This window comes from Dromiciops gliroides, chromosome 3, assembly GCF_019393635.1.
Source record: "Dromiciops gliroides isolate mDroGli1 chromosome 3, mDroGli1.pri, whole genome shotgun sequence".
In the NCBI taxonomy this organism is placed as follows: domain Eukaryota; kingdom Metazoa; phylum Chordata; class Mammalia; order Microbiotheria; family Microbiotheriidae; genus Dromiciops; species Dromiciops gliroides.
Window position 1 is genome coordinate 645,343,997 of NC_057863.1, and position 116,196 is coordinate 645,460,192.

At 46.9% G+C, this 116,196-nt stretch overlaps 2 protein-coding genes across 8 annotated transcripts; one reads left to right on the forward strand and one right to left on the reverse strand.

Annotated features, from left to right (window-relative positions):
* Window positions 1–17,175: 17,175 nt before the first annotated feature.
* On the forward strand, window positions 17,176–23,371 carry BBC3 (BCL2 binding component 3). Of its 7 annotated transcripts, XM_043991176.1 has the most exons (5): window positions 17,176–17,460; window positions 18,069–18,093; window positions 18,454–18,754; window positions 20,256–20,464; window positions 22,459–23,371. In XM_043991176.1, the coding sequence occupies exons 1-5, from the start codon at window positions 17,450–17,452 to the stop codon at window positions 22,573–22,575; spliced, it is 663 nt and encodes a 220-aa protein (XP_043847111.1). In that variant the 5' UTR covers window positions 17,176–17,449; the 3' UTR covers window positions 22,576–23,371. The 7 variants fall into 7 exon arrangements, with proteins under 7 accessions (XP_043847111.1, XP_043847114.1, XP_043847110.1 ...); XM_043991179.1 differs by lacking the exon at window positions 18,069–18,093; XM_043991175.1 differs by lacking the exon at window positions 17,176–17,460 and having other exon boundaries at window positions 17,896–18,093.
* A 22,783-nt stretch (window positions 23,372–46,154) lies between these two features.
* On the reverse strand, window positions 46,155–106,045 carry SAE1 (SUMO1 activating enzyme subunit 1). The gene is made up of 9 exons (XM_043994911.1): window positions 105,810–106,045; window positions 90,242–90,353; window positions 86,311–86,487; window positions 83,971–84,113; window positions 81,771–81,870; window positions 72,009–72,114; window positions 51,170–51,314; window positions 49,006–49,075; window positions 46,155–47,112 (listed from the first exon to the last, which is right to left on the reverse strand). The coding sequence occupies exons 1-9, from the start codon at window positions 105,902–105,904 to the stop codon at window positions 47,020–47,022; spliced, it is 1,041 nt and encodes a 346-aa protein (XP_043850846.1). The 5' UTR covers window positions 105,905–106,045; the 3' UTR covers window positions 46,155–47,019.
* Window positions 106,046–116,196: the final 10,151 nt, after the last annotated feature.

The following is a 116,196-nucleotide window of genomic DNA, read 5'->3' on the forward strand; positions in this document are numbered from 1 at the left end:
AGAGAATGGCTCTGAGATACCAATCTTCTCAAGCAGGAGACAGGCAGGTACTTCTATAGAGGACTGATGGGGGTGACCATCTGACTGTGGAAAGTTCCTTTAGTGAGGGAGGACCATCCCCCACTGGTGGTGGCTGGGGGAGTTGGGTGAGGGGTGGCTGCAGATCTCTCAAGCCATCTCTCTCCTCAGGACACAAAGGAAGTAGCCACACCTAATCTTATGGTCCCAGGGTTGAGGGAGACTAGAATGAAGGGTGGAGGTCGAGGAGCTAGCTCAGTCTGATCTGGTTCCACTTATCTCTCTAGGCATGTTTGTCCTCTGGTTTAGTTTCTCAAGGAGAAGGTTCTTTGATGTGCCCCAGAGAACTTCTGGGGTGCTATGGGCCCATAACATTTGTGCATAGGCCAAGCCAATATGATAAAAAAGGATGATACTACATAATTTAATTATTTGGTGCCATACCAATCGGAGATATTCCAAAAAAATATTTCAACTGTTACTCAGTTGTAAACAAAACAAAACAAAATTGGGGCAGTTAGGTGGTGCAGTGCTAGAGCACTGGCCCTGGATTCAGGAGGACCTGAGTTCAAATGTGGCTTCAGACATTTGACACTTACTAGCTGTGTGACCAGTCACTTAACCCCAATTGCCTCACCAAAAACCAAACCAAAACAAAACTGTTATTCACTTGTTTCTAATTCTCTGTGGCCCCATTTGGGGTTTTCTTGGCAAAGATTCTGGAGTGATATGCCATTTCCTTCTCCATCTCATTTTACTGATGAAGAACTAAGGCAAACAGGCTTCAGTGGCTTGCCCAGGGTTACACAGCTAGGAAGTTTTTGAGGCCAGATTTGAACCCAGGAAGATGCATCTTTCTGACTCCAGATCTAGAGCTCTATCCACTGTGCCTCCTAGCTTCCCTAAAACAATATTTTATAGAGCTAAAAATAATAATAATAATAAAATTCACCTGATGGAACAAGAAGTCATGAATCTCAAGGAAAATCATGAAGAAGAAAAAAAAAACAGGAAGGAAGAGGACCCTAGCAGAACCAAATCTAAAACCACACCACAAAGAAATATCAAAAGGATTTGAGGGGCAGCTAGGTGGTGCAGTGGATAAAGCACCAGCCCAGGATTCAGAAGGACCTGAGTTCAAATATGGCCTCAGACACTTGATACTTACCAGCTGTGTGACCCTGAGCAAGTCACTTAACCCTCATTGCCCCATTTAAAAAAAAAAAAGGATTTGGTGTTCTTGAGTCATTTCAGTAATGTCCCCATTTGGGGTTTTCTTGGCAAAGATGCTGGAGAAGTTGACCATTTCCTTCTCACCTTAAAGATGAGGAGTGGGGGCGGCTAGGTGGCACAGTGGATAAAAGCACCAGCCCTGGATTCAGGAGTAGCTGAGTTCAAATCCAGTCTCAGACACTTGACACTTACCAGCTGTGTGACCCTGGGCAAGTCACTTAACCCCCATTGCTGTGCAAAACAAAACAACAAAAAGATGAGGAACTGAGGCCAACAGGGTAAAGTAACAACCCAGAATCACACAGCTAGGAAGTGTCTGAGGCTGGGTTTGAACTCAAGATGAGTCCTCCTGCCTCCCACCCAGCACTCTAACTACTGCACCACCTAGCTGCCCATGAAACTATGAAGCCAATCACTGGAATCGATTAAGGACATAACCCACAAAAGCAAAGAAAAGCAATAGGGAGAGGGAATGAGCATTTACATATCTCCTTCTGTATGCTAAGAGTTTTCTAGGAATATTCTTCTAATAATATTCTATTATTGTTCTTATTTTAAAGTTGAAGAATTTGGGTCCCACAGAGGTTAAGTAACTTTCCCAAGGTTACTGTAACAATTGGAATGACACCACCTGCTGGAGACTTACTGTAGAAGCGTTCCGCCCATGAAGCGAAGGTCTTTGAGGGCAAGACCAGGAGTCTTTTCTTTGGCGTCAGGAAGTGACGTTGGCTAGTGGGAGGAAGAAAGAAGAGACTGGTGCTCTGTCTCGCTCTTTCCTGAGGACTCCGGCGGAGAAGGGAGCTAGAAATGTGCTCTCCCTTTAATAGATAGGAATCTAGGGCCTTTCCTCTCTCTTTTATTCATATTCTTATTCTCCTTAATAAATGCTTTAAAGTCTAACACTTGCTAAAGCTTATAATTTATTGGCAACTACTCATTAGAGATTTTAGACAGAATAGCTAGAATTTTAGCCCTTAACAGTTACGCAACTTGGGAAATGTCTAAAGTCAAATTGGAACTCAGGACTTTGATTCTTCCCACTCCTTGGGGAAGCTAGGTGACACAGTGGATAAAGCACCATCCCTGGATTCAGATGGACCTGAAATTCAAATATGGCCTCAGACACTTGATACTTACTAGCTGTGGGACCCTGGGCAAGTCACTTAACCTTCATTGCCCCACCAAAAAAAAAAAAAAAAAGATCCCAACTCCTGGAATAGGGGAGTTCAGAGTCCCTCCCCCCCCCTTTCTAGGGCCCCTTTCCCCCTCCATCCTCCCACCTACCCCCACTTCCGCTAGGAAGCGTCTTCTCACACTATGAATGGCTCCATCCCTATAGTTTATCACCCCTAATTGGGTGAGTTTCTTCTTCCCAGAATTTTCATGAGGAGGGACCCCCTATAGGCAGGCTGGCTTCAAACCTGGCTCAGCTTCTGATTCTCCAGATGTGACTTTCCAGCAGACCTCCTCTGGTGCCTTACCCTGCCACCCCAGGGTGTTTGTACTCCCTTTCATGAGCTGCCCTTTCCCCATTGGAATAGAATCTCCCTTGAGGACAGAGACTGTTTGTTTGTATTTGAATCCCACAATATCTAACACACACGTCACCCTGTGTGCCTCAATTTCCTCATCTGTAAAATGATCTGGAGAAGGACACAGCAAACCACTTCAGTATCTTTGCCAAGAAGAATTCCAAACAGGTCACAAAGAATCAGACAGTGACTGAACAAAACAGTGATAGAAAGTGTTCATTCCGAGGGCTTAGGCAAGTATTATCTGGGACTATAACCCTAGTAAGACCAGCTACATTCCATTGCTGCAAACATTTTCTTATAATTTTACTTTTGGTGGGCTGCTCAAATCCAGCCTCAGATACTTGATACTTACTAGCTGTGTGACCCTGGGCAAGTCACTTAACCCCTCATTGCCCCGCACCGCCCCCAGGAAAAAACTCAAAATTTGTTTTAACTTTTTTTATTATAATTTACTTTAAAATAACAATGTTCACCCTACCATCTCTTATTTTCTTTGCCTTATAGAATTTTTTTTTAATGTGCTGTGTCATGGACATGTCCTGCAAAGAAATGGTAAGTTAAGAAAAAAGAAAACTGGAAAGATCTATCCCAAGCAGAGAATGACTAGAAGGGTCCCTCTCCATGGGGAGAGGCTGGAGACCACGATTCTGGGGTTGAGCAGGGATGACTAGGAATGGGAAGCTCTTTGAGAATGGGTTTGGTTTTTTCTTTCTGTGGCTGGTTCTGCTCCCCTCCCTGCACCATTAAGATGATGCCTTTTTCTGCGCTCCCCGCCCCCCTCCAGGGGGCAATGAGGATTATGTGACTTGCCCAGGGTCACACAGCAAGTAAACATCAAGTATCTGAGGTTGGATTTGTAACTCATGTCCTCTGGGAATCTGGGTCGTGGCTTTATCCACTTCACCACCTAGCTGGCCCCCCCCTTCTTCTTGAGAGCCGGTTGTCAAATGTTTGCCAGTAAATCCCTGCTCAAGCCATTGTATTAGAGAAAAGACACAACCCCCAACCCCTCAGCTATGTACCCCTTGATGGGAAAGGGTTGTCTCCTTGGCTTGGCAGTGAAGCCATAGACTAATGTCAATAGCCTTATGAACTGAGGACAGAGTGAAGTGAGCTGAGCCAGATTCACACTGCTTAGGAGGTGGCAACCATGAGGACTTATAGAGAACTGAGGACTTTAGAACTTGTATCAGTGTAGTTAGGATCCAAAGGTGAGGAGAGATACTCAACTCTGGTCAAAGAGGCAAGTCAACAGGTGTTTCTTTCTCTCTCTTTTTTTTTTTTAAGTGAGGCAATTAGGGTTAAGTGACTTGCCCAGGGTCACACAGCTAGTGAAGTGGTAAGAAGGTCTGAGGCCAGGTTTGAACTCAGATACTCCTGACTCCAGGGCTGGTGCTCTATCCACTGCGCCACCTAGCTGCCCCCAGTGTTTTTCAAGTAGGACAGAAATTCAAGAGTCGTTCCAAGCCCCTTGGAAACTGCATCACTGGGCCCCAGTGCAGTTTGGGGTTTTTTGTTTGTTTTTATCCATCAGCCAATAATAATAATATTAATAGATAGTGGGATTAAACACTGTTATTTCAAAGTAAAATTATAATAATATTTTCGAGGTAATGGTTGTAGCGAATTTTTCTAAGGTTAAGCCCTTACTCAGGTGCTAAGCCCTGGGAATACAAAGAAAGGCCAAACATGACCCCTGACCTCCAGCAATATCAGGGAGAGACAAGGCACAAAGAAGTATGTACAAAAGAATAGATCCCAGATAGATCGAGGAGGGGGTAGCCTCAGAGAGGGGCACTAGCATTAAGGGAGATGGGACACCAGGGGCTGTGAGAAAGAGCAGCTTGGGACAAGGGGTAATTAGTAAACTGGCTGCTGCTCCCTATGCATGCTTGAGGTTTTTTCCTTTTTTATTTGGTTTGTTTAATTGGACGTGGAGAAATGTGGGGAAAAGGAGAGAACGGATGCCTTTTTGTTTATTTTTTTAAGATGAGACTTTTGTTTCAAAATTAAGTTCAGGAAGAATGTGTATATAATTTAATGGATGTAAATAAATATGTTAAGGGAAGCTAGGGGGCGCCGCAGTGCATAGAGTGCCAGGCTTGGAGTCAGTAAGACTCATCTTTCCTGGAGGCAGCTAGATGGCACAGTGGTTAAAGCACCAGGCCCTGGATCAGGAGGACCTGAGTTCAAATCCTGCCTCAGACACTTGACACTTGCTAGCTGTGTGACCCTGGGCAAGTCACTTAACCCTCATTGCCCTGCCAAAACAAAAAAAAAAAAAAGACATCTTCCTGAATTCAAATTTGGCCTCAGACATTCACTAGCTGTGTGACTCTGGGCAAGGCACTTCACTCTGTTTGACTCAGTTTCCTCCTCTGTCAAATGAGCTGAAGAAGAAAATGGCAATTACAACAGTATCTTTGCAAGAAAACCCCAATATGGGGTCATGAACAGTTGAACACAACTGAACTACAACAAAGATATTGTAATGTGTGATGGTGTTCATATGTGTAATTATTATTTCTGCCTCTGTAACCAAGAGAAAAGCAGATACTAGGAAATTAAAATCATCTTTGAGACCTAAGGAAAAACAGACATTTTTGAAGAGCTTACTATTAGACTCTGAGCTTTAACAATAGGGGGGAGAGAGAGAGAGAAAAGGTACTTAGATAGCACCTACTATGTGCCAGGCAATTTTTTAATATAATTATTATCTCATTTGGTCTTCACAACAATCCTGGGATGTAGGTATTGTTATCCCTGATTTATAGTTGAAGAAACTGAGGCAAACGAGGTTAAGTGACTTGCCCAGGGTCTCACAGCTAAGTAAGTGTCTGAGATCAAATTTGAACTCAGGTCTTCCCAAGTCTGGGCTTAGCACTCAATTCACCTACTTGCAATAGACGTATTGAGAGACATTGTATCATGGCTCAAACTCCAAGTCACACCTATGTGACATGTATATGTGCTATAGCAACAATATATCAGGTTGAGGGAAGCTAGGTGGTGCAGTGGATAAAGCACTGACCTTGGATTCGGAGGTGGACCTGGAGTTTCAATCCAGCCTCGAACACTTGACACTTGTTAGCTGTGTGATCCTGGGCAAGTCACTTTGACTCTCATTGCCCTGAAAAAAACAAAAAAACAATATATCAGGTCAACATGTAATTATTAAGTGCCTACTGCAATGTGCTAAGGATAGTGACCTTGGAAAGTCAGGTAATCTCTCAGTGTTTTAGGCAATTCTTTGAGTCTTAGAAGGCCCTTAAGCTAACCTCAGACATTTGACACTTACTAGCTGTGTGACCCTGGGCAAGTCATTTAACCCTCATTGCCCAACAAAAAAACCCCAAAAAACAAAAAAACCGAAACAAACAAATCCATGATTCTGAAAAGGGTCCGAGAGATTTATCAGATGTCAAAGGGCACCAAGATACAAGAAAGGTGAAGAACCCTTCATCTACAATGATATCGTGCAAAAAAGGTGTTTTGGTCCAATTTGACCAACTCCAAAACAAAACTCCTTATCTTCCCCCAACCCGCTTTCCTATCCTTCGCCATCCTTTCTCTCACCCAGGCCTCCACTATCATTCTTGATTCTTCTCACTCATCCTTCATGTCCAACCTGTGGCCAAATTTTTTTATTTCCTACCTTCCCAGAATCCCTCCCATAAGTCCCGTTCATTCACACAGTCACCAGCCTAGTCCAGGCTCTCCTCCTCCTCTTTCTTCTCTTCCTCCTCCTCCTCCTCCATCTCCATCTCACCCTCCTCTTTCCCCACCCCTCCTCCACCTCCTTTTCTTCCTCCTCCTCCTCTTCTCCATTGCAATAATAGCTTTCTGACTGGTATCCTGCCTCAGTTCTCTCCCCATTCCAACCTATCTTCTGCTCCTCTGCAAAAGCAACTTGCCTAAATCTTAGGTCTGACCCTGTCGACCTTATTCTATAAACTGCACTGGCTCCCTATTGCCTCCAGAATCAGAGACAAAACCCTCTGTTTGGCTTTTAAAGTCCTTCATGACCTGGTAGCTTCCTCTGTTTCCAGTCTTCTAACCCCTTACTCCCCTCCAAGTAATTGAACCTTAACTGTTTTTGTAAGATGTTCTAAGATCATATTCTCTCTCTCTTTTTTTTTTTGGTGAGACAATTGGGGTTAAGTGATTTGCCCAGGGTCACACAGCTAGTGCATGTCAAGTGTCTGAGGCCTGATTTGAACTCAGGTCCTCCTGAATCCAGGGCCGGTGCTCTATCCACTGCACCACCTAGCTGTCCCTCTAAGACCATATTCCAAGTACACTGGCCTTGCTGGTCCTCACACAGATTACTCCATCTCCACACTTAGTGCCTTTTCCCTGACCGTCCTCATGCCTGGACTGCTCTCAATCCTCATCTCAGACTTTTAGCTTTAGCCAGCTTCTGTCAAGACTCAGCTCAAATCCCACCTTCAGAAAGAAGATGCCCACCCTGCCCTGCTGATGCCTTCCCTCCCTCTGAGAATACATGCTGTTTATTTTATGTGTGTGTGCATATAGATATACAATGCTTCATATACGCATAGTTATTCACACATTGTCTAATGAGTATAAGACTGTGAGTGCCTTGAGGACAGGGACTGTGTTTTTGCCTTTCTTCATACCCCCAGCACTTAGTGCAGAGTCTGGTACATAGGAAGTGCTTAAAAAGGGCTTGTTGACTGACTGACTGATGGTTGTCCCTGTAGCCATTAAATCCCAAGTCCAGTCCCTATCTTTATCCCTAGAGAGTGGTGCTAGTTAGGACATTAGAGACAGAAACAAGCCATACCCAGCCCTGAGGTAAACTTACAATCTACTGGTCACCACAGCTACCCAGTGTAACGAACAGATACTAAATTATTATGATGAAGGAGGAGGAGGAGGAGAAGGGAGAAGGAGAAGAAGAAGAAGGGAGGAGAGGAGGAGGTAGGAGGAGGAGAAGAAGGAGAAGGAGGGGAAGGGGAGAGGGGAAGGAGAAAGAAGAAGAAGGATAGGAGGAAGAAGAAGAAGAAGAAGAGGAGGAAGAGGAAGAAGGAGAGGAGGGAAGGGAGAAGAAGAGGAGTAAAAGGAATTGGCAAACGACTCCAGTATCTTTGCCGAGAAACCCCAAATGGGGTCATGAAGAGCTGGACTCGACTGTAAAACGATTTCACAAAAACAAAATAATAACAACAGTAATCAAGTAGTTTACCATGTATATAGCACCTACTCTGTGCCAGGCACTGTGATGAGCACTTTCCGTTATCATCTCATTGGATCCTCACACCTACCCTGGGAGCAGGTGCTTGTAATACCTCCATTTTATCGATGAGGAAACTGAGGCATAGCTAGAAAGTGTCTGAGGCTGGATTGGACTTGGGTTTTTCCTGACTCCAGGCAGGTTGGGTCACTTAGCTGCTTAAATAAATGTGAGGTTATTTAAGAGGGAGCATACCCTGACAAAAAGAACAGGGGAGGTAAGCCTTCCTTTGGAGTTGGTCCAGGGAGCTGATCCTTGAGATTGTAGATGAGGAAGATATGCTTTCTAGGCACAGAGAATGGTCCATGCACCAAGAAGAGGTCAAAGAGGAGAAATGCTGAGCTCAGGAAACAGAGGAGAGAATCTCTTTGGCTGGATGAGGAGGAGTTGTGAAATGAAGCTGAAAGGGGTAGATGGTCAAGGATAGGCTGAGAAGTCTGAATTTTATCGTAAGGGCAATAGGGAGGTATCGAAGGTTTCTGAGCTGGGGAGTTACACACATGCTTAGACGGTGTTTTAGAAAGATTTTTGAAATGTTTAAATTGTATTAATATTTGTTTTGTTTTGGGGGCGGCTAGGTGGCACAGTGGTTAAAGCACTGGCCCTGGATTCAAGAGTACCTGAGTTCAAATCTAGCCTCAGACACTTGACACTTACTAGCTGTGTGACCCTGGGCAAGTCACTTAACCCCATTGCCCTGCAAACAAAACAAAACAAAAACACAAATATTGTTTGTTTTCCCATCACCTGTTTCCCAGTGTATCTTCTTCTCTCCTTCTTCCCAGAGGGTCCATCCTTTATAACAAAAAACAAAAAGACAAAATATATCAATTTGGTAAAATGAACTGATGTGTTGGAACTTGCATTATATGCATGGTTGGGGTGGTTATCTGTAAGCTATATTGGAGAGGGGAGAGAGAGGAGAATCAGGGTGACTAATTAGGGAAGCTATTCCAATAGTCAGTAATTGGTATTCTAAGATTCCTTCCAGCTCTCACAGGTCTATGTTCATTCATTCATTCGACAAGCTTTTATTAGGCACCTATCATATACCAGGCACTGTTAGGATTCTAGGAATGAAAAGAATGAAGGGGGGCAGCTAGGTGATGCAATGGAAAAAGCACTGACCCTGGATTCAGGAAAACCTGAGTTCAAATCTAGCCTCAGACACTTGACACTTATTAGCTGTGTGATCCTAGGCAAGTCACTTAACCCTCACTGCCTGGCAAAAAAAGAAAATAAAATAAGAAGGGGGTCCTCATTCTACACAAAGTTGGGGGTCTCCATTTCTCAGTCTGGGAATCATAGCCTGAGGGGGAGGGGAAGGTGGGGTTCCCAGGGGGCCCTGTCTGCCCATACCATTTTTCTCCCCCACCCTCAGAGGTCAGTCAATGACTTCCTCTGCAGGAAGTCTCCCCAACAATCATTTTTATATTCCTAATGGAAGCTCGATCTTCTAATTTCCTGGGATGGGGGGAGGGAATCTTTTCCCAATTCGGAGGGAAGTCCTTGAGCATAGTTAAATTCTTTTTCAATCAGTTTGCCATAGGATCACAGATCTTGACCTGGGCCTCTCTTTTTTTTTTTTTTTTGGTGGGGCAATGAGGGGTTAAGTGACTTGCCCAAGGTCACACAGCTAGTAGTGTCAAGTGTCTGAGGATGGATTTGAACTCAGTCCTCCTGAATCCAGGGCTGGTACTTTATCCACTGTGCCACCTAGCTGCCCCCTGGGCCTCTCCTTGAAGGAAGAGTGGTACAGGGGAAGGGGAATATTCCAAGACTGGGGGAAATCCTACCTATGAATGGGCAGAAGTGAAAGATGGGATGTGGAGTTCAGGGCTATTGGGCCACATTAGCTGAAATACAGAGTGAGTGTATTTTAGAGGAAGGATGCTCTACTTGCATGCCTGGCCCAAGACAGGTCTAAGGACCTCCTGGGATGGAGGGAGGGAGGGATGATGGGGGGGGGTGTAGGTGCAGGAGAGGGGATCAAGAGACTCCTCAAAGGTGTTTGGGGAGCTGATCTGGGCAATTGTGAGACAGTTCCTGTTGAGAGACCAGGCTGTCCCAGAAATGTTTTCTGCATCAAGTTCAAGTTGCCTCTTTTCCCCATTCCAGTGGGTCTGATGTCCCCTCCCCCGGAAGATGGGCCAGGGCTGAAGCTTCCACGTGGGGCCACTAGGAGGCAGCAGGGGCCAAGCAGAGAAGCTGAGAAGGGCTTGGGTGAGGTCTGTAGCCGGGGACTGGAAGGAAGATGATGAAATCTCAACATTTCTGAGCTCAGTCCCAGGGGGTAGGTGGATCTGGGGACTGGCTCTCTCTATCCCCACTACCCAGGGGCAAGGGGGTGGGGGGGTGGGAAGAGGATCTTGGTAAGTGCTTAGAGATCTTCGGCCGGAAACCAGAGGCCTGGCACAGCGTGATAGCCTATCTCCACGATGCCAGCAGTGTATCCAGCCATTCCCACCCCATGCCCCTTTCCTGGCCTGTGCCTCCTTCCCAATGAAAGCATCTCAGGGATCTGTCTTAGAGTCAGTCACTCGAGCATTTATCAAACGCCTGCTGTATACCAGGCACCGGCCCGACTTCGAGCATGAGGGGGAATGGGGAAAGGCCCCTGTCAAAGCTGCTGGCTGAGCTGAGCCTCGAGATGCCCTTCCCCCCACCATTCCTGCTCTGGCCGGAGTCCACCTGAGTCTGGTTCTAGGATCTGAGCAGTGAAATGAAGAGGCAGAAGAAGAGATGGTGTCTACTCCACCCCAGCCCCAAGGAAGGAAGAAGAGGCAGGGCTGGAGACAACAGAACCCGAGGACGTTAGGAAAAAGGAAAGAAGTGGAGACCCAAATGTCGAAATACAGGGTTGTCCCAAAAGTCTTCGTGCAGTTCTAAGCACCCCCCCCCCCACACACACACACACACACACACGCACTTTGGCAATGGTTTAAAACAACTTTAAGGGGCAGCTAGGTGGTGCAGTGGTTAGAGCACCAGCCCTGGATTCAGGAGTACCTGAGTTCAAATCTGGCCTCAGACACTTGACACTTACTAGCTATGTGACCCTGGGCAAGTCACTTAACCCCAATTGCCCCGCAAAAAACCCCAAAACCCCACAACTTTAAGACTTAGGGATGGGGGTAGCTGTGTGACCCTGGGCAAGTCACTTAACCCCAACTGCCTCACCAAAAAAAAAAAAAAAAAGACTTTAGGGATGGGGGCAGCTAGGTGGCACACAGGATAAAGCACTGGCCCCTGGATTCAGGAGTACCTGGTTTCAGGTCTGGCCTCAGACACTTGACACTTACTAGCTGTGTGACCCTGGGCAAGTCAATTAACCCCCCCCATTGCCCTGCAAAAAAAAAAAGAAAAGAAAAAAAAAGACTTTAGGGATGGCCTGTATAGAAAGGGACAGAGCTCAGAGACTGGGATGGAGGATGGATAGATGGATGGGTAGGGGGAGAGGAAGGGAAGAAGCATGGATACAGCACCTACCATGTGCCAGGAGCTGTAATATCTCATTTAATCCTCACAGTCCTCAGAAGCAGGTACTATTATTATTATCCTCCCCAAAGGCAAAGAGAGGTAAAGTGACTTGCCCAAGGTCACACCACTAGCAAGTGTCTGAGAAGGAATTTTAACTTGGATCTTCCTGACTCAAGGCCCAGAGCTCTATCCACTGTGCTACCTAGGTGCTTTTAGGAGGAAGGAAAAGAGGGAGGGAAGATAGAAGGATGAATGGAGAGAAGGGTAGAAGGATGGATGGATGGATGGATGGATGGATGGATGGATGGATGGATGGATGGATGGATGGGGTGCAGGAGAAGGGTTCAAGAGACTCCTCAGGGACAGCTAGGTATCCTAGTGGATAGAGCACTGGCCTGGAATCAGGAGGACCTGAGTTCAAATCTGGCCTCAGACACTTGACACTTACTAGCTGTGTGACCTTGGGCAAGTCACTTAACCCCAATTGCCTCACTAAAAAAAAAGAGACTCCTCAAAGGTGTTTGGGGGTCAGGTCAGACTAGGACACTTGAGCTTTCCTGTTCTTAGACTAGGCAACCCCCGCCCCCATCCTGTTTTTTACCCATGCTGGATTCAAGTATCCCCAACCTCTTGTACTCCTGGAGCTCCCAACCACTGTCACTGAAGGGGGCCTGGGTCCTAAGCTGGCAGTCTAGATCACCATTAAGGGAATATATGTGCGGGGGGGGGGGGGGGGGGGGGAGTTAGGTGGCAAAGTGGATAAAGCACTGGCCATGGATTTAGGAGGACCTGAGTTCAAATCCAGCCTCAGACACTTGACACTTAACTAGCTGTGTGACTCTGGGCAAGTCACTTCACCCTCATTGCCCAGCAAAAACAAAAACAAAAACAAAGAGAATATATGTGCATACAAACCCTCTCCTGTGCACACCATAGACGGTCATGACTCAGAAACACACCCATGACAGTGGCACACACAACATACAATCACACTAACAGACCAGGACACCATCAAACACAACACCTGATCACACTCCCCCCCCCAACACATACACACAATACACCTACTCACACACTGGTCACCCAGACATGCTCTACCCATCTCTACCCATCCATGCTCATCACTCTGACACCCACCCACCCATCACTAATGCACACACGTATAGGGACCATCACATGGACAGACATAGACTCCCCTTAGGAACAAGAATATTTATTGGGGGGGGTAGCATCCCTCCTCCCCCTGGCTGACCCCAGGCCATGCGCAGGGCATGAGGGGGAGGCTGGGATAGGTTTGGGGGTGCTGGGGGAGGGGAAGTTCAGACAGGCAGCCTGGGCTCAGCTGGGTGTTATGGAATGGGGAGGAGGGAGGAGGGGTGTCCGTGTTTGCGGAGAGAGGGGAGGGGGTTCGGCCCGAGCTAGGGCTCCGAGGATGGGGGGGGGGGTCCGGGAGCCTCTGTTACCGGGCAAACTTGCCCGCCCCGCTGGCCATTAGTCACCGCGGCTGTTGCGTCATCGCCCCTTCCCCACACTCCCCCCACCCCACCTCTCCCCCAGCCTGATGTCATCGCCTAGTTCCTGAGTCTGACTAATCCCCCCACTTCCTGGCTCCGCCCCCAGGCCCCTGCTATTGGCCACTGGGGGTGGGTGGGAGAGAATTAGGGGACTGGCTGAGAACGCCTGGGTCCCTTCCTGGCTCCTATGCCTGGGTGCAGGGGATGAATATTTGTCCCATCACCCCCGCCCCCCCCATCTCTTTTTTAAATCCCAGTCCAGAGACCTCAAGACACCTCTCCGAGGACACACAGCCTCTCTTCACATTTTCCTCCCCTCCCCCCAGGGTACAGAATGGGGTCCGAATCCTAGTGGTGGGAAAAGTCCTGGAGTTTCCATCCAGAAGAGCCCCATCCCTGCTGTGTGACTCCAAGCGAACCTCTTCCCCTCTCTGGGCTCATTTTCCTCATCTCATCTGTACACGAAGGGATGGGACCGTACGGGTCCAGATTGAAAGCTAAATCCTCTGACCTCTGGCTCTGGGGGGAGAATCATTTGGAGACCGAGGCTGAGGGAAGGTTCAAGGACCGGGCGGGTGCCTGGGGCCAATGGGGGCTCAGATGTCTATCTCCCCCGGGAATGCCAAGGTTTGGGTGCCTAGGGCATCTCAGCTCCAGGGCTGGGGTTTCCAGGGACTGGATCTGGAGCCTTCCCATATGCTGGGGGGGGGGCGTGGGAGGGGAGGGGGAGGGGAGGGTTGGGAAGCTTGGTCCACCAGGGCCTTATTGGGTGGCGAGGGGAAGGATAGATGCTTCCGCAGGCTGGGCAGGAGAAGCGGGGTTGGCTGGGTGGGCCCAGGCTGTTGCCTGTGGCCTCAGCTGCCCGCTTGCCTTTGCCCCCCTCCCTCTTCCTGGCAGGGGCCCAGCCAGTGAGCAAGGAGCAGGGAGGGTGGGGGGGGGGGGACTCAGCGCCTGGTTACCCAGCAACAAGCCGGCCCAACCAGGCGCCAGGGCCCCCCCCCTTCCCTCCCCAACACTGCCCACCCAGGGCCCAATGCCAGGCGGGCAGAGCCGACCCCAGCCGCCCAGAGACACGAGTGCAGCTGCCTCTCATTGGCTCTTCATCCCTCTAGCCGGATGGTGGAGTTCCTGAAGCACCTAGCAAAAGGGGAGGGGGGAGAACCAGGTGCCTCAGGCCCTAGAGTGGACTATGGGGGGGGGATCTCCAAGCACTTAGCATTGGGAGGGGGCAGAGATACTTCTCATCTTATCACCCCTTTTTCACTGTACATCTCAGGCTGAGCCCTGCCCCTCACCAACACTCCAGGGCCAAGGACCCAAGTATCTGGGGCCCCAGGAAGCAGATTAACTCTTTCCTCTCTCCCTGGCTCACCAGACAGCTTCTCAAGCTTGGGGGGCGGGGTGGGGAGAGGAGAGGTCTCATCTCTTCTCACCCTTGAACTCTTTGCCCCTTTCTGGGGCTTGAGAGGTGGAGGGGGGCACCTGGAGGGGAGAATGGGGGATCCCACTGCCCTGCTCCTGCAGCGCACCGGAGAGGGGGAGTCAATTTGGGTCTTGGGTCTGGGCGTACACCCCTCAAGCTTTCCCTGAACCCCCCTTCTCTGGCATTCTCCCCTCTATGTCTGCAGGTCCTTTGTCAGTGAGTCCTCCCAGGACAGATTTTGGGGTCCCCCTCCTGCCTCAGCTGTGTCTTTCAGTCTCCGGGAGCCTTTGTCTTTCTGTCTCTTTGTCTCAGTGTCTCTGGGAGAACAGTACTTTTCTGCCTCTTTCTGTTTCTGGGGCTCTCAGGGAACACATTTTTTTTTTGGACCAGATCCGTGATTCCATTGGTTGGAAGAAGCTCCCGGTGAAGAGCTACTTCTGCCAATGCAGGGCAGGCACCTTCTCTAAGATTTGGATCCTGACAGAGTTAGTTACCTGAGGTGCTGAGAGTAAAGGGGTGCCTTGGGGACTCGCCGAAGGGGAGTGCCCAGTCAGTCTGTGTCCGAGGCTGGACTAGGACCCCACGTCTTCCTCCCATCAAGACCAGCTCTCTTCACCACACCTTACTCTGTGTCTGTCTCTATCTCTCTCTGTGTCTGTGTCTCTCATGGTGTCTCTGTATCTGTGTTTTAATCTCTGTCTATCTCTGTGTCTGTGTCTGTGTCTGTCTCTCTGTCCCTATCTCTCTCTGACTCTGTCTCTCTGTCTCCATCTCTGTATCTCTGTTTCAATCTCTGTCTCTGTGTCTGTCTCTATCTCTATCTCTCTGTGTCTCTGTCTCTCTCTATCTCTGTGCCTCAGTCTCTGTCACTCTCTCTCTCTTGCTCGAGGACTCAGGTTCAAAAGCCACCTCTTACTGCCTGTGTGACCCTAGGCAAGTCACTTCAGTTTCGTGGGTCTCGGTTTCGTGATCCATAAAAAACTAAATGCCAATGACCTCAGTCTGTTCCTACATGTCCATGGGGATAACCTTCTGGCTCTTAGTCTCACAGGCTCTGTCATCTAGAAAAGGAGGCCCTTGGTCCATATGAGCTCTATTCTAATTCAATTAACCATTTATTAAATACCTAATATGTGCAAGGCACAGCACTAGGTAATCAGGAGGTAAGGCCCTCCCCCCTCCAAGTGCTTACATTCTCCTGGAGAAAATCTTCAAGTGTGGTCCAGGGACCCCAAGTCCCTGAGAGCTTTTCAGGGGGATCTGTGAGGTCAAAACTATTTTTATAATAATACTAAGACATTTTCATTCCAATGGGGTTAAAATGGATAGAAACAACTCATAGAAGCAAAAGCTCTTTGGGGAATTGGCCTCAATAATTTTTTAAAGTGTCAAGGGCCCTGGACTGGAGAGATACAACGTGTGCCCAAATAGCAATACAAGGTGACTTGGGGAGCTGCAGGGCACACATACACCGAGATGGAGCAGATGTCCTGGAGAAGGTGGCAGGCACCAGACTTGTGCCTTGAAGGTCACTGAGGATCAGGAGGGGCAGAAATGATGAGGGGGCTGAGCTCCGGAATGGGGGATACAGTTGTGTGGGTGCAGAAGCAGCAGACGGAATGAATGCTAAGTTCAGGGAAGAGATGGGCGGATGTCAAAACTCCATGGAGGAGATCGAGGTGGCGGAGGACGAGGGGAGAGACAGGACGGAGGGTGATGGAAGGTGGGGGCCACAGGGAAGGGTGCAGCAGCAGCAGCAGGAGAATGCGAGAGAAGAGGGAAGGATAAAGGGAGGGATGAAGGCTACAAAGGGGAGGGGAAAGGAGGAAAGATAAAGGAAAGAGGGAGGATTTAGTAGGAAAGGGAGACCGTATGAAGCCGAGAAGACCAGAGAGAAGAATAAAAGGGGGGAGGGGAGAAGGGAGGGGGAAAAAAGTGGAGGGAAAGAGAAGGATATAGGTAGGAAGAGAGAGAAACACACACACAGAGACCGAGAGAGACAGAGAGAGAGACAGAGACAGAAGCAGACAGAGAGAGAAAGAGAAGCACGGAATGCAGCCCTTGAGTCCGGAAGTCCTGGCTTCAAACCCACGGACTAGCTGTGTGACTTTCTATGAGCATGTCACCCTCTCTGAGCCCAGTGGAAGGGAGAGCTCAGTGCGCACAAGGTTTACTGTAAAGGGCCGCGAATGCACCTTGTAAAGGCATAACGCCCAACAGAAAGCTCCACTATGAAAAAGAAAGAGAAATAACTGCTCTCCCCCCACCACCCCAGCACCCGCGGTCCTTAGTGTTTGTGTGTCCATGCGTGTCTGGGTGCTTCTTGTACACGTGCATTCGCGAGCCCGTGGGTGTGTGTTCATGTGTTTGTGTGTCTGAGTGTTCATGTTCCCGTGTGTGTTCGTGGGTCCGCGAGTGTTCGTGGGTCCGCAGAGCGGTCCGCGCGTGTTAGCGGGTGCCCGCCCCGGGGTGACCGGCCCCGCCCCCACTCGGGGAAGCCCCTCGCGCAGCCCGGAGGTGGGACGGGGCGGGGTGGGGCGGGGCTGGGCGGTGGGAGCCGCAGCAGGCGCCGCAGCCCCAGCAGCCCCGGCCGCGCCTGCAGCCCCGCGTTGGCAAGTCCCGACTTGCCTGGGCGCAGACGGCCGCAGGAGGGCGGGAGCAGGGGGGCGGGGCGGGGCGGGGCGGGCGGTGACGTCACGCGGGAGCCGGGGCGCGCGGCTGCAGCGCGAGGCGGCGGCGGCGGCGGCCGCGGCAGAACCAGCCTGGGAGCCGGCGGCGCAAGACACATGCGTGCGGCCCGCGGGAGCCACAGCAGGAGCGGGAGTGGGAGCAGCGGCGAGCAGCGGCGGCGGCGGCGGCGGCGGCAGCGGCAACAGCAGCAGCAGAGGAGGCGGTGGAGAGCAGGCAGCGCGGAGCCAGGCGCCCCTGGCCCGGCCCGGTCCCCGCCTGACAGTCCAACCAGCCCGCCCCCGCCCCCGACGGCGCGTTCATGCCCCCGGGGTGAGTGAGGGAGCGTGCGAGGCCGGGGTCCCGGGAAGGAGGGGAGGCACGGGGCGGCGGGGGGTGCTCCCTGGAGGAGGAGGCAGGAGAGTGGGGCCGCCCCCCACAAGCGCTCTGCCTCCCACCCCACCCCCACCTTGGGGGGCGCGGGCTGCCGCAGGTGCCACCGCCGCCGCCGGCCGCAGCTGCCGTTGCTGTTGCTGCGGCTGCTGTTGCTGCTGCTTCTGCAATTGCTGCTGCCGCTGCCCCCGCCGCTGCCGTTGCTGCTGCTGCTGCGGCCGCGCGCGGCTGCGGGTTTGTTTACAAACAATGGGTGTGCGGCCCCGCGGCGCCCCCTGGCGGCCATAGCGGGCCTGCCCCTCCCCCCGCCCCCCTTCCCGGGGGTGGGGGTGGGGGCCGGGGCTGGTCCTGGCTGCGATCTGTGCAGGGGGCATGCATGCTCTCGGGTCCGGAGTGAGCCCTCGGAGCTGGGGCTGGGGGGAGGGGGGGCCCCCTCTGTCCCGCAGCTGCTGCCGCGGTCCGTGCCCTTAGTGTCCGCGGCAGTTGTTGGTGTGCGCTGGGAGCATGGCTGTGGGTGGCGCGTGCGACTGGGTGTGTTGTTTTTTTAGGGTATCATTCTCTGCCTCTGCATTGGTGAGTGTGTGCAGCTTGTCTCTGTGATTGCTTGTGCAGTTTCGTGAGTGTGCCGCTGTCACCGAGCTTGCTGTGAGTGTGTGGTGGCCGCTGGGTAGGTGCTCCTGGGAGGTGGCAGCCGCCGGGGCTGGGGGCCTGGGGTGCTGGGGGAGAGGCTGGCCTGGGGAGGCGGGGCCGAGAACGACCTGTCACTGGTTTGCGAGCGTAGCCCTGGGTGTGTATTTCATCTGCAGGAAATTGACATGTGCGCTGGGGGCTCGAGGCTCGGTGTCCCGGGGCAGGGAGTTGGGGACGGTGCCGAGGCTTGCGAGGGCAGTGGCGGAGCCCGCCTTGACCTGCTCCGCCCACCTGTCTCCGCAGGCTCCCATGGCCAGAGCGCAGCAGGACGGCAGCTCCCCAGAGCCAGTAGAGGGTCTGCCCCGCGAAAGCCCGAGAACCTTTCCCCTGGGGCGGCTCATGCCCTCTGCGGTCTCCTGCAGCCTCTGCGAGGCTGGCCTGAACCCATCTGCTGACTCCATGTGCCCAGCCCCCGGCCCCGCGCTGGCGCCCCCGTCCCTCCTGCCGCTCGCCTACTTCTGCACTCGACAGCCCCGCGCCTATGGGGGCCCCCGCTGGGCACGGGTGGCCAGAAGCCCTGTGCCCGGCAGCCAGGGCCAGAGTGGTGAGTGCGAAAGGCTCTTTCGGGCTCCATACTTTCCCCCCTCTCTCCTCCTCTCCATCTGCCTGGGGGCGGGGCGGGGTGGGGAGGGTGTCTATCTCTTCCACTTTCTGTCAGTCTCACGTCCGTGTCTCACTGTTTTGGTTTCTGCATCCTCCCCTTGGGGGGCTTGCGGACTCAACTCTTCCTAGGGCAAGAGCCCTCATCCCCAAGGGGGGCCCAGAGCCTCCCAGGAACCAAGAGTCATCTTGGGGCAGAGCAGGGAGTCCGGGGATGGGAAGGGAGGTGAGAGCCCCCCCCCGCCCAGCTACAAAGACAGGTTTGAGTGACAGAGATACGAGACAGCCAAGAGAATGGGGGGGGGGGGCACACACGGAAAGGGACCAGGTCCCTAGAAAGGGCGTGGTCCAGAATGGTGCCCGGTCCTTCTTGCTGTCTGACTTACGGTCCTCTATCCAGGTCCTAGTAGGACTGGGAGGAGGGCTGGCTCTTTTCTCCCAGCCGGTGCCCCTCCCCCTTCCTGGAGCTGGGAGGGAGGGCCTTCAGGTTTGGAAATTCCCCCAGGGGAAGGGAGGGTGGCGGTGGGGAGCCAGCCCGAAAGGGTTAAAGGTCCTCTGCCTGCGGAGAAGTTAACCCTGTGTTGCCTGCGGTCTGTCTCCCCGGGAGCTTCCCTTGCTTCTTCTCTTAGCCAGAGAGAATTGTTGTTTCCTGTCCCCTCCCCCTTCTGCATCCTGGCTGGGGGGGGGGGGAGCAGAGGGCTTCTCTCTGGCCTAGGAATTAGGGTTAGGGTTTTTTTTTTGCCCTCTCCCCCCCCCAGCGACGCCCCTCTACACACACACACACATATACACACGCCCACGTGCATGTGCTGCCTCTAAGTCTTCTCAGACTGTTGCCTCCCCGTGGACTCTGGAAGTCTGAGATTGTGGAATTCAGAGATGGAAGTGACTCTGTCGCTCAGGGGTTCTCAGAGTCTTTAGAATGCCTCTCAATGCACAAAACAATACCTAGGTTTACAGAGGAAACTGACTATACTAAAATACAATTCTCAAAAAAAAAAAAAAAGATCCCAGACCCCAAGTTAAGAGCCCCTGAATCTAGTCTAACCGCTCCCCCCCTTTCCCCTTCTTCCATCTGATCTCTTCTGTAGACCCAGGGAAGAGGGTTGATGGGCCCCTAAGGTCACCCAGGAGTTCTGTGGGCTCTTGCCTCTGGCCCCTAATACTTGTTGAATAAATGAGTTTGCGCTGCCTTGTACCTTGGAGAACATGTAAAAGGGGATGGGCATGGGGCGGGGGAAGATGGCCTCCCCCCCACACACTGTAAAAATGGGATGAGGGAAACAGGAACCATTGGCAGGCAGTAGAAGACACCCCCTGTCAAATGAGGGGGGGGACACTGCTTGGACTCCAGCGGGCCTTGACAGTGAAGTGCTTGAATTGCTTTGTTGAGTGGTGATCTTCAGGTCCTGACCTACGGCCTGTCTTTCGTTCTCCTCCCTAAGGCTCCCAACCCTCTTTGGGTGAAAGGTCTGCCGAGGAAGAGGAGGACGGAGGTCAGGAGAGGGAGCCCCAGGTAGCATCTCCGATGTCTGGTGGCCCCCCGGGGGTGTTGGGCCCAGAACACGGGGACCAAGGAGAGCAGCAGGACCGGGAGATCGGTGCCCAGCTCCGGAGGATGGCCGATGATCTCAATGCTCTGTATGAGCAGCGGGTGAGTCTCCGGCAGTAGGCATGGCTGAGGTCAGACAGCAGGTGGGCCTTCCTTTCTGGGAAGAGGCGCTGGACTATGTTAAACGAAGGGTCACTCATAAGGAGGGAGAAGGGGGTCGTGGGCCAGAGACCCTTTCTGGACCCCAGCTCAGCCTGGCTTGATCTCTCTCTCTCTCTCTCACACACACACACACACGGAAGAGTCCAAGGGTGACTTTTGGGGGTGGGGGCTGGAGAAGTTCTTCCCTGCCCAGCTGTCCCGCGGCCAGATGTGCAGCAGCTGCTCTCCCCCCCCCCCCTCCGTGGGGTTGAACTCAGGACAGGAGGGAGGAGCAGCGGAGGGGGGCGGGGAGGGTAGAGACACAAGCCGAGATCCCCTAATCTACCCTCCCAGGATTATGGAGTGAGGGGAGTGGAGGGGGTGTGGTCCAGAGGCTGATGGGATGGTGCCCAGGCTTTGGCCTGGGACCAGGAGGCCGCCTCTCTGGGCCGGAAGGGCCAAGGGTCCGACGGGGCTGACACCCTGAGGCAGTGGGGGAGGGGAGAGGCCAATCTCCCCGACTTCCTCCGGTGGCCAGCTTCGGCTGGGACTGAAGGGGCCGGCAGCTCCGGCGGCTCATATATCTTGGGCTATTTATAGCGAGTGAGTCAGCATTGGCAAATGCCTGCCTCCCTCTCCCCAGCTCCCTCCTCCTCCTCCTTCTCCCCCCCCCCCTTCCCTTCTCCTCACTTCCCGCCTGCCGATGCTGGCTCAGCGCCTGCCCAGAACAAACAAGCCAGCCTTCCCCTGGCTGAGCCGGAGGGGAGGGGCTGGGGAAGCCCAGCACCCCTCCCCCCTCCCTTCTAGCAAGGGGCTGAGAACCCGGGGCACCTCTGCCCTCCTCCAGTGGGGAGTGGCCCTAGGATGTGGGAGGAACTTGAAGGGGATGGGATTGGGCCCCACCGAGGCCCCAGGGCAGTGAAGGGAGGCCAGCCCCTAGAGATGAGCTCAGGATGCAGTGAAGGCTCTAGGGGAGGCCCTGGACTGGGCCCTCTCCCCAGGACAGAAACTTGAAAGCAGTCCTTAAAGCAGTCCCTCGCTTTCACGGTTAAGGAACCCCTTTTCTCTAGGGGCCTGTGATGTGACATTAGTCATGAGGACCATAGCTAGCATTTATTAAGCACTTACTGTATGCCAGGTATGGAGCTAAGCACTTTACAATGATTATCTCATTAGATCCTCACAGCAACCCTGGGCAGGAGATGTTATCATTAATCCCATTTTACAGATGAGGAAACTGAGGCAGACAGTGGCTAAGTGACTTGTCCAGGGTCACACAGCTAGGAGGTATCTGAGGCTGGATTTGAACCCAGGTCTTTCTGACTCCAGGCCCTGCACTATAGCCCCGCACTGCGCCCCCTAGCTGCCCAGTTTAGGAGCCCAGCTTCAACATTTCCTAGCAGTGTGCCCATAGGCGAATCACTTGTCCTTGATGAGCCTCAGTTTCCTCTTCTGGAAAAGGGGGATAGTCTTTACACCGCCTTCCGAGGGTCGTTTGAAGAAAGCATTTTGGGCACAGTAGCCTCCATATCAATATAAACTCTAACCTCTAGCCCTCTTCATGGAATTATTATTATGGTGGTTGTTATTTTTGTGGAGCAGTGAGGGTTAAGTGACTTGCCCAGGGTCACACAGCTAGTAAGTGTCAAGTGTCTGAGGCCAGATTTGAACTCAGGTCCTCCTGAATCCAGGGCCGGTGCTTTATCCGCTGCACCCCCTAGCTGCCCCCTTCTTCGTGGAATTATAAAGTTTGTGAGTTGTCTAATGCGACCCCTTCCTTTAGATGGAAAGAAAAGCAGAGTGTAGAAGGGAGAGAGCTGATGCTAGGACTCGGGTTTGCATTGACCTCATTGCTGACCTCAGCTTTCAGTTCCCAGCAACCAACATTCGTAGCCCCCCTCCCCCCTCCCCCAGCAGGGCTGTCTTCTAACACTCCCTCCCTTCTTTGCCCACAGAGACGAGAGGAGGAGCAGAGACGTCACCTCTCACCCTGGAGGCTTCTCTACAATCTCATCTCAGGGCTCCTGGCCCCACACCGAGGGAACGGGATCCCCGAAATTGAGCCCAACTAGCCTCCAGTGCCCACCTTGCAGGACACCATGTGTTGGGGGGTGCGGCTGGAGGAGGTCTGGAGGGCAGGACCTTCCAACCCCCCCCCTTCCTGTGGACTCTTGGCAAAATGTAGCATATCAGACATGGGCACAGATGCCCCCTTTGGTGGGGCCTGGGTCGGGGCGAATGACTCTGGGTCCAGCACTGGAAAAAGCCCCTGCCCGGATTGCTTGGGAGGACAGTTGTGGGGGGGCGGGGGGCGGTTCGGGGCCAGACTGCTGAGGCTCCAGACCCGAGGAGGAGGGGGCCTGGTGGGAGGAGAGGGGGGACCTCTAGAGAGGAGGGGTCAGGTAGGGGCACCCAGGGAGTCTGAGGGGAATGAAAGGTGACAGAGCTGTCCCCTCTGCCCCCTGCCACCTCAGCCTGGGCGACCTTCTCCCTGGCTTTTCTCGTCCTGCCCGAGCCGGCTGGTCTTTGGTGCTTTGCTCCATGCCTTGTTGGAATGAGCCAAAAACTAACCACTAGCTTCCCAGAGTCTGTATCCCGTGGAGCCAGTCTCTTTCCTGAGCCGGCAGGTAACCCTGCCCCAGTTTTCATTTCCTAGGGGAGGGGTGAGAAGGAAACAAGGGGGGGTGACCCTCTCTCCAGCCCCTCTAAGGCAAACCCACTGTGGAACTGATAGAGAAAACATGGGCTCCTCTGGGTCCCCTTTGCCCCAGGAGGCTGAGGGAGGCTCAGAGCCCCTTGGAAAGAAGGCTTGGGCTGACGTTCCCAGGGGGCAGGGCAGGGACCCTCCAAGCAGGAGGCTCTGGGGCAGGGGAGAGGAGAGGGAGGGAGGGAGGGAGGGGGTCCTGGCGTGTAAATACACTGTACATGAAGCTGTGTGCTGTAGATACTGGAATGAATTTTCTGTACATGTTTGGTTAATTTTTTTGTATACATGATTTTTCTATGTTTCCTTTTCAATAAAATCAGATTGGAGCAGGAACAGCCTGCCCACTTTTCTTGACCCTCTTCCTCCATAATGCGGACCAAAGGGTTGGGGGGGGGATCATGGAGCTGCCCCCCTCTGTCTTTCTCCATCTCAGAAAGGGCCATGGTCACCCCAAGTCTGCCTGGGACCTGGCAGTCTGGGATGTGAGTGCCCCTGAGTAATTCCTGCTTCCCTCGATTTTCAAATGCCTCATCTGTAAAATGGGAGTAATGCGTTATTCACCACAAAGGAAGATCTGAAATCCATGATCTTGGACTGCCTTCCACTTAGTCCAGGCTTAGGGGCGCTTTATTTCAACAGACCTGTTATTTTGAGAAGGCCTCCACCACACTGCCCAAGGAGCCCATTATACAGAAAAGGTGAAGAACCCCTGAGCTAGACCCTTGCTCTTTACCAAGATGGGAAAAAGGGAAAGAAGAAAAAAATGCTGCTTTGAAATAAAAGGGACAAGGGCCAGTGGCGGTTCAGAGGAACTTGGGGGAAGGGGTGCGGAGACTCCAGGAGGGTCTTCCTGAGGGTGGGGTCTCAAGCAAACCTTCAGAGAGCTACCTTCTGAATTCCATAGTGGGACTCCAGAGGACATGCAGCTCAGGCCATAGCTGGTGGGAATATCCTTTACAATGGTCATCTAGCTAATGCTCTGCACTGAAATAGGGGGACTGGGAGTTCCCAGTTCTCAACGGGGGTTAGAAAGAGGGGGAACCGGGGGCAGCTAGGTGGTACAGTGGATAAAGCACCAGCCCTGGATTCAGGAGTACCTGAGTTCAAATGTGAGCTCAGACACTTGACGCTTACTAGCTGTGTGACCCTGAGCAAGTCACTTAACCCTCATTGCCCTGCAAAAGGGAAAAAAAAGAAAGAAAAAAGACGGGGAACCCTTCAAGAGAATTCTGGCTGTGCTCAGGGTGGCCCAAAGGGAGAAAGACAATAGGAAGAAGGTAGAGACAACTCCAGGGAGGAAAACAGTGCCCCAAATGGAATTCAACAAACATTTTGAATTCAACAAACATTAAGTACCTACTGGATACAACACACTACCCTAAGTCCTGGGTAGCAGGGAGGTTCCCTCAAAGGATGTTACTCACAAAGAAGCTCATCTTGCCTTCCCATCCAATCCTCCACAGTGGAATCTGAACTGAGCCTTTAAGCAGCCCACCAAGTTATCCCTTGCATTTGCTATATAAGCCTGCTTGTTTCTCTGGTCCTATACCTCTCTATAGTCTTCCTGAGTGAGTCCTCATTGGCGATGTGGTGGCCTACTAGAGTCCATCATTGGGCCTCTTCACAGCCCTCTGGGGAACTTTCAAACTGTAATTCTTGGGACGGGGGCACCTCTAGAAGAATATTCCTGTTGAAAGAGATGGGCAGTTATTTCAGGCAGAAGTTCAGGTCATTAAAAGCATGATGCAGTTTCCCAAATGCAGTTGGGCCTGCTTCCCCCTTGATTCAGGGCCCGGCAACTCGTTATACATTCACCAGATAGGTAAATGGATTGCCATCCCACTGTACATCACAGTCTGGACAATAAATGTTCTTGCTCCACTTGGTTTTTCCCCAGGAGGAGCTAGAATCTCATTCAGAGGCAGCTCAGCATCCTTTTGGAAGCTCTGATACCACAGTGGCCCATGCAACATGCCAGCAAGAGGGACTCCTCCTCCATTCAGACTTCCCCTGTGAAAGGGGCAAACGCTCTGGGTCAGCTGTCTCTGTAGGGTATGCCTCACCTCGATGGTAATAACGAGAGATTTACCAGACAAAGCTATTTCTGTTTGAACATTTTCCAGAGAATTTAATGCTTAATGCTAGTGGCTTCCCTCTGATGGTTATCCCCACGTTGCCCTGTCTGTATCTCCTCTGCCCATAGTTGTTTGCACCATGCTACCCCATTAAACTGTAAGCCCCCCGAGGGCAGGGACTATCCTTTGCATCTCCAGCTTGGGCAGGGAGCAAATACTCAATATTTGACTTATGATTTTTCTGGGGGGATGAGGCAATTGGGGTTAAGTGACTTGCCCAGGGTCACACAGCTAGTAAGTGTCAAGTGTCTGAGGCCGGATTTGAACTCAGGTCCTCCTGACTCCAGGGCTGGTGCTCCATCCACTGCGCCACCTAGCTGACCCTGACCTATGATTTTAACAGCAGTATGAGACATCTTGTTGGAGGAAAGCCTTTAAAGGCATATTTTATTCTTCAGATCAGGTGCTTCCCGCCCCCCACGCAACCAACGACCAATAAGCCCAGTGAGACTGTGTGTGCAGTCTGTACCTTTCAGTAATCTAAGCAACTGTAAACATGTGGTTGGTTGCAAAATATTGTCTGTGAAAGCCTGCTTGCTCCTTTCTCATACTTTCATCAAGGCTGCCCTCTGCAAGTGGGTAGATATTCACAAAAAGGATTTGGAGATATGAGAAACTGGGAACGAGTCAACATTTGTTGATATTTTCTTGGCCGTCTTTTTATTCAATAAAACGCAATCCATGGTGAACTCCCCCTATCATGTATCTTGAGAACCAGTCCCTCAATGCTCTCAAAATTATGCAGCTGCCCTGGCTTCCTTCCCACCCCTTTTGCAAGAAGCCTTTCCTGGGCCCCCTAAATACAGGTGCCTTCTTTATGGGACTATCTCCAATTTACCCTGTGTGTATTTTGTATGGAAATAGTTGTTCCCCCCATTTGATTGTGAGCTCCGTGAAGTTCCGGAAGCACGCTGTTTTTCTCTTCTTTTGTATCCCCTGTGCAGCATTGACATCATGCCTGGCATACAGTAGGTACTAAATAAATGCTTGCTAATTTGATTCTGTATACTCAGGTTTGTCCAGCTGTTCTTCCCATCTTTGTTTTTGTTAGTGCCAACAGTAATGATTTTTTTTATTTTTAATAATAATACTTTAGTTTTCTTTTATGCACATATCAGGAACTATGATAGCAGACTCTCAATGTGATAGCTTCTGTCACTGGTTGAGAAGAGAGTTTGTAATAATAATAAAGACTGTTAGAGATCTTTTCCTTTTTTTTTCATGTTTGTTGTCCCAGTTTCATCCTTAAATGCCTTAATCAGGTCTTCCCCAGGCTGTGTGTAAACTTTCTCACTGTTTCATGAGGCATCATTGCTCACAATCTTTCACACCCCACCCTGTAAAATCCTACCCATGAGCTCATATTCTAAATGCCTCTCACTACTGGTTTCCATGTATCTTTGCTTGGCAAGATCAAGGGTTTGCTGACTAAGGCAGTTTCTGGGTGCCTTTGGGTTCCTCGATTGATTTATTGATTTATCGTGTTGGTTAAATTAATGGAGGAAATGGAGCTAGGCGGTGTTGATGTCTGTTCTTTTACCCATTTTCCCTTTTTCAATGTGAGCTGTGTATTTAAATAGTTACGGTGGAGGTGCCTCAAATATACCCATCTTCTCACTTTTATTCTTCTGTCTTGTTTGGTATTGACTGTGAATTTGCTCTAACAAGGTAATAAACTGACTGCAGATTCAGAAATGCATCACAGGATTTGGAAGGTGGAAGGGCAGAATCCACCCCACTTCCACATACCCAGTAAAGGGTCCTCCAGGTTCTGCTCGAAGGCTTCCTCCAATGGGGGGAGCATGCCACCTTTATATGAAGCCCCCTTCCATTGGTGGACAGATCTAATTGTTAGGAAGTTTCTCCTGATATTTGGCCTGAATCAGTTTCTTCCCCTGCAATTTCCACTCATGTTTTTTAAAGCATTTTTTTTTTAGTGAGGCAATTGGGGTTAAGTGACTTGCCCAGGGTCACACAGCTAGTAAGTGTTAAGTGTCTGAGGCCAGATTTGAACTCAGGTATTCCTGACTCTAGGGCCAGTGCTCTATCCACTGCACCACCTAGCTGCCCCTCTACTCATTCTGTATCTGCCCTCTGGGCTAAACATTTCTCCATGAGACTGTGAGCTCCTCAAGAACAGGGAGGTTTTTAAAAAAGCCTTTCTTTGTATCCTCAGCACTTAGTGTTACAGTGCTTGGCACACAGTAAGTGATTAATAAATGCTTGTTGGCTGATTTAAACTGAGTTAGTCTAACTCCTCCCCAATATAATGGCCCATCAAGTACTAGAAGACAGACATCATGCCTACCCCCAACACTGCAGACTTCTCTTCTCGAGGTTCAGTATACCCAGCTCCATCAACCACTTCTATATCTGTAATAAGTCATCTCCTGTTTGTTAGGATATAATTAACTTCATTTTTTGTGATGCTCACCACATCCAGCTCGTCTTCTCTTCATGAAGAAAGTATTCATTATATCTAGGTATAAGCTCTGGTGAAGTTGACAAGCCTTTGGTCTCTCTCATTTCTTACTCCTGAATGATGTTTTTCTGCTTTTCCCCCCTCTGCTTCATTTGCATTGAAGTCACCAGTTATTAAACTATATTCAGTATATCTCAGGTGGATCTGTGATTGTGTTGATGTTGGTATTCTTTCCAGTGATAGACTATAATGCATCTAGGCTGCCCATCCTGTGTCCTCTCATCTGTGTCCTTCCACAAGTTCACCAAGGGAGGGAGGTCCACCCATACAGAGAGCATATCTCACTCTCACCACGTGACGGGTCCTTCTTCTATTTAATCCTCCGTCTTTGATGACTGCCCTTACTCCATTTTTCCTTCATAACATTTTGTTTGAAATGAGTTACATGCAGCCTACTCACATCTATCCTGTGCTCCTCTGCAGCCCTCTGAGCGATCCTCATTTTTAATTTTTTAGAGACTATAGCATTCCATGACTTGCAGTCATATAAACATCACAGGCAGAACGTTAGTATTAAAAAGGTGGGACTCTATTTCCGGGAGAAGTTTGGGGTCATTAAAAAAAGAATTGGACAATTCTTCAGTACTTTTGTTCAATGGTGGGCCTAACTCATCTCTGTGTGGTATTTGTCAAAGGGACATATATACTGACAGACAAGTTCTACAGTTTATTCTTGTTTTTCACAATCTCGACAGTGGGCATCCTTCAACCATTTCATTTTTGTTTTGTTTTTTTTCTCTGTGGAAAGTTAGGCCAAACTCTTGACAAACTAGCTATGGATCACTAAGATATTCTGCAATGATATGAACCACTAGCCTGAGCATCTGGTAGACTTCACCATTGAGAGGGAATTCCACTTCAAGTTGAACTCTGCACAGTTATCTCCTCTGTGGCAAGGGCAAACTCTTTGGTTGAACATCTGTACGTCTTCCTCCTTGTTTTATGCCTTCCCTGATATTATCCATCTCTGTTGTTCTTTCAGGGAGGCAAAGCATCAAATAAGGAGAACCAGGGAAACTACACATGTAATGATTATAACAACGAAGATGGAAAGAACAGGCACACACAAAAATTGACAGCTGTGTGATCATAATGATGAAACTTGGTCCCACAGAAGAAATATGAGAATGAGGGGCAGCTAGGTGGCACAGTGGATAGGGCGCCGGCCCTGGAGTCAGGAGGACCTGGATTCAGATCCAGCCTCAGACACTTTAAAAAAAATTTTTTTTTATTAAGATTTTATTATGTTGACATGTTTCTCATTCCACATCATCTTTGGCCAAGCTCTGTATACTCACGATTCTCTGGCTTATTGTTGGCAGCTTAGTCAGAAGCATCTGGAACACTGGTGATAGAAGAGTCTGCTGTAAAACTTGCAACAACTGCTGTGGCTGCCCACAGACAGCAATGGCATTTGTCAAGTGCTCAACACCCTTTTCATATTCACCTTGGGCTAGTAATTCCTCACCAAGCTGTATTTCTTTAAGGAAGAACTTCTGAACAGCCTCAGCATCTTTAAGGTCGGGTAACTTTGAAAGTCCAGCTCTCGGGGCAGCTAGATGGCGCAGTGGATGGAGCGCCGGCCCTGGATTCAGGAGTACCTGAGTTCGGATCCGACCTCAGACACTTGACACTTGCTGGCTTAAGATGCATAAGTCTAATTGGACATGATTGATGAGGTTGAGTTTGATTGAACTGCTTCCCCCCACCCCCACTGTGTTATAAGGGGAAGTAGACATTGGGAGAGGGACATATTGGGAAATATGTAACTGATGTAAAATCAAGAGATTCTCCTGCTCCCAATCTTAATTGTAGATTACTGTGGAATATACCCCTTTCTGAAAGCCTACCTGTTCCTTACTTGTGGTCTTATGAAGAATACCCTCAATATGATTGTGTTATTTTCATATTTATATAGAGGGGAAAATAGGCATAGGCCCATGTTCCCTCAAAGGGGCTGGAGGTAGGTATTAATTAGACCTAATTTTTTTGGCATGCTTTTGGTATCTTACTCTTTTTTAGAAACCTTGAAATATGGTTTCCTCAACAACTATGCCATCATGGAGTCAATTATCATCTCTAGGTAGATGGATCTCAGATCTGTTTGTCCAGCCCTAACCTCTCTCAGAACCTCCAGTCTCACATCTCCAACTGCCTAAAAGATATCTCATAGACATCTTTTTTTTTTTTTGGTCGGGGCAATGAGGGTTAAATGACTTGCCCAGGGTCACACAACTAGTAAGTATCAAAGTGTCTGAGGCCGGATTTGAACTCAGGTCCTCCTGAATCCAGGGTCGGTGCTTTATCCACTGCACCACCTAGCTGCCCCCACTTTGTATTCATTTTAAATTTTGCTATGTCAGTGGTCTGACCATATACAGACAGTAAGGAATGATTCTCATATCAGTAGAGTTGTTTCCTATTAAAATATAATCAGTTTTATTTTTTGTAAATTTTATTTGGTGCTACCAAGTACAGTACTTTCTGGTTCTTTTCTTGAAGAAAAAAAAAGCAGCATGCATGACACGCAAGCTTTTGCATAGTCTACACTTCTCTCATTCCTTATTCCTGATACACATTTTCCACCATCCCTACCTACTCTCACGTTTGCACTGAAGTCACTGCGTGTCAGAACATTCATTGGTTAGCCGTTTCAGTTGTGTCTGACTGTGACCCCATTTAGGGTCTTCTTGGCAGAGATACTGGAGTGGTTTGTCATTTCCTTTTCCAGATCATGTTACAGAAGAGGGAACTAAGGCAAATAAGGTGAAGTGTCTTGCCCAGGGTCACTCAGCTAGTAAGTGTCTGAGGTCAAATTTGAACCTGGGTCTTCCTGACTCCAGACTGCTCCACCTAACTGTCCTATCAGAACATATTTTGATTGAATTTGGTGGGCCTCATCAAGGTCTTCATAGAATGTCCTAGGAAATGTTGCCTTTGGACACACGTCAAAACCAACTCCACCAAACCCTTTATTTGCCTCTCTATGGAGAACTTGTAAACCAGCCTTCCATGTAACTTCCCTCTGTTCTCTGGTTTCATTTATATTGGGAATGTCAAGATTGAAAGGACTTTACATTTAGGGTACCAGGGGCTGGACTTGCAATTCCAATGGTAGAAGGACCTCCCAGGTGAGGAAAGTACCTTTACCGATACGGATCAGTACCTTTTCTGCAATTGTCTTGGAGCACTGAGATGTTGAATGCTGTGTGCAGGGTCATAAAACTAGACTTGAACCCAGGTCTTCCTGCATCTCCTGATGTTTATGGATGGTCAAAGAATTGTGGTTCCCAGCCTATTTTGCCGCTATGACCACAGAGGAGGATCCACACAACCAAGGATCATTTTATATTTTTATTTCCTGAGTTGTCATAGCCAAACAGCCAACCAGCTACTAAACTAGGCTAGTTCTTGGAAATGAGATGGGCTTTGTTGCTGGGGCTCTATCTGAAGCCTGTGGAGCCTGGAAGAACCTGGCAGGGTTTTCACTGTACCAGCCCATACCATCCTCTCCACAACAAATGAGGCATGGAGTAGGATTTTGTGATCCTGGGCTTACAAAGAAAAAAGTAAATCAATTTCTGACCTTTATGGAGACACAGAGACAGAGACAGACACAGAGACAGAGATACAGAGAGAGACACAGAGAAACAGAGAGATACATTAAATAAGAGAGTCAAATATAAAGGGCATATATGGACTGATATTAGAAGACAAAGGGAGACACACAGGAGGTAAGAAATACACATATAAGCAGAGACACAAATACATATAAAGATACAGAATTGTAAGGGCTAAAATTCTAGCTAGTCTGTTTAAAATATCTAATGAGTGGTTGCCAATAAATTATAAGCTTTAGCAATAGTTTAGACTTTTAAGCATTTATTAAGGAGAATAAGAATTTGGTAAAGAGAGAGAGAAAGGCCTAGATTCATCTATCTATTGAAGGGAGAGAGAATTTCTCGCTCCACTCTCAACAAGAGTCCTGATGAAAGAGCGCGAGAGCACCAGCCTTGCCCCCTCTTCCTCCCACAAGCAAACGTCACTTCCTGACGCCAAAGAAAAGCCGCATTGCCTTGCCCTCAGAGGCCTTCTCCTTATGGTAGAGCTTTCCTATAATAAGTCTCCAACAGGTGGCATCATTCCAATCATTACAGTTCCCCCTTTGTTTCTTCGGGAAACGCGGGGTGTTTCCTTGATGAAACAGTAAAAAATAACAGAATATAATATTGCTTATAGACCAAAATTGCTGGATATAATCCAGTTTCTTCTTGTCTCCCTCCTAATGATGGCATGGTCAGAATCCATCCACCTGTGGCCTAGCACAATTGTTGGATGTCTCAGAACCACGAGATGTGGTAAGGTAACCTTTCCATAACATTTTCAGGTGTCATCATAGACATATTACAAAATTTGGCCTTGATCCAGACACATGGTGGTAAGAAGTGTTATAGATTGCATAACTGCCCCAACTCTATATTATATGGGTATAAATCCTCCAAAAGGGGGGGAATGAAATATTTTATATATATATATATATATATATATATATATATATATATATATATAAAGTTTGAGTATGAGTTATATTTTGAAGAACTCTGTGTTTAATTTGATCATTGACAATGCTATGCTAAGGATTAGTAAAGATCCAGCAATTCAACAGCTAAAGAAGTGAGTCCAGAGACAACCAGAGTCCAGACCAGAGTCTAGCTTTCCAGACCAGAGTATAGTTATTTTTCTGATGACCACTCCAAGAAGACAAGATCTCAGAGACTTTAAATGAACAGTTTTGTTTTGTTGTTTTGTCTTTTTTCCTTCTGTTATTATATACACCATTTGTAACATATATTCTCTGCAGAGGCCCTCCCTCTGCAGTCCAGTGTCAAAGTGCAGGTTCATGAGGGACCGCCCCTCTGGACAAAATTTCCTTTCTCCTTTTCCCTATATTGTTATTTATATATTGTTTGTTAGCATAGGGTGTGTTTCATCAAGGAACACCTTGTTCCTAGAAGAAACAAAGGGGGGGAATGTGTCAAGATCATGGGACTCAGGGGTTCACCTGGAGATTGATCTAGGCTTATTGAGTTGGGGAAGAGCAACTGACTGGTGTACTAGATTGTAAGCACGTCTGGCTGGTACTTAAGGGTACTTAATGAATTTGAATGACACTAGCCAATCAGCTTGAGGAACCTCCCACTTCTGGGAGGGGAGCATGAAGCAAGAAACGGATGCTGGGGGAGGGTTCTTCCTCTTTGGCTGCGAGATATTGGCGTGGTGGCAGAGAACTTCAGAAGTGGGAGATTAGGAAGGCTAGGATCGCCAGGTTATGGGAAATCTGTTCTCAATCTTTCTCTTTCTTTTACTATTTTTCAATAAACCCTTAAAATACCTAAATTCGTTTATCAGTGATTTTAGTCAGTTTCCCCCCAAAACTGGGGGGACAGATTAGAACCCACATTTAGAATTTTAAATTACACAGAATCAAATCAAGGTGGTATCGCCCCTCCATGAGACTAATAATATTAGCATTCATAGAGCTGTTTAGGGTTTACAAAGCACTTTTTATATTTTTCTCTTATTTGATCCTCACAATAACCCTGAAGTAGTTGCTATTATGACTTCCACTTTACAGATGAGGAAACTGAGGCTGAGAGCTGCTAAGTGACAGTGGGGAAGAGTCTAAGGCACCATTTAAATTCGAGTTTTTCAGATACTGCATCACCCAGTCACCTCAGCTAGTGAAACTGGCATTGATACAATCAAAACCCATTTCATCAATGATCCACTGTATCTCAGCAAAGACGAACATCTCTTCTAATAGCAGAAATGCTACTTTCTCTTCCTTTGGGAAAAGACCCATCCACAGCCAGCAGGAAGGTCTGCTCTTTGCCAAGCTTGGGGATCCTGGGCTGGTCAATATTCAGAAGCCATTTTCCCATGTGTTTCTTGGTTTTGTTTTTGTTTTTTTGCAGGGCAGTGAGGGTTAAGGGACTTGCCCAGGGTCACATAGCTAGTAAGTGTCAAGTGTCTGAGGCCAGATTTGAACTTAGGTTCTCCTGAATCCAGGGCCAGTACTTTATCCATTTCACCATCTAGCTGCCCTGCCCCACCAATGTGTTTCTTGATTGCTGAGCCAGAACAAAACAAGAAACACAAGAAAGAAAATCTATGAACATTTGCTAAGCACCTACTTTGTTTAGGACACAGTGGGCCAGGTCCTAGGTTGGGAGGGGAGATGGAGAAAAGTAGAGGCTCTGAGCCCTAAAAAAGAAAGGAGTCTACTTCTAAGACATGAGCAAAGACTCAGATGAGGGAGGGAGGGAAGGAAAGAGGGAGGGAGAAAGGAAGGAAGATATGGAGTGAGGCATCCACAGTGCAGAGAACAATGGATGAGGAGTCTCCAGAAGCAGTTTTCAAGACAGTGGCAATGTAGTAGATTGGGGGAGTCCAAAGACCTGAATTTGAATTTTGGTTCTTCTCCTTTAATGACTGACTGTGTGGCATTGGGGACATCAGGTCACTTCTCTGGGTCTCAGTTTCCCCAACTAAATATTCATGAAGTACCATTGTCACTTTGCCCAGTTTTTCTACTGACTTGTACATGACTCAGGGTAAATCTTCCTCCTCTTGGAACTTCAGGGTCCTCTTCAACTTGCAGAATAATCACTTGCTGAAAAAAGTAATCTACAAGCCATAACATACCACATCAGCATGAGCCATAGAGTCGGGGATTCACCGGGTGATGAATGGATGTAGCACAAAGTCTGTCAATAAGCATTTATTAAGAATCTACTAGGGGCAGCTAGGTGGCGCAGTGGATAGAGCACCGGCCCTGGAGTCAGGAGTACCTGAGTTCAAATCCGGCCTCAGACACTTAACACTTACTAGCTGTGTGACCCTGGGCAAGTCACTTAACCCCAATTGCCTCACTAAAAAAAAAAAAAAAAAGAATCTACTAAGTACCAAGCATAGTATAAGGCATATGGAGGCAGTTAGGTCGCGTTGGGTCTGATGTCAGGAAGACCTGAGTTCAAATCCAGCCTCAGATACTTACTAGCTATATAACCCTGGGCAAGTCACTTAACTTCCATTTGCCTTAATTTACTGGAGAAGGAAATGGTAAAGGCAAAGCAATCCAGTATCTTTGCTAAGAAAACCCCATAGCTTGCTTTGATAGATGGGGTCATGAAGAGTTGGACACAACTGAACAAAAATGAACCAAGCAACATGCTAAGTACTCTTTCTTTCTTTCTTTTTTTAGGGCAATGAGGGTTAAGTGACTTGCCCAGGGTCACACAGCTAGTAAGTGTCAAATGTCTGAGGCTGGCTTTGAACTCAGGTCCTCCTGGATCCAGGGCCAGTGCTTTATCCACTGTGCCACCTAGCTGCCCCGTTCTTTTTTTTTTTTAAACAAGTATCTCATTTGATCCTCACAAACAAGCCTGGGAGGTAGGTACCATTTTACAGATGAGGAAACTGAGGCAAACAGAGGTGAAGTGAAATGCCCAGCAGGTAGGCAGGAGCTAGACCTTGCTCTTTGTCACAACTACAATGCTGTGGCAGGGTCTGGAAGCCTCCTTTCTCAAAATAATTCATTAAAAAAAAAACATGAAAAAAGAGCACAGGACCAAACACAGACCCCTGGGGCACTACATCAAAGATCTCTTGCCAAGCTGATGTTGACCATTTGAGTCTGGCTGTCCAACCAGTTTGAGCTATTCCACAGGCATCTCATTCAACTCATTACTCTCAAAGTTGCCTTACTCCCATCTTTCCTAATTCTACTGAAGGCACCATTTTCTTTTCAGTCACTCAATTTCATAACCCCTTTTTCTAAAAGTTAGTTGAGTCTGGCTGATAAGCAATGGGGATCATACCAGTGGGGGCTTATGACGGAATCCTAAGAAAGGGTAAGTAGCCATACTCTGGACACCTGACTCCAGAGTCATGTGACTAGGAACTGGGGAAGTGGCCCTGGGTAGGGTTGTCACACTGTGGAATAGTCCCTGTATCCAACTGGCTACCAAGTTCTTGTCAGTTCTACTGCTACTACATCTCTCATACCTGCCCCCTGTTCTCTGCTCAATAAATAAAAAAATTTAAAAAATAAATAAATAGCCACCACCTTAATTCAAGTCCTAATTCCCTTCCCTCTGAACTAATGCACATTGGACTAACTGGTCTCCCTGCAAGCGGGCTTTCCCCTCTCTAATCCAGCCTTCTCACATCTGCCAAAACGATATCTCTAAAGCACGTGTCTGACTGTAACACTCAGCTACTCAATAAACTGCAGTGGCTCCCTACAAAAAATACAAATTTGGCATTCAAAGCCCTTCCCAAACTGGCTCCAGGCTACTTTTCCAGGCTTTAAAAAATGCATTGTTCCGGGGCAGCTAGGTGGCACAGTGGATAGAGCACCGGTCCTGGAGTCGGGAGTACCTGAGTTCAAATCCGGCCTCAGACACTTAACACTTACTAGCCGTGTGACCCTGGGCAAGTCACTTAACCCCAATTGCCTCACTAAAAAAAAAAAAAAAGCATTGTTCCTCTTTACCACCTTTTCCAGGTGGCTGGGTGGTACAGTGGATAGAGCACTGGGCTTCAAATCCAGCCTCAGACACTCACTAGCTATGTGACCCATGGCAAGTCCCTTAACCCTGTTTGCCTCAGTTTCCTCATCTGTAAAATGAGCTAGAGAAGGAAATGGCAAAACACTCCAGTATCTTTTTCAAGAAAACCCCCAAACAGGGTCATGGATATTCAGACACAACTGAACAACCACCACCACAACAAAATTACCCTTTCCAGTACTAGCTGCATTTCTTCTCTCACACTCAATTCACTTTTTCTTTTCTTTTCTTTCTTTTCTTTTGTGGGGGCAATGAGGGTAAAGTGACTTGCCCAAGGTCACACAGCTAGTGTCAAGTGTCTGAGGTCGGATTTGAACTCAGGACCTCCTGAATCCAGGGCCGGTGCTTTATCCACTGCGCCACCTAGCTGCCCCCACACTCAATTCACTTTCAAGGTGGGGGACTCAGTTTTGCTCCCCATTGCCATTTCTAGACTCTCCCTCCCCCACCTTCACTAGACAACTCCTGTTCTTTTGAAGTTTACTCTACCCAAATTGATCACCCAATCCAGACCCTAATGGCTCTTAACTATCAACCCCCCTAGGATATTCTCCCTCCCTCCTCAACAGTTTCACAGTCTGGTTCATGGCCTTTCTCTCCCTGCCCCCTATCTCCTGCTCTCATAGTACGGAACTTCAACATCCATATTGATACTCCTTCAAGTACCCTACCCTCCCAGCTCTTCAATCTACTCCATTCCCAGGACCTCCTCCTCTCCACCTCCCCTAGAGGGGTCGATGGCATAATCTCTATTTTGCCATTGCCTCCAAGAGTTCTGTTTTTATGTTTATGAAACTGCTTTATCCTCTCAGAACCTTTCATCGCTGCATCTTTTCCCATGCCTTACAACCCCCTCTAACACTGTTCTTTGTCCTCACCATAACCTCCAATCCCCTCCTCTACCCCTTAGTTCTTCCCCAGACCATCACCCTGCACTGGATACACTCTCCTACCTTGGCCCTTTGGTGAACCAACTCCAGTTTACACTCGCTTCTACCCTTGAATCTCTTGTCCTCATCCTATCATAGATCACTTCTTGCCAAACTCTAACCCTGGATTACCCCTATCATCCACCTCCTTCGATGCTATTCATCTGCTACTGAAGAGAAATGGAAAACAACAACAAAACGAATAATAATAATAATGAGCTAGCATTTTAAAGTTTGCAAGGTGCGTTATATGTTATCTCATCTTATCCTTACAACCCTGTGAGGTGGATGCTGTTATCCACAGGAAGAATCTGTGGCTGAGAGAGGTTTAGCAATTTGCCCTGGGTCACAGAACTAGGAAGTTTGTGCGATGGGATTCAAATTCAGGTCTTCCTAAGTGCCTTGCTTTGTGCCACTTGGCCTAAAAATCTAAGAATGTTGGCCACAAGCTCCCCTTGTTGCGCTGGGGGGCTGTGAGGACCACATAACATTTGCAAAGTGCCTAGCACATAGGAGGCACTTAAAGGCATAGTAACCTTTCTTGGTTAGACTCCCCCCAAAACAAGCTGTCTCCATTTATTGCTTCTCCTCCCTCTCACTAGATCAGCTTTGCTCTGGCTTATGACCTCACCGTTCAACTGAGACGGAAGGCCCCCTCCAAAATGACCCCTGATCTCATCCTCTCTCTGCTCTATCCCATGCTCACTCAGCTCCTTAGCTGACTTTTATGAAAGTGTAACTAGCCATTGTGTTCCAGTGGCTCCCTATTACGCCCAGGATCAAACAGAAAAAGAATCTTTTGGGCATTTAAAGCCCTACATAATCTGGTCTCTTCCTGTGCCACCAACTTCTCATCCTCCCTGACCCGAAGCATTTCACAAGGTCAATTAATTAATCAGCTTCTTTCTCCTCAGGGACACTCGCTCCAGCCTGGGTTTTCTCCTTGGCTGTTATGACTCTTTGGATGGGTCTTCATCCATCCATGTCGGGCCTGTGGGTCCACCCCCACCCCCACCCCCTTGCTCTCCATTTCTCGTTTCTCTTCTTCCCCTAGCCAGTTTCTCTCCCATGAATCAAATGTCCTCTAGATCTACATATTTGGCCTTTGTCTCTTTCTGGAACTCCATCTCACCAAATGTCTCTGGGACATCTTTAACGTCTCATAGGTGTCTCAGACTCAAAGGGTCCAAAAGAGAGTTCGTTCTTTCTCCCTAAATCCACCCCTCTCTTTTGAACTAGTTTGAGAAGTTGGTGGCACAGGAAAAGACCAAGTTATGCGGGGCTTTAAATGCCCAAAAGATTGTTTTTCTGTTCGATCCTGGGCATAATAGGTCTTTTCCTGTGCCACCAACTTCTCAAACCTCATTCCCCTCAGGGACTTGATACAGGCACACTGGTCCCCTTGCAATTCCTGTCTCTGTTTCTTGGCATGCCTGACACATTCTGCACCCTTGCCTCTACCTGGCTTCCTTCGCTCGAGTCCAGCTTTCTGTAGGAGGCCTTCTCTGGTCCCCCAGCTCCTAGGACCAACCCTCCGAGGTACCTTCCATCTTTTCTGTACTGTATGGACCTAGGGTTATATCATCTCTCTCATTAGTGTGTATGCTCCTGGAGGTGGGGTATAATATGGAGTATAGCCCAGTGCTGGGAACCTAGTAAGTGCTTAATAAATGTGGACTGAATGGTTCATGCCCACCCTGCTCCAGTTTAAATGCCCTCATTCCCATTTCCTCATTCCCACTTTCTCCTCTCCTCTGTCCCTGAGTTGGCTTCCTTCCTATGATCCAGGATCAGTCACATCTCCAACTGTCTGAGAGGCATCTCTACCTGGAGACCTGGTCGGCATCTCAGACTCTACACACACTAAACAGAACTTACCTTGGTGTCAAAACTTGTTATTCAGTCATGTCTGAACTGGTGATCCCATTTGGGGTTCTTGCCAGAGATACTGCAGTGATCTGCCATTTCCTTCTCCAGCTCATCTTACAGCTTGGAGTCATCCTCAGCTCTTCCTTTCATCTCCTCCCTCCATATCTAGCTAACTGCCCAGTCTTACTGATTCTACTTGAATGATGCTTCTCCCATCCACCCTGTTCTCTTACATCCTGTTTCCTGAATGCTTTATTCTCGACTCTTGTAGTCAGTGAGTCACTCAATTAACAAGCACTTATTAAGCGACTACGAAAGGCTCAGACCAACCATGTCAGCTGCCTTTTCTATCCCTGCAGCTTCTTCCTCTCATTCATTGCTGAGTTTTTCCTAGGACATACAATTTCAGTAGGACCAACCATCCTTCATTAATCTGGGGCTCCTCCCCCAATCACCCCCAAGGTGATTAACAGACCTTGTGAAAGGCTCCAGCTCAGGAAGGATGAGGATTGAGAAAGGACTTTAGATCAGTGAGGCTGGTGGCCTTGCACAGCCCTGCCTCACTTAACTCCAAGTCATGACGTCACCTCCCAGTGTCATGGTCCTCTTCCTTCAAGAAGGAAGGACAACGTCTTCTCTCTGTATTCCCAGACCTTATTATGTTGCTTGACCCAGAGTAAGTCCTGTGCCAGAGTAGGCACTGTGGTCAAGTCTTAGGGCCAGGAAGAAAAGCAACCCCCCGCCCCCAACCCATCTGTCCCTGCCCTCAGAAAGCTCACAGTCACGGGGGAAACACATGCCTATAACTATACACAGACGAGATATACAAGGTAATATACAAGTAGCGGCAGCTAGGTGGCACAGTGGATAGAACATACTGCGAGCTCACTTAGAGCTGCAGCCCTTCTCAGAGCCGGCCCCGGGAGCAGAGGTAGCTCGTCTTTTTTTTTTTTTTTTTTTTTTTTTTGCAGGGCAATTGGGGTTAAGTGACTTGCCCACGGTCACACAGCTAGTAAGTGTTAAGTGTCTGAGGCCGGATTTGAACTCAGGTCCTCCTGAATCCAGGGCCGATGCTCTATCCACTGCGCCACCTAGCTGCCCTGGTAGCTCGTCTTTGTTACCCATCCACGCTGCCAGCCTACCCTTAACCTGCACCTTGGAGTCAGGAGGACCTGAGTTCAAATTCAGCCTTAGTTACTAGCTGTGTGACCCTGGGCAAGTTACTTAACCCCAACTGCCTCAAAAAAACAAAACCAGGGGCAGCTGGGTGGTGCAGTGGATAGAGCACCTACCCTGGATTCAGGAGGACCTGAGTTCAAATCCGACCTCAGACACTTGATATTTACTAGCTGTAAGTCACTTAACCCTCATTGCCCTGCAAAAAAACCAAACCAAACCAAAACCAAAACACCCCCCCCAAGATATATACAAGGAAGGTAACCTCAGAAAAAAGACATTGATATTAAGAGGACCAGAAAAGGTGTCCTGCAGGTGAGACTTTAGTTGACACTTGAAGCCAGAGAAACCAGGAGGTTGAGATGAGGCAGGGTAGCATTATAGGAATGGGGGGTGGGGGTGGGAGGCAGTGAAAATACCCAGAATCAGGATATATTATGTCCTCCATGAGGAAGATCAAGGAGGCCTGTGTTATAGAGTAAGTAGAGGGAAGAAGTGGGAAGACTGAAGGTGAGTCAGCTTTAAAAGCCCAACAGAGGGTTTCAGATTGGATGCTGCCAGCAGTGGCAGAAGCCTGAAGAGGAGGATGGGATGAGGGTGGGGGTGGGCGTATGCTTTGGTTAGATCACTTTGGTAGCTGACAGAGGAAGCACTGGGGTGGGGAGAGGCCTTGAGGGAAAGACACCCACCAGGGGCAGCTAGGTGGTGCAGTGGATAGAGCACCAGCCCTGGATTTAGGAGGACCTGAGTTCAAATCTGGCCTCAGACACTTGACATTTACTAGCTATGTGACCCTGGGCAAGTCACTTAACCCTCATTGCCCCACCAAAAAAGAGAGAGAGAGAGATCATGAAGACTGATTCACAGGACTTGGACAGACTGGATATGACAATGTGACAGTCAGTCCCAGGAGGATGACACAGTCTGGTGCTTGTAAAATAATGTTGCCCTCTCTCACTAGTAAAAGAGAAATATGGAAGGGAAAAAGTTTTTTGAGGAAAGATAATGAGTATAGTTTTGGTCATGTTAGGGTTACAATATCTATGGGATACCAAATTTGAACTAAGAGACAACTGGAGATGTGGGACTAAAGATCAGGAGAGAATTTGGGGCTGGATAAATAGATCTGAGAATCAGATCACTTTCATACCCCTACTCAATTTAATCATTATTTACTCAGGTCATTGTGATTTAATGGGCACTGGTGATTGTATTAGTTAAGGGTACTAAAAACCCAATTAATTTTGAGTTAGTTATGTTAGCTGTATGAATGAGTTATGTAAGTTACAACCAATTAACTTGATATATATTGATAGTATGACTTCTAATTGATTTATATGATCAATTTATTATCGTATTAGTTAGACCTGTTACAAGAAAATGTATTGTGTTAGGTTGTTGTATTAGTAATAACCCCTCACCCCTATGAATTACTCCCACCCACTCCTAAGATCTTTGCTTTAAAACCATAATGCTTAAAGGGCTCTTCACTTAGGACTGGTGAACTTGTTTTAAAAAAATGTCTATAATTGTATTTTGGGGTTTTGGGGGTTTTTTGTGGGCAACGGGGGTTAAGTGACTTGCCCAGGGTCACAGAGCTAGTAAGTGTCTGAGGCTGGATTTGAACTCAGGTACTCCTGAATCCGAGGCCGGTGCTTTATCCACTATGCCACCTAGCCGCCCCCTATAACTGTATTTTCACGTAACCGATTTCCGTTTTTAAAGACCACAGACTGCCTGCCCAAGGGAGTGTGTTCTAAGGGCCCTTTCAAGCTCTGACATTTCATGTTTCACCTAAGTCCTCTGGCAATGAGTCCACACTTGGGCATTCATCTCTGGGTTCCTATGGGGCACACGCCCTCAATGCACAGGCATCCCTGCCTGATTCCACTAATTGGCTGTGGGTAAGCCAGAAGACATTACCTGCTCCAGGTGAACAGGAGGAAAACAGTGAGCTGGAGTCAAATTATCAACGAGATTGGCTCAAAGCTCTTGGGCTGATGGGGTGAGGCCTGTGAGTGGGCTAGGTGAGTGGGGGGGGGGCTGTCTGGCTTGACGACAGAGCTGTAGAAACTGACAGGGACCCGCTTCATCGGTGATCTGAAGTCATTAGGGAAAAGCCGCTAGCTGGTGGAGTTGGAAGAGAGAGTGAAACTCCTCAGAAAGCAGGATTTGCCTAATGAGAAACCATCACGTGAAGCCTTAGAACATTAGTAAAAATATGCAAGATAAAGAAAGGGGAGTGTGCGAGTGTGTGTGTGTGTGTGTGTGTGTGTGTGTGGGTGGGGGTGGTGGAGACGTTTCTTAGGAAAAAGCCCCCAGGCAGACTGGAGAGGTTATAAACCATTCATAAACATCAGCACACACCTGTCAGATCCAGTCGGAGGGGCTGGGGTACCAAGACAAAAGCCAAACAACTCAGACCTTCCAAGGGGAGACCTTTTATCTGGGGAGTCGATATGTAGACAGATAGCTAAATGAGTGGTCATGGAAGGGAGGGAGGGATTTGTGATTGGGGAGAGCAGAACATCCTGCACGACTGACTCGGCCTCGGTCCTCTCCTGTCCTCAGAGTCCCTTGGATCGGAGGCCCCAAAACCTCCCCAGAAGGAACGAGCCCAAGACAGTTAGGCTCATTTCCCCCAGACGAACTGTTCTGGGATACTTCTGCCCCTTCAGCTTCTTGGCACCGGGCCTGGCTCAAAGCAGGTGTGCAAGGCACTGGGGGAAAACGTACTGGAGTGGGGCCAAACAGACCCTTAGGTAGTGGTGTGATGGGACTGGGTAGCATCAAGCTCTAGTCTATGATGCTTCTGCAAGGGCTAAATCAAGCAGCTTGAGCTGGCTTGCGGGGGCCCCATCAATGACCCCACTTTTCTGTGACTTGGTTTTGTGGGGTTACCGCTTTGATCAGTCCGAGGCAGCCCCAGGAGTCAGGGAAGGTTAGACAGGACAATATAAAGAAGTGCTCCAGGGCTGGAAGGGGGAACTTCTCTTCCTTTGTATTCCTGTCAAGCACACAATTGGCACTTGATAAAAATCAAATTAAAGCCACTTGGGTGTGGATTCTGGCTCACCCACCTAACTAGTGCTAGCTAGCTGGCACTTAGAGCTTTAGCTTTGCCAAGGACCTTACATTAGTCACATCAACTACTCACAGCTCCTAAGAAGGGAGGGAGGGAGCGCTCTCTTCTGTTTATAGAGGCTGTCATTTGCCCAGGGCCGGCCAGTGTCCCGAGGTGGGATCCCAAATGCAGTGCTCCAGCCCCATGACCCCTGCCTTGTCTGTGCCAGCTTCCAAGCCTGTAAAATGAGGGGTTGCACTAGGGGAAACTGGTCTCTGATCCCCGCCCAGTCAGGACACCCTGTGATCCCAAGTGCTTAGGCACCCTATTCTGGAATTCCCAGTTCTTCTGGCAGAGAGAGAGGGGTCAGAGGATCAAAGACCAGTTCCAATCTCACACCCTGGAAACCAATATACCACATCAGGGGTGGGGGGAAGGTGTTGAGGCAGGTGCTGTTTTCCATAGCTGGTCTGTTCTTTGGCTCCCAACAGAACCGTCCTCCGATCCCCCACTGTCCTGTCCACTAACATGACAGCAAACCGGAAAAGAGGTGAGGTCCCCTTCCTACAATCTGTCTGGAGACCAGATTTTTTTTTTTTTGGCGGAGCAATGGGGGTTAAGTGACTTGCCCAGGGTCACACAGCTAGTAAGTGTCAAGTGTCTGGGGCCAGATTTGAACTCAGGTCCTCCTGAATTCAGGGTCAGTGCTTTATCCACTGCGCCACCTAGCCGCCCCAAGACCAGATTTTAGAAAAAGAAAACGTAGGCCTGTGATTTCATCCAGATAGGGAGCTCTCTCTAAGGTAGATCGGCACCTTTCCTGTAACTCTACAGGGTCTGAGAGTTGTCTGGCATAAGGAGAAGTGATTGGGCCAGGGTTGTGCATCCAGTATGCCAGGGGTAGGACCAGAACCTAGACCTCACTGATTCAGCACTCCACTAGAAATGAAAACTACAATGTCTTGTCTGATTCTTCATGACCCCATTTGGGGTTTTCTTGGCAGAGATACTGGAGGGTTTTTTTTCATTTCCTTCTCCAGCTCTTTTTACAGATGAGGAAAGGGAGACAAACAGGGTGCAATGACTTGCCCAGGGTCACACAACCAGTAAGTCTGAAGCCAAATTTGAATTCAGGTCTTCCTGACTCCAAGCACTCTAACCATTTGTGCCAACCAGCTGCCCAACAACTTCGGATTATCTCTACATTTAACCTAGTGAAGGATGCTGGGAGGTCAGATTCAATAAGCCCCATGCCACAAAAATAAGAAAGTCATCTTCACTTCCCTGGCTTCAGGGTGGCTCTCTCCTGGGGTCATATGAGGGAATTATTTCCCAGGTGGCAGAAGGAAGTGGCTGCAACATTCCAAATTCCCAGGCACTCTGCCCAATAGGCAGACTTCACAGAATCAATCTGACCTGCTTGTCTACCTGCTGGCAAAAACCTATTGCCAAACGTAGCGCTTTCAAGCCATTAAGTAAACCAAAAACTAACAAGCCCTGTGATGTAATACCCTTAGGAGGGTTGGGAGACAACACCAATCCCTCTTCCTCCATTACTTAGACCCCATTCCACATGAGTAATTGGAGCTGCTTTTAGGAGGATGACAACTGATGTGCCCTGGGGCTCCTTCCTACTCCCAAGATGCCCTACGGACCTGGCTCCCCATCATGACCAAAGCTGTGCATTTCTGGGCAGAAGTTCTCAAAGTGTGAAGGATGTCTGAAAGGCCAAAACCATGTGCACGATAACCCTAAGATGTCTTTATTCCCAATGGTAAATATCTACAGATAAAAACTCACATAAATGAAAACTCTTCCGGGGTGGGGAGAGGACTCTTCAGAGGGGGCCGGTCCTGAGACCAACCAGTTTGAGAATCACTGGCTTGGCCATCTTCAAAGAAGCCATCAGACCCAAAGGGCATCCCGCAGCCTTGCTTCAGCTTTCAGGAAGGCCATGCTGAGGGGACGCTCCCACGTGGTGCAGGGCCCAGGTTCCCATCCCCTCTGAGCAGCTTCGGTTCCCCTAGCTGACAAATGAGGGAGCTGGCTCCATGAGAGCGCCTTCTAAGAATCAACAATGGGCTGAAGGTTAGCACCTAGCCCATTAAGCAAACACAGCAGGTACTGAGTGCTGGTTGAACTGAATTCTCCCATCCAGGCTCGAGGGGGAGCAGAAGCTGATGAAGGAAAGCCTGCAGCCAGGGCAGACTCTGCCTCCCCGACAACAGGAGCAGCCAATAGAGCTTTCTCCCTGGGAAGGTACAGCCTCACAGCCAGCAGAGATGGAGTGGGGGAACTGGGCTGACTCCAGCCAATCCTCGCCCAAGAACACAGCCTCCTATCAACAGTTCCTCCTTATTCCTAACTTCTCTTTCTCACGACCATCATGAAGTGGAATTATTCAGCAGATGACAGCTTCTTTCCCCATGAGACTCTGGGGCACTGCACCAGTCAAAGCCCTACCCCTTTCCCTGTCTCTCCATTCTCCTCTCAAACTCTCCAGTCTTCTTGTAACCCCAGGAATGTGGTGAGAATCCAAGGCCAAGGGCGGGAAGGATCCTCTGCTGCCGGAGAGAAGAGGGCTCCTTTAGGATCCGAGAGATCATGGCCAGGAAACGAGTCCTGTTCTCTGAAAAGATTTCCAGCACAGAAGAAAGACAAGGCCCAAAGCAACCAGCTTTATTTTATTCTGTTTTTCATAATCCAGGAAAATAGAGAAAACATGTAAAACACAACAGCTGCCATTAGGATGGGCAAAAGAACACCACATTAGTAACACCCCCCCCCCACTCCATAAAAAAAGAAACTCCTGTGAATGATTCTACCAGCTTCCGTAACAGGGCCTTCAGGAGCCGGCACAGGCTGGGCCTTTCTAGGGGGCAATTTTAAAATTCAAAGACTTCCCTCAAAGTGCCTGCAATTGTTAGTCAGTCACAATGACTAAAGGGAAGCCAAAGAGGAGAGGGATGCCCTCCTCAGTGGGTGACTTAAGAGAAAGCAGGAATAAGGCTCGATTTGAACGGGCCTGTCTAACACAGGGATTCTAAACTAAAACGCCAAGCCCTGTGTCAGGCCCAGGTGCCCTTCCTTCCCGTGCCCCACCCACGGGCACTTGCCTAAATCTGGAAGCTATTCCCCCTGGCCCAGCCTCTATTCCCCACCTGAAGTCTGACCCCAACTGGGCATGCCTGCCGATGGGGAATCAGGACAGGCTGCCCTGCCCATCCCAGAGAAGCATCCCAAGGAATATAAAAAAGCAAGCAAGCTTGGCTGGGACGGGACTGACGAATGGCCGGGGTCAGTGACCTCTGCTCGGGGAGGATAAACGTGGTAGGGAATCATGCCGAGATGCTAACAGTCAGGCTCCAAACCCCCTTGTATTGACCAGCGTCTGTTAACGACTGCAAGCACACCTGCTGAACCCCAATGTGAAAGGCTCTTCTCTTTGGGGCACTGGGGTGGGGGTTGCGTCTGGACCTCAATAGTGTGCTGCAGGTCATCTCGGGGCCGAAGGCTTGCTTTCATTTTGGGCCAAGACACTCGACAATCCCATTTCCCTTAATTCCATCGAAAAAGAAGAAGTTGTTGTGAGGAGGGTCCCTCTGAGACAAGGCCTGAGGAGGGAGTCAGAAAAACAATTTCCACTTTAGTATTTAGAAGGGACAGATGAAAAAGAGGCAGGGACTGGTTCAGTTTTCATCTCTACCTGATGAGGTCAAGGGCCTTCCACAGAGAAACTGGATGTCCCTTCACTCACAAAACCTGTTGCGCGGCTCAGGGACACAACAGGACCAGGGGACAGAAAAAATTCCAGGGAGGCAGATGGTGCAAATTTCTAACTCAAACTGTGTGCAGCAAGTTTCCCATCTCCAGGCATATTCAAGTGGCTTTCTGAGATGCTGGAGAGGGAGTGCATCGTGCGATGGAGGCTGTCACTCTTTAGATGAGTGTGCATGTGTGAAGGAGTATCCTGTGTATGTGGGAGGGATGAGATGGAAGAGGAGCATCGGCCTACACCTAGTCTGGGCAGTGCAAATAGCAAGAAAGGGACGATGCCTTTGAGAAGGGCATGGAACAGTGAGTCTGGGGAGTGTCTCAACGAGACCCAAGCGGGACCCCAGCTCTGCCACGAAGTGGTTGAGTCTCCATAGTGTGTTCTCCGAAGAGTGACCCAGGAGGACTAGAATGTTTCTACATCCCTGTCCAGCACCTCATATTTACATGGTGCTTTGAAGTACATGAAGGACTTGGGCCTGAGCTGTCAAGGGTGGTCTCAGGAAATGGGCTTGGTATGATGGGGCGGGGACAGTCAGGGACAGCTCCACAAGACACTAGACTGGGGGCAAGAGGTAAAGAGGTCCCTTCATGGAGGACAGGGCAGGAAGGGATTCCAAACACACCCCGGGCCAAGAATGCAGAGTACTCTGGCCATCTGGGGTAAACAGAAACAGGATGCGAGCTGACAGCTGTTGGGGCGGGTAGGAGGGGCCGGTGAGGAGATGGGCACCAGACTGGAGACACCGTCACGTACAGAGGGGATGAGGGCATCACTCTATGCAGAAGCCTAAGGAGTGTATGGAAGAGAGCCATCACTGCCAGGCTCCTGAAGCCTTGGTCAGATCCTCCTGTGTGTCCTCTTTCTTTCTCTTCTGCCCAGGAAATCTTGGATGACTTTTGTGTGTGTGTGTGTGGGGGGGGGGGGGGCAATGAGGGTTAAGTGACTCGCCCAGGGTCACACAGCTAGTGTCAAGTGTCTGAGGCCGGCTTTGAACTCAGGTCCTCCTGCATCCAGGGCCAGTGCTTTATCCACTGTGCCACCTAGCTGCCCTGTCGGGAAATCTTAAGAGTACAGAGGGGAATAGCCCCCATGTTCCGGGCAGACCCCACTGAGAGTAATGAGCATAGTATCGAGTGCCACATTTTAGGAAGGCCAATGACAAGATGGACCATATGCCAGGAGGCAATACGGGTAGTAGCAACACAAAATTTCAGGAAAGGACTGGGGGTGCAGGGAGCATAGATGTGACATAGAGATGAGGCAAGGAAAATACACCTCTGGTGATTACTGAAAACAGAAGCTTAAAAAGAAGCATATAAGAAAGGAAATCTAATTCAGGGCATCCAGGAACCCCAAAATGTCAGTTGTTATTGGTGATTCTGGAATCCTGGATGCCCTAAAATCTTACACACGCTCACCAGCACACACACACACTCTCTCTCTCTCTCTCTCTCTCTCTCTCTCTCTCTCTCTCTCTCTGGTGCCACTCTTAATAGTCATGTGAGAAATGTTATTGTCAGTATTCATGTAACGTTTTTCTTCTGAAGAAGAAATGAATGAACCTGTGAGTGGGTCTTTTTCTCTGACGTGCACATGTTGAGGACACTGGTGCCGTGCAGATAGAGGCCAAAGGAGGTGAGCATAGGGAAGCATTCATTTATCTTTGAGCTAGAAGACTCTAAAAATACATCCATGTTGTTCTAGCGCCCCATTCCCAAATGTTAATTACCTTTACAACTTCCTGTCCCAACACCCCGCCAACAACTGCACAAACTGGTGCCATCTCCGAGAAGCAGGAGCTAAAAGAGAGGGAAAACAAGAGGGTCGTGAGGAAGAGGGATGCTGGCAGTGCCTTCCAATGCCTGGGTTCCCCTCAACAAATCATCCCTCTGACCAAGCAGCAAGGTGAATCGACATTTAACAGTGAAAAGCCAATCCAATCCAAGGGCTAAGAGAGACCTGGAGAAGACTTGGGAACTCTCTTCTGGGATTCCTTCCACAACCTCCAGTTTTCAGAAACAACACACAACTCTCATGTTTGTTCTCTGTCTCTCCCCCCAGCCCCCACCAGTACTTCCTAAAAATAAGGCACTGCCTGTCTCAGATGTTAAATGCCCCGGTCACATTCTCGCCATTCTCTTCACCCAAGAGTCAGGAGTGGATTCTATATGCTCCTCATGGACAGATGCCAAGCTACAGGCCTGTGGTAACATGTAGGAAGGGTTTGTATGGGGGCTGAGAAAAAGATACGAATACAGGAAATTGTCCATACTGCCTACACAAAAATGAGTGCCTGCTACCTCCCAAGATCACCGGGAACCCCAGGGCAAAGTATCTCTTCCAACAACATCCTAAGAATCAGGGGCTCTACCGCCCTTATCATGAGGACTGTTATCAAGTTCTCAACAGGTTTTTTAAAGTCAATGATGAAACCTTATTAATAAAGGTCAAATTCACTACTAGTGCAGGAAAATAGGGGGGAAAACTCCCTTTCTCAGTTCCAGTCATTTGCCTAATGTCTGGGGGCAGAGCAATTTAAGAAAAGCAGCTAGGTCCCAGCCCTTCCTTCAGGTGATCTCTTGTCAACTTTAAAAGACTACACAGTACCTGTTGAAGAGAAAGGGGCCAAAATCAACAGTATGCAAGATGACCAACAAAGTTATTTTAGCCAAAAGGAATGGGAGGTGACAAGAAAACAAAACAGGCAGCACGTCTTGGCTGTGGAAGAATGGTACCTCCAGTCTCGAGTCACTGTTACATCAACCCAGGCTATTCATTACCTTTAAAAACACAACTGAATGGCCTGGGAACAGGCTAAGGGCCCCCAACCTGCAACTTAAAACCCTATGGGAGCCAAGAATAGCTCATCTGTACAGGCAGTGGGTCACCCCCAAGACCCAAGTCCAACCCAGGCTCCTGTAAAGCTGGGCAGGGTCAAAGACCTTGGCCTCTTTCATGAGTTAGCAGCTCTCCCCTACCATGCCAACTGGTGACAGAGTCTTCTACCTTCTGGCTCCTTCCCCTGCACCCTACCTGTCCACTCCCTTATCCTTCTTAGGGAAAAGAGAAAAGTGAAATTGGAAGAAAAGGTAAGAGAGAGAGACAGACAGACAGACACAGAGAGAAAGAGACAGAGAGACTTCTTCTGAAGACTGCACCTCATCATCAGCTGGATGAGCCTTGTCTTCAGCTATGAGGGCTCAGGGTCAGTGTGTCCATCTATGGGATATCTGCAAGGACATCTTTCTTTTTAACTGCTTCTTATGATGTCTGTCTGATGAGGGGCCAGGAGTGTGAATTCTGACTTACTGCCCTGTCCAGATTCCAGGACCTGCCCATCTTCCCTGTGCCAGGGCAGGCCAGGCCCACCTAGAGCACAGCAGGCACTTCCCAAGGGTTGATGGGGCTCAACAATGCATCTCCCTGCATGTGGCCTGAGAGGAGCTGCTTGGAGCACAGAGAGTCTGGGCCAAGGAAGACAGAGACTCTGTCAAAGCCCTTCCAACTTGGGAGGACATAACACCAAAAAAATCCCTATCTTTTGATTTTTTACCCTTTAATTATTTTTCCAAATATAGCCCCCTCACTGCATGTATTGCTCAGTCCAAATGAGGTACAAATTTGGAATTAAATTCCTTTTACTTCCCTTATATTAAATTCCCTATATGAGTACATATTGGTTCCCTTGATAGTCTCACTTCCTTGAGGGCAGAGATTGTTTCATTTATGCATCCGTGTCTTCGGGACTAGCATAGTGCCTGGTACGCAGGCACCTGCTTGATAAATGTTTAATGTTCTGGGCTTGGAATCAGGAGCCGGGACTCTGACACTAATGGGACTTTGGCTAAATCGCTTCCCCATAACACCTCCCCGGAGATGCTGGAGACACCCACCTGACAAAGTCATCAGGAAGCAGCTCAGGGTTCACTCCCAGGGACTCAAGAAGGTCACTTCGGATCTGCAGCAACAACTCTGAATCTTCACCATAAGTGTCTGACCGAGGGTCCCGCCCTTTGTCTGTGCGGAATTTCAGGAGCACTAAGAGGAAAAAAAGGGGAGACACCATAAGAAACCTTTCTAACAAAGGGTTCCGATTTGTTCACTCAAGAAATGTTTCCTGTGCACCTACTACTTACATAAGACTATCCTGGGTGAACCAGAGAAACCAAGAAGAACTAACAAGATAAGGCTGTTCCTCCAACAAGAAGCTCCTTCTCCAGACTCTGGGAATCTTCTTTGGCCACCCCCCTCCCTTAATAGGTCTGTTACTTCATCAAAAAGCATTAAGTGTCTACAAAGAAAGGGGACAAACCCTGCCCTCAAGGAGCCCCCAGTCTAATGGGGGAGAGTGCCGTCAACTACATCTTTTTTTTTTTTTGGTGAGGCAATTGGGGTTAAGTGACTTGCCCAGGGTCCCACAGCTAGTAAGTGTTAAGTGTCTGAGGCCAGATTTGAACTCAGGTCCTCCTGAATCCAGGGCCGGTGCTCTATCCACTGAGCTACCTAGCTGCCTGCCATCAACTACTTCTAAACAGGATACAGACAGGATAAACTGGAGCTTATCAAGCAGAAAGAAGGGAGAATTAACCTTGATTAACCAGAATTAACCTTGGCTTCCTTTAAGATTCAGCTAAAGATTCCCACCTTTTGTAAGAATCCTTTCTCAGTCCTCTTAATGCTAGTGCCTTCCCTCTAAGAGTATCTCTGATTTATCCCTTATATCTTGTACATATATAGGTATTTTTGTGTTGTCTGCCCCATTAGACTGCAAGTTCCTTGAGGGCAAGGACAGGTTTTGCCTTTCTTTGAATCCCTGGGGCTTAGCACAATATCTGGTACATTTCTGTTGTTCAGTTCTTTCAGTCATTTCTGACTCTTCATAACCCCATTTGGGATTTTCTTGGTAAAGATACCGGAGTGCTTTGCCATTTCCCTCTACAGTTCATTTTACAGATGAAGAAACTGAGGTAAACAGGGTTAAAGTGCCTTGCCCAGAGTCTTACAGCTACTAATTGACTGAGGTTGGATTTGAGCTCAGGTCTTCCTGCCTCCAGGCTTAGCAGTCTTATCCAATATATCACCTTGCTGCCCAAACCTGGCATACAGTAGGTGCTTAATAAATGCCTGCTGACTTGAAATTAAGACACATGTAACGGTAATTATCACTTAGAGAACAATATGCCAAACCACAAGATGAGGCGGTTCTGAGGAAAGAGAAATGAAGAGCTGGGAGGGCTATGTGCAATGTTCCCAGAATTGTCCTAGTGTTTTCACTGTAGCATTGATAAGTATTTTTTAAAACTCCTTTGACATACTTAAAGACATGTGTGATTTCATCTTGGTGGGAAATCATGCGGTATCTGAGAAGAGAAGATGGCCTTCAAGAGCTCCTGGGGCGGGGATAAAAAATCTAATTAGCTGGTGGCTGAAGGGCTGCTGCTAAGTACCCTCTAACTTATCAGGGGCAGATCAGAAAGTGTTATAAAAAGAACCATTATCTTCCCTTTGCATCAGAATAGGAAAAGAGTGTGGATGTTTTCTGCTGCACCTCAAGAAATGGGGGTGAGTGGAGCTAGTTCATCGGAGCTTGAGGACAGAAAAAGAAGGTAGCACATGAGAAGGGCACAGAAAGATTAGAAATCTTCAGTTTGAAAAACCAATGGTGAAGATGGGCTATACTGCACATAGTAGGCATTTAATAAATATGTGGGTTCAACGTCTAAATGACTAGACATTCTCCAGATTCTTCTATCTCAGAAGGGTGTCCTTCCCTAAGTTTGTGGTGGGCAGGGTTACAGCAAATAAATGAATGCTGTAGTGGAAAGAACACTGCACAATGTTATCTCACTTGAGAGACTTGCGGTAACTTCTTTACCCTAAAGTTTTTCCCTTGTAAAAGCTAAGAGGTGGTTCTAGATGAGCTCTTGGGTCCCATTTGCCACAAACTTTTCTTTTCTTTTTTTTTTTTTAGGTGAGGCAATTGGGATTAAGTGACTTGCCCAGGGTCACACAGCTAGTAAGTGTTAAGTGTCTGAGGCCAGATTTGAACTCAGGTCCTCCTGAATCCAGGGCTGGTGCTTTATCCACTGCACCATCTAGCTGCCCCCCACAAACTTTTATAATTCCACTATTTCGTCCTGTAAGGAGTGAATCTGAACTGTATCACTCCTAAAAAGTGGTTCAACCTAACAATGGAGCATAAACAGTTTCACAAATACTTCACCTAAAGAATAACTACATCTCACTAAAAAAAAAAAAGAAAGAAAAAAAAATGGGGGCAGCTAGGTGGCACAGTGGATAGAGCACTGGCCCTGGAGTCAGGAGTACCTGAGTTCAAATCCAGCCTCAGACACTTAACACTTACTAGCTGTGTGACCTTGGGCAAGTCACTTAACCCCAATTGCCTCACTTAAAAAAAAAAAAAAAGAATAACTACATGACTTGCCTAAATGATAATTTTATCCTTCAGAAGGTAAAGGAAACCAACAAGTGGAATTTCCATTTTGGATCTAGCAGTCAGGATGGAAATAGCAGGAATCTTGGGGAAATACAATATAATCAACATTTTTTAAGAGCCTACTAAGTGGTGGTGCTCAGTGCTAGGGGTGCAAATAAATAAAAGAGGCAGTCTCTGCCCTGCCCTCAAGAAAAATGAACAATACAGTGGGAGACAGCAACAATCAAAAGGAAGATGAAAGGTGCAGGGGAGTCCTGAGCCTCTGGGAGAGGGTTTTTGCTCCCTCTTAGATTTAGTGATAGAGGAGAGCAAACAGAGTCTTGACCTGTACCATAGATGGGGGAGGGGAAGTCAGCCCAGGAGGGATGGGAAACTCAGGAATGAAATTCTAAAGGCAAAGAAAAACAATTCTAATGAGGAAAAAAGGAGTTTGTCTGTACTGACTGATAGGTACACAGGGAACTCATTAACTCAGGCTAAAGACCCCTCAGAAGAGAAAAAGGATAGGTAAGGGCGGATGAATATAAAAACAAGGTACCATCCTGTAAGAAGAGTGCCAAGAATTCTAAAGCTCAGAATGAGCTGAGGCACATGAGTAGAGTCAAGGACAAGAAATAAAATTCTTAAAGGAATGTGGAAAAGGAGTAAACTGAAAGATCAGAGGGCTGCCTGTGCTAAACCACAACAAAGAGAAGTAGGGATCACTTCAATTACTATTTTACATCTGTTTTCTCCACCAAGAATAAGAAATAAAAATGCTAATGAGGAACTGAGGCTCAAAGAGTGAATAAAGCACCTATTATTGCCCTTGACTCATTCCAGTCATAGGCCATCGCCAGGAGAGCCAGTGAGCACACCTTCTTTTTAGGTGACAATTCTAGGCTGGGTCCTTAAGCTCTGCCAGATCGGCCTCACACTACACCTGTGGCCTACACATAACCTAACTAGATGAATTCAGAACTGGTTGAATGGCCAAACTCCAAGGGTGGTTGTTATTAGGCAGTGCCCCAGAGACCTGTGCTTGGCCCTGTGCTGTTTAACATTCTTATCGATGACTCGGACAAAGGCCAAGAGGCACACCAATCAAATCTGAAGATGACAAGAAGCAGGGAGAGAGAGCTAATATAGCTTGGACGACAGTCAGGATCCACAAAGACTGTGGCAGCCTAATCTGTTAAGATGAAATATCATGAAAGGTAAGTGTAAAGTTTTACCCAAAATCTGATGCCCGAGTACAGGAGCAACCCAGTGAAGTACCATTGGTCTGAAAAGCCAGAGGGTCACGGGAAGATCTGTTAGCCAGGAGAGGACGTTCTGAGGTCCCAACCTCCACGTCTCCTAGGAACCCTAGGAGCTGACGCTACGCACCTCACTGGCCTCTGGCCTTGGTCACACCAATCTGGAGGGCCACGTTTAGTTGGGGCATCAAAATTGAAAAAGGTTAAGGAGAACAATAATGAAGCAATCGGGTGTCCAAGACGGCTGAGGACCTAGATGCAAGGAGAACTCAAAAGTATTCCTCAAGTATCTGAGGGACTGCGCTCCAAAGGGCAGAAGCAGGAACAAAGTTTAAAAAGAAGCTTGGGGCAGCTAGGTGGTGCAACAGATAGAGCACCGGCCCTGGAGTCAGGAGGACCTGAGTTCAAATCCGGCCTCAGACACTTAACACTTACTAGCTGTGTGACCCTGGGCAAGTCACTTAACCCCAATTGCCTCACTAATAAATAAATAAAATAAAATAAAATAAAAAATAAAAAGAAGCTTGAGGTCAGAAAACCTTCCTAAAAATCTGAGCTGCTGTGGGAGGTAGGAGGAGTCACTGTACTCCTTGGAGATGGTCATCAGTGACAGTGTAATATGGTATTTCAGACGTGGCTGGGACACTTACAACTCTGAACATCTGTGATTTCGTGCCAATGCTGGGTGACAGCGCCAGAATGACTGGGACCCACTGTGGCAACTGTACCTTTTCATTTCAGTCCCTGGAATTCTGTGCTTCCTTTCCTGGCTTACTAAATTTTGAAACTTATTACTTACAAAAAAGAGGATTCCCTTCCTCTCATCTGTACAGGCCCTGCCCTCTCCACCCCAAGGCTCGTTCTTGGTGCAGGTTAACTCCTGCCAAGATCTATCCCCCAACAGTGCCTGGCCAAGACACAGAGAGAATCCTTTTATCTGTCAGTCAATCAACAGTGCTTCAACAGTCCTATCAGTGACAGGCCCAGGCTGGGACTTGGCTCAGGATCATCTTAACTTTTCATTCACCTCTGGCTGGCGTACACACTTGCCTTTCCCTTACTTCTCACTGCTAAGCACTTCCTCAAGCTGGCTGATGCTCGCCTTGCAGCCTGGGCTCAGCCCCCATCCTAGCTGTATTACTGCAGCAGGCTCCCGATGTCCCCCAGCGCCCGCCCATCCCAGCAGAACCTCCTTGGTGCGGTGCAGAGTGGGGCAGATTACTGGGCACGTATTTACTAACTCCAAACCCTATGCCCAGAATTCAGTCTAGGCCTCCATAGCCTGGGACTAGCCCAAACTCTGAGATGACTGGTCCTTGCAGAGATGATACATTCTACCAACCCTGTACCTATGCTGCAAATGTCATTTCTCCTCCTCTGTGCCTACCTACTCATCACTTCCTGTTTGTTATTACCCACCCATCTTTTAAACTTCAACCCCAAAGGCAGGAGACCTTCCCCGATCCCATCCCCACAATCGGTCTCTTGTGGTGAACCTACCACCTCCAACGACTATGAGCTCTTGGGAGGGATACGGTCTTAGCCAGCTGTCACCATTTTCCATGCCAGCACCCAGCATAGTGTTCTGCATGAAGCAGGTACCATGTTTTGGGGAAAGATGCAAAGAGAAGGCCACCTGCTTTATTTAGAATCTTCTCTAGACAGCCAGGCTCAAAATGCTCGCTCCTCCGAAGCTCAACGTGGCAGTCTGAAGGCGAGCCTCAAGTCACCAAAAGGAACCGTCTGGCCTCCCTGACAGAACTGAACGTCCTTCAAAAATGCCATATTTCATACACTGGAGAAAACAAATCAGGGCTCCTCTTTCAAGACCTACCTGCTAATTTCCTAGCACCCAATGAATACACACTTATCACCAGGACTTAAGAGCTAGAAGGCAGCAGAGGGACAGGCCTTTGTCCAACCTACCATTCAACAGATGAGGAAAGGGAGACCCATGGAGGGAAAGTGACTTGTCCAAGGTCACACAGCCCCTAAGCAGCAGAGCCTGAATTCACATCTGAGCAGACTCCGAATTCCATAGTCTTGCCCCCGTCCCTATCCAGTGGGCCCTGCCTCTTCTCTTCCCCCAAACTTCCCACCCTACTCCCTCTCCCATCTCCTTGTAAGCAGTGGCTTTAGGGAGAGAACAGAGGCCTTACATGCCCTCTGGGTACCTTCCTCCCCATTCTACTTGCTTAAAACCTCCTGACGTCCACCCCCCCCTTCTCTATCCTAACTCTGATACATTGAGGTCCTTCCCCTCTACTTCCATCCTGATCCCATTGTCCTCAGATTTCTCTGGAAGGCTGACTCACTCTTCCCACAAATCTTGGATTTTTCTCTGGGCACTGGCTCATTCTCTCCTGTCTATACACATACCTTGCTCTCTTCCACCCTTCAAACCAACCAACCCACTCCTCTTAAGCCCCTGTCTTATTACTCTCCTCCTTTTCATATCATCCAAAATGCTGTCTTCTCTCTGCTTCCACTTCCTTACTTCTCACCCCTTAGAAATCTGTCTCCTGTTGGCTAATATGACAAAAAAGGAAAATAATAAATGTTGAAGATGTGAGAAAATTGGAACACTAATGCATTGTAGGTGGAGCTGTGAACTGATCCAACCATTCTGGAGAGCAATTTGGAACCATGCCCAAAGAGTTATGGGGTTATGTATGCCCAACAATACCACTACAAGGTCTGTATCCCAAAGAGATCATATGAAAAAGGGACAAGAACCCACATATACAAAAATATTTGTAGTTGCTCTTTTTTGTGGTGGCAAAGAACTGGAAATCGAGGGAATGCCCATCAACTGGGGAATGGCCGAACAAGTTGTAGTATATGAATGGAATACTATTGTGCTTTAAGAAATGATGAGCAGGCAGATTTCAGAAAAACCTGGAAAGACTTAAGTGGACGGATGCTGAGTGAAGTGAGCAGAACCAGGAGAACACTGGTACACAGTAAAAGCAACACTGTGTAATGATCAACTTTTTTTTTCTTTTTTGAGGTTTTTCCCCTTTTGTTCTGATTCTTTTTTTACAAGATGACTGATGCAGAAATAGGTTATATATGTACAATCACATTAAACAGATTGCTTGCTGTCTTGGGAAGGGAGGAGGGAGAAAAATTTGGAACTCATAATCTTACAAAAATGAATGTTGAAGGGGCAGCTAGGTGGCAGAGTAGATAGAGCACCGTTCCTGGAGTCAGGAGGACCTGAGTTCAAATCCAGCCTCAGACACTTAACACTTACTAGCTGTGTGACCCTGGGCAAGTCACTTAACCCCAATTGCCTCACCCCCCCCCCAAAAGAATGTTGAAAACTATCTTTAATCCACATCTGATTGCTTAACACCTCAGGGAGGGGAGAAGGGATAAAATTTGGAACTCAAAACTATAAATAAAAATGTTCATTATTTTTAAAAAAATTATAATTAAAATAAAAAAGGAAAGCTATCTTTCCCTATAACTGGAAAAAAATACTATTAAGATTGAAAAAATATAAAAATAAAAATCTGGCTCCTGTCCTTATCAGTCGATTTAACAGCTGTCCAGGTACCAATGCTCTTGTCTTTACTGAACCCAATGGCCTCTTCTCTTTCCTCATCCATCTCGACCTCCTGACAGCCTTCACTCTATGGATTACTTCATGCTCTCTGGAGTTTCCTGACACTTCCCCTTGAGGCTTCTCCTCATTCCCATCCCTGTCCTACCATCTAAGGGTGGTTGTGCCTCAAGATGGCTTTTCCTGTCCAGGGCTGGCCCTCTTCATGTCTTTGCTTCCTTGGTGACCAGATCAGCTCCTCTGGGTCGGATCACCACTGATATGCAAATGACCTAAAACCTTTATAGAGAGCCCCAGTCTACATCCTGACACCAGCCTGTCGACGCCCATTGACTTGGATATTTTCAGGTTCTGTAGACATCTCACACTCATTATGTCCTCCCCATCTCTCTTCCTAACTTCCCTGTTTCTGCTGAGGGCAGCAGCAGCAGTCACCCAGCTTTGACTTCTCACTGCCCACCCGCCATCATTTATCTATTCTGCCTCCATGGCATTATTCACATTTTCCCATTTTGCTTTCTTTCTTTCTTTTTTAGTGAGACAACTGGGGTTAAGTGACTTGCCCAGGGTCACACAGCTAGTAAGTGTTAAGTGTCTGAGGCCACATTTGAACTCAGGTACTCCTGACTCCAGGGCCGGTGCTCTATCCACTGCACCATCTAGCTGCCTTTGGCGCATCCTTGGCATATCTTGGTCAGACAGGATCACCAACACAGAAGTGCTCCAACACGCGCAACTTCTGAGCATCTACACACTACTGAAACAAAGACAGCTGCGCTGGCTCGGTCATGTGCACCACGTGCAAGACGGGTGCATTCCTAAAGACCTACTCTATGGTGAGTTAGCCTCAGGCCAAAGACCTGCTGGACACCCCCAGCTTTGCTACAGAGATGTATGCAAGCGAGACTTGAGGGCTCTGAGAACAGACATTGGCAGCTGGGAGGAGATGGCCAAGGACCGTGCCCAATGGAGTTCAGTACTTAGAAGCAACTTGCGTGCAGCTGAGATGGGCCTTCAAGCTCTGGAGGAAGAAAAACGAATGAGATGCAGGAACCAACGGGCAACAGACAGCGCAGTTTTCCGATGTCCTCACTGAGGCAGGAGCTGTGGCCTGTGGCTCTTCAAGGCGCTGATCTATGGTTGTCCACAACTGGAGGAAGCCTACCACTCCATGGCAGCTCTCAACTATTCCCTTCTCTCCATTCATATAGCACTCCACCATTTGGTGGGGTCTTCACTGGTATCTCTGCTTCTGGTGCCTTCCCTCTCCAGTGCACTCTCCTCATGGCTACCAAGGTAACCACATCGTTGCCCACTCTATCTCCAGCAGCTCCTTATTACCTCTAGGCTCAAAGGCCTGTTATGACAAGCCCTTCACAAGCTGGCCCCAGCCTCCCTTTCCACACCTACTGCCCACTGCCTTGCTTCATGTTCCCTGATGCTTTAGCCAAACTGGGTTGGTTTCTGTTCTGTCTCTGGTCATTGTACTTTTTTTTTTTTTTTTTGGGGGGGGCACCAAGGGCAGGGCGATGAGGGTTAAGTGACTTGCCCAGGGTCACACAGCTAGTAAATGTCAAGTGTGCTTTATCCACTGCGCCACCGCCACCTAGCTGCCCCTTGGTCACTGTACTTTTGCCCAAGCCAACCCCCATACCCAGAATGCCCTCTCTTCTCATCTCTCTTTCTGAGAAATCTTAGGCTCCTGCAAAGCTCATCTCCAATGCCATCTCTCCAGGAGGCATTTCCTGATCTTCCCTTCACATACTGATGGTTGGACACTGTTTTCTCTGACAGAGTGTAAGCCCAAAGAGGGGAGGGAGGGAGACTTACTTTCTGTCTGTGTCTCCAGGGCCTGACACAGGAAGGCACCCACTGAACTCTTGCTGACTTCTGAGTGCTGAACAATCATGTATACAGGCCTTCCCTTGTCCCCAGGCTGGAGGAATACATCCCACTGTGACTGATACTCAGTCATACAATGGAAGCCTCATCGCCCGAGTTTTACAGCCAAGTCACCTGGAAACTTGGCCCTGGAGCCAGAGCAGAGGAGGAGGTTCTCAGGCCTGTTTTCATTCTATCTCCCTTTTCCTCTCAGTCAGCAGTAATTTCTGTCAGTCACTATATAGATGACTTTGTCCCTAATCCCTGCCCGCTTGGGTATCAGAGTAACCTCAGAGAGATCACTTGGAAACTGGGGACTGTTATTCTCATGGCTCCAAGTCAAGGTCTGGGTGAGGGAGATGAAATGAGAGCCACGGATGCTGTGGAGACCCTTCCCCTTCCTTCGTCCCACTCAGCAGGAAGGCATGGGCAGGGGAAGGATGGAAGATACAACTCCTCCAACTGGCCTAACTCAAGCCCCTCCTCTCCCTAATTCCTCACCTACAACAAAGTGGGATTCTTCAAACACACACGTTCATGTCATTCCCCTATTCAATGAACTCCTGTGGGAACAAATACAAGCTATTTGGCATTTAAAGCCCTTCATAGGGAAAAGAGCAATTAAAAGAGTATTAATAATAACAACTGCTAGTATCTATACAGCACTTTATTTTATTTTTTGGGGCGGGTCAATGAGGGTTAAGTGACTTGCCCAGGGTCACACAGCTAGTGTCAAGTGTCTGAGTTCACATTTGAACTCAGGTCCTCCTGAATCCAGGGCTGGTGCTTTATCCACTGCGCCACCTAGCTGCCCCCCTGTGTATTTCTTAAGATGCCAAGGAAGTAAGAGCAGGAAGTTCATAAAGTAGTACACACTAGCATGAGTGTTTTAAGAGTAGAGAATTCAAGTACTTTTTTTTGGTTTGGTTTTGTTTTTTAGTGAGGCAATTGGGGGTTAAGTGACTTGCCCAGGGTCACACAGCTATTAAGTGTCAAGTGTCTGAGGCTGGATTTGAACTCAGGTCCTCCTGAATCCAGGGCCAGTGCTCTATCCACTGCACCACCTAGCCGCCCCCCATCTCAGGCCAGATTTGAACTCAGGTCCTCCTGAATCCAGGGCCAGTGCTCTATCCACTGTGCCACCAAGCTGCCCCACGTACTTGTTTTGAGATACAAAAGAGACCCATGGTTTCACTGAATTCTCCACTGTGTCCTGCTGTGTGTACGGAAATACTTTTTGGGGGGTTCAAAATGAAGATTTTACTTTTCACAAGGCCTTTCACAACCTGACTTCCCCCACCTGTTGCCAATAGTCCATGTCTTCTTTGGAACAGCCAACTCTTCATCTCCCTCCCACAACACCTTCCATATCTGGCCTCATGCCTTTGCACCCAAGCCTGAAACATTCTCCCTGACCGCCCTCACTACTGGTGTTTTCCCCACCACAAATTACTTATCTTTTTTTGCTTATTTTTGTATATCCAAATTTACATACGTGTTGTCTCTCTATATGGATTGGACGCTTCTTGAAGGCAAAAAGCCCATTCCTCTTCTGTCCTGGTATCCCCTGGGCCTATCTCAGTAGGTGCCTCCTCTACATGAATTCATGCTACCTATCCCTAACCCTCAAGTAGGGAAATCAGGCTGAGTTTGTTCTCATCCTAAAGCCCAAACCTTGAGTTTGATCCAGAAGAAATGTCACTGTGGATAGGGCTGAGCTCACTTGGCCTCAGAAGTTTTACAGTGTGGAAGCCCTGGCTGAGGACTCATCTCGGGAGATTCCCCCTGTGGACATTTCTTCAAATCCGCTTATCGTGTGTGCTAGCTCGGCTTTCCCGGAGAAGCTGGCAAGTCTCTCAGACATCTTGATCATTTAAGCAAAGAAGCGATTAGTCTGGTGAGTGATAAAACCTGAGAAGTCGGGCACAAACTCTGCCATCCTGGATAGAAATGAGATCAGTGATAAGACAAGGACAAGGACCGAACACAGCCAGCAGCTGGCTCTGATGTTTATCTGGGACCCCTGCCTGGTAGTGGGGCAGTCTGCCGAGATGATCCTAACTGAGCAGGCTGGCACCGTGCACATACCTCAGCGACCACATCTGAAGTTATCTCAGGGCCTCTGGGAAAGAAGCCAGTCAGATCCCCTTATTTGTAGCAAAGCAAACAGAGCTATATTAACTCTTTTGGAGAGTCAGCACTTCAGTTAGAAAAAACAGGTCCATAGAGGGGAAAGAAATATGTGGCAGCGATAGCGAGCAGCCTCAGAAGTGCTGCCAGACCTTGGCCTCATGCTCCTCTTCTCTTTCTCTCTCACACCATCCCCTTTCCCCCATTATTCACTTTACACTGGTTAAGAGCTTCATTCTACCCTGGCCACTCATACAGTGTGACTCAGGGAGCCCTGGGGGAGAGGCTGAAGGGTCGTCTGGTGAGATGGCCAGAGAGGAGGAAGAGACCAGGAGATTCACCAATGGAACAGTCAGAAGAGAATCTGAGAAGCAGGAGATCCAAGACAGCCAAGAGAGACAGAGATGGATGGAGAATTCCCAGGCAAAGGTGATGGCAGCTGATGGTGTTCAATGGTACCCGGGTCAAGGAAGAAAACTAGGCCTGAGCACAATCCGTAAAAGCTTTGCCCTGTGTCTAGCACTGTGTTCTCTCAGTGGCCACAAGGCAATAATTAGGTAAAGATCAAAAGCGGAAAGAAAGGTTCTGAATGCAGAAGGGAAAACTGCCTCCAATCATTCAGGTATCATCCATGATCAATCGCCCATTTGGCCTGTGGGCCTTGCAAGGGGCGGCTTTTCTCTCTTCCAGGGAGCTGATGTCTTTATGGCTCCCACTCCGTATAGCTTGTGTTCTTTACAAACGACACCATACATGACCCCCACCAATGGGCAAAGTGTGTACTTGCTGCATCTGCTACAAGTGGGAAAGTCAAAAGGAAACTGAGGGGGCACGTGGCCTCAGCAGCACTTTCAGTCCCGTCCCCATCGGTGTCTCCTGCTCTCAAAGAGCATCTTTTGTTCACAGTGAGAGTCCCCAACAGGGCACCCTTCATTCTGAGCAGCAGCTTTTCTCAGTCACAAGAAGCTCTGCCAGAAAGTGGACTTGAGGGGTGGGCCGGCCGGTCGGCTGATGGTAACCAGGCAGACAATGCTGCTGACCCTCTTCTCAGGCCCAGCACTTGAGCTGCACGTGACCACCATCCCCAGTGACCACTGCGCCCAGTCAGGAGGTGGCACACGCCTCTCCCGTGACGCCTTTGTCTGGTTAAGGAGCAGAAGCCTCGTTGGGCTGAGGGTTGAGGCACCAACCCCACCCTAGCTGGGAGCTAGCCAGCAACCAAGGCAGGTTTTCCTACACGAGAAGTTTGTTGATAAAAAGATGTGAATGGCTGCCCACGATCATATTCTTTCTCCCTTCTCAATGTGGCTGTGACTTCTTCCTTTCTGAATGACTGTGGTCTTTCAGGGCAACCTGGTTTCTGCATCAGCCGATCCCACATTGCCACAGATCTGTGATAGGGCTGGGCGAAGATGCTGTTACTTTGAACAAATTATTTTTAAACATCTTCAGGTCAACAAGGGTTCAGCTGGTTCCATTTTTGGATCTTGTTTCCCTCATCAGAATGGCAGTCTCCTTCAAGCTCGTCCTGGACAGCAACAGGCCTACTGTTATTTACACCCAACTATGGATTTCGGGAATCTATACAAAGCTTGTGAAGTGTGACAGTGAGAGACAAAGTTCTTTGTGAAAAACTGTTTGCCAAAATAAATTGTGAGGTGGTGCTTAAGTCCTGAAAGTCAAAGGCGGGGGGGGGGGGGGGGGGGGGGGGGGGGGGGGGGGGGGGGGGGGGGGGGGGGGGGGGGGGTGGGGGGGGGGGGGGGGGGGGGGGGGGGGGGGGGCGGGCGGGGAAGAGGATCCAGAGCAAGGAGCATCAATTTAAGAGCAAACTTCAATCTACCTGACTGAAATGGAGGAGGACAATCTTCAGGGCCTTTCCCCTTTCGTATCCTCAGAAGGTACCTTTTCAGTCATGCTCTAAACACAACTTTCAACCTAAAGTTGCCCACACAACTGCTGATACAACACTTATTCTCTAACCTACCTCTAATACTGTTCCAGCCAGTGCACACCCCCCCATAACCAGTATATAATCCCCTAACACAAAGGCCATCGTTTCTACCAGAATGTCAATTATAGAGAAGCTAAATGATAGGTACATACATGACAACTACCAAGAAGGTGGAAAGGTAACATCTCAGAAGGGGCACAAACTGCTCTGTGTGTATGTGTGGGGGTGGGGGGGAAGAGTAGTAGCTGGTGACCTGGAACCAAAGTCAGAAGAAAGACTGTGCTGGATCTATGGATCTAGGGATCTAGGAGTCATCGGCATGAAGATGCTGATAACTGGAGCTTACAAGTGAGTCTAGAGAGAAAAGAGAAGGAGGACCACTCCAGAGTTTGGGGGCACAGCCAAAGGCAGATGGTGGGACAAGGAAGAAGATCCAGCAAAGGAGACTGGGAAGGAACAGACATGCAGGAGGAGAACCAACGAAGAGAAACATCCAAAGAGGATCCTGGTGGATTATGAAGAGTGTGAAATACTGCAGAGATCCAGAACAGTTGAGAAACAGAAAGAGGCCACTGGATTTGACAACTAAGGGGGTCACTGGTAACTTTGAAGAGAGCAGTTACAGGTAAATAATGAAACTGAAGCCAGACTACAGAGGGTTTAGAAGACAGTGTAAAGAAAGGAAGCAGAGGAGATGACTGTAGAGTTTAGAGGAGAAGGGGAAGAGAGATGTAAGACAATAGCTTGGACAGCAGGATCTAGTAAAGTCTTTTTAAGGCCAGTCTGTTTGTAGGGAGTAGAGAAAGACAGGAAAAAAACTAAAGACTTGAATGAGAGTGGGGGCACTAGGCAATGTAAGACAGAAGGAAATGAGATCGAGCAGAGGTACAGAGAGGTGGACCTCAGCATGAAGGGTCACCTCTCTGTCAGAGGCTGGAAGAAAAGCGCAAACGATCATCACGACAATAACATTTATACTCCACTTTAAGATGGGCAAAACACTAGACGTATATTCTCTCGGTGGTGCTCCTCTTTTGAAAGAGGTGCTATTATGATGGCCACTTCACAGTTGAGAAGAAAGTGGGGTATCTGCCTGAGGTGCCACAGCTAGGAAAGGCCTGAGGTAGGATTTGAATTCAAGTCTTCCTATACACGTCCTAGTTGTGGGCAGCGGAGATGGGTCTCCGGCTGAGATGCTCTGGGACAGGCCCTGGAGGGAGCAGAACAAAGCACTGGCCAGAGTGGCTGGAGCAGAATCCTGGGATCATGTAAAATGAGAAGGGTCTTCTTTAGACTTCACTAGACAGATGAGCATCCTGGGGGGGAGGGGGGGGGGGCCCAGGGCTGTGCAGTGACTTGTCAGTCACACGGGTAGTGACTGCTAGAGGCAGGCTCTGAGCCTGAACCCCCGGATTCCAGAACAGTGAGCTTTCTGCTGAATCATGGGATGGCACTGGGAAGTCAGAAGGACAGCCTTGCATGCACAACAAATTTGCATTGAAACAAAGACAAGACTGCCACCAGCTCCAATCAGTACTACCAGAATTAAAGCAGAGGAGGGTCAGGGTGTGGCAAGGGATGCCTGCAACAGGAGAAGAGAGCAAGGGAGCCAAGAATAGAGATAGTTGAGTAGTGGACTGGCTCACTGAGGGGGTCAGGACTTGCAGAAGTGCTGGGAGTCATGGTAAGGATAAAGAAAAGGATGAGGGGGCAGCTAGGTGGCACAGTGGATAAAGTACAGCCCTGGATTCAGGAGGACCCGAGTTCAAATTGGACCGCAGACACTTGACACTTACTAGCTGTGTGACCTTGGGCAAGTCACTTAACCCTCAATGCTGTGCCGGAAAAAGAAAAGGATGAGACACATCCAGAAAAAAAGAACTGGAATCTGAATGCAGACTAAACCAAACCATTTCTACTTTTGGGGGGGCTTTGGGGGAGAGATTTTCCTTTTGTTCTGATTCTTTTTTCACATGACGAATGCGGAAATATGTTTAATGTGACTGTTTATATATATAACCTATTACAGATTGCTTTCTGTCTTGGGGAGGGAGAAAATTTCAAAATCTTATAAAAACAAATGTTGAAAACTATCTTTACATGTAACTGGAAAAAAATAAAATTGAAAAAAAAAAGAATGGAATGAGAAACGAAAGGCTAAAAGATGGTCATCTTGAACGTGGAAATGAAACTATTGTGGGTGACAGCAAAACCCAAGGTATTACCATTCCTGTGTGTAGCTGAGGAGGAGTGGAAGAGGATGTCTTGATAAAACAGAAGACCAAGGAAGTGGGAAGTGAGGGGATGTGAGGGAGTATCAACATTCTGTTACACCTATCTACTTTCGTTTTTCCCCTTTGTGATAAACTTTTTTTCCCCCGAGTTAAGTGACTTGTCCAGGGTCACACAGCTAGTACGTGTCAAGTGTCTGAGGCCGGATTTGAACTAAGGTCCTCCTGAATCCAGGGCCGGTGCTTTATCCACTGTGCCACCCAGCTGCCCCATGATACACTTTTATTACTGAAAGTTCTACAAAGCGAAAAGGAGAGGAATAAATGTCTATTAGTTAATGTCTGTTAAATTCATAATAAAAAATGAAAAATTTTTGATATGAATAGTTTTTGAGATAAGACATCAGAAACACTCTGAAAAAGGGTTGATATTTACTAATAAGCAGAGAAATTCCACTTAAAATAACTGAGCTACTACTATATTCCCATTAAAAAAATTACTGTTCAAGGGCAGCTAGATGGTGCAGTGGATAAAGCACCGGCCCTGGATTCAGGAGGACCTTAGTTCAAATCTGACCTCAGACACTTAACACTTACTAGCTGTGTGACCCTGGGCAAGTCACTTAACCCCCATTGCCTCACCAAAAAAAAAACAAACAAAAAACAAACAAATTACTGTTCAGTCATTTCAGTTGTAACTGACTCTCTGTGACCCATTTGAGGTTTTCTTGGCAAAGATGCTGGAGGGGTTTGCCACTTCCTTCTCCTGCTCATTTGACAGATGAGGAAACTGAGGCAAACAGGGTTAAATGACTTGCCCAGGGTCCCACAGCTATAAGTATCTGAGACCAGATCTGAATTCAGGAAGATAAGTCTTTCTAACACCAGGCCAGGCATTCAATCCACTATACCTGGCTGCATTAAGTTAGAAAGATGTTAAAAGATTTTTTTTTTCACTTCCCTAAAAAGTATTAAATTTTTTTAAAAAAAATGAATGTTGAAAATCCTCTCCAGTCTCTCCTCCACCCACTGAGAAGGCAAGCAATAAGATCTCAATTATACAGATGAAATCATATTTCCACATTAGACCATGTTGCAAGAAAAAAATAGAGTGAAAATTCTGCTTTAATTTGCACCCAGAGTCCATCAGTTCTCTCTCTGGAGGTGCATCGCCTTTTTCATCATGAGTCCCTCTGAACTGTCCTGGACCACTGTACTGACCAGAGGAGCCTAAGCATATGTAAGCACTTCTCTTCATCCTCCTAATAGCTGTCATTTAATTAGCTCACTGAAACAAATATTTTAAAAGTCAAGTGAACTGACTTTTCATGCATCAAATGTTAAGCTAAGTCCATTTCTTCCTGCTCGAAGTTCAACTGTGTTATTATTCACTGTGGTAAGTTAATGTTTCCACACCAGCCCTGATATTTTTAGCACTCCTGTTTTGATAAACTCATGGCAACCTCAAAAAAGAACAAATCAAAGTCCACTTTTTGCCACAGGAAACCAGTTCAGCCTCGGTGTTTTGAAACATGCTATGGGAGAATAAGAAAGAAGCTCAGGATCCCTCAGCTCAGAGGACTGGGCACAACTAGTGGAAAAAATGCCCCAGGAGAGGATCCCTTTGCTCTGTCCAGAGGCTATCTCAGTGTTAAATGGAAAAGTGTTACGGCAGGCACCACACTCTCATTAATAACAGAGTGTCTACTTTAGGAGGGGTGAAGCGCCACTCAAGCTCTGGAAGGGAAAACACTCCCTCTACAACTTTGAGAGCTAAAAGACCAACCAAGTTGGCTGGAGAAGGGACAGGGATAGAGGGTACAGGCTTCTCCTTAGCTAGGGAGGGTCTTGGCCAGCCAGTGCAGTGCAGTGCAGTGAAGAGCATCCAAAGGCCCAGCTTTGAAGCCTCACCCCACTACTTAGTGCTGTGAGACTCTGGACAAAGTGCTCAATCTCCTGGTCAATAAAGTTCAGGGCTCCCCTTCGCCCGTAGAACTCACTACCAAATCCTGTTTGGTGCCTTCCAGTCTTCTTCAACCTCCCCATCATCGTCTTCCATGTAGTCCTTGAGTCACTGACCCAGGCCTCCTGGGTGTGCTGAACTCAAAACACATCCTGACTCTGGACACCCTTGGAAAACTCTCCTTCATCCCTGCCTCCCTTCAAGTCTCGGCTAACAACCTCACCTCTGCAAAAAGCTTTTCTGGATTCCCTTAAAGCCAGCGTCTCCCTCTGAAATGACTCCCAATTTATCTTCAATTGTTTGCATGTTGTCTCCCACATTGAATCACGAATCCTGTGAGTGCAGGGGCTATATCTCCAGTGCCTGACACTGAACAGGCACTCAATCCATTCTAGCTGACGGCTTTCCTAACCATAAAGTCAGGAGGCCAGACCACATGACCTCTGACGGCCAGGGGACCCTGCTCTAGCATGGGAATGACGTTCACACAGCCCCACCTGCACATCTTTTCATATGGGCCTGACATCCCTCTGAGGTGATAGCCTGGTGACTCAGTACACTGGTGCAGGCTATACCTCATGCACATGCTCTCATCCTGTGAGCATGATTGCCTTCTCTGAGTCCTCCACAGGGAATCTACCCAATGAGCTGAGGCCCCTTCTCAGGCCGTCAGTTGACAAGTATTTATTAAGCACCTACTAGGTGCCTAGCTAGCAAGAAAGACAAAAGATAGTCCCTACCCTCAAAGACAATATGCAAACAACTATGTGCAAACAAGGGTCCATGAAAGGTAATCTCAGTGGGAAGGCATTAGCAAGTTGGGAGGTCAGGGAAATGCTTCTTGCTGAAGAAGGCAGGTTATGAACTGAGTTCTATATGGCCATGAAAGCCAAAAGACATCAGGGGAGAAGGGAGAGCATTCTGGGAATGGAGGAAAAGGTCTTGTTTGAAGAACAGCCAGGAAGCCAGTGTCACTGGATCCAGGAGTAAGGGGTAAGAAGACTGGAAAAGTGGGGGTGGAGGATATTACGAAGGGCTTTAAAAGATGTTTTTATTTGATGCTATAACAGGGAAGCACTGGAGATGATGGGGGTGGGAGTGGGGTGGGGAAGCCTCGATGACATGATCAGTGCTTTAAGATCACATGGGAGCCAATCTCCAATGGATAAACGGTCAGAGTTTTCAGAGAAAGAAATCCAAGACAAGAAGGGAAAATGACAAATGCTGAAAGGACTATGGGAAAACAGGCACACTGATACTGGTTCAGCCAGTCTGGAAAGCAACTTGGAATGATGCCCCAAAAGCTATTAAACTATACAGATCCACATTCTTTGGGCCATGCCACTAATAGGTCTATCTATACCCCAAAGAAATTTAAAAAAAAAAAAAGAGAAAGGGCCTACAAATATAAAAAATATTTATAGCTGCTCTTTTCAAGGTGACAAAGAATTGGAAATTGAGGGAAAGCCCATCAATTGGGGAATGGCTGAAAAAGTTGTGGTGTATGTATGTGATGGAATGCTATAGGGGGCAGCTAGGTGGCACAGTGGATAAAGCAATGGCCCTAGATTCAGGACTCGAGTTCAAGTCCAGTCTTAGACACTTGACACTTACTGGCTGTGTGACTCTGGGCAAATCAGTTAACCCTCATTGCCCTGCCCCCCCCCCCAAATCAAACAAAAAACCCAAAATAAAATAGCTGTTAATGAGCAGCAATGAAATGGGAATGCTATTGTGCTGTAAGAAATGATGACGGGGATGGTTTTAAAAAACCTAGGAAGGGGGTGCAGCTAGGTGGCACAGTGGATAAAGCACCAGCCCTAGATTAAGGAGGACTTAAGTTCAAATCTGGCCTCAAACACCTGACACTTACTGTGTGATTCTGGGCAAGTCACTTAACCCTCACTGCCCCATCAATTAAAAAAAAACAAAACTAGCAAGACACACATGAAATGCTACAAAATGAACTGATAACTATACTGTAAAGACAATTAACTTAACTTAGGAACTCTGCTCAAGACAATGGAACCAACCAGTTCCATAAGATTCATATTGAAATATGCCATCCACTCCCAGATAGAGATAAGATGGGAAGGAAAGCATGCAAAAGTGAAAATAAAATAAAATGGATTTTTTAAAAAAAAGATCATTTTGACAAGTGAGTAGAGAATGGGCAAGAGTGGGAGAGACTAATAAGTTTTTTCTTATCAAGACTTCTTTACATTGGTTAAAATTACACAAGTAGTTTATTATTTCCACTTACAAGTGAGAAATTTTTTTTTTTGGTGAGGCAATTGGGGTTAAGTGACTTGCCCAGGGTCACACAGCTAATAAGTGAACTCAGGTCCTCCTGACTCCAGGGCCGGTGCTCTATCCACTGCGCCACCTAGCCCTTGCCCCACAAGTGAGAGTGGGATTGGGGGAGAGTAACTGCCCCAAGTGTCCCTGCCCTCAAAGGGCCAAGATTAAAATCCAATTCACCCCAAATCTATCAGCATCTATCAAAGGGCCTTACTTAGCTGAGTAATACTTGACTGTGACAGTGTGACCAGAACTTCCCTACACCTTAGCAGACAGTCTTTCAGAGTTACTTGGGCCAAACAATTCATCGCTGCAGCCGCCAATGTGGGGAGGAGTCTCTGAAGCTGACTCAGCTGGTCCCTGGCATTCCACTGGCGTAACCTTTAAACTCTGGGCCAGCGGGCCACTGCTACACGACCATACCACGAGACACCAGATTCAGATATGAAACACTTACATCATCTCGTCAATGTTCATCCATGTTTGATCAGAATCTAAGTTTCCTGAACAGCAACAAGGGGAACATTGTGAGTGAAACTGCAAGCCCTATAAACAGAAGGAGGGAAGGGGAAAATACAAACCTGCCCAATTTCCTTTGTTTGGGCCTCAGTTTACTCACCTGTAAAGTGATGGGGTCTGACTAAATATTCTCTAAGGTCGACCATAGATCATTTGAGCCTTCCCTTAAAGCACACAAAGGCCATTTTAAAGAGACAATTTGCCAAAGCACAATCTAACTTCCTTTGAATAAAGGGCGAGAGAGATCAATGAGAGAGGAAAAATTCAGCTTCTGGACATATCACAGCAGTTTCCTATGCAAGACTGTGTAAGGTTACTTACTGCAGTTCAGAGAAAATGAATTCTCTGGCACCTATGCCTGCTGAGTGTGATTACATATGGCTACTGAGAACCCCGGCTAGGGACAGGTCCTCACTAACACAGGATGTTTGCATGATGCCTGTCCCCAGCCAATGAGCACACCCATAGCCAACGGGAGTGGGCAGGGCTTTACCTTGGAGCAGAAAGTAGTCGCAAGTGGTCCGTCTGAGGGCTGCCTTGGCCTTGTCACTGCTCCAGTCCACCTCCAGAGCCTCCTTGAATGGACAGAAAATCACTTTCTGTGGGACAAAAAAACCAAAGCTGTCTTAACTACCCATCGGCCTGGGATCTGTGCAAGCAGAATCTCCCCTACAAGGGAACAACTTCCCAAGTTAAGTGCATTTTACATCTTTCAAGGAAAGCCCAAGCAGGACATCTGAGTCAGAGAGCTAAGACGAGCAGAGAGCAATATTCGACCCTGCTCTTTTACAATTTTGCTCTTCTCAGGGAAGGCAGAGCAAACATGGCCCAGTGGAAAGGACACCAGGTTGGGAAACCTCTCTAATTTTCTCTACTCCTGGTTTCTCCTGTCCACTTACCACTGACCCTGAAAAGCTCATTTCCTTTCGCTGGGGCTGCATGTCCTCTTCTGTGAAATAAAGGGGTCTGACCATGTGTATTTTAAGGTCGTGTCCAACCCCCAAATGAAGAAAATCTCCATGCTTCAGTCTATTTAGTGCAAAAATAAAAACAGCACGGTTTGACATCTGAAGAAAATTCATCTCATATTACCCCACAATCCTTTATTTTATTATTATTTTTTTTTTGGTGAGGCAATTGGGGTTAAGTGACTTGCCCAGGGTCACACAGCTACTAAGTGTCAAGTGTCTGAGGCCAGATTTGAACTCAGGTCCTCCTGAATCCAGGGCCGGTGCTTTAACCACTGCGCCATCTAGCTGCCCCAATCCTTTATTTTAAAAAGCTATATCATACTTCTACAAATAAAACAGAGAGGATGGGCTTGATTATTTTTGTTCCTTGAGAAGAGAACCAGGAGCAAAAGGAGAGAAACTTCCTAATAAGGGTCAGCTGAAAATGGCACAGGAACAACTTATTGCCTCCAAAGAGAGTCCATCCCAATGCGGCCCAGACTACTGAGTCTGACTCAGCCTCTGTGAAAGGTGGTTAGTCTGGCACAACCAATTCTTCATGAAGTTATGTTGGCTCTCGTGATCGCTAACCAGTCCCTTAAACATGTCTGACAATTCTGCCAGGATTCAGTAAGCTTACTGGGCTCCAATACGCAGATTCCACTCTTTGCTAATCATATAGTGCCTCTCCCAATGTCCATGACCTTTCTTTTTCTTTTCTTTTTTTTAAGTGACTTGCCCAGGGTCACACAGCTAGTAAGTGTTAAGTGTCTGAGGCCGGATTTGAACTCAGGTCCTCCTGACTCCAGGGCTGGTGCTCTATCCACTGCGCCACCTAGCTGCCCCTTGTCCATGACCTTTCAAGGACTCCTCCAAGCAGTGCAGCAATCCATCCACTAGTTCTTTTGAGCAGTGACAGTCCCATCTTACTACCTCCCTTCTCACCCTGGGTATCAGCTCCTTATCAGTGATTTCTGTTCTGTCCTCTCTAGTTTAGAGATCATTCTACCTGGCAGAGCAGACACAATCAGATTAGGATGTGCACTACCATCTTTCCTCAGCCCCCCACACAGAATCTATACACAGCCTTTCTCTGGAGCTCCTCTCCATTCTTCCTCAGCATCCTTACTAGGAATTTTATCTTAACAGGGCCTTTCCAGCCTTTTATTTGACTCCCCTGTTACCTCCCCATGGTTTCCTTTTATGTACATGTCCTTTTTAAAATAAGTGAGTTCAGGGGCAGCTAGGTGGCGCAGTGGATAAAGCACCAGCCCTGGATTCAGGAGTACCTGAGTTCAAATCTGGCCTCAGACACTTGACACTTACTAGCTGTGTGACCCTGGGCAAGTCACTTAACCCCTATTGCCCTGCAAAAAAAAAAAATAATAATAAAATAAGTGAGTTCAGGGGCAGCTAGGTGGCGCAGTGGATAAAGCACCAGCCCTGGATTCAGGAGTACCTGGGTTCAAATCTGGCCTCAGACACTTGACACTTACTAGCTGTGTGACCCTGGGCAAGTCACTTAACCCTCACTGCCCCGCCAAAAGAAAAACAAAAACAAAAACAAATTCAGACTAGCAATTCACCTAGGTGATTCCTCCACTGAGGAAAAAAATTACCATTATGAGAAGAAATTATTGAGTTCTATTCACTGGTCAGAAAGAGATCCTACAGATGTCTGGAAAAAGGAAGTCCTTGGGGGAGGCTAGGTGGTGCAGTGGATAAGTTCAACCTGAACCTGAGTTCAAATCCGGCCTCTGACACTTGACACTTACTAGCTGTGCAACACTGGGCAAGTCACTTAACCCTCACTGCCCTGCAAAAAAAAAAAAAAAAAAGTACTTCTTCACTGTTACATCCCCAGTGTGCTGACCTGGCAATATCTTTCTCAAATTCCTCATCCATTTCTTTTTTGCCCAGGTAACCTGGAATATGTGAAGACATTGCTTTTGTGTCTGTTGCTGATGATCCTCAACTCCTAGACTCAGTCTTCTCTGGTGGTTCAGACCGCTGCTGTGTGAAGTTTCCCCTCCCGTCCTTCTTGGGCTCTGCCAGAGCTATCTGCTTCACAATTTCAAAGTATTCACCTGAAAATCTCTTTTGCCTATGACCACTTAAATAGTAGTCACTTAATTTAGAGAACTAGTTTATTTTATTTTATTTTTGGTGGGGCAATGAGGGTTAAGTGACTTGCCCAGGGTCATACAGCTAGTAAGTATCAAGTGTCTGAGGCCAGATTTGAACTCACGTCCTCCTGAATTCAGGGCCAGTGCTCTATCCACTGCACCACCTAGCTGCCCCAAGAGCTAGTTTATAAAACAAGGACCAAACTAACCCATAACAAAAAATACTATTAATCAGTCTACTAAAGTCTGTCTCTCTCTATGTGTGTGTGTGTGTGTGTGTGTGTCAGTATGTTAAAAAAATGAAAAAAAGACAATTATAAAGACTGTGAACATATGCCAAGAGATGACTATCTGGTATACTGGGCAGTTCAATCATGTCATCCAGGCAGTACCAAGATGCTTGTTTAAGCAAAGGAAAGTTCAAATTGCTACAGAAGATTAAACAAGCATGGTTTTCCTCCTTCCCACAGCTGCTGCCTAGAGGTTCCAACACATTGTAAACAGTGCTATATGACACACCATAGATTGTTTGGCTGCCCCAGCACTCTTGGCAAATGACACCAACCTCCCAAGATATAGCTAACCCAGTGATGCTGAATACCAGAGCGGTCTGCCAGACAGCTCTTAAAGAAGTCTTACCGGAGAAGTCTGACCATGCCAGAAGCTAGAAGATAATCTACTTTTTTTTTTTTTAAATCAAGTTTAAAAAAATATGAACATCAATTCAGAGACATTACTTGGCTCTTTCCCAGGAAAAATCCTCCTAAGAGTCATCTTACTGTTAGCTTTTTCTTCCTGTTGTGAGCACCAAAGTTTTCCTGCACTACTGGATTTCATCTGGTACGTCTATGGCACAGGGCAAAACGATCATCTGCTTGGGGAGTCTCAAGGAGAACATTCAGAATCAGGAGAAATGGGTTCCAGCCCTTGCTGGCCTTGAGCAAATGCCTTTGCTGCTTGCCCGGAGCCTCAGGATCTTTATCCTGTAAAACCCTCCTTCCTTGACCCCTGTACACCTACCCCACAGGAACAGAGGAAAGATATGATTATCCCCACATAGACAGACATAATCTATTGTAAAGAGAGAATTTAGAGCCACTATTCCTGCCACTAAGCTGGGCCTCTCACGGACCCCAAGGCATGGCTCTTCCACAGATCATGCTCAGTGGGATGCAAGAGGAAGAGCATTGCAAAGGACAGTAATAATGCCTGGCCTTGAACCCTGGCGCTCTCACTTATCCCCGTGGAACTGGAGGGAATTCATTTAACCTAGCCTGGACTCGCCAGACTCATCTACAAAAGAAGGAATTTGGAGAAGAGGTATCTCTTAAGGTCTCTTCCATCTCCAAATACCATTTCTATTTTCACCAAATCAGACAATTTTGAATAGGTTCTTAGACATCTAGCTCACCTCTTCCTTTTGTAAGAGGAAGCCGAGGCCCATAGCAGGTGGTTTATCCTGGGTGATCTATGTAGCAAGGGGCAGAGTTAGCCTTTGGAACCCAAATTCCAAACTTTACCACCATGCCATGTCAATGGAAATAAAGCAGACTGCCACTCAACAGAACTGGGCTGAGGTCCTGGCTCTGTCACAGAGGTGGACAGACACCTTCAGCAACTTAAGCCCACTGAGCCAGTTGCCTCAACTGGGAAATAATGATTTAATACCTGTGTGACCTGCCTCATTAAAAGATGTAATGGACACAAAGCATCATGTAAATAAACAGCAGGATAACCGGACTGTCCTGTTGCCTGATTCTGCCCAGTACTGACCAGAACAGACACTCAATCAATAGCTGCTCATAGACCAGCACCAGCAAAGCAAGACTTATTTACCTAAGGGTCAGAAGATAGAGTGGAAGTTTATACAGCATAAAAATAAGGAGACGGCTGAGTACCGGCCAGGACATTTCATCAGATATGAGGAAACTCCCTCTGCCGGTGCAGGCTGGCATCTTCTCTGGGCGGATCTTTCTCGAGTGTGTAATAGAGTGGACACTGGGGTATACTTAAAGAAGTATGTGGCTTCTTATCAGCCAGGCACACGAGGGGTACAGAGAAAAAAAATGAGTAGTTCCAAGGACTATCATAAGTTCACAACTTATTTTAATCTAACTCTGAAAATAGGCATCATATTAATTTTGAATGTGGCTCCAAATAGAAATATGATCAACTAAATGGAACCTCATTTCATAATTTGCATATTCAATTAAGTCAGGAAATACTAGAGGGGGCTAAGGGGCATAGCAGCCAAAGGCTGGACTTGGGGGCCAGAAGGATCTGAGTCCAAATCCCATTAAGACACTTACTAGCTCTGGAACCCAGGGGCAAGCCACTTTGTCTTCCTTCCTCCTCAGTAAAATGTAGATAACAAGAACACCCACCACACAGAGAGTCGCTGTGAGGAATGATCGGCATACTAAATGCAAAGTGTTTTACAAACCTTAAAGCATTGTAGAAACATTAGTTGCTATTCATCTTTTTACCACCACTACCACTATCACTAGTACTAGAAAGAACACTGGATTAGGAGAAGACCTGGAATCTAGTTTTGCCTTTACCCATTAACTAGCCACGTGACAAAAAATCGGGGCCTCAGTTTCCTCCTCTGCAAAAGAAGATTGACAAGTATTTTCTGATGAGAATAAGAAAGTTCAAGGAGAGTATGCCAACTATCTTCAAACCATTGGGGGGTTGTCATGGGAAAGAGAAATTTGACTTCTTTTTGATGCTAATAGGCAGAAATAGGAGCAATGGGGAGTAGTCAAAGCAAGATACATTTTGTCTCAATATAGAACAGAACTTTCTATCAACTTTAGTTGTCCAACACAAGTGGCAGAGAGGAAGCTCCGAGTCACTAGAAGCGTTCAAGAAGAGGTTGGAAGACCATCTGTTAAGGATGTTACAAAGCAGATTCCTACGTTGGGTGGGAAGCTGGGATTAGACTGCATGAGGTCCCTGCCTCAGGATTCTGTGACCCAGATCTGATCTGGATCTCAGGTTACTTTCTCATCCTGAAATCCTGGTTGGGTGCTTTCTCCTCAATCCTTTGGTGGCAGCAGGCAATATCACAATAATTTGTTTCTATACTGCTTTATTTTAGCTGAAGGTTGCAGTACCAAAAATGTCATTTCCTTTTCTGGGGGACAATGTTATTAAACTTAGATGAGGGAAATGCCCTAGACATAGTTAACCTAGGTTTTCGTAAAGCATAGGACAAAGTCTCTTGTGCTATTTTTGTGGACAAGACAGAGAGATGGGTAACGATAACAGTATTACGTGGACTGAAAATGGAAAGCTGAAGACTAGATACACAGTCATCCCTACTGGCTCAATGTCTACTCGTGAGTACCCTGGGTACCTAAGCCTGGCCCTGTGCCCTTTAACATTTTTAGCAATGACCTGGACCAAAGGCATGGTTTATCTAATGTGCAATACATGATGCTCAAAGAGATTGGTAACAAGTAGATGACAGACTCAAGATTAAAAAAAAAAAGCCACACTCTAGAATATGGGGCCAAATCTAGCAAGATGAAATTTAATGGAAATAAATGTCAAATCTCACACTTGGCTTTTAAAAGATGGAAGTGATGTGGCCAGATGGTAATTTGTCTGTAAGGGATCTGAGGGTTTCAGTGAACTGCGAGCTCATGGAGTCAAGAGTGTGAGAGAGCAGCCAAAAGAGCTCACACTACCTTAGGCTGTCCTGAGAGGCCCCTTATTGAGGACAGAGCCAGGTGAGATTGAGTATTAGTCAGATTACACCTGGCACCACATTTTATGAAGGGTGTTGATAAATTGGAGAGAGTCCTAAGGCAGGCAGGCAGGCAAGCAGGATGGTTAAAGGCCTCAGGGTAAGTCCCATACAAAGATTGGCTGAAGGAACTAAGGCTGTTTAGCTTAGAGAAAAGTGGGGGGGGGGGGCGGTGCCAGCTAGGTGGTGCAGTGGATAAAGCACCAGCCCTGGATTCAGGAGGACCTGAGTTCAAATCCGGCCTCAGACACTTGACAGGTACTAGCTGTGTGACCCTAGGCAAGTCACTTAACCCCCATTGCCCCGCCAAAAAAAAAAAAAAAAACAACCAACAAAAAACCCCAAAAACAAGTAGCCTGGGGAGGGAGGGGGAATATGACAGTTGTTTTCAGATATTCTCAAGGCTTTCATCTGTAAGAAGATGCTCTGGGGAGGGAGGACAGAACAAGAGCAGTGAGTCTGCAATACACAGAAGCTGATTCTAATGTTGAATGGGCTGCTTATTCATGAGGTGCACTGACTAGATGGGACGGGGCAGCTAAAACAACTATGACCCTAAAACCTTGTCTATACCAAGCCTGCCCATAAAACCCCTCATTCTGGTGGAGATGGACACTGCCTTACCCTTGAGTGCTAGACAGAGAGATGGAGATAGGAAGAGAACACCTGAGTTTGCACCTGGCTCTGCCCCTCACCCATCTCTGTGCCTCCACTCCTTCATCTACAATGAGAGGGCTGGGCTAGGCCACCTGAGGCCCCTTTGAGTGCTAATCCTTCCTACTGGTATTTTCTGGGCCTCAGAATAACATTCAAAAGCTCCACGAAGGCGGCAATATAATATTCCTGAGGAGTTACTCCATTTTTTTAAAGGTTTCTCGTCATCGCACCAGGCAGATTCAGGAATACAAAGCCTACCTTGGGATGCTTTGCACCCCTGGGAGACCTGCATGAACATTTACCAAGAATCAACTGGAGAAGCTGGAGGTACCTGCTTTCCACTGAACTAACAAAGGTGACTCTTTACAATTTAGACAGGGGGCAATGTCTGCTGAATCAGGGAACCACCAAATTTCAAAGCACAAAGGGCCCACAGAGAATGACTAATTCTCACCCAAACACTTCATTTTGCAGAGGTGGTTCTCGAAACCCAGAGAGCTGACTAACAGCAGAATCCCAACCAGAATAGAGGGATACAGACTCCTGGGCCTATACAGGGCTTGCTGGAGGGGCTCCATAAAGCCCCGGTTTGGAATTCTGGAGATGATCAATAGGAATGCATTGCATGCATCAAAACCTTAATAGATAAGGGTTGGAGTGCCAGTTCAAAATGTCCAAGGGGAACAGCTGACTAACAATGTCAGCTGGAGAATATTTTGATACCTTAAAATTGGGCCCTGGGTAGGAAGAAGGGCTTGTTAATTGACAAGCTAGATGACTGGGGCACAAAGGCCCTGGGGAGTACATGACGGGGCAGCCAACATTCCCCTCATAGTTAGATAAAGTAGCTCCCACAAGGGGATTTCCAGAGCAGCTCGGCAGGGCACAGGCACGAGGTATAGCGGTGTCAAACTTCCAGCTGTGAGTGGCTAACAAAGCCGGGCACTAACTTGATTTAAATGTAAAAGCCCTGCTCCAATTCCAGAAGGCCTTAAAGACATAAACCCCTCCTCACCAAGGCCAAGTGTCACCCCGCTAAGAGGGCGTGATTTATAAACTGACAGCACCCACAATGCAGCTTTTATACTCCTGCATTTGTTAACAATTCATCTCCCCCAAACCCTCTCCCTGCCATTCTGAAGAAGCTTGACTGAGCAGGGCGAAAGGGGGGTGGGGGTGGGGGTAGGGTGTTAAGTTTTGGTCAAAACACCAACGCTCACTCTGAGGATAATTAAGTTACTGTGAATAGATACTTACTTGGAAATGGACTTTGCAATTTCCTTAAGACATATTTCTTACCATGGTTTTAAGATATTCAAATAGAAAACACGACAACACTTTTAGGAGTGGTTTCTGCAGCTAGGAATCAGTTTAAAAGGGATTAAACGAGAATAAAATTTTTAAAAACCCAGTCTAGAATGTCTCTGCTGCCTGTTATTTTTCACAAAACATCTGACACTAAAGAGTAGCCAGATACCCCACGTCTGATGTGTCCTCCGCCTCCATCAATTTTTTGGCCCCCATCTATTCCCATCCTCATCTTACCAGCCACCCTCCCTCTCTTCATCTTTTCAGACAACAAACCAATTCAAACAGCAGCTGATGAAACAAAGAATCACCCTAATGTGTTGCCCCCCTCACCCCTTCTCTAGAATCTGGACTCTGGATTTTTAAGGCATCCAACTCATAAAATGACCATCTGAACAAGAGTAGATCATACTTAGAGGGTTCAAAGCGCTTTTGTCACAAGTACCTCATGTGATACCATCTTGATTTTACAGAGAAGGAAACCAAGGCTCCCTGAGGAAAAAGCCTTATCCAAAGCCAGCAGCTGATTGGCAAGCTTCGGATCAGGGCTTTTTCCTTTGGGAATCTGGTGAAGCCTAGAGAGAATTCTGTCTCAGAACACGGCCCCAGATTAAGAAGCTGTGCTCTAGTGGGCAGCTAGGTGGCGCAGTGGGTAGAGCACCAGCCCTGGATTCAGGAGTACCTGAGTTCAAATCCGGCCTCAGACACTTAACACTTACTAGCTGTGTGACCCTGGGCAAGTCACTTAACCCCAACTGCCTCACTAAAAAAAAAAAAAAAAAAAAAAAGCTGTGCTCCAGATGTTCCTTTTCCCTCAAGCCTTTAATGGGCTATTTACCTCTTTCTATTCAAAGCTAATTCAAATACCAGCTCCTTCATCACTCATCACCGCTGTGGTCCCTGCTAACCTGCCACCTTCCCAGGTAAAAGGCCCTCTCCTGTGCTCTTCTCAGCCCGGCCCACCCAGCTCCATCACATCTTTCTTAGTACTGTACCCTCAGGGCCAACGACAACATCTTGACACGCAGTAGGCCCTTAAAGTTCCTTGAAATGAAACAGAGACAAAGACGACAGAACTTCTGTCTCCAAACCCATTACATGCTGCTGCTGCTGCTGCTGCTGCTGCTGCTGCTGCTGCTGCCGCCCACATTTCTAAAACCAGGCCTCAGCTAATCAGCAAGACTATGGATAGTTCCATTTAACAGTCTACTCTGACCTGTTTTTCAACACTAAAAGCTTTTGTTCAAAGAGGAAACCCCAGAGTTTAACTTGGTCCCTGCCCCAGAGGTGCAGCACCAAAATACCAGGTACCACGGGCCAGAGCAGACAGCAGGTAGCTCCACTGAAAGAGAAGGCTGTCGTCATCCACGGCAGCCCAGCCCCAGCTCCCTCCCCCCCCCTCCCTCTTTAGCAGGATGAGGGACAGGAAGGGTGTACGACAATCAGGACATCTACCTTACCTTTTTGACCATCGTCGTTTCTGTGGCCTCCAGCTTTGCCTTCTTAGTGTCAGGTCCATCTTCCACTCCAGGGCTGACTTTGGAGATCTTGGTTTTCTCCCTACAGAGTGACACGAGTCACAGACTCTCAGACATGGAAGGGCCTTTCCGCACCACCCCGCCAAACCAGTTTCTCAAGCACACAGGCCTCTGTTTGAAGGGCACTTATTCTATTCTTGGATGGGTCCAATGGTTAGGCAGCTTTTGCTGATGTTAAGCCTAAGGGAGACCATGAATACCTATAAGTGAGGACCTTCCCCATTTCCCAGAGGTCTCTCTTAGGTGAACTAAACCCTCTGAGAGCCTCCAGTATGGGCACCTGAGGGAATGCAGCAACACCACTCTGCTCAGCCTTCTATAGCGTAAAGACTTTACGTGCTGTTTTTCAGGACTCCTTTCAAGTCACTCAAGGTAATAGTCTAGATTCACAGAGCTCACGGGAGTCACACACACACACATCTGTTTGAAATGTGGCCCCTCGGTCCATTGTTAAGCACTAAAGGAGAACCAGCAAAACTTGTTCATGACCCCAACTTCATAGATGGGGAATCTCAAGCCCAGAGAGAAGTCACATGGACTAGATGACATCATAGCTCAGTCTCATAATACCCAAGGATGACTTTTACCTCTCATCAGAAAATGAGACTAGAAGGACCCCACTGATTTATAAATGGAATTAGTCTTAAAGGCCATCTACATCTAGTCCAGCCTTTGCATTTAACAGATGAGGAGCTTGGGGCCCAGAGAGGGGCAGGAACAGATTTCCACACATGCGTGATCTCATTCATTCTCTCCACCAGTGCAGTTCACAATCCATCCTTACACTCTTCCATCATTCTTCTGCAAGTCTTTCTATACATTCTATACATTCTCCTTAGAGAATCCTGCCCATTGTGCTATCTTTCATGGATACTAAGGCACACTTGGGGCATTTTCCTATTAGTCTGATTCCTGTGATTCCATTTTGTGAGACAGAAGGCACTGGACCTGAAGTTAGGAGGACCTGGGATGGACTCCTTCCTCAGGCACCTCTTCTATGTGACCCCATAAACCTCTGGGTCCTTCTGTAGAATGTGATCATAGCACTGACCAGGCTCAAATGAAAAACGGGACATGGAGTGCTCCAGAATGGGAGTCGTCATCACTGCGGATGACCAGTCTGACCATACATGTTTTTGGCTTTTCTCCTTATGCCACGTCCACACATAGATCCTTCTCATTAGGAGCATAGTAATTCAGCCTACTTAGGTCCATAATGAAGCTGAATCAAATAATAGCCTCAAGGGCTGAGAAAATACATACACACACACACACACACACACACACACACACACACACACACACACACACACACACACACACACACACACAGTGCTGTGCCAGGCACTTCAGAGGGAAGAGTTGGACAGTCTTGCCCTTTAAAAGAACTTAACTGATTTGAACAATGTGGGCCCTCAGATCATAATTAATTGAAACCAAGGAAGTAGTAAGTAGTCAAAAGAATGAGGTATGGGGCAGCTAGGCGGCGTAGTGGATAAAACACTGGCCCTGGATTCAGGAGGACCTGAGTTCAAATCCGGGCTCAGACATTTGACACTTACTAGCTGTGTGACCCTGGGCAAGTCACTTAACCCCAATTGCCTCAACCCCCACCCCCCCCAAAAAGAATGAGGTATGTTTGGATCATTCTGGACTGAGCTCTGAAGTCCAGATTCTCCATTCCTTGCAAGTCAGTGGAAGTACTGTTTTTCAGGCTCTATATGCTCTAAAATTCACTGAAACAATACTCCACAAGTGATTTTCTCTGCCTTGCCCATTTGGTCTGTACTAGCAAATTTCCAAGTTCAGAACATAGAGAACCCTTCATCCTTCAGTTGCTACAGGCACAGTTACAGGCTTTGGTAATTCTCAGGGCATGATTAGTATCCATGAAAGAGGAAGACAGAATGAAGCCTCCAGCACAATGGGCTGGGGTGGGGAGTGGGGAAGACTTGGAAAACAACGGTACAAGAGCAGAAGGGTGTGAACTGCACTGGTGGAGAGAAGGAGTGAGGTCCTGGATGTGTGTCTCACTGCTGCATTTTAAGCTGTCAGTCTCCTCCTATCCAATCCAATTTCATTTTCAGGATGCTGTGAACTCCGCTCCTCTCCCAGCACTCACTCCACAAACTCATGCTCTCCCAGATTAGCAAACATGTATCCGTGGTAGCCAAAAACATCCCCGGTAAAGAACTTGATGCTATTTTTATAACAGATCTGGTCAATTTTAACTAAGACATCCCTGGAACAGCAAGTCAGACAAACCTAGAGAAAAAGAAAGAAGCTGGGCATGAGTTTTTGCAATCAATGATTCACCTTATTGACATTTAACTATCCTAAAGAACAGGCTCTGTGGACATGTTTAAGACCAGTTTCAAACTGGTAAGACAGGTTCTTGGAATACTACTATTAGAAGACAGGAAAAATGGCAGCTTTCAGTGTAAAAAAATACTAGTGAAAATAAAATGCCACTCTACTGACCCCAAATGAGTTAAGAGAGAGCACAAAAAGCTGACCAATTTAAAGTCCCAAAACAAGATGGATGATATTCCTTAAAGTCTATAAATACATTAGTGAGCCACTTCTTTCTATCATCTTCCCTTTGAACACAGACATTTTCTTTCTTTTTTTTTTTTTTGGTGAGGCAATTGGGGTTAAGTGACTTGCCCAGGGTCACACAGCTAGTAAGTGTTAAGTGTCTGAGGCCAGATTTGAACTCAGGTCCTCCTGAATCCAGGGCTGGTGCTCTATTCACTGTGCCACCTAGCTGCCCCCAGACATTTTCAATAAATAAATAAAGAAAACCCTATAGTTGGATAAGTAAATAAAAAAGGGGGAGAGGGGAAGAGACAAGGAAAGAAGGTGAGAACCCTCCCTCAAAACACCTTCCATCCATGCCCAACGTGGGCTAATAGTGTGATGTGACTGCCAAGCAGCCGACATGATCAATCTTGGGCTGCATCAATAAAGGCATTATGTCAAGTGTAGATAGAGGAGAGCCACGAAGATCATGAAGGACTCAAATCGAGGCATTTGAGAAATGGTTTTCTCCCAGTTTTGAAATCCTTCAGTTTTGAATGGTTGCTAACCTACAGTCAGTACCAAAATTGCTTTTTAAAAGTGACCAGAAAGATAAGCAAATTAGAACTTGGCATTTTCTCTGTTCTTTTTGCCAATGTTAAGAAAACAGAAATAAAATAAAGTCCTCCTGGGATGTCCACCCACAAAATCTGGTGTGAAATGTTATCTGCAGGCCAACAAGAAAGGTTACAAACCAAGTGAACTTCCATTCAGAGCCAGTGATTTACTCAAAGCAATGATCACCATGTCTCTGAGACTGTACTCCACTAAATCAAGGAGCTGACCATGACACATTTTAACAGACAGGATGAAACAAATCAAGGATAAGAAACTCAGCTTTCAAAGACCATATATTTCCTCTTTGGGGAGGGTTTTAAAAACTATTTTTCTGTATTCTGGAACCCTATGGCAGTCTGGAGAAGCCTAGGGACTGCTTCTTAGAACCATGTTTTAAAAGCATAAAATAAAACACCTAGAATTACAATGGAAGCCAATTACACTGAAATACAGTTCTCAAAATATTTTTTAAAAACCAAGTTCACAGGGCAGCTAGGTGGTGCAGTGGGTTCAGGAGGACCTGAGTTCAAATCTAGCCTCAGACACTTAACACTTACCAACTGTGTGACCCTGGGCAAGTCACTTAACCCTCATTGCCCTGCAAAAAAAATTTTTTTTAATAAAAATTTTAAAATACACCCCCCCCCCAAAAAAACAAGTTCACAGACTCCTAGGTTAAGAACACCTACTGTAAGGGAATGTGAAGAAAAAAAAAGACAAAAGTGCATTTTTTGGTTTTTGAGCCCACATTCTCTCCATCATAGTTCCAGATTGTAAACCTTAAAAAGTGGAAATAAACTCCTTTTTGGAAGAGAAAAATGTGTTGGTGTTAGTCAAAAAATACTTTTAAGTCCAACAACAATAAAACTGAAACCAAATGTCTAAGTGAACAGATGTGTAAAGGGGATTAAGTAAAAACTTGGCCTACTGTATCATTAAGAGGGTCCATTAACACAAACAGATGCTGTATTAGGAAAAGGGTCAGATTAATGGGCAATAAGGCAGCAGCTCCTATTTACTGTACATCTAAACATCACAATTAGCGGTTTGACACTTTGGCTCTAGTAACCAGATCCTCTAATGTTAACAATTCAAGGAATGCCACAAATGAACCAAATGGTTGCTTCAAGTAATTATGAAGGAGGAAAGAAATCAATTACAGAAATTCTTCCTGCAAAATGTCATGATCTGTGCTGCCACAAAAGAGAAGCAAGAAAAGGTGGAAAGGCCCAAGTAAGTGGAAGGCCCTGTTTGAAAGGATATGCTGAGAAATTTTCATATTGGGAAAAATCAAGCTCAGATTTTCACTTCCTGTAAAACTTACAGCATCAAATTGTGTGAAGAAAGTCTCAGGCTTGTTTTCTATATTCTCTGTGTCCACCTTCACGTCCACCATGGGATTGAGGTTCTGTGCTCGTTCCAAGGAGGCTTCTGCCCGGTTCCGGCCAGAGGATCCAGTAGTAGGAATCAAGAACTGAGCACTAGTGTCTTCTGAAGATACCTAGAAATAAATTCTAAAATTCTTACACTTTTGAACAGAAGACATCTCTAACAGAAGATGCTGTGATGAACTTTTGGATTTTCAAGGTTACTCCTACCTGTCCCCCCCTTCCCCCCAGATCTATAAAACCTACATTCAAGAAACAGCAGCCAATGATATCCCCTGCTTCCTTTCTTCAACCTCCCAGGAGAGAAAAATTTCACTTGCTACTGTTCTTCCTATTCAAAAGTCAATAGCTCCCCCTTGTGTTAAGAAAAAAGTCATCACTACCAAAATTAAGACTGGGTCTTAATGAGCAAATGGGGAATGTCTGGCAATTGGACAAAGCCTCTGCTCTTAAGCTCAGGGTCTAGCTACAGAAAACTAATGTACTGAGGAACAATGAAAGAAGGCCTGCATATCAGTCAATCAACAACCATTAAGTGGGGTGCTAGATAGAAAAACCACAGTGTAGGCTATTGACTAGTGAGGAAGGACTTGAGCTGGTTCAGTCATTTTTTCAGTCCTGTCCAAGTAGTGTGCCATCTCCTCCCCCAAGGCATTAAAGCACACACCCTGTGTGCCCAGGGTCACCCAGTTAGTGCCTGTATGAGACTGGATCTGAAGTCAGGTCCTCTTCCTTTGAGCTGGTGCTGGAGGGAGAGAGGGTTTCATATGACCTCAAGGACTGAGAATCCAAAGGGGCCTAGAAGCAGCCTGGACACTGGCTCAGGGCCCTGGGCCCTGGGCTGTAATCCCACCAATGATCCTTGCTTCCCTGGGCAGGGCAGGCCTCAATTTCTTTAACTATAAAACAAAATGTATTCTAAGGCCCCTCACAGCTCTAAATATAGGATCTTCAAAAATTTCCCCCCACACAAGACAATATCACAACACAAAATCCCCACAATCAGACACTGATCGAGACCTAAGATATGAGACAGCACTCAGTCCCCACAGCACATCTGGGAATGATAGACTCCCCTCCCTCCCCATTTAAAGTTTTCTTGGCAAAGACACTGTAGTCATTTGCCATTTCCTTCTCCATCTCATTTCAGATGAGGGTACTGAGGCAAACAGGGTTAAGTGACTTGCCCAGGGTCACACAGCCAGTAAGTGTCTGAGGCCAGATTTGAACTCAGATGAGTCTTCCTGACCCCAGGCCAGGCACTCTATCCATTGTACCACCTAGCTGCCCACCTCACAAATGCTAGGCACTTAATAAATGATTCTTGATTCAGGAACATTAATTCTGAGACTATGGTTTCCAATTTTGGAGACAAAAGTCAGAAGCTCCTGGATCCCTCTGTCAGTGCTGGCTGCACTGTGGGAGGTGCTCCATATAGCTCCCATAAATGCTCCTGGAAGGAGGGAGTGCCCACTGCCAGCAGAATGAGCTCAGGCCATGCCCTGGTGCAGAGGCTGAGGTAAGGGTAAGACGGCTGTTGGGAAGTGCTAAAAAATAGTTCATTTAAAAAATATTTTTAAATACAAGGCTCTCAGGAGAGTTCTATAGCAGGTATGGTTTGCTGTCTCATATTTTAGGCCTTGATAGGTGTGAGGCAGTACCTCAGAGTTGTTTTAATCAATAGTTATTTAGAGCATTTTTTCATATGATTATAGATAGCTTTGATTTCCTCCTTTGAAAACTGTCTATTCATATCCTCTGAGCATTTATCAATTGAGGAATGACTCAATATTCTTATAAATTTTGTTTTTGGTGAGGCAATGAGGGTTAAATGACTTGCTCAGGGTCACACAGCCAGTAAGTGTCAAGTGTCTGAGGCCAGATTTGAACTCAGGTCCTCCTGAATCCAGGCCCGGTGCTTTATCCACTGCGCCACCTAGCTGCCCCCAATATTCTTATAAATTTGACTCAGTTCTCTATATATTTAAGAAATGAGGCCTTTATCAGAGGAACTTCTTGTAAAATCCACCCCATTCCACCCGAGTTTTCTGCTTTTCTTCTAATCTTGGCTGCATTGGTTTTGTTTGTGTAATTTGATAGAATCTTGGAATGACGCCACCTGCTGGAGACTTACTGTAGAAGAGTTCTGCCCATGAAGCGAAGGTCTTTGAGGGCAAGACCAGGAGTCTTTTCTTTGGCGTCAGGAAGTGACATTGGGTAGTGGGAGGGGGAAGGAAGAGACTGGCGCTCAGTCTCGGGCTCTTCCCTTTGGACTCTGGTGGAGAGTGGAGCTAGAAATGTGCTCTCCCTTTAATAGATAGGAATCTAGGCCTTTTTCTCTCTCTTTACCAAATTCTTATTCTCCTTAATAAATGCTTAAAAGTCTAACTCTTGCTAAAGCTTATAATTTATTGGCGACCACTCATTAGATATTTTAGACAGTTTAGCTAGAATTTTAGCCCTTAACAAATCAAAATCATCCATTTTATATCCCATGACCCTCTCTAATCTCGTTTGGTCATAAATTCTTCCCTGATCCAGAAATCTGACACAGAATATTGCATGCTCCTCTAGTCTGCTTTTAATATGACCCTTTATGGCTAAATCATGTACCCATTTGACCATATCTCATTATAAGTTGAGAGGATATTGGTCTATACATAGTTTCTGCCAAACTGCTTTCCAGTTTTCCCTGTGATTTTTGTCAAACAGTGATTTGTCCCAAAATCTTGGATCTTTGGATTTGGTACATTTACTACTGTGTATTGTATACCCAATCTACTCCAATGATCCACCACAATTATTTCTTAGCTAGTAGCAGATTGTTGTTGACGATTACCACATAATAATACAGTTTGAGATCTGATACTGGTAGGCTTTGGCTACCTTCCTTCATTTTCTCTCACTGATTCCCTTTATATTCTTGACCTTTTGTTCTTCCAGAAGAATTTTATGATTTTTTCATTGCTCAATTTCACCACAGCTCTGAAGCCAAAAAGCTACTCTTCCAATTCTCCAACCCTGCCGAATCCCTAGAAGCATCTCTGCCTACACTTCAGTCGGTCAATTGCTCAAAGGCAGGCATCAAATGAAAGGCAGCCATATCAGTTGCCTAAATATAAATCAAAGATTTCCTCTCTTTCTGGAAGGACAGATTTACCTCTAGGATAAAGTCAACATCCCTCACAGTGAGTACCCAGATGTCCAAGATAGGGAAACAGCAATCCAAGGAGAGACTATCTGATTTAAGAAAGAAGTTGACTACAGTCACAGTGATACAAACTTTTAAAGGTTCCAAAGCGAACTGCATGCCCTCTGACCCAGCAATACCACTGCTAAGTCTGTATCCTAAAGAGAGCAAAGAAAAGGGAAAAGGATCTATTTGCACAAAAATATTTATAGCAGCTCTTTTTACATATAGACTACCACTGTTGTTGTTTGTCCATTCTGGAAGAGGCCCATGACATTGGGAGGTTCTATCATGACTTGCAGTGAATTGGATTGAAGTGAGGGAGGGCTGTGCAAAGTCACCAGCCTCACTCTCTCCTCTGGAGTCTTCTGGGTCCAGTGGCAAGATATACATCAGGACAACTGGAGATGGCCCTGGATGTTTAAGATAGTTGGAGTTAAGTGACATGCCATGGGTCACACAGCTAGTAAGTGTCAAGTGTCAAGTGTCAGAGGCTGGATTTGAACTCAGGTCCTCCTGAATCCAAGGCCGATGCTCTATGCACTGCACCACCTAGCTGCCCACAGACTAGCTTATATACAGACTAGCATGCTGACCTACCTGACCTAGGAAATCTTGGCTGGGGGGGGCGGCAGATGCAAAGACTGATAAGCAGATTAATAAAAATGAAATTTCACCTGCTGGTGATCCATCATGGTCAGTCCTTTCACACCTGCCAAAATGAGATTCTTCGCAACTTCTGCCCCCAGACCTTTCATTCCGACAAGAAGCACCCGGGAGGCCCGCAACCTGTAACAGAGACACACCATCGGTTACCAAAGGACCACAAGCTATTGTCACACAAATTTCAGGAATGGCTGGATGTGTCTGGTTTTCAGAAAGGATCCCAGTTGGAAGGTCCTGCAGGAGTCATTAAGATGCTAGGATTCTACCCTGAAAAGACCTTCCAAAGGCTATCTAAAGTTTGACTTCCTAATTTTCTGGATGATGGATGTAAGAGAAGAACAAGCTGAAGGGACTTGTCCAAAGCCTCCCAAGAGAGCTCCTTGGGCCCCAACCTTAGTGCTCTCTCTAGTATCCAGCATGGCCTCTCTGGGCCCGAACAGAGATGGCTTCTATATCATCATTGGCAAATCACATGATCAGTTTTAAAGTTGGAACCTTAGAGAGACATCAGGTCACTTAAGGCAACCTCCTCATTTTAACAGTGGAGGAAACTAAAGCCCAAATCACCCTAAAACACAATTTGGAATTAAACTTGAGAAAAAGTCACTCAACCATACATACTTTTTGATCCAGCTATTAGGCATATGCCTTCAAAGAAGTCAAAAACAAAAGGAAAGGTTCTATATTTACAAACATATTTACTGTAATAACAAAGGTCTGAATGGAAAGTGGGTGAATGACTGAACAGACATAAATATAAGCAATTATTCGACAAGCAATTATTAAGTGCCTACGAAGCATCTGATTTGTAAAAGTAAAATTGTTTCCACCCTTAAGGAACTTAAATTAGAGACGAGAAAACAATACATACCCACATATAGCAGATAAAATATAAGGAAAGGGACCAGACCTATGATTTTAGTGGTATAGAAAACTCCTACAAAGGCTGGCTATGGCAACTTCCAATCTTAGAAAGTGGCCCAGGGTGCTGACATTAGGAGGCTGGCTCTCTGATAGAAACCATAATGAAGTGTTACTCTGTAGATGTAGAGCTAAGAGGACAGAGGAAGAGGAAGCAATGCAATGAACTTCTCTCCAGAAACTCTGCTTAACAGACTTAGAAAATGCACTAGACTGAATCCCGATGGAGAAATCCAGAAAAAGTCGCGGTGAGTCCTTTGTCCAACTGAGCTCAACAAAGGGAGACAGACAAGGAGACCAACAGACACTGGTGACAGAGGTCAGGCCAGAGGCATGCTGAGGATAGCACTCCAATGCCAAGGAAAGGCTGTACACAAGGGCAATAAGATGTCTTAGACCCATGCTGTGGCACCCCTAGACCCACACCTGGCACTGTGACAGGGACAGGTGCCAACTGACAGCTTTGTTACCCACTCTCCAGTCCCAGCTTGTACATCCAGAACAGAATAAGAAAGGGACATGCCCATCAGCAGTGGTGTTACTGGGAAGGGAAGCAGTATATGGAGAAAGGAGGCAGTTTAGAAGCCAGGAGCCAGCAGCAACAATGGCATGGCTCAGACCCCAGGAGCATTACAGGGTCTCACTTCCAACATCTAACCTCCAGAGCAGGAATCTCAGGCCAAAGGGAAGCCTACAATTCTGTCACTATGATCCAGCAGTTTCCCAGCTACCTTATATGGACAAAATCCAGCAGCATCTACTCTTGCCCAGGCCCAGGCCCAAACCCAGGTCAGGAACTTACAAAGCTCAGACCAGGAGGGCAGCAATCAGACTCTGCCCTAGATCAGTCTACTTTGGGAGCACTGAAAGCCTGCAGGTGCCCAGGTTGTCCCTAAGACCTTGGAATAACACAATACTCAATACTCCAAGAAAGGAGTGACAGGACCAGAACAGACCATACCTCTAGAAGTGTGGCAGAGTCCAGCACTAACATCAAGTCCTTGGAAGAACAGAGAAAAAGGAACCCTATCATAATAAAGCTATTACAGTGACAAAGATACTCAGCACACAAACACAAAAGAACATTACTCCAAACATCCACAAGTACTACACTTCAGAGAAAACATAGCTTGGGCACAAACTCAACTAACATACCTGGAAGAGATGAAGCAAGAGTTTAAAAAAAAGTCAAAAAAAATTTTTATAAATAGAATGAGAGTGCTTAAGGAAAAAACTGGAAGAGAAATGAGAGATATGGAAGAAAGAAACGGAAAGGAAATTAACAGCTTGGCACAATAAGTATAAAGCCTGCCCACACAACAAATTCTCTGGAAATCAGAATGGATCACTTAAGAAGCCAATGACTCAATGAAGCAAAATGAAAGAGTAAAACAAAGTCAAAAGGTGGAAGGAAGGAAGGAAGGAAAATGTAAAGTGACATGGAAAACATAGCAAAGAAAAAAACTAAATCCTTGGAATGCCAAGACCAACAAAAAGAGCCTAGACACCCTATTTCAAGAAATCATAAAAGAAAACTGCTCAGACCTCTTAGAACCCAAGGGCAAAATGGAAAAAGAAAGAATTTACTAGTCACCTCTTAAAAAAAATCTCATGGGGCAGCTAGGTGGTGCAGTGGATAGAGCACCGGCCCTGGAGTCAGGAGGACCTGAGTCCAAATCCGGCCTCAGACACTTAACACATACTGTGTGACCCTGGGCAAGTCACTTAACCCCAATTGCCTCACCAAAAAAAAAAAAAAAGAAAGAAAGAAAGAAAGAAAGAAATCTCAAAATGAGAATTCCCAAGAACAATAAAGCCAAAATCCAGTACCTTCAGGTCAAAGACAAAATACTGCAAGCAGCCAGAAAGAAAGAATTCAAGAACCGAAAAGCTCTAGTCAGGATCACACACAATTTAGCAGCCACCATCATAAAGGAGCAGAGAATTGAAATATAATACCCTGGAAGGCAAAGGATGTGGGCTTATAGCCAAGAATTAACTTACCCAGTAAAACAGAGTATAATGTGTGTGTGTGTGTGGGGGGGGAATGCACCTTCAATGAAATAGAGGACTTCCAAGCATTCCTGATTGAAAGATTAGAGCTGCAGAGAACTTTTAATTTCTATTCAAACAAAGGAGCAGGGGCAGCTAGGTGGCGCAGTGGACAGAGCACCAGCCCTGGAGTCAGGAGTACCTGGGTTCAAATCCGGCCCTCAGACACTTAACACTTACTAGCTGTGTAACCCTGGGCAAGTCACTTAACCCCAATTGCCTCACTAAAACAAACAAACAAACAAACAAAGGAGCAAAGAGAAACACAAAAAGGTCAACATGAATGAACAATAATAATTGATTAAACAAGGATAGACTGCTTACAGTCTAACATAGGGAAGTGATATATGTGTGCCCTCTGAGCCCTCTCTTCATTAGGGTTCAGAGAGGGAGTCTAATTAGACAAGGTCTGGGCCTTGATCTGTAATGTCTTAACAATCTTAAGAGAAGAATGGAAAGAGGGAAAGAGGTATATAAAGAGAGAAAGCAATGTTAGGGAAAGCCCACAAGGTGCATAAGGAGATATACGATACAATAGACAATCAAGGAGGGGGTAGGGCACTTGCATCTCATTCTCATCTTAAGGGGTAAAAAGAATACACCACACGTGTGTACACACACACACACACACACACACACACACACACACACACACACACAACTGGGCACAGAAATACATTTCACTCAACAGTGAAATGGGGGTAGGGGAATTAGAGGAAGAATAGATTAAGGGAGACAGCAGTCCTAAGCAAAACAATTCTAAGGATGTACCAAAATATCTATAGTTCTGCGGTAGCCAAGAATGGGAATCTGAGGGGATCCCTATAAAATGAAGAATGAACAAGTTGCAGTATATGGATAAGATAGAACACTATTGTGCTGATCTCTTACCAGAGCAATAACCATTGAAGATTCCAGACACTAAAATGTTCTCTCTGGCTCCAAGCCCTTCATCCCCTGGCCCCCTCCTACCTTTCCAGCCTTCTCACATCTTCCTCCCCCATCGTGCCCTCCTGGATCCAGTGACAATGGCCTCCCCTCTGCCTCTCAGCTCCAGGCCTTCTCTCTGGCTGCCCCTATTCCTGGAGTGCTCTCCCTTCTCTGCTGAGCTACCTGGCTTTCTTCAAATACCCACTTTCACAGGAAGCCTTCCCCGGCCCCTATTCTCTCTCTAGTAATTATTTCCTATTTATCCTGCACACAGCTTGTGGTAGAGATTTGTTTGCATGTTGATTCTATTAGATTGTAAGCTCCTTGAGGGAAAGGGCTATCTTTTGCCACTTTTTTATCTCTAGTACTTAACACAGTGACTGGCACATAAACATAAAAATGTTTACTGATTGACTGATATTGCGCGATGGGTTTTGTTTTTCTTGTGTTCTTAATGGGGAGTGGGAGGGTGATAAGGCAGATCTTGACTAACTGAAACAATACATTTTAAAAAAGAAAAAACATACATCATAACAAATAATGAATAGAAAGAATTCAGAGAAACTTGGGGAGAAATCTATGAACTGATGAAGCCAAAAGAATTTGAAGAACTAGTTCCAAGAAAATAGTCAAAGTCTTCAGAACTGGGCTCAATGCTGTGTAACCAACTGTGAAAATGGAAAAGGAGGCAGACCACAGGTGCAGAATAAAGCACACTGGAGCCAAGATGGCGGGGGAAAGGCAGTGAGCTCCCAAACTCATGACACGATCACTCCAAAAAACATCCAAATCAAGCCATAGGAAAAGTCCTGGAGCAGCAAAACTCACAGAAGAATGTGCTGAAATCATCTTCTAACCAAGAACAGCTTGGAAGGTCAGAAGGAGGGAGCTGCTGTGCTGATACAGGAGTCGGGCCCAACCCCACAGTCACCCTGACACAGATCCAGTCCCAGGAAGGCCTGAACAGAGAAAGAGACCCCCAGAGCCTCCAAATCAGCTGAAGCACCAATGTCATCTGGAACTAAGCTCACAGTCTGGTGAGTGGGCTGAGCCCTGGGCAGGGGGGAGACTACAGGGGTCTATGCTGGTGCTAAGGCAGAACTTGGATTTTACACCCCTGCTGAGAACCAGGAGGTAGGCTCGAGTATCAATGGCCCAGGTGGGGGAGGGACACAGGCTCCTCAGAGCTAACAACCACAACACACAAAGCTGGTTGATTAGCAAGTTGGTCTGGGGTCATCTAAGGACCAGGGAACAGGCCGGGTGAGGGAAGAACCTGATTCTCCTTAAATCATACCACCTGGGACTTCTTAAGCTTGGGATACTGCAGCCTGGAAACAGTGCCTCACTTTAAGGAGCTAAAAGTCTAGTAAAAGAAAGGTAAAATGAGCCGACAGAGAAAGGTGAGGACCATAAAAAATTTCTTCAGTAACAAGGAAGACCAAGGGGCACCCTCAGAGGAAGATGTCAACATCAGGGCCCCTATATCTAAAGCTTCCAAGAAAAATAGGAATTGGTCTCAGGCCATAGAGGTGCTCAAAAAGGACTTTGAAGATAAAGTTAGAGAGGTAGAGGAAAAAATGGAAAGAGAAATGAGGGAGATGCAGGGAAGACATGAGAAAAATGTCAACAGCTTGAAAAGTCAAATTGGCCAAATGGAAAAGGAGGTACAAAAGCTTTCTGATGAAAATAATTGCCTAAGAATTAGGATTGAACAAATGGAAGCCAGTGATTTTATGAGAAACCAAGACACAATAAAGCAAATCCAAATGAATAAAAATTGAGGCAATGTGAAATATATTCTGGGAAAAACTGCTGACCTGGAAAATAGGTCCAGGAGAGATAATTTGAAAATTACTGGTCTACTTGAAAACCATGATCAAGGAAAGAGCTTAGACATCATCTTCCAAGATATTCTCAGGGAAAATTGCCTTGAAATTCTAGAAGCAGAAGCTAAAATAGAAATTGAAAGAATCCACTGATCACCTCTAGAAAGAGATCCCAAAAGGAAAACTCCTAGGAATATATTATAGCCAAATTCCAGAGCTCTCAGGTCAAGGAGAAAATACTGCAAGCTGCCAAAAAGAAAGAATTCAAGTACTGTAGAGCCCCAGTCAGGATAGCACAAGATCTAGCAGCTTCTAAATTAAAGGACCAGAGGGCATGGAATATGATATTCCAAAGGGCAAAGGAAATGGGATTACAACCAAGAATCATCTACCCAGAAAAACTCAGCATAATCTTTCAGAGGAAAAAATGGGACTTTAATGAAAAAGAAGACTTTCAGATATTTGTGATGAAAAGACCTGAACTGAATGGCAAATTTGACTTTCAAATACAACACCCTAGAGAACCATAAAAAAATGGAGCTGGGGGACATACCTGGAGTCATACAGTGGGCGACTGTCTTGTGTCTGAGGCCAGGTTTTGGCTGGGATCCCCCTGAGTCCAGGGGTGATGCTTTGTCCACTGTATCACTTAGCTAGGTGATGACATCTTTAGGGTTAAATTGAGGGGTGAAGGAAATTCACTGGGGGAGGGGGAAGGGCAGAGGTGAAATCCTACATGAAAGAAACAGGAAAAGGTTTATGGAGTGGGGGAAGAGATGGGAGAGGAGCAGGACAGTAAATGAATTTTACAGTCATCAGAAAAGGCTCAAAGACCTTAAACTCATCAGAGCTGCCTCAAGGAGGGACTAACAGACACACCCAACTAGGTGGAGTAATCTATTTAATCTGGGCAGTAAATGAGCCGAACAAGCATCAGAAATGGCTCAAAGACCTCAATCTCATTAGAATTGGCTCAATGAGGGAATAATGTACACACTCAATTGGGTGTAGTAATCTCTCTAACCCTGCAGGAAAATAGGAGGGGAAGGGGATAAAGAGAGAGGGGCAGGAGCAGCTAGGTGGCACAGTAGATAGAGCACCGGCCCTGGATTCAGGAGGACCTGAGTTCAAATCTGGCCTCAGACACTAGCTGTGTGACCCTGGGCACGTCAACCCCAATTGCCTCACCAAAAAAAAAAAAAAAAGAGAAAGAGGGGCAAAAGAAGGAAGGGCGGAGTGGGGGAGGGGACAGACAGAAGCAAATCTCTTTTGAAGAGTGATAGGATGAAAGATGATGAATAGAATAAATATCATGGGGAAGGGAATAGGATGGAAAGGAAACAGTTATCAATAGTAATCATGAAAAAGAAAAGGGGGAAAAATTGTACAAAAAATATTTATCGCAACTCTTGGTGGAGGCTAAGAATTGAGAATCAAGGGAATGTCCATCAATTGAGGAATGATGGGAAAAGCTGTGCTATATGATTGTGGTGGAATGGTCTTGTGCTACAGGAAATGACAAACAGGAAGATCCCTGAAAAACCTAGAAAGACTAATGAACATCGATGTATTGTGAAGTGAGCAGAGCTGGGAGGACATTGTGCATAGTGACAGCAGTAATGTTCAATGAGCAATTGTGAATGACTTAACTACTCTCAGCAATGCAATGATCCAAGACAATCCCAAGGAACTAAAGAGGAAACTTACTAAGCACCCCCATAGAAAGAACTGATAAAAAGAACACTTGTGGATTGTACATACATAAACTGGTTGCAATCTTGTGGAGGGGGGAGGAAAGGGAGGGAGAAAAATTTAGAACTCTAAATCTTATGAAAATGAATGTTGAAAAGTACCCTTTTCTCTTATAACATAACTAATGCAGAAATAGGATTAATGTTATTATGTGTATATATACATATACATACACACACACACACACACACATATATATAAAACCTATATCAGATTACCTGCTGTCTAGGGGAGGGGGAAGGGAAGGGAGGGAGAAAAATCTGAAATTGTAAAGCTTGTATAAACAAAAGATGAGAACTATCTTTACATGTAACAGAAAAAAAAATAAAATACTTTATTAATTTAAAAAAAAGTACCCTTACATGTAACTAGAAAATAAAATAAATGCTTGTTGCTGAAAAAACAAACAAACAAAAAACAAGAATGAAGCACACTGGGTCCAAAAGGGTCAGTGTTTTGCTTAACTTTTGGGAGGGAAGGATCATTGGGAACTAACAGTGAGAAGGAAAAGTACCAGATCTTATTACAAAGTGGTAATCATCAAAACAATCTGGTACTGTTTGAAAAACAGAGTTGAGGATCAGTGGAATAGATCAGGTACATAATAACAGCAGTAAATGACCACAGAAATCTAGTGTTTGATAAACCCAAAGATCCAAGCTTTGGTGACAAAAACTTACTATCTAACAAAAATTGCTAGGAAAACTTGAAAGCAGGTTGGCAGAAACTAGGTGCAGACAAATATCTCACAAATGTATACCAAGATAAGGTCAAAATGGGTACACGATTCTGACATAAAAGGTGATAGCATAAGCAAATTAGAGGAGCACAGAAAATTTTACATGTCAGACCTATGGATAAGGGAAGAATTTATGACCAACTAAGAGACAGAGAATTACAGGATGTAATTTTGATTACATTAAATTAAAAATTTTTTGCACAAACCAATGAAGCCAAAATTAGAAGGAAAGCAGGTAATGAGGGAAAATGGTCAAAATCAGAAAATGATAAAGAGAGGGGGAGGAGAAGGGATGAGAATGAATTGTTTTGGATACAGTGAACTTAGGATGCCTAGAGAAGGAACATCCAGTTCAAATTGTGCACTGGGCAACTGGTAATGCTGGATCACAGTGTGAAGGAATCTAGGGCTAGGGAGCTCTATCTGGGAGTCTTCATCGTAGAAATAACTAAGCTTGGGGGATCTGGAGAAGGCAGCAAAGGCAAAGGAATTAAGTGAGAAGAGGGTGTGTAGCTGAACCATGAAGGATGACTATAGTTAGGGAGCATAGCTCAGACATCCACGGCCATCTCCAGCAGTGCTCATGTTTATCTTTTTTTTTTTTTTAAAGTGAGGCAATTGGGGTTAAGTGACTTGCCCAGGGTCACACAGCTAGTAAGTGTCATGTGTCTGAGGCCGGATTTGAACTCAGGTCCTCCTGACTCCAGGGTCGGTGCTCTATCCATTGCGCCACCTAGCTGCCCCCCTCCTCATGTTTATCTTGCACTAGACCCAGATGGCTCCAGAGGAGAGAGTGAAGTTAGTGACCTAGCACAGCCCTCCCTCACTTAAATCCAATTCACTGCAAGTCATGACATCACCCTGATGTGATGGACAAACAACAACTGAGGCTGATGGGATCTTACAAGATGATATTATGCCAATAAGGTACTTCCAATGAGGAAGAAGTCAGCCAGAGAAGTCCCCAAGTAGTGCAGCCAGGGGAGAAAGGATGAAATTCGAGCTTTCTGCAAACCAAAGTGATTAGGTGCTGCAAAGATTGTCATTCTCCTTTTATAGATGAGGGATTGGGGGCTCAGAAAGGTTAAGGAATTTGTCCTTGGTCTTCTAATCTAGGCCTCTACCCATTGAATACAGTGCTTTTCCTGCAACACTTACAATTTATTTAAAATCTCATCTCCTGTGGATTTAGTCTGCAAACCTTACCTTGGGACAGCTTGACTAGGCTTTGACTTAAGAATAGGCTATCTTTTCTTTTCTTTTTTTTTTTTGCGGGGCAATGGGGGTTAAGTGACTTGCCCAGGGTCACACAGCTAGAAAGTGTCAAGTGTCTGAGGCCAGATTTGAACCCAGGTCCTCCTGAATCCAGGGCCGGTGCTTTATCCACTGCTCCACCTAGCTGCCCCCCTTGTCCTTTGTTCTTGAAGAGGACCATGACATCTGGGTGATGTCATGACTTGCACTAAATTGGATTTAAATGAGGGAGGGCTGAGCAAGGTCACCAGCCTTACTCTCCTCCAGAGCCATCTGGGTCCGGTGGCAAGATATGCATAAGGATGACTGGAGATGGCCCAGGATGTTTAAGGTAATTGAGGTTAAGTGACTTGCCCAGGGTCACACAGCTAGTAAGTGCTGAGGTGAGATTTGAACTCAGGTCCTCTCAATTTCAGAACCAGTGTTCTATCTACCTTGCCACCTAGCTGCCCTGTAGCACCCTTCTTAAAGGGGAGGAGAGGGAAGGGAGAGAATCTGAAATTCAAAACAATGTTAAAATAAAAAAAACAAAAAAAACCCCACCAATCCACTCAAGAGTGACACAGACTTTAGCCTCCCAGGTCAACCAAGCCCCAGAGATGCTATTTCATCTGGATCAGACTAGCACTAGGATGCTGGGTTTTTAAAATTTATTTATTTTATTTTTTGGTGAGGCAATTGGGGTTAAGTGACTTGCCCAGGGTCACACAGCTAGTAAGTGTCAAGTGTCTGAGGCAGGATTTGAACTCAGGTCCTCCTGACTCCAGGTCCAGTGCTCTATCCACTGCACCACCTAGCTGCCCCTAGGATGCTGTTTTTTTACTGTCAAATCCATTCTACATTTCAATTTAGGATGTCAGAAATAATAGCTCCTTTACCCTCCCACCCTCATTCTCCTGCAAGAAGTTCTCTATAAAGATGGGTCAGGTAGGAGTAGGCAGAATCACCAGTAACTGACTTTTCTTAATAGTCACATCTATATAAAACAAGGTTTTATTCCTGGCAATGTAGAAATGAAGAACAAAAAGCAGCCACCAAGGGGGCAGCTAGGTGGCGCAGTGGATAAAGCACCGGCCCTGGATTCAGGAGTTCCTGAGTTCAAATCTGGCCTCAGACACTTGACACTTACTAGCTGTGTGACCCTGGGAAAGTCACTTAACCCCCATTGCCCCGCAAAAAAAAAAAAAAGCCGCCACCAACAGGCTGCAGCACCAGCAGTAGCATTTAATGGGCACTTTAAGATGTGCAAAATACTTTACCTAGGTGAACTTAATTGGTTATTCACAACCACCCTGGGAGGCAGGTGCTATTAGTATTATCACCACTCCCATTTTACAAATGAGGAAACTAAGGCAGTGAGAGGTTAAGTGACTGGGGCCAAATCAGAAGTCAGGTCTTCCTGACTCCAAAACAATTGAGTTTAAAATTTTTATCTTGATGAACCTTTTCATTTTTTACACCACCTTCACTTCTGAATGCATCTCTCTAACAAAAAATCTCCCTTACCTTTTTTTAAAGAGAAAAAAACACAAAACAACTTAGCAAAAGCAAGGAACACATGAACATTTGTTGACAACACGTGGGGTATCCTGTACCTATAGTCCCCCACTTCTGCAAAGAAGCCAGAGAGTTCATTTTCTCCGTTCTTCCTGGGAGCAGACTGAGCACTTATAATCACCAGAGTTGTCGAGCCCACTGATCAGAGAATGACAAGACATGGAGGTGCATGAATGTATTACTATATAGTAAGAAACAGTAAGTATGAAGAAATCTAGAAAGCATGGAAGACTTACATTAACTCACTAAGCAGGACCAGGAAAACAATATAATCAGAACAACAATAGAAAAAACCCCCAAGCTGAACGCTGTGTAATTATGTGTCAGAAGAGATAAAAATGTACCTCTCTCCGGTCAGTAGAGGTCTGGGGCAGGAAACACTGCCTAGGGACAGGGCCAAGATGGTAAAGACAGGGATTTGCCTAAGCTCTCCTAAATCCCCTTCCAAGCAGCACTAACATAACACCTCAAAATGAATTCTGAAGCAGAAGAACCAACAAAAAGTCGGGGGAAAACAATTTTCCAGACCAAGACAACTTGGAAGGTGGGCAGGAAAGGTCTGTCACTAGGGTGAAAGCAGAGCATAGGCCATGTTCTGGCAAGACAACAGTAGGCCTTGGGAGATAACTGAATTGATGGCAGCTTCCAGAGCACTAAGCCCACCAGTGGACCAGTGGTAAGAGGGTTGGACAAATGGACAGAAGGAAATGTTAGGGGAACCTCTGCTGGCACTGGGTACAAGGACTCTGTTGCATTGCCCATACGTAACTCTGGTTCACAGTTTCTGGGCAGAAAAGAGTGCTTGTGGTTGCTCACAGACCACGTTACAGGCCAGAAAAACAGTGAAAAAAAGTTTCCTTAGATCATATCACCTTGGAAGAACTAAAAACTTACAGACCCCCATAATAAGTTCTGAAAACAGCAGCACAAAAAACCTGAAGCTTCAGACAGTGCACCCCTTCTACCCCAGGAGCAAAGTCCAACTTTAACATAAAGTTAAAAGTCAAGAAATAGGCTGGGGAAATACTGTTTGATGAAGAACTGTGAATGACTTGACTATTCTCAACAATACAATCCAAGACAATCCCAAAGGACTACTGATGAAACATACTATCCACTTCCAAAGAAAGAACTGATTGATGGAACAAACTGCTTAATAAATGCTAGTTAGTAAGTGCTAAAAGAATCACCAGGGTTCACTTTCCCCAGAGAACTACCACCAAAGTTTTATAAGAGACTGGGAGAGGGGCAGCTAGGTAGCCACCAGCCCTGGATTCAGGAGGACCTGAGTTCAAATCTGGCCTCAAACATTTGACACTTACCCTTGACCCTGAGCAAGTCACTTAACTCTCACTGCCCCACCAAAAAAAAAAGAAAAGAAAAAGAGATTGGGGAAGAGGAAGGAAAGGAGAAGGGAGGCAATATCTAAAAGGCTAAATACTCCAGTCTGCTAATTATAAAAAGATCTTTGAAATGATGCAAAGTATGGATGAGGGAAAATTGAGCGTGCTTACTAAAACACTACATATTATACTGAGATATAGCAACCCAGGAATAAAAACTAACAGAAAAATGGAGAGGAGAGATTATTCCCTACCTCCCCTACCCTCAGACAGGTTTCTTTCTTTTTTCTTTGTGGCAAAATTTTGTCCAAAAAGTCTGTATATAAGGGGCAGCTAGGTGGCTCAGTGGATAGAGCACTGGCCCTGGAGTCAGGAGTACCTGAGTTCAAATCCGGCCTCAGACACTTGACACTTACTAGCCGTGTGACCCTGGGCAAGTCACTTAACCCCCACTGCCCCGCAAAAAAAAAGTTTTCCTGAAAGCTTCCTGACATGTTGCCCTCTAGATGAAGTCTTATCCCCCCATCTACTGTAGCTTCTCCCCATTCATCTAATATTTATCTGCTTATTTTGTCTCTATTTTCATATATACATGTTGCCTCCTTTGAGAGAAGCTCCCTGAGGGCAGGCAGGAGCTATTCTTTTGCCTTTGCTTCCCTAGCATCTAACAAAAGTCCAGCTTTCGGGGCAGCTAAGTGGCGCAGTGGACACTTAACACTTACTAGCTGTGTGACCCTGGGCAACTAACTTAACCCCAATTGCCTCACTAAAAAAACAAAAGTCCAGCTTTCAGTGAGTGCTTAATAAATACTGGCTTATAAATTCTGTTACAGCAATTTACTCAATATTCCTCTAGCCCTAAGATGCTGGTATCGAGAACCTTGAATAAAATGAAATTGCTTGATAGGACTTTATGCTCCTGGGAGTGGGGAGTTGACCCTTATACCCATACATGTATGTGCCAGGCACTGGGACCAGTTCTAGGAATACAAGAAAAAACACAAGGGTCCGGGCAGTGATGGAGATCACAGGAACCTGGATAGGCCAGCAGAGCTTGGGCCTATAGTTAAAGTATTATCACACTCTAAGCTCCTTAAATGCAGGGACTGTTGTTTTTTGCCTCTTTTTGTATCCCCAGCACTTTGCACAGTGTCTGGCCACAGTACTGATGAAGTACAGGGCTGGGGAATGTTTGTGCATGTTACCTGAGGGGTATGCCCAGCCAAGCTGATGAAGCTCAACACCAAAGGGTTTGCTAAGAGGGCAAGTTTTAGGGTAGCCCAGAAACTCAGGAAACTGCCTATTATAGTGGGGAAGAGACTGTGATCTGCCTCTGGTAGAAGACTTAAGTACTTCAAATCACGGAAGACAGAAGTAATGCATTGTTATCTTTGTGAAAAATTCTGTTTTCTATCATTTGTTATTTCTACAGCCCTAGATGACTCTTAATACTAAGACTTAAAAACTACCTATTTTCTCCAACATTTTTTCCCTTTTTGTGTGTGTGAGGCAACTGGGGTTAAGTGACTTGCCCAGGGTCACACAGCTAGTGTTAAGTGTCTGAGGCTAGATTTGAACCCAGGTTCTCCTGAATCCAGGGCAGATGCTCTATCCACTGCACCACCTAGCTGCCCCTTCTCCAACATTTTTGTCCTGCTCTCAACTTTCCTCTTTCCCCTACCACCCCAAATGCCACAAGGCTTTTCTTGGGGCCCTGCAGATAGCTCAAACTCCTTCCATTACCCTGTGATCAATGCCTATCACAATGTTTTGCACATAATAGGTCCTCTTTAAAAGAGTTAGTCAAGGAACATTATATGCCTAGAACAGGAATCTGGGGACCTAGTTTCTAGTCCTCACTTGGCTATTGAATAATTTGCTTCATCAACTTCAGCAAATCTGGGCCTTAGGGTTCTCATCAAACATTGAGAACAATATGAAGCTACTTCATGCCTTACACAAATGGAGTCACACGTTCAGTAAAAACAGACAAAAAAAGCCAGCATGCAGACTATTTTTAGACCCTTCTCTTCTCCCACCCAGAAGTCTACCTCTTGGTTTCAGATCAACCTACAAACACCTTCCTATTCTCTCTGCTCTCTGGGGAGGGGGTGGGGCTCAAATGCCACCTTATCCCCCTTTACTTTAACACTCCATCCAAGCTCAGCTGGCCCCACCCAGAATAAGCCCAGACTTAGTCGGCTTGGGGGTACTCAAGCCCTTCACATCTCACCCAGTTGCCTTTCCCCTCTGGAAGTCTGCATCCCTCTTTATAGATGGCTGGAATCTGGACTTCATACAAAACTCCAATTTCTGTCTGCAGTTTCGGTGGGTTGGAGGACTCCAGTGGACTCCACACAACATGATTCCTTTTGTGTATCCCCCCCCCAACCTTATACAGTAAGCTCCTGGGGGGCATGGGCTATCTTTTTTCTTATTTGTTTTTCTAATGCTTAGGGCAGTGCCAGTTCTTTTATGGGTTTTTTTTAGCCCCCACTGACTCTTCATTACTCCATTTGGAGTTTTCTTGGCAGATACGGGGCATGGTTGGTCATTTCCTTCTCCAGCTCATTTTTCAAAGAGGAAACTAAGGCAAACAGGGTTAAATGACTTGCCAGGGTCACCCAGCTAGGAGTGAAAGGCTTCCTGACGCCAAGCCGGGCACTCTCTAAAACCGAGACACACAGTATTCCCGTCCCTGGAATTAGGGATAGGGGCTTAAAAGCTGGCACAAGAGGAAAGGCGCCCCCACCCCTTTTTGCAGGTCCAGACTCTCCAAAACGTATCGCCCCAAGGGATAAGTGGGCTGGCCAGGGTCCTGCGGTCACTACGGGTTAAGGGCAGGAGCAGTCCTCCGCCCACAACGCACACCGGGCTGCCCTGAGATCGATGCCCCCTCCCTTCCGCTGCTCTTTCGGGGGTGGGGGGGGGGCGCGATGTCAATCCCTGGAACCACCGGCTGCAGTGAAGCGTCCACTGCGTACCAGTCGTGGGGCCACGCCAGTGCCGGCCCTCAAGGAGTTTACAATCACGTGGGCCGTTACACCTAGGGAGCCCGGGAGCCATGATCCTCTTCAGAGTGAGCACAAAGGCCCCACCTCAGGCCAGGCCCCGCCCCTGCCTTCTGGCCCCACCTCTTCCGGAGCCCCTCCCCCTTCTCCTCCCCCCCCCTCCTCCTCCCCCGCCGCCGGCCGCCCCTCACCGTTTCTGTGCCTCCAGCCCCCACAAGCGGATCTGCCGGTCGTACTGAGCCGCCTCCTCCTCGCTGATCGTGCCCACCTCCTCCTTCTCCACCATGGTGCCGCCCTGCTCCGCTCCTCACGCTGCCTCCTTCGTTCTCCTCGGTCCGCCTAACCGGCCAGCTTCTTCCCCGCGCGCCGGCTCGCGACCTACCCGCCAACCGCCTACCTCTTTGGACCCCTCCCCCCGCGGCCGCGCGCTCCGGGGACGTGTGCGCAGGCGCCGGTTTCTGCGCCGGCGCAGAACCGTACCCCTACCCCCGCGCCGGCAAGCACGTGCGTGCCCGTGCCACGTGACCTCTCCCGCCCCCTCGCCCCCCTCCCCTTCCCCTGTGATGCCTCCCCCTTCGCCTACCTCTTTGCCTGCAGGCCCCTTCCCGCTTTTTCCCTTTTTCCTGCCCATTATTCCTTTCTTCACACTGGGGCCGAGCCAAAGACGTCCATCTCATCCCCTCCTCTGTCCCTTTGCACTGGCCGGCCCCCATGCCTGCAATGCCTTCGCTGGTCGCCCCAATGGTTTGGGAGCCCCGGCTTCATGCATGACTCAGCTCGAGTGCTCTATCCCCAAAGTAGGGTCAGTCATAGATACAGACCTGGGAGCACCCTCAGCATAGCGGGGAGCCCAACCTCCTTCCCTTCTTACAGGTGTAGCAACTGAGGCAAAAAGGGTGCCTTGCCTAGCGTCTCATGACTAGTATCTGAGACAGGATGAGAGCCGTGGTCTTCCTGACTCCTAGCCCAGTGCTCCAGCTTATCTCGTGTGACCTGTGTTACCACTACCCAAAATCAAGCCAGCATTTATTCGTTGCTTACTGTATGTCGTGGTTGACCATTTCCTTCTCCTACTCATTTTACAGATGAGGAAAGTGAGGCAGTCTGGGTTAAAGTGACTTGCCTAGGGTCACCCAGCTAGGAAGTGTCTAAGATCAATTTTGAAATCTGGTCCTCCTGACTCTAGGCCCTGGAGTTCTCTCTGCTGTGCCACCCAGCTGCCCTTGCTAGCTAATTATATCCTATTTCCCCACATATATCCTCATATTTTCTTTGTTGTTTCCCCATTAAACCGTGAGCTCTTTGAGGACAAAGACTCTCTTTCCTATAGTACTCTATTAGAGTCTGCAGAAACAGAGGCAGCTCCTTTATATTAAAAAGCCTTTTTGTTCAGTTGTCAGTCAGTGATGTCTGACTCTCCATGACCCCATTGGGGGTTTTCTTGGCAAAGATACTGGAGTAGATTGCCATTTCCTTCTCTAGCTCATTTTACAGATGAAGAAACTGAGGCAGACAGGGTCATACATCTAGTACATGTCTGAGGCTGGATTTGCTATTATTTTTTTTTGGTGAGGCAGTTGGGGTTAAGTGACTTGCCTAGGGTTATACAGCTAGTGTCAAGTGTCTGAGGCCGGATTTGAACTCAGGTCCTCCTGAATCTAGGGCCAATGTTCTATCCATTGAGCCACCTAGCTGCCCCAAAAACGTATGTTTTGTCATGGGGCGCAGAGCACCCCAGAATTTCTCTGGGGCACACCGAGGAATCTTCTCCTTGAGAAACTAAACCAGAGGACAGATAAGGCCTAGAGGAACCAAATCGGACTGAGCTAGCTTGGGATTCCTACCCTTCATTCCGGTCTCCCTTATCCTGGGGAGATAAGTTTGGGTGTGGCTTCGGCCTTTGTGTTCTGAAGAGGGATCCGTAGCCACCCCTCACCCAATTCCTCTAGTCACTACTAGTGGGGGATGGTCCTCCACTCCTCACCCAATTCCCCCAGCTACCACCAGTGGGGGATGGTCCACCTTCATTAAAGGAACTTTTCACGGGCAGATGGTCCACCCCCATCAGTCCTCTATAAAAGTACCTTCCGGTCTCCTGTTCGAGGAGATTTGGTACCTCTGAGCCATGTGCTTTATGCCAAATCTCCCCATGAAAAGTCTAAGGATTTCTTTCATGGTTTCCCTCCCCCCACCCTTCCCTTCCCTTGCTCCTAAATAAACTATCACCTTGTTCTAACTAAGTTTTGTGTGCAAGAGGGTGTAATTCTTTAAAGAGGAATTCCCAAGAACCCCAACTCCAACCCATACCCCATTTTCCCACTATAACAGTTTCAATCTTCAATTAAGTCCATCAGTTCTTGATCAGGAAATGGGTGGCATATTTCATCTTCCTAAAGTTCAGGTCTGACTGTGTCACTCCCCTATTCGATAAATTCCAGTGAATCTCTCTTGCTCCCAAGATCAAATATAAGATCCTCTGGTTTTTGGTTTAGCTGCTTCTAAGGGAAGGAGAGAGGGGGACCCCTAGGATCACTCTCTAGAGTTTCCTCTGACTTTGTCTTAAGATATTCTTCTAGTGACTAAAAAAGTTGTCTAGGATTTTTTAAAAAATCAAATACATTTTAGAACATTCGCTGAGAACAAATAAAATTATGGGGCAGCTAGGTGGTAGAGTGGATGGAGCACCAGCCCTGGGGTCTGAAAGACTCATCTTCTTGAGTTTAAATCCAGCCTCAGACACTTGGTAGCTGTGTAACCCTGTCTCTTAACCCCAATTGCCTTTAAAAAAAATTTTTTTAACTGGGGTAAAAGAGAAAACACAAGGTCAAAATTACCACATGTTGGGGCAGCTAGGTGGCACAGTGGATAGAGCACTGGCCCTGGATTCAGGAGGACCTGAGTTCAAACCTGGCCTCAGACACTTGACATTTACTAGCTGTGTGACCCTGGGCAAGTCACTTAACCCCAACTGCCTCACCAAAAAACAAAAAAATTACCCCATGTAAGTTTAGCCTTGATACTTCAAGCAGAGTTGCTGTACTCTCCTTCCTCCCCTATCTTGACTCCCTAGTGAACCAATTCAACACTCCACTGTCTTCTAATTAATCTCTTGTCCCCTTTTCTTGTTGAAGATCTTGCCCTTCCAAGCTTTAGCCTTGGATTACTTCCTCCATCTGTTGCCTTCACTCCTACCCACATGCTGCTGAAAGAAACTGGAGAAAATCATGAAACCATGCTAATTAGACATTTGTTTCAGAATCTCAACTGGGCTCTCACTGCTGCAAAGCAATGCTTTTCGATTTCCCTAGTCAGCTCCTGATCCAGTTCACTACAGTGCCTTTTGAGAACATTTTCCTTTTTCATTTAATTTCTCCTCAAGCCTATTGTGGCAGAAACTAGGCTATTTTTTGGAAAAAATTGAGACCATTTGCTAAGAGCTCCCTCTTCTCCCTCCTTTTCATCTCAAATCACTTGGATGGCCTCTGCTGCTATCTCAAATGAAGATGTGGCCCTTCTTCTGGCCAAGAACTTTTCTACATGTATAAGTGGTCCCACTCTCTTCTCCAGCAGGTTATTTCCTCTATCGTCCACTCAATCAATAATCTTCAGTTCTTCCCTGTCTACTGGTTACTTCTTTATAGCCCACAAAGCTGTATAACATCTTTCGTGTAGACTCCCTTTTCTTCTTTTATACCACCACTCCCGTGGTACAGGACCTCATCACTTTATGCTTGGACTACTATCTCCTAACCTCAGGGGCAGCTAGGTGATGCAGTGCATAGAGCACTGGCCCTGGAGTCAGAAGGATGGTGAGTTAAAATCCAGCTTCAGACACTTGACTGGCTGTATGACCCTGGGCAAGTCACTTAACCCTGATTGCCTGGGACTTCAGGGGCCATCTCCAGTCATCCTGATTGTATATCTTGCCACTGAACCCAGATGGCTCTGGAGGAAAGAGGCTGGTGACTTTGCACAGCCCTCTCTCACTTAAATCTACTTCATTGCAAGTCATGATATCACCCTGATGTCATGGTCCTCTTCAAGAATGAAGGACAAGTTGGGGCAGCTAGGTGGCGCAGTGGATAGAACGCCGGCCCTGGAGTCAGGAGGACCTGAGTTCAAATCCGGCCTCAGACACTTAACACTTACTAGCTGTGTGACCTTGGGCAAGTCACTTAACCCCAATTGCCTCACTTTAAAAAAAAAAAAGGGCAGCTAGATGGCGCAGTGGTTAAAGCACCAGCCCTGGATTCAGGAGGACCTGAGTTCAAATCTGGCATCAGACACTTGACACTTACTAGCTGTGTGACCTTGGGCAAGTCACTTAACCCCCATTGCCTGCAAAAAAACAAAAACAAACAAACAAACAAAAAAGAATGAAGGACAAGCAACAACCCAACCTCAAGTCTACTCCAATTTCCATTTAATTGAAAAAGTGATCTTCCTAGGTCCAACCATATCTCTCCCCATTTAGGTAACTCTATTGGCTATTACCTTCAGGATCAAATATAAATCCTATGTTTTCAAAGTCCACTAACATTGGTCTCCTTGCTGTTCCTTGAATTAGAAACTCCATCTCCTAACTCAGGGCATTTTTTTCTTTTTTTCTTTTTTTTGTGGGGCATTGAGGATTAAGTGACTTGCCCAGGATCACACAGCTAGCAATTGTCAAGTGTCTGAGGTGGGATTTGAACTTAAGTCCTCCTGAATCCAGGGCCAGTGCTCTATCCATTGCGCCACCTAGCCCCTCAGGGCATTTTCTCTGACTCTCCCTCATGCCTAGAAAGCTCTCCCTCCTCATCTGTTTCCAGGCCTCTCTGCCTTCTGGTAAGTCTCAACCAAAATTCAACTTCCTATCAGAAGCTTTTCTAGATTCCCCTTCTTATTAGTGCCTTGCCCCTGTTGGTTACCTTCCATTTTTGCATCTTGCCTTACATAGTTGTTTACATGTCTGTCTCCCCTATTACATGATGAGCTCTTGAAAGTTGGGACTTCTGTTTGTATTTCCTATCTAAGTACAATGCTTGGCACTAACAGGCTATCATAACTTCACGAAACTTACATGAAAACTAAAAAACTTCACTGCCACATTAAAAAAAAGATAGGAGGGGGCAGCTAGGTGGCGTAGTGGATAAAGCACCAGCCCTGGATTCAGGAGGACCTGAGTTCAAATCCAGCCTCAGATACTTGACACTTACTAGCTGTATGCCCCTGGGCAAGTCACAACCTCAATTGCCTCACCAAAAAAAAAAGGGGGGGGGGGCTATGGCTATCCCTGAAGGTGCTAGGTATGGGCAATTGAGCAGCAAGCATGGCGTGTCTGAGCTTGGACCAGTCTTCTCTCCACAGCAGAAAGTTCACAATAAATATGGTTCTTTATCTTGAAAAAAGGCCTAAAGTTTGCTTGTGGAAGTGTGTGTGTTGTAAAGGTTGCAGCTTGTGAATTACTGTGAAGTAGTACAATTTCTCATTGATGAAAATCAGCAGATTGGGCATAGGGAAGTGAAAATCCCATTATGCTCACTTGTTCCCTAACCAATCAACCTTGTGTTATATATGGGATTATATGTATATGGAAGTATAAGTCACTGTAATTAAGTAATTGTACTTAAATGTTTGTTGACTAACCCTAACTAGCTTCCAAGATGATTCAATCATTAGCCATGGACTTTATTTATTGATTTACTTGTTTTGTGGGGCAATGAGGGTTAAGTGACTTGCCCAGGGTCACACAGCTAGTAAGTGTCAAGTGTCTGAGGCAGGATTTGAACTCAGGTCCTCCTGACTCCAGGGCCAGTGCTTTATCCACTGCAGCGCCACCTAGCTGCCCCCAGCCATGGCCTTTAGATTGTGTGAAAAGTCCTTCAAATGAGTGTCATTGCAAAAGGCTGAGGAAACTTGACCATGGTCTAGGGCCCATCTACACGTTATCGAGCTAGTTAGAACTGGGGTAATTCGAGAAATTGGAACAAGCATGGCACTGCAGCAAGATCCCTGAAAAGAAACCTTCTGTGGGGTGGAGGGAGGAAGGAGCCTTGAAGTTACCTTTGACCCTGCTTTGGTGGGAGGAGGACCCTGTGAGCTTTGAAGGGTTTAGAAGATGGACTTCCAAGGGTAGCTAGGTGGCACAGTGGATAGAGCACCAGCCCTGGATTCAGGAGGACTTGAGTTCAAATCCTGCCTCAGACACTTGACACTTACTAGCTGTGTGACCCTGGGCAAGTCACTTAACCCCCCATTGTCCCGCAAAACAAAACAAGACAAGATTAATCTCTTAGAAGATGGACTTCCTATATGTTATGGGCCTAGTGTACCCAGAGGTTCTCTGGGGTAAATCAAAGAACCTTCTCCTTGAGAAACCAAACCAAAGGACAGACACACCTAACCAGTCTCCCCTACTCCTCAGAGAAATAATATTAGGTATGGCTGCTGTCTTTGTGGGTTGAGGGGGAGAGAGATGGCTTGAGAGATCCACAGCCACACTTCACCCAACTTCCCCCAGCCACCACCAGTGGGGGATGGTTCTCCCCCAATAAGAGAACTTTCCACAGTTAGATGATCACCTCATTGGACCACCATCGGTCCTCTATAAAAGTATCTGCCTGTCTTCTGCTTGAGGAGAAAGGTATCTCAGAGCCACGCCATTGTGCCATGCCTTCTCACCATAAGAAGTCCAAGGATTTCTCTCATTTCCTTTCCCTAGCACCTAAACTATTTTATTCTAATTGGATTTGTGTGTAAGACGGTGTAATTCTTTAAAGAGGAATTCCTAAGAATCCTTATGCCAAACCCCTACCAATTTCCCCATAACACTATATTCAAATCCTAGGGACCTAGTGGCATCCCCCAGAGTAGCTAACAGAAGTGAAGAGATCAGGAACCAGGGTCCCAATAGACACCCCCCCACTCCTTGGGGACAGAGCCTTTTTCATTTTTGTTTGTCTCTTTCCAAGCTTAGTACAGTGTCTGGAATATAGTAAACAATAAATGCTTTTTGAATCAATAATAAACAAAGTAACACTAGGTAATTTAAAGATAAACCGTTAATAACGGTGAATCAGAAAATGCCTAATTTAGGAAGTGGCCCTGTGTTTTTGGTTTTTTTTTTAGGCAATGGGGGTTAAGTGACTTGCCCATGGTCACACAGCTAGTAAGTGTCAAGTGTCTGAGGCCGGACCTGAACTCAGGTACTCCCGAATCCAGGGCCGGTGCTTTAACCACTGCGTCATCTAGCTGCCCCCCTGGTCCTGTGTTTTAAAGAACTCTAGAGATGCACCAGGTAGGTGGTGAAGTGGATAGAGTGCTGGGTCTGGAGTCACAAAGATCTCATCTTCCCAAGTTTGAATCTAACCACAGACACTTAAAAGCTATGTGACCCCGGGCAAGTTACCTCACTCTGCCTCAGTTTTCTCAATTGTAAAGGGAGCTGACAAAGGAAATGGCAAACCACTCCAATATCTCTGCCAAGAAAACCCCAAATGGGATCACAGAGAGTTGGAAAGGATTGAAAACAACAATAAGTGATTCTGAGAGCCAAAAGTGAAGCAGAAAGGCACTGCACTGGTGGGTAGAACCACTTTTCACGTAGTGCAGGGATTTCAAATAGGGAACCTCTATTTAATAGGCTAGTTGAACTGTAAGAGTGTGAGTAGGGGAGGTGATAATACAAAAGACTGGGAAGGTAGGAGGAAGACAGTATAAAGGGCTTCGAATGCCAAGCTGAGGAAGTTATATTCTATTCAAGAGGCAATAAGGAGGGGGCAGCTAGGTAGCACAGTGGATATAGCATTGGCCCTGGATTCAGGAGGACCTAGGTTCAAAGCCAGCCTCAGACACTTGACACTTACTAGCTATGTGACCCTGGGCAAGTTACTCAACCCTTATTGCCCCCCCCCAAAAAAAAAAGCTATTGCCTTTTTTTATAGGGAGCTGTTGAAGATTTTTGAGCAGGGGAAATTGACAGTCTGATCAGTTATAGGAATAACAATTTGGCAATGGTGGGTAAAGACAATACATGCTTGCTGATGATCATCTTAATCTTTTATAGTTTAAGAAACTAAGGCTCATAAAAATAAATTGGGGGGCAGCTAGGTGGCGCTGCAGTGGATAAAACACCAGCTCTGGATTCAGGAGGACCTGAGTTCAAATCCAGCCTCAGACACTTAACACTTGACTAGCTGTGTGACCCTGGGCAAATCACTTAACCCCCATTGCCCCGCAAAATAAAAAATATAAGAATAAATTGACCTGCTTGGTCACACAAGTAATAAGTGCAACTTGAAGTTTGAACCTGACTACAAGGTCAAATGCTCAGTATCTTGGATTGATGGTTTATCCTTTCAGCCCTAGCTTCCCCATCATGAAATTACTTGGTATTTATTAACATATGAATGGGGAGAATGGCTTGAAGGAATTCCCCAGATTTGAGCCTGTTCACCATTTTTATAGTTACTACATTCTAGGCTGGATAAGCAGCTGGCTTCCAGGCATGTGTAATGGGGCTGTCTCAGAGTTGGAACAGGTAGAGTGTGTGTGTGTGTGTGTGTGTGTGACTTGACCTGCTTCCTGGCTGCGCTCCAGTGAGGAAGAATGCTCCAAGTCTCTGGGTTAGGGTCCCCTTCCCCAATCTGCTTGTAATATGGCTTCAAAGCCACATGATGGCTGTGTTGATCCTGCCTTTATTTCTGCTTTGGAAGAGACCTCTTCTTAGATGGAGGAATATGGAACAATTCTGTGATAATCAAAAGGCTAGAAGGGTCAGGTGGTGTTAGAAGTCCTATGACAAAAGTCTATGCCAATGTCTGCCAGCAGCCATGTTCAGTGCTTCAGCATAGTCCCAAAGAGCAATCTTTAGGATCCAGGCCCACAATAGATGAAGGTGGCAGAGACACCATATGCCTTTTAAGCAAGGGAATGGCTTGGCTGCGATGGATTTGGAAGTGAACTTGGGAGGGGATCAATGCTTTGTAGCAACTGCTTTAAATTGGAAGTGGCTCTTTCCAGAGATGGAGGTGATATTGGGAGAGTCTGACCCTCAATAGGAGGGGATGTTCTCATTTCTGTTTTTGTTATGTCTTCTCAGTAAAGAATCTTTTGCAAAAGCTAATTGATGTTAATTGGTTAGCTGGTTTTGAGGTACAAAGCACTGGGTCAATTAATATTAGGGAGATGCCTGTAATTAGTAAGCTATGATATTGGGAGAGATGGGCAGCTAAGTGGCACAGTGGATCGTGTTGGACCTGGAGTCAGTAAGACATCTTTCCTGAGTTCAAATCTGGCCTTAGTCACTAGCTTGGCGACCCTAGTCGTGCAACCCTTATTCAGATGAGGTGGAGAAGGAAATGGCAAACCCTTCCAGTATTTTTGCCAAGAAAACCCCAAACGGAGTCAGAGTCCCACAGGACTGGAAAAGACTGAACAACATATTGAGAACACGCAGGACATCAGAATGAGTACCTCAGCCCCTCAGACTTGGGTTCTACCCCTAAAACCCTGAGCATGTGTTTGTGGGGGTGGTTGGGGTAGCCAGCCTTGCTCTGGAGACACTGCTTAGCAGGGAGAGTGGGAATTTTGCTCAGGGCAAAAGCTGCTTTAGGAAACCCATTTTCATGTTTGTCTTCCTCATCTCCAGACCGGACACACAGTAACCACTTCATAAATGACGATCGAAGTGTCTAAAGAGAAGGGTAATAATGTAACAACTCTCTGAAGGAGTTGTGAAGTGTGTGGTGTTAAAGTATGACTTGTTACTTTTACTAAAGCATAATAATAGCCATTGCTGCACAAATGACCTTATTGGATCCTCACGACCACCGGAGAAGCAGGTGCTATTACTTCGTTTTTACAGATGAGGAAACTGAGGCAGAGTGGCGCGAAGTGTCTAGTCCGGGTCCTCCAGCCTCCAGGCATAGTCCTCTCAATTCATTGCAGCAGCCGGCCGCAGCTTCCAAGTCTGAAGGATTTGGGTTGAAGCGCCGGCTCGGACACATACACTGCGTACCCAGGCGGCAGTTTGTACACTAGGGGCTGACAGCCCCCCGCCGTCTGCTCCACCAGTCCTCTCCCGGCCCCTCAGAAACTTTACTGGGCTCCCCTAGGTCCCGTCCCTCAGTTACATTAGTCTTTTTTCCGCGCTCTCACGCCCCACGCCCCCCACCCTCTCCCCTAATCCCTGCGGCTTCCTTATTGCTCCGGCCCCGCCCCATCAGCGAGTTTCGGCTCTTTCCGCGCCTCCTTGTCCCCGGCCCCTTCCCTTCTCTCGGCCCCATTCGTAACTTTCAGCTCTTTCCTCCGCCTCTAGCTCTTTTTCCCCGCCCCCGCGGTGACTTTCGGCTCTTTCCGTCCTCCGGCCCCGCCCCATTTGTAACTTTCAGCTCTTTCCTCCGCCGCTAGCGCCTTTTCCCCGCCCCCGCGGTGACTTTCGGCTCTTTCCGTCCTCCGGCCCCGCCCCATTTGTAACTTTCAGCTCTTTCCTCCGCCGCTAGCGCCTTTTCCCCGCCCCCGCGGTGACTTTCGGCTCTTTCCGTCCTCTGGCCCCGCCCCCTCCGTAACTTTCAGCTTTTTCCTCCGCCTCTAGGC

Excerpts from the sequence above, each read along its gene's own strand:
- BBC3 (XM_043991175.1), top strand. The coding sequence starts at position 18,025 with ATGGCTGTGGGTGGCGCGTGCGACTGGGTGTGTTGTTTTTTTAGGGTA. Across the intron at positions 18,094-18,453 it reads CATTCTCTGCCTCTGCATTG|GCTCCCATGGCCAGAGCGCA; the intron begins GTGAGTGTGTGC and ends CTGTCTCCGCAG. Across the intron at positions 18,755-20,255 it reads CGGCAGCCAGGGCCAGAGTG|GCTCCCAACCCTCTTTGGGT; the intron begins GTGAGTGCGAAA and ends CTCCTCCCTAAG.
- SAE1 (XM_043994911.1), bottom strand. The coding sequence starts at position 105,904 with ATGGTGGAGAAGGAGGAGGTGGGCACGATCAGCGAGGAGGAGGCGGCT. Across the intron at positions 51,315-72,008 it reads CGACTACTTTCTGCTCCAAG|TGCTCCTGAAATTCCGCACA; the intron begins GTAAAGCCCTGC and ends TTTTCCTCTTAG. Across the intron at positions 47,113-49,005 it reads TGGGACAGGAAGTTGTAAAG|GCCTTGTCTCAGAGGGACCC; the intron begins GTAATTAACATT and ends CTCCCTCCTCAG.